The sequence below is a fragment of the Akebia trifoliata genome, chromosome 3, assembly GCF_017979445.1.
Source record: "Akebia trifoliata isolate Shusen 1 chromosome 3, ASM1797944v1, whole genome shotgun sequence".
NCBI classification, from domain to species: Eukaryota; Viridiplantae; Streptophyta; class Magnoliopsida; order Ranunculales; family Lardizabalaceae; genus Akebia; species Akebia trifoliata.
In genome coordinates, this window is record NC_141377.1 from 8,946,069 (window position 1) to 9,090,247 (window position 144,179).

The 144,179-nt window shown below is 33.6% G+C and overlaps 3 protein-coding genes, 1 long non-coding RNA gene and 1 pseudogene across 11 annotated transcripts; 2 read left to right on the top strand and 3 right to left on the bottom strand.

Moving 5' to 3' along the window:
- Nucleotides 1-26,962: 26,962 nt before the first annotated feature.
- LOC147405905 (NAD(P)-binding Rossmann-fold superfamily protein) lies at nt 26,963-39,127 on the bottom strand. Of its 2 annotated transcripts, XM_086433790.1 has the most exons (12): nt 38,765-39,127; nt 38,107-38,249; nt 36,387-36,440; nt 29,873-29,953; nt 29,732-29,777; nt 29,556-29,650; nt 29,437-29,469; nt 28,499-28,633; nt 28,002-28,095; nt 27,605-27,687; nt 27,451-27,508; nt 26,963-27,203 (listed from the first exon to the last, which is right to left on the bottom strand). In XM_086433790.1, the coding sequence occupies exons 1-11, from the start codon at nt 38,946-38,948 to the stop codon at nt 27,476-27,478; spliced, it is 981 nt and encodes a 326-aa protein (XP_086289916.1). In that variant the 5' UTR covers nt 38,949-39,127; the 3' UTR covers nt 26,963-27,203; nt 27,451-27,475. The 2 variants fall into 2 exon arrangements, with proteins under 2 accessions (XP_086289916.1, XP_086289915.1); XM_086433789.1 differs by having other exon boundaries at nt 26,963-27,508.
- Nucleotides 39,128-53,398: 14,271 nt separating this feature from the next.
- On the top strand, nt 53,399-57,252 carry LOC147405906 (PLASMODESMATA CALLOSE-BINDING PROTEIN 2-like). Its single transcript, XM_086433791.1, has 4 exons — nt 53,399-53,646; nt 54,114-54,353; nt 55,016-55,052; nt 56,808-57,252. Exons 1-4 carry the CDS (start codon nt 53,595-53,597, stop codon nt 57,052-57,054), a joined length of 576 nt encoding a protein of 191 aa, XP_086289917.1. The 5' UTR covers nt 53,399-53,594; the 3' UTR covers nt 57,055-57,252.
- Nucleotides 57,253-60,584: 3,332 nt separating this feature from the next.
- Nucleotides 60,585-67,956, bottom strand: LOC147405907 (uncharacterized). Of its 4 annotated transcripts, XR_015176139.1 has the most exons (7): nt 67,696-67,955; nt 66,003-66,212; nt 63,223-63,290; nt 61,861-61,952; nt 61,409-61,721; nt 60,840-61,088; nt 60,585-60,726 (listed from the first exon to the last, which is right to left on the bottom strand). It is a non-coding gene; the product is annotated as an uncharacterized LOC147405907 (long non-coding RNA). The 4 variants fall into 4 exon arrangements; XR_015176140.1 differs by lacking the exon at nt 60,585-60,726 and having other exon boundaries at nt 60,768-61,088; nt 61,409-61,619; nt 67,696-67,956; XR_015176138.1 differs by lacking the exon at nt 60,585-60,726 and having other exon boundaries at nt 60,768-61,088.
- Nucleotides 67,957-76,258: 8,302 nt separating this feature from the next.
- On the top strand, nt 76,259-105,538 carry CRLK2 (Protein kinase superfamily protein). Of its 3 annotated transcripts, none has more exons than XM_086433794.1 (8): nt 76,259-76,427; nt 81,037-81,477; nt 101,095-101,248; nt 102,793-102,919; nt 103,287-103,372; nt 103,476-103,547; nt 104,671-104,874; nt 104,952-105,538. In XM_086433794.1, the coding sequence occupies exons 2-8, from the start codon at nt 81,149-81,151 to the stop codon at nt 105,252-105,254; spliced, it is 1,275 nt and encodes a 424-aa protein (XP_086289920.1). In that variant the 5' UTR covers nt 76,259-76,427; nt 81,037-81,148; the 3' UTR covers nt 105,255-105,538. The 3 variants fall into 3 exon arrangements, with proteins under 3 accessions (XP_086289920.1, XP_086289921.1, XP_086289919.1); XM_086433795.1 differs by having other exon boundaries at nt 81,042-81,477; XM_086433793.1 differs by having other exon boundaries at nt 81,083-81,477.
- Nucleotides 105,539-109,230: 3,692 nt separating this feature from the next.
- LOC147405909 (phosphatidylinositol 4-kinase gamma 7 pseudogene) lies at nt 109,231-113,322 on the bottom strand (annotated as a pseudogene). The gene is made up of 2 exons (XR_015176141.1): nt 113,112-113,322; nt 109,231-111,589 (listed from the first exon to the last, which is right to left on the bottom strand). The product of XR_015176141.1 is annotated as a phosphatidylinositol 4-kinase gamma 7 pseudogene (transcript).
- Between the last annotated feature and the right edge of the window lie 30,857 nt (nt 113,323-144,179).

The following is a 144,179-nucleotide window of genomic DNA, read 5'->3' on the forward strand; positions in this document are numbered from 1 at the left end:
GTCATTATAGATAGCACACAATATTGCATCCCCCTTTCACCAATCTAATACATTATATGTACTCCCATCCTAAATTTCTATGGGATTAGAATCTCAATAATATTGTAATTTCGATATTGGAATATTTTGAAAATTAATTATAGGTGTGTTCGTTAATAATCTTTGAAAAGTAAGTTTAAAACCACTAGTTGGTGATGGCGGTGCTAAATTATTTATACTTAATTTGATTTCATAAAATCTATAAAGATTAAATAATTTTTTTAAATTTTAACTAATTATATTTCAACATCAATTTTAAGATTTAAACTCCAAATAATTTGTAAAACTTTATACTTTATACCTAAAATCCATAATTGAAGCAAATGCCAAATTTACAAGAATTGAACCCCCAATATTTATTAAAAATTTTCAATCATTTTAAATATATTTGGATTATGAGAATTAGGATTTAAAAGATCTTTAATTGAACCTACTTGTAAACAAAATTCGATGGATATAACATATTTTACTCTTGAAAAAGCAACGATTGTTCTAACAATCAATTGAAATAAATTACAAATATTTTATGCATTTTCCCAATCTTCGTCATTTATTTGTATTTTACTACATAATTCAAATAATAAAACATTAAATTGGATTTTTATTAGGAATTATTATTTTTTAACATAATATAGGTGGCATTCCACCTGTGTGGTACATCTAATGTTAATCTAGTAAGTTTTAATTGACTTAAAGTACAAAGTTCATTAAATATTTGTTGTTTAACATATGATAATCTAATAAGACTAATAACTTTCCTAATATTATCGATTATTTTACCTATATATGAAACATTGGATTGCATAATTAAATTTAAAATATGCGGGACACAACAAACATGAAATATATCTTTTAATATTTGTTCATTTAATAAATAATATTTAAGAAAATATACAACTACACCATCATTTTTTTTGCACTATCTAAAATAATTGTAAAATTTTAATTAGAAATTTCATAATATCTTATAATATTATTCTTAATTTCACCAATTACACCCACTATATTTTAAAGATAATAATGTCAAAGATATTTATTCATTTATGAATAATTAATTCATGATCAAGAAAATGTGCCATAACACATATATATAGTACATTTTGATCGGAATGGGCACATTTGAAAATACTTTTAATTTCTAATTTTTTTTATTTAAATATTTTCATTGCATCTCTTTTTAAAGTATTTCTAGAAATACCTCCATAATTTGAAAAATAAGTTTTTGAATATATTCTTTAAAATTCTCTTTTTCAACAATTAAAATGGTATTTTGCCTTGATAAATTTTTTTACTGTTTCAAATTGTGCTACATCTTCTTCCCTAACAATTTTTTTATTTCTGGCCTAATAAATATTTTTTATCATTTCGAATAATACCACATGCTTATTACCCGCACTTGATTGACTAAATAAATTTTGACTAAGATCAGGTTGATGCCTTTTTAAATATATTTTTCCAAAATATTTTTTCATTGAATTAGTTTCAGTCCCGGTACTTGAATAAACTAAAGATTTACGGCAATAATTACATTTAACTTTTTTCAAAATTAGATCCATTGGAATTTAAACTCCCTACTAACGTAAAATTGTTTTAAGCCATAGATCGTTGACTTTTTCTTTTTTGGAGGGTGGCTGGAAGATTCCGATTCATTACTAGCTTCCTCTCCAATATTTGCGAAGGAATCAATTTCATTTGTTCCAATTATCAATCTAGATTTTTAATATGAATTATCAAGATGAACGATTTGAATCATTAATCCCAATCATTTGAATCTCAATCTCGACAATTTGAATTTTAGTCGTGATAAACTGACGTTTTTTGTATGCTCCATGATGTGGCAGTGCATAGAATCATAGATCTTTTTCTTTGAGATACACAAGGAAAAAGATATATGATTGATTCTATACGCTATCACATTACAGAGTGTATAAAGAACATCCGGTTTTATTAATGGGTTAGGATTAGTGGACTCCTAAGAGTTACTCGTGAAAAAAACAAAACACATGATCCCAACCCTTTAAAAGCAAGATCCAGTGATTGAGATTTATGAGTATCTTCATAACATAAATCTTAAAAATACTTATCTCGAGGATAAATCTCAATCATTGAATTTTGCATGATTTATTTTTAGGAGTTAAGGGATCCTGACCCATTATTAATTTACCAGCCAAAAAACTTAGGTGAATTTAGAAACACGCTCTAATCAGTACAATTGGAGTCCAGCTTCATGTGACCCCTCGTAGTGTGTACCACTGTACAGCTAATTATGATGTTTTTATTAGATGTGACTGACTTATGATCCTATTGGGTCGAATGGATCAGATTGGATCCGATCCAATCCAATCAAACCCAATCCATGTTGTTTGAGTAAGAAGAACGCTCTATGGCCGTCAGATGTAATGCCTAGGGATTGAGGGGTGGATTAATAGTCGAGGTAAAAAAGAGAACATGTTAGTGACAAATCTCATGCTTTGCAAAACTTGGAATTACATGTGTGAGTATGGGGTTGATGGAAAAATGTTTGTCACTAGAATTAGAATCTTGTTGGAGTGACATTAAAATTGACATTGTTTCACATTGCTGACGTGGAATAGTGCATAGAATCATAAATACATCAGACTCGTATCTCGATGAAAAGTATTTATAATTCTTTGCACACATCCATGTTAGTAATGTGTGAAATAATGTTATTTTTATTGTCACTCCAGCATTCTCCTTAGAATTATGGGAAAATGAGCCATAGGTCTAATCTTTGAGAATTTATACTAAACAATCTCTTAATAAAAATATGGACCATTAAAAGCCAACTTTCCAAAACATAGGGATATCAAACCTGGAGGGCAGATGTGAGACAATTACTTATGTTTTGGCTTTGAATGATTTTTAGAAGTGTGATCCTGATTTTTTTATTAAGAAATATTTCAAAAGGTCCTTAAAAGTCTAATATTTTAAAAATAATATCTTAAATAAATCATATTTTCAATTAGGAGTCTGTGTGGTAAATGTTTTTAAAAATTAGTCTTGCACAATCATTTTCCCTACAATTATTGTTCCAAAAGAATGGAAGTATTGTCATGATGGAGTACAATAAGACACAAAGGACAAAAACCCAAACTACATAGATAAGAGAGTATATTTACATGATTCGACAATAAAGCCTAGATCCTTAGATGGACTTAAATTTTTTTACAACAAATACATAAAAGAAGCATTGACTTTGAAACCCAACTCTCACTTGTACATCCATTCTCTCTCATATAATTCACATCCTAAAAAAATATCCCACTCTAGAATCCTTTATGAACTTTCTCTATCTTATCGACTTTATTGATCTCGACAACTTGAATTTTGATTTAAGATTTAGATATTTCAAAAATCTTCAAATCTTAGATACGATATGAATTTCTTTCAAATAATTTCGAATTTTTTTTCTTAAAATTTGGATTTATTAAAAAATTTCACATGTATAATCAAAGTTCATATATCCACTACATCTCAACAAGTATTCTAACCACCATATATATATCACCACCCAATGTTGTAATATAGATAATAACTAGATATTATTTTATTACAATCATAGTATAACATAAACACAGTAATAAGTACAATCCAAAAGCGTAATATACATCAATTGCGCATATCCCACATCGATTACCAATTATCCACATCATAAACACTAACTCTCACTTTCTGAAAATATATATGTTAGAAGACATAACACACGTGGTGCTAATATATACAAGGAAATCCAAAATCATACAAAATAGTTCCACCTAAACTCTAATCTCAATTCACATATAACAAAAGTAGTGATCATCATCACGATCCTGTAATCCCTCTATATAATGTTTCTCATTAAGAATAAATATTTCAATAGTTAGGACATCTATAATGTTTTGTTGGTAGAGTAAATAACGAGAATTACTAAATAGTAAACTCGCATTTCAAATTAATAGTCCTAACATGAATGACTGAAACAAGTTAATCTATTATAAATAATGTAACTTCTTAAATAAATACACAAAATAAACAAAACTAAAAACATTCTAATTATTAATAAAATATCTCTCATCTCATAATAAAATAACATATACATAAATATATTATAAGTATATCAACCATGATAGTGTATTTGATAAGAATGACGAGGTTCATGACTGATACAAAAGTATCGATCTGTATATCGAAGAAATTTACAAACATCTCAAGTTGAGTTTATGTATTTTTTAACATGCTAATTATTAAAAGTGTCTTTTTTGAATTATTTCTTCATTTTTTTTTTTTTTGAGAAAATCTTCAATTAGGAGATAACATTTCTTCAAACCATCACGCATAAACTTGCAAAGCTCCTTAAATTCATTATCCATTGACTCAATTTCCATGTAAGAATTACCATTCTGATACTAATTTTTATGTGCCTACTTGATCAAATCGTTAAAAAAAAAGGAAAATATAGAAATTGATCTTGTTTGAAGGAGATCAAACCTCCTAAGCCACCAATTCGAAATGGTGAATCTCCAAATCCCAAAGGACTTTTAATAATATTCTCTGCATATTTTCATTAAGATTATAATGAACTTAAATACAAGAGAAAATAAAACTATCCATTTTTCCACTATTACACTAACTACTCTTAAAAAAAACACACCCTCCTTCATTAGCAGCTCCTCAATTTATAATTACAACCTCCAAAAGCTAGATGACTCTTGAAGACTTCTTTTACTGGACTCTAGACTATTCCAACAACCTCTTACGGAATAAACTTGTTCAAATAAAACAACTTCCTACTAACTTATTCAAATAAAATAGAACACTATTTTAGGACTTTAACAAAAGAAAAATAAAATAGGACTCTATCATTCCTCCCTCCTTGGACAAACCTGGTCTACAAAGTTGGTATTAGGAAACGTCTCTTCAATTAGAGAGTATCGTTCCCAAGTTGCATCAGCTTCAGTGGCTCTTTGTCATTGGATTAGTACTTCAACATCTGCAACATTTCCTCTCTTCACTAATCATCTTACCAAAATTACATTAGGGTAGAGATGTCACGATCCATCTTCAATGAATGGGACTGTTATTGTCCTTCCCATAGAAATTAATATTTTTATACTCTCCTTAGCTTGTAGGCAAGTAAAGAGATTGAACCCAAGATAAAATGGGGATGCTACCAAATTAGCAAAAATGAAGTTAATCTAAGTTACAAATTTAAAATCTATTTTTGTATTTTTGTGAAACAAAATGAAGAGTAAATGTTGTTGGAAGATAATGCAATAGAAATGAAATTTATACTAAAAAATAATATAATAAAGTCATTAGTGATTAAAGTAACCTAAAATTAACAAATAAAATTATATTTAAGTATATCCTTCTTTGTACTCAACCTCAAGGGTTTGGTGTGAGCTCCTTGGGTTGGAAGGTATGGCATGAAGCTTAAAATAATATTAGAGTTAGGATTCTTTTATTCACTAATATGTGAAGTCCCTACTATCAAATATCTAGATTAAATATGTTTTATCTTAATCTCGTCTAAGTGTAAAACATTTAAGTTAAGCATATAAGGTGTAGAGTTTCATCTAAAGCTTTGATCTATTGGAATTGGATAAAACCTTGAAGAGAACCTTAAAATCATATAGAACATAGAAGAATAAAGACATAAACACATAATTAAAAACTTGTTCCTAGGATTCCTCTACTCACTAATGGAGGGAGTTTAGCCTATGGTCATTTTAAGGATACAAGAAGAAGTATTGAAACAAACACTTGTATTCATATGGTAACCAATGTACACTATCTCCTTCTTGAGAAATTATAAAAAATTACTAAAATAAAACCTATCTAAAAAATAGAAAATTATAGAGAAAATGCCAAGGGCATTTGGGGAAAGAAGATAGAAGGAACGATGACCCAAAGACTTTTTCCTAATTGAAAAAATGATTTATTTAAAGATTTGAGGTGCTCTAGAAGGATCTAAAAATAACCGACATTACTCTTGCGTATAATCTCACGTGCGAAGCATTTTTAGGGCGTTCCATTCGAAAAAAAACTGTGCCACATTGGTCTGAAGACATCTTAATCTCCAATTTTGCATAGAAGTTTGATTGGTCTTCTAGATTGCAATGCTTTATTGATTGATTGATTTGGTGTTCATCTTAACAATTTGATCATGGACCTGTATAGTACACACACGTGATCAGTTTTTCAATAAATACATTTATTTTGTATAATTAAGCTTAATTCGCATGGTATAACATGATATGATAAATTGAGGCTTAACACACTTATTTACCTAATCTAATGAAATAAGGATAGAAATCGAGATAAATGCTTGGGAAAAGAGCAGATAAATCAGTGTTTTAAGACACTGATCACATCCCCAAACTTATTTTTTCTCTAGTCCCTTAGAAAATAATTTTACCATTTTTTGCAGGCATCTCGACTGCATTTAGCGAATGTAGGAAGCCCTTAAACCGTTATATTACCCCTAGTGGACGAGTTTGACTCATTAGGATTTTTAGAGAATATACCCACAAAATTCAAAATAACTTTAATAGTAATAATGGTCAAAATCAACACTTATATTTAAAAATACAAGTTCTTTTAAGATTTGTCAATCATTTGAAAGTAATACTTGGTATGGAGTTTTAATTCTTATTTTTTTATGACAAAACTTACACTTAAATTGACATTTAAGAGATAATGATTCTAACTTAAAAACTTTAGAGAATCAATTTCTTAGAGTGAAGTTCAACCTTTTAACTAATCCAAAATAATTAGATCATTAAGGTTTAATTATAAACTTAGCATCATGTCTGGGGTAGTGAGAAGTATGGATATTTACTTTAATACTTTTAAGGGACTTTATCTATGATATTCCAGCGTATTCAGGTTTTTTTACTTAATGACTTTCACTCTACTGAAATTTAAAATTTTTCTACTTTAATTCTTTTGAATCTTTATTTCTTTTTCTCTTAGAGGGATATTTTTCTTTTTTTTACTCTTTTCTTTTTTCTTGCTCTTTTTTACTCTTTTTTTCATTATTTTTCTAAGAAAGTAGGCAATCATTTTCAAGGTACTCAATCTAATTCAATGGTTGTTATTTAAGACATATTTAACCTAGTTATATCTTTCTTCTAATCAACCAACCAAATGAACAAGGAAGTCAAAGTTCATTAAATTTGATTTTTCCTTATACTCTAGATAGAAAAAAGGTAAAAAATTTACCCAATTTAACTTCGAATTTTGGTAACCTTATTAAAAGTAACTATGAACAAAAGGTAATTTTTTCTAATTTTTGCTTAAGAAAAACACGAATGAAAACTCCAGATCAAATCTTCCAACCAAAGACTAATTTAGTGTTTTTAACTAAGTGCTTAAAGATACAAGCTAAGATCTTAAACAAAATACAACAAAGTTGCCAAAATATTTTTCACATTTTTTCAAAATTTTTAAAATTTTGTGATTTTTGAATAGAAAATAAAAGAAAATAGGTGGAAATCCAACCCTACACCCCCAAACTTAAACATAATATTGTCTTCAATATTTTAGTATGCATATACAAACTGAAATTGACAAAAGGAAACAAAGTGAGTTGGATAGCACCTGAAATGATCCTACAATCTTGTGATATTAACACAATGTCCTCTGAAATGAGATAACATACCACTCACCATTGTCGCAGCGTCAATTGTATTTGATGTATTAATTGTGATCATATTGTATGATTCCAGAAGCAGCATAAACGATATTGTGATCATAGTCTAGGTAATTGGTTCCTAAGTTATGTTGGAAAAATACATACCAGTATTTTCAACCTATATTGTGTAAACTAGTACAAGACAAAATAACTACGAAAAAGAAAATGAATATTACAAAAAAAATTATTTTTGAAACAAAACGTGGATAGTACAACATTCAAATAAACACAAAACTACTTAACAATGTAAATTTTAATAAAAATCCTAATATAATACTAAAAATTCTTTATTAAACATCTAATGAAACGTCTAATCCCTATGAGTTATACCTCTAACAGTGTTTATCTCAAACTCTTACACCCTCTTGTATTGTTCAGTCATATCGAATCGTCGCTCCAATGCCTTCTACCATTTATACATCTCACCCATCCCCTTGAAAATTTTTGTAATACTTTTTGGCAGGGACGTGGTTTGACATCATCCAAGAAAGATGTGTCTTCAAAATCTAGGCTAGATGATCTACCTTCACTTGCTCCGACCTCATCAAACTCTTGTCCTAGGCGTTCATAACCATGAGGGCATTCATGCCTTTCAAAGTGCTCAGGTATCGATTGCCACAAATCCAGGGCTCATTCTGTGAAAAATAGTCCACCATTGAATTCTAAAAGTTGGGTCATCTCGCCTTGGGATACTAAAACTGCCATTGACACTCCCATATGCCTCTCAAGAATCTGACAGACTAATGTGAAAAAACTAATGAGCACTTTTGGGCTTGACATAGGCATCTATCAGAATTTCTAAGATGAGACGGGACACGTAAAAAGTAGGATCCCTAGATTGGATTGCGTGCATGATGTGTATGTGTTTTGCAAAGAGTAAAGTATTGTTCTACGTCATTAAGATGTTTGATGCCACCCATCACCAACAAAAATATTAATTAGCCTGAAAGTTATTTGATAGTAATCCTCTACTCCTCTTGCTAATGCGTTGTGAATTAAGACCCAATTGTGCGACAAAGAATTCGACTGAATGACGGGCCTAGCAAGTTCCACCCTTGACTTTTATAATTCCTAAGATTGTATTGATATCTTCAAGACCAATAGCAAACGTGATGCCACAGAACTCTATGGTAAGCGAAGGAGTGACGGGATTGCCTGAAATAATGGAAGCGTAAAATTCTCGCACTAATTCCTTGTAATAGACTTCAAAATTGGTATAGAGCAAATTGCTCTATCATTGTTTTGTGATGGTATCATGAAACCATGATCCATTGATGCTTTGAAAATAATAGCCGAAAAGTACACTCCTCAAAAATTGTTCATTTGGAAGAAGCCATGGGTACCATTACAATCAGTATGAGGCAACGATCAACTAATAAAAATCTGATGTTGATTGGTGATCAGAAGACTGCGATGCAGTAAATGTTGAATATGACGCAGTGAATTTGATAGAATTAACGACATAATGACTGCGAGTTGGTTGCAATTTGATGCTGACTACATTGATGACTTCTAATTTGTATAGAAACGACTAAGGAAGAAGAATTGAAAATTTTATTTTTTATGACTATGATTTTAGATGAATTTGGAAAGGAAAATGAAGAAGAAGAGTTAGAGATCATGACTTCTTATTTGGTTTAGGATTGATAGAAAATTACCAAATTACCCTTGAGACAAAAATAAAATCCTAAATTTCTAAGATAACAATCCTAAAATGAAAGAAACACTAATTAAGTAAATCCTAATTTACTAAAAATAAACCTAAAAATCAAAAGAAATACTATTTACCTAAGATTTTGGATGGGAAAGAAGCTATGAATATTACTTAACGTGATAAGGGATCAACTTATCACTTTTTAACACGTAGAGCTTGGGTGCATCGGGTATGCCGTCCCGATTCGTCGGCAACTATTTGAAGAGGGCTAGCAAGGGAAAAATCTATCGACAGGTAGACCATTTCTTTCTACTAAGTGTTGTGCAACCCTAAACATATGAGACCAACTATGATTTTTCTTTTAGAACCTACCACTTTGACTCCGAATCGATAACTATTCTTGATGAGGGAAATGGCCAAGTTCTATGCCTAACTGAAGTCTCATCCAAAAATTCTAAAACTACTAAAAACAAAAACAAAAAAATGAATTACTTCCCAAAAGCACTAAGTTTAATGTCTTTAGCTAGACAAAAACTCTATTAACCCTGATGAATCGATTCATCGAAGAGAAGAACTTTCTCTAGATGTACACATTCGAGATATGGTTTGAGACACTGGCTATTCACTTTGAAAGTGAATCCACTCTTAGGATTAAGGATTTCAATATCACAATGTTGGTAAACTATTTAGATAATAAAAGGGCCAGTCCAGTGAGATTTGAGTTTTCTTGAAAAAAGGTGGAATATGTTGTTGTACAACAAAACTTTTTAACTAGATTCAAAACTTCGTCAAAGAAATTACTTATAATGATAAAATTTTGTATGCTCTTTGTAGCATTTAACACAATCATAAGAGTCATTTATGATCCCTTCTAATTCATCAAGTTGTAATTTGTGATTTTCAATGGTTTTATCAAGATCAAAGTTGAGGCGCTTGATTACCCAATAAGCTTGATGCTCAAGTTCTACACGAAGATAATAGGTTTTGCCAAAAACTAATCGATAGGGAGATATGCCTATTGGTGTTTTGAAAGTAGTTCGGTAGGCTCATAGTAAGTCATTTAATCTCAAAGACAAATCTTTTCGTGAAGGATTGACTATATTTTTTCAAAATGATCTTAATTTCTTTATTAGAAATCTCCATCTGTTCACATATTTGTGGATGATAAGGTGTTGTAATTTTATGAGTTATGAGGTATTTTCTTATTAACGCTACAAAGATTTTATTGTAAAAATGAGTCACTATCACTTATGATAACTTGTGGAGTACCAAATCTTACTAAGATGGTCTTTTTGACAAAGTTGATCACCACCTTGTGATCGTTCATCTTACATGCTACAATTTGTACCCATTTTGATACATAATCAATGGTAACAAAGATATATGGGTAATCCTGGAAGATAGGAAAGGGTCATATGAAATCTATGCCCCAAACGTCAAAAATCTCGATAATCAGGATACGATTCTGAGGCATTTCATTTCTCTTGAAATTTTTTTCTAATTTTTGACATCAATTATAAGATTTGTTAAACTTGTAGGCATCTCGAAAAATGAAAGGCCAAAAGAAATCACATTGCAAGATTTTTGCAACGATTTTTTTACCATTGGAGTGCCCTTTGTAGGCATGATTATGAAAAAATTCTATGATATTAGCTTGCTCACAGGTTGAAATAAAACATCTAATGATCTGGTCAGGACAGTACTTGAATAAGTATGGTTCATCCTAGAAATACCACTTGATTTTCAAAAGAAAACGAAAATTTTCTTGCCTAATCATTAAGACTGACAATGGACTTGTAAATAGGTGGTTGACAATGTTAGTATACCATGAATTATTAGAATTAGAGATTTGCATAAGTTGCTCATCGAGAAAGGGTTCAGAAATGGATAAAGATTCCTCAGATGACTCAATAACAATCCTTGATAGGTGATCAGCTACTACATTCTTTATACCCTTTTTTGTCTTGGATCTCGAAATCAAACTCTTGTAAGAGTAGAATCTAACAAATTAACTTTGATTTAGCATCCTTCTTTTATAGAAAATACTTCAATGTCGTATGATCTGTGTAGACCACGACTATCAATCCTATTAGGTCAAGATGAAATTTATCAACGACATAGACCACTGCTAACAATTCATTCTCTATTGTAGAGTAATTCAATTGAGCATCACTAAGGATTTTATTGACGTACTAGATAATATGAGGATGTTTATCAATTTGTTGACCCAAGACAGCGCCTATCGTATAATCTAAAGCATTGTGCATAACATCAAATAAAATGTTCCAATTTTAAGGTTAAATGATGGGTGCCGAGGTTAACTTGAATTTAAACTTGTTGAATGCGGAAAGACATGACTTTGTGAAGTTGAAAGGAACATCCTTGCCTAAAAGTTCATATAAAGGCTTCGAAATTTTTCCAAAATTTTTAATGAATCTATACTAGAAATCTACATACCTAGGAATGACCTAATTTCTTTGACTATTCTAGAAGGTGGTAACTTCTCAATTAAACCTACCTTGACTTTATCTACTTTAATCCCTTTCGTAGAAACAATGTGCCTTTTCACAATTCTAGATGTTACCATAAAATGGTATTTTTTTCTAATTGAGTACTAGGTTGACTTCTTTACAACGCACGAAGACCAAAGTCAAGTGATGGAGACATTCCTCAAAATTTGATCCGAATACTAAAAAAGCATCTATGAATACTTCAAGATATCTTTCTATAATGTCTGAAAATATACTCATCATACACCGTTAGAAAGTAGCGGGTGTATTGCATAACTTAAAGGGCATGCGACATTACGTAAAAGTTTCGAAAAGACAAATAAAAGTTATTTTTCTTGATCGGTGGGAGTAATGTGTATTTGGTTGTACCTAGGGTAACCATCCAAGAAGCAATAGTATGAATGTTCTACTAGACGCTCTACCATTTGGTCAATGAAACATAGTAGAAAGTGATCTTTGGAATCATTAAGTTGAGTTTCCTATAATCGATACACATTCTCCATCCGATTTGGACTCGAGTGGGGATTAACTCTTTGTTTTGGTTTACTACCATAATGATACAAAATTTCTTAGTAACAACCTAAGGTGAGAGGAAATTATCACAGGTAAAGTTTGATTTTTTTTCAAGAAATGCATATCTCAAAGTCTCTAGAAGTATTTTGAGTTTTAATTTGGGAAGTTCGATTTGGGAAGGAACGAGAGTGGAAGTACGAACATGAAGACTTTCGTCTTTTGCGTGCCAACGCGTAAAGTCTAAGTAAGGAATATATTCAAGCAAAGCATTGACTTCACTCATGGACTCTTCTATGTCAAAATCTTAATCAAAATGAGCTAAATATTTTTCTAGGGGATCATAATATCCTAAATCTTAACATGTTCAATTGACTAGGGTATCTATCATGTTCATGTCCTTTACGTCATTATCTACATCAATTCCTTGAAAATTATGGAAGACGCTCAATTTGACTTTCATATCCCTGAATGTCAAAAACATAATCTCATTTTTACAACGAATGATTGTCAAAAATTATTAAAAATGGACGTTCTAAGATTATAGGAACATGACTATACAGATTGATATCTGATTCTATGTTTAAGACAACAAAGTCAACTGAAAAATAGAAATCTTTGACTTCATTATTACGTCCTCAACTACACCCTTGGGAACCTTAATAGACTTATCGACTAACTCAATGTGATATCGGTGGATTTCAAAAGCACCAAACCTAGTTATTTATAAATCGAGTAAGGTTCAGATTCGCCTTTAAGTCTAAGAGATATTTTTCAATCACTTGATCTCCAATGTGAATGAAAATTATCGGATATCCAGTATCTTTAAATTTTGATGTAATTATTTATTGGATGAGAAACAAAGCTTAGGCTACCATGGTGATTTCTTGAGGAGATTGTGTTTTCTTCTTAGTTGTGGTCAAATCCTTAAGACATTTTGCATAAGAAGATATTTGCTTATTGACATCTAAGAATGGAATATTGATGTGCACATTCTAGAAGATTTTGATGACATCCTCAAATTGCTTACTCTTCTTATTGTTTCTAAAATGATAGGAAAATGGAGCTTTAGAAATTGGTGGAGTGATGAAAAATTTCTTAAAATCTTTCTCGTTCTCTTTAAGTGATTTTACGATTTCTTTTACTTGAATTGTGTCCTTTTCTAGGACATCATCTTTCTCGTCAATAAGTTGGACCTTGTTGTCCACCTTATTTCCTGACCTTAAGGCGTGAATAACTTGGACGAATTCTTGTTGATCTCATGAATGGCTTCCTACCTCATATTAATTTTTTGGTATATTAGGAATCATAGGTTGAACTCTAAGGTTGATAAAAAATTTATTGGGTATTGTCCTTTCTCTTTCCCTCAAAGGAAAAGATCTAACTGACCCAACTGAACTTCCATCTTAGGTATGGACTGAGCAGTGACCTGATTAATCTGAGTTTGATTTTGATTGGTTTGCTGTTAAGTTTGGATGAGTTATTGTTGCTGCTTCATCAACTCTGCCTTCATCGATTCTAAAGATGATCGTTGTTGGTTAGGTGAATTGTAATTGGGCATGAAATATGAAATTATGGCTCTATATTCAATAAATTATCGAGATTGATATGGGAGTTATGGAATAGTATCTTAATTCATGGAAAGACCAACTTGTTTAAGATAACTTCTATTGTAACCTAGTGGACTACTAAATTGAATAGGTTTATTTTGTTTGTACAAAAAAATCAGATAGAACCTATTATTTGGATGATATGTTTGGCTATAAGAATTTTAAGTAGATTTCTTAAAAACACTATAATCATTAATAGCATTGGCATGATTGGCCTTAATATATGATAAGTTAGGACAACATTCAACTAAATGGTCGTTGCTGCCACATAAAGAAGTTTGCTTGATTGAAACTTGCAAAATTAAGCGAAAATCATAGTAAATAGTAGATGTTGAACTACTGAAAGTATTTAGTTTCTTTGTAAGATTGTGCATACCACTCACTAGATTGGACATAACATTTTTAAAATTAGGGTCTACCTTCATCTCGTACATTATTGGTTTGTTAACGGAATCTTCTCTATTAAACTCTTCGTAAGGAGTAGATGTTGAACTACTAAAAGTATTTAACTTCTTTGTAAGACTGTGCATACCACTCACTAGATTGGACATAACATTTTTGAAATCTGGGTCTACCTTAATCTCGTACATTTTTTGTTTGTTAACGGGATCTTCTCTATTAAACTCTTTGTTATTAATACTCCAATTTTGAGCACTCTTGGCTAGTTCAACTAGAAAATCTTACGCTTGGTTGGAAATTTGGTTCATGAATTGAATTTTATGTATAGACTTAATTAAAGTACGTTGATTTATTGTTAGTCCTCGATAGAAATATTGCACCAACTATGCTTTGTCAATGCCATGGTGTGGGCATTTGACTAACAAATCATTGAATCTTTCCCAAGTTTGGGAAAATTCTTCATCTGGATGCCCTCTAAAATTCTTAATTGCCTCTTTCATTCTCTCGATTTTGATTACGAGGTAAAATTTGGCCATGAATTTTTTGGATAAAACATCTTATGAATTTATAGAATTAGGAGCTAAGGAGATCAACCACGCAACTGCGTGATCCTCCAAGGATAATGAAAACAGCATGAGCTTAACACTCTCCTCATCTAAATTTTGATTTATAAAGGTTTGACGTATGATCAAGAATTGATTGAGATGGGTGTACGACTGTTCATGCTCTAAACCGTGAAACTTAAAGAGCATGTTTATGGTGACTGCCCTAATTTCAAATTAAGGTGCATTATTTAATGGTAATACAATGCACATAGGTGGGGTAATAGAAGTAGGAGAAAATAACTCATTAAGAGTTTACTCTTGACCACCCATAATGTTTAATGAGGGTATTTTACGAATTCTACTGATGGTACGCTCGATCTAAAGATCAAATGATTTTAATGTATTACTCCTAGATTGTCTACCAAGTATGCAATTCACAGAGTATTTCAAACAATCATGAAAAAAATTAGACCTAGATATGTGGCTTAAGTCTAGATAATTCCTAACTATTTAGAAATGTGCAACTAGTCTCCCAACTCGGTTCTATAAAATCAAATTCAGATCATTCGAATTTCTAGATCATAAGAGGAGCAAAATGCATAAGCAATAACACTCTTAAATCACCTTCATTTTTCAAATAGACTAAGTCTATTCCCTTAAAAGGGCAAGATCTTACTAGATGCCAAATATGATTAAAAAGCGCAATCGACACAATTTGAAGCGAATTTCTCCTAGGGGTGCACGTGGTTCAGATTTTGGCAAAATTGGAACCAAATCAAACATGATCGGTTCTACAAATTTGGAACCGAACCAATCCAATTATCCTATAGAACCGAACCAATCCAAACCAAATTTGGTTTAGATTGGTTCGGATCAATTCTCGGTTCTCATACTTTCAAAATAGAAAAACTAGTAAAATTTTTTTTTTTTTTTTAAATCCTTTAGATCAAATTATAAATAATGCATATTTTTAAAATGAAAATGATTTTATGACTAAATCTTGACTGAAATCAATATAAATTGAAAATTAGAGGAAACTCAATAAGACTAAAAAAATTTATAATTTTAAAATTGGTATTTTTAGATGGATTAGTGACGAAACTAATCCATAAATGATAGATTAACGAATCCAAGTCTAGCTTCGTCTAGTATATTTTATCTAACTAACACAACATAAAGGTTCTCGTAAAAAAATAAGGAATCAAACTCTTTGAAAAAAATTCTATAAATGGGTTGATCCATTTGAGAGTTGAGAGAGAGATTTGCGTACATTTTTTTTGAGTTTTTATTAGAAAAAAAAATAGAGGGGATGAAGTTGAAGACTTTGATGAGTTACCTCTTTGTAACATACTAACACAATTGAGAGAGAGAGAGAGAGAGAGATGGGCTACCTTTTCATTTTTTGACGACTTGGCGAGTGGCCAGGTGAGGGAGACGAATGACGGCTAGAGTTTCTTCAAACTTGAAGAAAAGAGAAATAGATAATAAAAGAAAGAAACTAAGAAAGGGTTTTATTTATATATGTATGTATTATAATAGATACTTCAGATTAATTCGGTTCTCGGATTGGTTCGATTTTATTATACCCTTAATCCGGGACCAAACCAAATCAATTGGTTTTTTTTATATACAATCCGCACTCGAACCAATCCAATCTAAAAGACTTCGGATTGGTTCAATTCTCGGATTTACCCAATCCAATGTGCACCCCTAATTTCTCCTATGGAGGTCATAGGCCCTATAGTCAAGTTTCATTGATTTTAATTAGTTTGATTGGGTGACTAGTGAGTTGATTATCCTAATTAGAGCAAAGAATTGGTAATAACCTCCAATCCTTATCTTATGGTGTCATCCTTAGAAGAGGGTTACTCTTTACTAAACTTAATTAACTAATCCAACTGTGTGTACAGTGGAAAATAACAAACAAAGACAATTACTAATCCACTAGCAGTGAGAGGCGTGAGTGTTTAGAATTTACTTCACGTGTTAGATGGGGTGAAGACATGTTGAATTGACTTAGGCCACCAACTCCAATTTTGGTGTGCGAACCTAAGGAACCACAACGGTATCATCCAACCGTCATCCTTTCATAGTCTATTACAATCCAAGCCTTCTTGGATAATTAATAAATTAATGCAACTTCTACAATGTTCCCAATACAAATGGATCTTAAACAAAAAAGAAACCTAACTAAAATATTTATAAAAAGAAAAACTCAGCAAGATGGAATGAATCTTGGATCTAATAGATTGAACTTGATATTTTTGTCCAACAATTCTCCAACTTACAGAAGAAACAGAGTGTTAAAAATTGAACAAAATAAAAAAGAAAAAACAAAATCTTAACCTACTACTACAATCCAAAAGCAAAAAATAAAAGTTGTGTTAAAATTTGAAGACTCAACTCTTTAGATTCAATGTGGCGTAGTGAATAGATTTATGTCTGAAACTTTCACACAGATCTTGGATTTTCTTACTAGTTGTAATGAACATGGATTTTTTTTTATTTTTTGAAAAAATTTTGGATTGACAAAAAATAGAAACAAAAGAAGAAGAAGAAAAAAAAAAACAACAACAAAAATTAACTTCAATCAACTTAAAATAACTACACCTGTCCCTGGCAGCGAAGCAAAAATTTTGATGGCATTATTGTCATCTCATTAGAAATTAATATTTATATTTTTCTTAGCTTGTTTGCAAGTGAGGGATCGAACCCAAAAGAAATGAGGGATGTTACAAAATTTAGCAATAAATGAAGTTAATCTAAGTAACAATTCAAACCTATTTTTGTATTTTTACGAAATAAAATAGAGAGTAAAATGTTGCTAAAAATTAAAATAAGAGAAAAGAAAATTATACTAAGTAAACAAAAAAGATGAAAACATTAATGATTAAAGTAACCTAGGATTGCACATAAAACTGTATTTGAATTTATCATTCTTTGCACTCAACCACAAGGGCTTAGTGTGAGTTCCCTGAGTTAATAGAATGGCATGAAACTTTTTGAGAAAACACTATAGTTAAGACTTCTTAACTTACTAATGTGTGAAGTCCTTACCACCAAATATCTAGTTTAAATATGTTCTATCTTGATCTTATCTAAGCATAAAACATTTAAGTTGAGCATAGAGGTGTAGATATTCAACTAAAACTTTAATGTATTAGAGTTGGATAAAACCTTGAAGTGAATCCTATAAACATTATAAAAAATGTGAAAGGATAAAGAAATAACACAGAATTAAAGCTTGCTCCTAGACTTCCTCTTCTCACTAATGGAGGGAATCTAGCCTATGGTTACAGCAAGGATACAGAAAAAAGTAAAAGAAACAACATTTGTATTCATGTTAACCAAGATACACTATCTCCTTGAGAAATTATAAAAGTTGCTAAAATAAAATCTAATTGCAAAATGAAAATTACAAAGAAAATATCAAGAGTATTGGGAGGGAGAAGAAGAGAATCAACAAAAGTCCAAAAAAAAAATTTTAATTGGAAAAATGATCTATTAATAAACTTGAGGTCTTCTCAAAGGATCCAAATATAGCTACCATCACTTTTGCGTGTAATCTCATATGATAAGCAAAATGGAGTATATATAGGGCAATCTAATTGAGGTGGACTACGCCACATTGAGGGTTGACTGCTGTGTAGTATTACTCTAGAGACTTCCAAATCTTAGTTTTTGATTGGTTATTTGATCTGACTTCCTGATTACAGTGTATTCTTACTTAAGCAATGTGGTATTCATTTGGATGAGTTGATCACTGACTTGTACAGTGAACACACCCGATCAGTTTTTCGATATTTACAATTATTTTGTACAATTAAACTTAATTAACATGGTATAACATGAAATGTGATAATTTGAGACTTAACATACTTATTTGTCTAATATAATTAAATAAGAAAGAAAATCAAGATAAATCCTTGAAAAAAGTACGGATAAATTAGTGTTTTAAGACACTGATCAGTACTAATCATACTCGATGATAGACAACTCCAAATAGAGTTGATATTACGTGACGAGAGAAAAGTATATGTTGGTTGGCTAGTTTCCAAAGCAGATGTTTATCAGTGGTGCTCAGGGGCAGACAACGCCAACTAATTAAAGCGTCGCATGACAAGAACTAAGTACATGTCAATTGGCCAATCTCCAAAGTAGTTTTTTTATCAATAGTGCTCAAGGAGGAGACAACGCCAACTGGCTAGAGGCGCTATGTGACGAGAGATTTGTTGAATAGTTTAGGCTCATGTTGTGGAGCATCAACAACAATTTAGGCATACACTTAAGAGCTTTGTTGCCAACAATTTAGGCTCGTATCGATGAGCATTGTCAAATAGTTTAAGCTTGTGTTGAATAACGCTACCAATAGTTTAGGTTTTATGTCAAAGAACATCATCAACAGTTTAGGCTCATGTCGAGGAGCGTCGCTAATAGTCTAAGCTCATGTCGAGGGGAATTGTCAAACAATTTAAACTCATATTGGGAAGCGTCACCAAATAGTTTAAGCACATATTGATGAGTGTCATCATCAATTTAGATTCATGACAAGGAGCATTGCAAATAATTTCAGCTCATATTGAGGAACGTCGACAGATAGTTTATGCTCATACCGAGGAGCGTCACTAACAATTTATGCTCATATCGAGGAGTGATGCAAACATTTTAGGCTTGTGTCAAGGAGCGTTGCCAATAGTTTAAACCCGTGTTGAGGAGCATCGCCAATAGTTTAGGCTCATGTTAAAAAGCATCACCAATAGTTTAGACTTGTGTCGAGAAGCGTTGTTGATTATTTTTCTATGATATCAAATTTGAAGAAGGATTTTTTTTGTGATAGGTAAACCTGGTATGGCTTTATAGACTACCTACGTACCTATCCAATATGGGGATCAAACCAAGATGTAGTTCAAAGTTTCTTTTTTGTTGTAGCTAAACATGTTATAACTTTTTAGGTTACCTACGTACCCAATGTGGGATCAAGCCATAGTATAGCTCGATGTTTTTTATTGTAGTTGAACCTAGTGTAATTTTACAGGCTATCTACATACCTAATGTGGGATCAAGCTAGAACGTAGTTCGATAAATATTTTTTTGGTTACTTTACATATAAAGATCAAGTTGGAGATATTCATCAAAGGCAACAATTGACGAGTCTTTCGTTGGCTGAAGTGCATCGTAAATGCTCAATCGTACTTATGCATCTTTTAAACGACATTTCCTTCTTTAGATTATTGTCCATATATGCTTAAAGTTGTGGAGTGGTTATTAGAAACACCACCATCATTTTCTTGCAATGCATCTATTTTGATTTCACTGCACACATTGGTGTAAACTAACATGGAACTTTCATTTTTCTTCTTCTTCTACCTAACTTTGGGTATAGTCTTCGTTCTATTAGAAGTTCGTCTTCAAGATAGCAAGGTTGAAAGATGACGATATTCTTTTCTTTGACATATAGTGATCATCCAAGCTTTATTTTCAAAGTGAACAGGCTATAGACATTGATGCGTAGACCATAACATCGTAAGTGTAGGCTACAACGTTGATGATCACGATCTTCCATTTGAAGAGTGTTGTTGTCGTAAAAGTAAAGGGGAAATAATTTGCCCCCAGTATAGATCGAAAATCTCCGACCTTAGAGGATTTCAATGGGAATTATTTTAATAATGGAAACGTTCATTTATGTTAAGGGAGTAGAGCCAATATTGCACACGAACTCGTCATAAGTGTTGGATATTTGAACTCGAATGTAATTGTCGTCATTTGTGTGGGCAACCAGATTATTTTTAGATTTGAGTTCAATTTTTCCTTGATACACCAAATCCATGATCTTTTCTTTTCGAGTGCAACACTTTTCAAATGGGTGACCGATCACTCGGTGGTAACGACAATACCTTAGGTGATCATCACATCCTATTTCTTTATGTCTATTAGAAGGAGGTAGCTCGATCAAATCTAACTTTAGCAAGTCGTTAAACATGTTAGGGATATCAAACTCATAGAAAGGGTATTCTTTTACCTCAAGATCTTTTAGTGTTAACAAAATTGTCCATATGTATTGAGATTTGTCAACTTTAGGCTTCCCACTTATTTTTGTTGACGTTTTTGTGGATAAGGTGAACATAACTTCTTCTTCTTGAGATGATGTTTCTTCTTTTAACTCAGATTTTTTAGGCATGTTTTATCTTAGATGCTCATGTGTAACAATATTTGACTCTATGTCATGGGTGGCTCGTGTAGCTAACTCCTCGAAGGTATGGGGTTTGATCGCTTTTAAGATGTACAGAAGTCCCCAATGTATCCCATGAATGCACATCTTGATGGTGAATGACTGAAAAAGATGATCCATACAATTAAAAGATAGATTTCTTCAATGCTTGATGTACTTAATCACTGGCTCATCCTTCATTTTTCTGATAGTGGTGAGTTTCACCATGCTTACCACCCTTCTAGTACTGTAGAAGCGGTCAAGAAACTTTCTTTCGAGTTGATCCCAATTGTTTATCGAGTTGGATTCTAAGTTGATGTATCAATCGAATGCATCATCATAAAGAGAACGAATGAACTATTTCACCATGAAGTTGCTATATGTTCCGACGTTGCTGTAGGTTTCACTAAAGTAGACAATGTACTACTTTGGATTTCCTTTTGCTTCAAACTGTTGAAATTTTGGAGGCTAATATCCTGTCGAAATACTCATTACTCAATGAGTTGAGTATAAGATTTAGAATAGCTCAACGAGGACTACGACATGTCCCCATATTGAGCACGAATGGTGTCAGTGATCATTGTTTGTAACTATTGGATGGAGAAAGAGAGGCGACAAATCCATGTAGAAAGTTTAGCATAAAATTTTGCGAGCCAGAGTGATCTCCTCGTTTTTTATCTTCACATGGAATCGTATACGCTTCAGGAGTAAAACTTGGTGGATGTGATGGTCTAGCTCTTGATGGTGTCCTTTTCCTCTATTGTCTTTGTTAACCTGTCAATGGTGTTCGCTCTAATGAATGTATGAGTCTGCGACGGGGAAGTGGTTGATAAAGATCTAGACGATCCCTTGCTTGACTTCGAATAGGATCCAAAATTCTATGAGTCGTCTTCTACAACATCTGCCCACAATATCTTTGTTGTGAGTGTCATTTTTGTGACACGCTTCTTGGAGTGACATTGGATAGGCTCAATTAGTTGGGAACCACCATTTTTCGTCATTATTCGTGTTACAAGATGATCACAATGATAACCTAAGTAGATTCAAGGTTGGAGGAAAGGATTTTTTTACCTTTCTCAATAGTAACAGATGCGATAACATTGGCACTATGAGATGACATTGATGTTTTTGTAGTTGACTAAAAGATGAGAGGCTGCGAGTGTCTTACCTGACATGCCAAAAAAATTTCGACAACATATTTGAAAAAAATCTACCTCGAGATTCATGAAATAAGATTGCTAATGATTTTATTGATTTGATAAAAAATGATAATACAAATCTTAATGTTTTTCCTCTAATTAATAGTCAAGTACAAAATAATGATGATATGTGTGTAGTTTTATTCTCTTTGGGATTCGCACTTGATTGGTTAAGAAGGTTGCTTTAACGATGAATTTGTTTATGCTTGATCTTCTGTAGAGGGTTTTATAAATTTTTCTTCTCTTCGAGCTTCGTGTGTGATCAATTGAGAAGGTTGTTTTGATAGTGGCTCTTTTTATGTTTGATCTTTTATAGAAAGGTTTATGTAGGTTTTCTTCTCTCCGAACTTTGTGCGTGATCAATTAAGAAAGATTTCTTGACTTCTGAAGAAGGGCTTTTGAGTTTAATCTTCTGTAGAGGTTTATATAAATTAACTTTTTTTCGGGCTTCATGCTTTATCGATTGAGAAGGTTTTCTTGACTTTTGAAAAAAAAAAACTTTTGAGCTTGATCTTCTCTTGAATCAGAATCCAAGTCTCTTTTGAAGAGTTTTTCTTCATCTTTGGAGGAAGGTTTGAGAGGTTCTATCTTTTGAAAGAAAGTGATCCAAACCCATTTCTAAATAAGGGAGGCTTTGGTATTTATAGACTTAACATAAATTTAGCTTTTCAATTATGTCCCAACTTAAAGAGTTTTGATTGGTTTGTTTAAAAGGCTAAACTCATCCAAATCCTATTTTAAGGATTCTATAGATTGTTAGTGGGCTCAAACTCATTTTTTTGACTATAGATCCCTTTAATGTAGATTACTTGAATTTTCTCTGGATCATGGGATTTATCTTCGAAAGTCCAAACCCAAGTTTTAGGATACCCATTTCTTGTCAATGGCTCAATTTGAACGTGGGGGCCTAGTTATAATTTTTAAGGACTTTCTTTTGATTTATAAAATTTGTAAGGACCTTCATAAAATTTTAATCCTTACAGATATGATCAACCAAGTCGGGTTGACTCAACTAATTGGTAAATTGGGTTCTACATTCTTCTGTCTCGATGATTATTATTATCCATTTGACTCCAAAGTCATTTGTTTGTTATATGACTCTCTTTGATTAAAACACATATCCAAATGTATGTCCTTTTTTTTTAATGTAAGATGCTCAAGAAAAATATTTTTTCACCTCTTGTCCTAAGTATTGTGGCACTACCCAGCCCACGTAATTTGAAATTTCCAAAGGGATGCAATGATTAAATAATTGTCTTTTGTTGAAAATATGAAAAGACACAATTTTCAAGATATCATTGCTTTTCAATCCACCGCCTATTCTACTTCGTTGCTCATGGTTCATTTGGTGTTAATTTCTCTTAATTTTTCCAGGTGCTCTTCCTTTGTCTCTTCTCCAGCAAATTTATTTTATGAAACATGAGGAGTTTAGACCATTGGAACATATGGACCTAGTTACCTAGAAGCGCCTAGATCTGCCAGAGCTGATCCACTTTAGGCTTTGGGAACCCTTAGTCGGGACTTAATAGATTCGCCACCTACTTCGAAGTTTAGGAATCAAAATTGACTCAAAAAGATAAAAGAAAAAAAAAAATCGAAGAGAACAAATTTGGGGTTTAAGTTACGGGATTAGAAAATGATGGGCACTAATGTCGCTTGACGAAAGTCGGTCTCTATTCTAATAAAAAAAACAATTACATTACAAAATCCTAAATCCTAAAAAGTTAGAAATGATACTTCTTTAAATGTGGCAGCTTGCTTATTGTGGCGTGGAGTTTCCTCGAAAATCTGTCGGTGAATGAACCTCTTACAATGTTCTTCAGTCGATGTCCGCTTCCAATCTACTTCTAAGCTTGATAAGGAGAATTTCTTTGTTTGATTTATAAGTATCATCTACGATTTGAAAGTCTACTCAAGTATTTCTTTTGGTTGAAAATCAAAGCTTATGGTATGGGTATCGACTTAGGGTTTAGATTTTAGGGTTTTGAAGATGTTTTAGGAGAGTTTTGATGGTTTTCTCTTAGGATTGTTCAAGTCATGCGAATTTGGGTGTGGGGTTGCTATTTATAAAGTTTTCTGATAAGTATTGGGTTTGGATTAAGTTAGTTTTATATTAGACATATCTCATTTCGTTTTAGATTATACTTATCTTTTTTTTTTTTTTTTTTCCGATTAGATTTTAGATTAATTCGTGTGAGAATAAAAATTAAGATTTTTTTTTAAATTCTTGAAACCCCCTGGAAGGTCTCTTAATTAAATCTTTGGTGGGACCCACTTAAGTAAATTGGACAACACATGGAATATGACTCATAAGTTTAATTAATTGTAATTATTGGTTTAAACATTTTAAATTGATTAGAATTAAGATTTCACTGAAAATTTATGAAAATTTTTAATTATTAGGTTAAAGCTTTGAAAGTTGGTCTCGGATTTTGAAATTGTTGGATTGTAACAGATTTTTTCCTTCGAGGGGCCATTTTCAACAAAATTTTGGATGTTTCAGAATTAACTCTTCATGAGAAAATGTTGGTTTATGTCATTCGTGATTTTTGGATTTGAAGTGGGTGAGGGGAGGGCATTACTAGGGAAATTTTGGTAATTTTGTGTTTCAGATAAAAAATTAGGAATCTTACATTCACTAAATATTTTTAATATTTTTTATAATTTAATAATTTAATTTTATAAATGTAAAGATTTATACAAAATTGTAATCTAATCAGTGCACGACGCAATATACAGTTTTCATGCTCGTTGTTCGTTGAGATTAACACCATCCCTATTCTTTTTAATTCTGGTCGAGGTCCACCTAACCCACTGATTACCATCCAAAAAGAAAAAGAAAAATAATAGTGATTTCAGAAGCTAAGTAGGCGTTTGGATAGGACTCCTTAGCTACTTCTGACTCTTGCGGGGAGTTAGAAGTCGTTTGGATGCGTTTGTATGAACTACTCCCTCGAAGAGTTACTCCACGCAAGAGTAAGAAATTACTCTTTATGAAGAAATCAAGAAAACCTATTTCTCAAAACTCTTCTTGCGGGGAGTCAAAATCTAACGGTTCGTTTTACCAAAATACCCCTAACTTTATTAATTTTCTATGAAAATATTTCTAATTCATTTGCCCTTAAATCAAACAAAAGAAACATTTATTAATATTAAATTATTTTTTTTTAATTTTGAGTATAATGGATTTAAACACATTATATTAATATTTAATATTTAAAATATTATATTATATTATATTAATATTTATTATATTATATTATATTAATATTTATAGTTAAACACATTATATTAATATTTAATATTTAAAATATTATATTATATTATATTAATATTTAAAATATTATATTATATTATATTAATATTTATTATATTATATTATATTAATATTTATAGTTAAAATGTCAAAAATAATATAGTTTGAAGGCATATTATGACACTAAAAGACAGTCTGTCAATTTTTTTTTTAAATTTTGAGTATAATGGATTTAAACACATTATATTAATATTTAAAATATTATATTATATTATAATAATATTTATTATATTATATTATATTAATATTTATAGTTAAAATGTAAAAAACAATATAGTTTGAAGGCATATTATGACACTAAAAGACAATCTGTCAATTTTTTTTTAAATATTATGTCATATTTTGTCAAAAACAGTCAGTCAAATTTTTTTTAAAATTTTAAGTATAATGGGTTTAAACATATTATATTAATATTTAATATTTAAAATATTATATTATATTATATTAATATTTATTATATTATATTATATTAATATTTATAGTTAAAATGTCAAAAACAGTATAGTTTGAAGGCATATTATGACACTAAAAGATAAAAAACAGTAACTGGTATAATATAAAGGTATTCTGGTCTTTTTTCTAGAAGTCATAAGAAGTCAGCATGGTTCCCAAACAGACTTCCAGCACAAAAGTACTTCTGCCAGTACTTGATAGAGTTGATTGCCAAATGCCATTTCTGCACAGAATTACTTTTCCAACTCCTCCATAGAGTACTTCAGTTTCTGTTCTTTGGAAGAGTAGTTCTGCTCCTGGTATCCAAACAGGCCCTAAATTTCTTGGATTAGAGGAATAGCTTATGAAATTGATTTTGAGTATGATAGTTTTGTTTCCGATTCTGGATTTAGATTATAATTTTTGGCTTTGAGATTCGAAATTGGAATTTTGAGGAAAAGAATACAAAATTGATTTTCAATATCTAAAATACTGAATTCTGAATCTAGAATTAAGCATCTCTTGTGTCCCCACTTATTTAAAATTTGTTATTTAATTTAATATATCCATATGCTTAAAAAAACCACTTTTAGAAATAAATACAATAAACGAATTTTGCCTAATTTTTATTTTAGCTTCTTTTCTGATTAATAGAAAAATGCCTTTATAATCTTAATCCAAACGTAAATTCAGATTTTAGAATCAGATTATAAACAAGTATTGGATTATTAAATCTAAATTCCAAGCGAAATATAAGAAGCTTTAAATCAACCATTCTGTCATGATTTATAGAATGGCTAATGAATTTAAACAATGAGACAAACCTGACTACAACTAATGCATGGACCACTTGAAGACATTTTATTAAGGAAAATGTTGAAGAAACATTGAAATTGACATCGTTTCAGACATTGCCGACATAGTTCGAGATACATGTGAGAAGCATCTATGGTTCTTCAGAAAGACTCTTATCATTAAAGCTGGCCGGCATGTCTAATACCCAACGATTGTATTGTATAGGAACAATGATCGACTTTAGCTCAATTAATTTGTAGGAAAACCAACCTTCTCTGATCCATTCAAGACTGCCAAACATACAAAAGAGGAATTGAGAGTTCCTCAGAACTTTATCAAGCATTGCCCTTTCCAAATTAATCAGAAAATGAAAATACGGGTGAACGTAAAACAACAGACCCTCATGTTCGGTTTCGATTAAAAACTTAAAATAACTTTCTAAAAAACTGACTCCCCCAATAATCTCTAACTTTATTTTAACCATATCTGGCTAACAGCCTGTCTAAAACTCATTCTACACCTATAGCTAGAACTTACATATATGGGTCGGGATCCTTGAGACCTACATCACCATCCCTCCATCAATGGTGAACACCTGCAAGATACCAATTAAAAAAAACCTTGAGATAAGCTCCTAAAAAGGTTAATTAGCATAATCAGACATGAAATGGCTTTAGCTTGCTATATATACCTGTCCAGTAATGTAACTGGCAGCAGGATTTAGGGCTAAAAATTCCACGAGTCCAGCAACTTCTTCTGGTTGGCCATACCTCCCTGGAACCACAGAAATGGAATTAGGTTCCGAAATTTACGTCTTCACATGTTAAACAAGGGTTTTTTTAGCATTTTTTACTTTAATTATCTCAACAACAAAAAAAGAGCAAGTATATGATAGTCAAGGTCTACCAACGAACCGAGTTGGATACATCCGTCTCAGGACAATCAGCAATAGTTTTTTAACATTAGATACATGCAACTTTGTAGGGTCCATGGAGGAAAATGGACCTTAAGCCCATTGTATGTAATAACAGTAGTTTGACACAATAGTTATTATTATTATTTGTGTTAATGTGGGTATCCGAACTTACCTAAGGGGATGGTTTCCAAAATTTTCTTCTCAATGTCTCCTGAAAGCTTGGCAGTCATATCAGATGCGATGAACCCTGGAGCAACGGCATTCACCTGTACAAGAAATGCCATAAATAAAATTGATTCCAATTGACCAGTCCTGCATCTTTGGACGAGTTAAATATGAGAGAAGTTATTGACACCACAAATTTTACTTATTACACTCCAATTTCTTAAATTATTTGTCACACCCCAGTTAAAGATTAAAACACACTATTCAAACATAACAAAGATTTGGCTCACGTTATCAACACTACAAAACATTATAACACTCATTCAAACAATTTCAGTAGTTGTTTACAATTAGGATTAGGCTCCTATAAAATCCTAAACCTAAAAATAGAAATCTAACAAAACAAAAGAGAGATACTATTGGCACCCCAACATCTCAACCATTCACTTATATTTTTTTTTATTTTAATTAATAGAACAAGATGCAATTATCCAGAATACTCACATTGATACTCCTGCTTGAATATTCCTTTGCAACACTCTTGGTAAAGCCAATGACCCCTGCTTTTGCAGCACTGTAATTGGCTTGTCCGACGTTGCCAACCAGACCAACAACAGATGCTATGTTGATTATTCGTCCCTGAATAATTAATATTCAAGCTTATTATAACTTGGGCAACAACAAAAAATTATGGAAATAAAAATTCCTTGTCAGTAGCTACCAACATCTGGAACATTTTTAAGTTCTCAAAAAACTAAAAAAGTAAACCCATTCTTATCCAACCCAATTACCATGCATGTTGCAAGTTCCTTGCTTTCTATTTTTTTGGTAGCGAAAATTCCATGGTTGGCAATATAAGCAATTCCCATTAAGTGTATCCGGATTTGTAGACATTTGGAACTAGGGTCAGATTTATCCGAAATCCGAATTTAGTAGGGTCCTTGGAGTAGATCCAAATAAAAAAATGGGTCAAATATGGTTTGATGTCCCATGATATAGATCAGATCTGGGTCGGATATGGATTCATCCATACATCCGCTAGATCCAAATTATATATTGCTTCGAAAATTATATTTTTAGGTTTTTCAAGATATCCTTTTCTACTACTTTAAGATGACATAAATTCTTAAGTAAAGTTATTACAATAGGTAAAATAGAATAGTATAGTAATTAACAAACAAGTATAGAAGAAAAAAAGTTGAACTATTTGGAATGATCCGACCCGATCCAACCTGAATCAAGCAACTTGGTTGGACGTATCTGGCTTAAGTGAAAATGAAAAGGATTTTGGATATGGTCTATCTAGTAGGATCCGAGTCGCTACAGATTCGGATTCATCCACCATAAACATAAATGAGATCATGATAACATTTTGCCACGTCATTAAAACCCCTTTTTATTGGTAGGAAAAAAACTTGATTTTATGAAATTCAGGCAAATACCTTTTTCTTCTTCATCATAATCTTGGCTGCTGCCTGCAAAGAGTAGGCAAACTCAGCTGAAAATCGAATCTCAGCACCTGTAAATAATCAAACCTACAAACCGTTGAAGATACACACACCTGTGTACATAGAAATACACCTGTAAGGTTCAAATCAATGACGTCCTGCCATTGAGATTTCTTCATTCTCATCAACAAACCATCTCGAGTGATTCCTGAAACCAAAGTGAAAAGTTGGAAAGAAAGTAGAACATATACATTAAATCAAGAAACTAAGAAAACGAACTCTCAATAACCTGCATTATTTATCAACACATCAACTGTTCCCCACGCATCAACTGCCTGTAAACATGACAATGCCATGACACTAGGGTTACAACTAGCAACAATAACAAATTCAAAACTGTCTAATCAGCTACAATTAAGTCCGTGCTCACGGTTTTAATCATTGATTCCACATCCTCTTCTTTAGAAACATCTCCCCCAAAAGTTAGAGCTTGACCACCACACGCTTCAATCTGCAAGAAAACAAAAAGTCAATGGTCATTATCTTGTGCATTGAACTTTGACCAAGTGACAAGTGGCTGTTTAAAGAACATTTTTTTTTTGATCGGTACTGTTTAAAGAACATGAGATGATAATATCAGATGAAGCAAGTATAGTTTCAGAAAAGTTAAAAGAAGATGGAATCAAGATGTTGGCGTAGTCACAACTCACAATTTGAAATTATTACTTAGTGAAAGGAAAATAATAAACTCAGAGAGGGATAGCTCAGAGCAGAATAACTAAGTTCAAGTTATTTTTCCTGCATTCTATGGTTAAGTTGATTAGGGAAGACCTTGTGTTCCCATGATCCCATCTGTAGCTTGCGAGACATGCCAAACTGTTGAAATAAGTTTAGATGTAGATGTCCTTTTTGGTCTTTTTACCTACTTAGATTATGTAAACACTTTAAAGCCTAATTAGGGCTAATTATTAATCTAATCTTTTCTCTCAACTTCTAACTTGGTATCAGAGCTCTACGATCTCTGTATCTCTGTCGAACCTCGTCTTCTTCCACTACGAACTAAATCGACTCATTCTCCTTAAAAGGAAAAACTCTACAGCACTTGTCTTCGACTCATATCACCCCTACGGGGGTTCTTTGTTGCTGCAAACCTCATGCGATAGGGAGTTAGAGCCTGCGATCACAGCAACGATGCTGTTTAGGGCCTGCGACACCTAAGGTGGCTGCATCTCAGTCGTGCGACACCCCTAGTGGCTATCCTGCAGTCGTACGATACCCTTGGTGACTGTAGTAAGGTCAAACGACACCATTAGTGGCTGTAGTGAGGTCGTGCGACACTCTTAGTGGCTGTAGTGAGGTCGTGCGACACTCTTGGTGGCTGTAGTGAGGTCGTGCGACACTCCTGGTGGCAGTCAAGACATCTACAATCACAGCAGGTGATTTGTTGACGTGTTTTTTAACACAGCAGGTGCTGTTCTGACCTGTGCGACACAGCAGGTGGCTGTGTTTTTAATTTTTTGATTCCGTAGTGGTTATATGAAGGTGCCGGCAGTTTATTTGAACACCTACAAAGTTTTTCGATCACATCAGGGTGTTGTTTGAGGCTGTTCTCCCACTCATCTTGCACATTAATTCCGTATATTTGCCGTAATGGTTACTTGGATCACCCACAACAGTGCTTAATCAGCTCTTACAACTCTTTTGATCGTGTATTGTCACCTCTAGGGTGCTGCGATCACTTTATCATAGGGAGGTGTGCCCTCATATTCTCGAACTCTCTTCAATCCAAAGTACTCGGATTATTTAATGGCGTCTGAGTCCTCCTCTTCCTCGATCACTGGTACTAATAATGGATCGAGTGGGTTTCCGTCTCATTCAACCGATTTTCCTGGCATTCAAATCACTACCGTGAAATTAGATGGTCCTAACTATCTTCTTTGGGCACGATCGGTTGAAATGTTCATTGGTGGAAAAGGGAAGATCGGTTACCTCACAGGGGCAGACAAACAACCTACACAGACCGACAGTTCTTACTCCCAGTGGTTTGCTAATGATTCTATGGTTCGTTCTTGGCTGGTTTCATCTATGCAACCACACATTGCAGCTGGTTTTATGTTCTCCTCGACAGCAAAACAAATATGGGATTCCGCAAAGAGTATTTACTCGCAACGACAAAACAATGTCCGCATTTTTAACTTAGAGCGTGAGATTTCTCGTCTCTCGCAAGGTGACTCTTCTGTTACTACCTATATATCACAACTACGTGCTCGGTGGGAAGAGTTGACATTTTATTCCTCGTACTACACTTGGAAGGACCCTCTTGATGAAACATTGTATGCGTCAATTCTGGACAAGAATCAGGTTTTTCAATTTCTAGCGGGTCTTCGGGATGAGTTTGAGTATGCCAGGGTTCATTTATTGGGTATGGATCCTTTTCCATCCCTCCAGACTGCGTATTCTTATGTCTTGGCTGATGAGAGTCGTCGTGCGGCCATCCTACCTCTTTCTTCAGGAGATCATTCCGCGATGCTTGCTCGCCTACCTTCTCCACAGCCCTCTAGTGGATCTCTACCTACTCGTCAGCGACATAAGTGTGATCATTGTGGAAAGTTGGGTCATGTGAAGGCTCGTTGTTATGCACTTCATGGTCGTCCTACTCAGAACCATCAACAGTTGCAACGATCTTCAGCTCATGTAGTCTCTCAGCAGACAACTGATTTAGCACATTCTTTAGCTCCTACTTCCTCAGTGGAGTCGATATCTCTATCCCAAGTCGAGCTTGACAAGTTCAGGAAATTCTTCAATCAGATGGAGACCTCATCTCAGCCGGTATCTACATTCGCTCATTCAGGTACCCTTGCATCTGCACACAGTGTTTCCACCATTTCTTCACCATGGATCATTGATTCTGGTGCCTCCGATAACATGACCGGTACGTCTTCGTTTTTTCAAACTTATAGTGTTTGTTCTGGTCATCGCAAGGTTCGCCTGGCCGATGGTTCTTTGTCTTCTATAGCTGGTCAAGGTCATTTTCCTGTTACATCCTCGTTATCCCTACATAACACACTTCATGTTCCTCAACTTACTACTAACCTTATATCTGTCAGTAGTCTTACTAAAAATTTGAACTGCAGTGTAACATTTTATCCCTCTCATTGTGTCTTTCAGGATCTGGGGTCGAAGAGGACGATTGGAACTGGACGTGAAGTGAATGGATTGTATCTCTTGGACGTACCCGGTTCACCTAGTACCCATTCTGTTTTTCAACTTAGTAGTAGTAGTCAGTCTAATAAGGCTCTTGTAATGCGGTGGCATTTACGCTTAGGCCATATTTCTTTTGGTTATTTGAAACACATGTTCCCTACTTTATTTACTAATAACAAGTTGCTTGATTTTTCTTGTGAAACTTGCCAATTAGCTAAACATGTGCGTTCGTCTTATCCTGTTAGTATGAATACTGCTGCACCTGCTTTATTTGACTTAATTCATTCAGATGTGTGGGGTCCTTCCCCAGTTGTATCCACCCTTGGTTTTCGATATTTTGTTTTATTTATCGATGACCATAGTCGTACTACTTGGGTTTATCTTATGAAACACAAGAGTGAAGTTTGTGTGATCTTCAAACAATTTCTTGCTATGGTCCAAACCCAGTTCGGTCGTACAGTCAAAACCTTCCGTTCTGATCATGGAACTGAGTACACCTATAGTGAGGTCTTAAAACTTTGTTTAGAGTCTGGCATTGAGCATCAAATGTCTAATGTTAAGACCCCTCAGCAGAATGGTCGTTCCGAACGAAAAAATCGTCATATTCTAGAATTAGCCCGTGCCATCTCTATTGGTATGAATGTGCCACAATCCTATTGGGCCGATGCCGTTCTTACTGCTGTATATCTTATTAATCGAACCCCCTCCAGGGCTCTTCAGTTTGCCACGCCTCTCTCTCAGCTTTGTCCAGATCGTCCCGTGTTTCCTCTGTCTCCGCGTGTGTTTGGGTGCGTCTGTTTTGTTCAAATTCTTGACCAAACACGTACTAAACTTGACCCTAAGGCTGTAAAGTGTATTTTTTTGGGTTATTCTTCTACCCAGAAAGGTTATCGTTATTACCATCCTCCTTCTCGACGGCGTTTCATTTCTCGGGATGTTTCATTTTTTGAGCATACCCCATACTACAATAGGTCCGTTGGTTTTCAATCTGAGTGGTTTCCCCTAAACTCTCCTGATGATCCCTTGCCTGTCCCCTTTCCTCTCCCTTTACCTGTTCCTCCCTCTTCAACCCCTGTCAGTTTGTCGTCTCCTCCCTTACAGGTGTACTCTCGACGTCCACGTGATACTACCATCACTCCTATGCCAGCTCAGCTCGCCTCCTTGCCTCCAGCTCCGCCTCCTTCTGTTCTCTGTGATGATCGTCCTATTGCCACTCGTAAGGGTAAACGTACTTGTACTTATCCTATTTCTAATTATGTTTCTGATTCTGCACTCTCATCCTCCTATCGGAGTTTTCTTGCTTCTGTTTCCGCTATTTCTATTCCTACTACTGTTGCAGATGCTATTATCCATCCTGAGTGGCGAGCAGCTATGATTGATGAGTTGACTGCTCTTGAAAAGACTCAGACTTGGGAAATTGTTCCTCTTCCACCTGGACGGAAAGCTGTGGGATGTCGCTGGGTTTTCACTCTTAAGCATAATCCGGATGGTTCTATTGCTCGTTATAAGGCCCGTCTGGTGGCCAAGGGTTATGCTCAGACTTATGGGATTGATTATCAGGAGACATTTGCTCCGGTTGCCAAGATGACCACCATTCGTGTTCTTCTTTCTATTGCCGCTATTCGAGGTTGGTCTCTCTATCAGTTAGATGTCAAGAATGCATTTCTAAATGGTGATCTCCAGGAAGAAGTGTATATGGTTCAACCTCCTGGGTTTCTTTCATCAGCTTCTCCTACCCATGTTTGTCGTCTTCGCCGCTCGCTTTATGGACTAAAGCAGTCCCCCCGCGCATGGTCTGAGCGCTTTACTACGGCTATGCATCAGTTTGGATTCCATCAGAGCTCTGCTGATCACACTCTGTTTCTGCGTCACTCCCAGGGTAAAACTGTTGCGCTGATTGTTTATGTAGATGATATTGTTCTTACTGGAGATGATGATGATGGCATTGCTGCGGTAAAAACTTACTTAGGCCGTCAATTTGAGATTAAGGACCTTGGCAATCTTCGCTATTTTCTGGGTATTGAGGTTGCGCGGTCCCGGTCTGGTATATTTATTTCTCAACGCAAGTATGTCTTGGATTTACTGCATGACTCTGGTCAGCTTGGTTCTCGACCTGCTGATACTCCTATTGAGCAGAATCATAGGTTGGCTGATTCTGAGGGGGAGTGTGTGTCGGATATTGGTCAGTATCAACGTCTTGTAGGAAAATTGATCTATTTGTCTATGACTCGTCCTGACATTGCCTATGCTGTTAGTGTTGTAAGTCAATTTATGCACTCGCCTCGAACATCTCATCTTACTGCCGTTTATCGTATTCTTAGATATCTTAAGGGATGTCCTGGTCGAGGTATTTTGTTTAGTAATCATGGTCATCTTCGTGTTGAAGCATGGACAGATGCAGATTATGCTGGTTCAGTGACTGATAGACGGTCCACTTCTGGGTATTGTACTAAAGTTGGTGGCAATTTGGTAACATGGCGCAGTAAGAAGCAGGATGTGGTTTCTCGGTCGAGTGCTGAGTCAGAATACAGAGCTATGGCACTTGGAGTGTGTGAGTTGATGTGGCTCAAGATCTTACTAGCTGACTTGTGTCTTCCTGTGCCAATCCCATTCTTATTATATTGCGATAATAAATCAGCTATTAACATAGCGGCAAATCCGGTTCAACATGACAGAACGAAGCATATCGAAGTTGATCGTCATTTCATTAGGGAAAAAATTGTTTCTGGACAGATTTGTACTCCTTTTGTTCCTACATCTCAACAACTTGCTGATGTTCTTACCAAAGGTGTTAGTAAAATCACCTTTGACGGCATCATGTCCAAGTTGGGCGTTATTGATATCCACGCACCAACTTGAGGGGGAGTGTTGAAATAAGTTTAGATGTAGATGTCCTTTTTGGTCTTTTTACCTACTTAGATTATGTAAACACTTTAAAGCCTAATTAGGGCTAATTATTAATCTAATCTTTTCTCTCAACTTCTAACTCAAACAATTACACAAACACGGTTGAATTAGACTTCCTTGCATGTGAAGAATTTTGTGCTTCCATTTTTGTAGTTCTTCCTTTGATAACATAGTGTAATATATTTTAAAGAAAAATAAAATAATCATCTTTTTTATGGGTTAAAAAAATAAAATATATTGTAACGATGGAGGGTCATTAGAATCGATTATGAAGCCACTTCAGATAGGGCTCAGATCTGAATCTGGGTTGGCATCAATACTATGCCCAGCTACCAAGTATCGATCAATTTTATAGGTGTAACAATGAATGCATACTTAGATAATTTAATTCCTTAATGTCTCCATTTGTTAGCTTAATTTAATAAAGTTCCATGGCTTATAAATGGAAAAGAACACTTGATGTTAGGCAACTCAACTACAAATAAGAGGATTACTGACCCGAGATGGAAGTTTTGAGTGCTATCTTCAAGAGTCATAAGTGCATCTTGTAACAGGTGTGAACATTAAGGCTGTGCTAAAGTTTTACAGGAAGAAAAATCATGAAACTTGCATGTTACATTGTATGTGGACAACTTGGCCGCAGGTGTTCATATGACTTCCATATGGCATAAAGAAGAATTCTTCACAGTTCAAAGTAACAATTCAAAAGAAATGTAACCATCTTATACAAACATTAGAATAAATAACCATCTTATACAAACAATTTCTATAAAGATACTTACCAGCAAACAAACAAACAATTTATATAAAGATCACAGAGGTGTAGGGATCACCTCTTTGGAGACTTCTTCAGCCTCCTTCGAGGACCTCGCATAATTCACAAGGACCTGACATAGAGCAAGAAAGTCCACAAACATCAGGGACAAGGTGCAGAGGGAACACACACACACACACAAAGAAACAAACTAACTAACTAAGTGCATTGAATATCAAATACTTTTAGGGAGTACAAAAAGAAAGCATGGAAAGCTTTAACCTATAGAAAAGGCATGGAAAGTTTTAGATAGGAAAAACATCCATATATAAGTTTGATGTTTAGAATATTTCAAGAATCAAGACTAAACATAAAAAGATTGTAATCAAATCCCCCCAAAGAAGACAAAAAAGGGTGGTTGGTTTCTTCAATGCTCGTTCACAAAAGAAATTTGGCAACATCCTAATCACAAGCAAAAATGTATTTCTCTCTATAATGCACATATGGCAGGGTCACCAACTAAAGGCTCCACATATACAATAATAACAACAAGACATTTACATAATCTATATTAGTTTAGTGTTTCTCATCCTTTACAAAATGAATAAGTTGGCTAGAAGACTTTTGAAAGAAGAGATTAAATAGTTTAGTTTGACAATGCTTCTACAGACTTAACTAAAAAATATCCGAAATTGTTTCAAAGCAGCTCCAACTTCATTGCTCCCAAAGAGATATTCACAATTCTCTAGATTTTCATGAATGGTAAAATAACACCTTTGGTATAATCTCAAAATTCATCAACCCTATTCCAGATTTATCAAGAAAAAAACAAATGTCACTGAAATGAGAGATTATATGATTTCAAAGGCTCAACCTTCCGAGCCAACTTTATACCATTCAAATATGAGTCTCCTAACCGACTACTAAAATCATTCACATCATCCTAGTCGTAGTAACAAAGTTCAGATTCAGTAATTATTTGGTGGGGTTTCAATTCAGTTAATTCAGAAAAGTTCGGGAAAATTCTGACTATAAAAATGACATTTTTCGTTTTCTTATCAAAATTCAAAACCAATCATCTTCAACCTACCTATAATAAACCCAATCTTGTTCTTGACATTTGAATGTTGAAGGGTAAAAATGTCACCATATTCAGCAATTAATCAATATATCACCAATTTAATCGGCTAGTCCCATATTCGGAAAATTATACAATTTTTTAAACAATTCAAGAATTTTGTGATTGATTCTAGTTAAAACTATCATGAAAATTTGATGGGGGTTCAATTGAGTTAATCAGATTAGTAATCATCAATGGAAATGGATCTGGAAACTGAAATGTCCTCAATGGTTTTGTTCGTTCAAAGCTTTGTCACTTACCCTTAAAGCACCAACCGATGCTTTTTGTCCAGCCCACACATCATCCCAAAGGCTAATAAAATTCCCTTTCCCCACCCTCCAACGCAAGCCTTCACGGAGAACAGGAATACCTTTTTGAATACATTTCCACTGGTAGGAATCACTGGATTTTGGCTTACAATCAAGTAATGACCCCTCTTTAAGATATTTGGCTTTGACCACCTTGACCCATATTTGCCAAATGTTACACCAAAACAATATAAAAAAAATTAAAAACTCGAGAATTTTGTGACCGATTCTAGTTAAAACCATCCTGATCATATAATTTCCTACCTGAATAGGACACTCTCACAAACAGATAATGATTCATAAATAAATAAATAAATTTCTATTCAATCTCCATTAAATGGGCACAAAAGAAGTACATTAAAGCCACAAACCTTACAACCAGCTTTTCCAAGGGCCAATGCAATTGCTTTACCAATACCTCTAGAAGCTCCAGTGACAATAACAACAGGAGACTCCACCTTATTAGCAGCTTCAACACTTGCTTCCTCAACTGCTGCAACCTGAGCTCTTATACCTGTACTCACCATTAATTAATGAGAGAATTACCAAAACGGCACAGTAAAATTGAAAATTTACCAAAATGGAACGCTATTCATTTTAGTTCCGAAAATGGTAAATTACCGTTTTAAAATTGAAACCCATTTCTTAAAAAACAAAAAGACCCAATTTTTCCAACACAAAAAGAGAAATCAAAACTTACCGAGCAGCATTACTAGAATTTTAACCAAAACACGAGAGTTTTACTATTTCCAGTACAAAAAAAGCGAGAAAAAAAAAAAAACAAACAAACCAAACAAAGTGACTTGGTGGGGTTCAAGAAGCTTTGAGTAAGATCGCAGCTATGAATTAGAGAAACAACATTTACAAACCCTAATTTCAAGGAAATTTGAGCGAAGATTAACGTATTTTATACCTCAGAAATTACGTGCAAAAGAAAGCGATAAACGTGAAGAGCACCACAAAAAGAACAGAAAAAAAAAAAAAAAAACGAGATCAATAAAATTATCGAATAAAACCAAATTGATTTACCAGACGAAGCGAAAGAACTCTTCGATCTATACTGCAAGCCAAGGCAAGGTCGAATCTTATCTCTGCCTGAAATCGGAGAGAATCTCCGGGACTGAGTGATATTCCGACCGAATGGAAGAGAGGATTTCGCCGGATTAATGGCAGAGTTGAAGGCAATTGTGGCGGATCCGGTTGAAGCAGCCATTAAAGCTCTGGAGAAATTTCGATAGAAAAGCTTTGAAGAAGAATTAATGAAGATCGCCAGCAAAAGAAACAGAAGAAATGGCCAGGTTTTAAAGGAGAAAAGAAATTGGTTTGGTTAGTGTCGATGAAACCTATGCTGTCGATGAAACCTATGCTCTCCCAACTTTTACGCTTCGATGAAACCCTGTGTGCTAAAACCTTAGGTGCTGCTGGGCACCCCCAACTTTTACTTATTACACCCTAATTTTTTAATTTTTAAATATTTAAAATTAAATTATTTTACCAAGACAGTAAATTTAATTTGTAAAATAAGTAGGATTTTTTTTTCTATTCTGTAAAATTAAGTAAAATTTAATTAGGGTGTAATAAGTAAAATCAAGTACTTTCTCCATTTTAATTTCGGTAAAAAGGTTATTTTTTCTAAAAAATTGGTTTTATTTTATAAAATGGTGAATTTTTTCTCCTCCTTAACGAAAATATTTTAATTTCAAAAATAATAAATTACTGATTTTGGAAATAAAATCAATAGCGTGTTGTTTTAGTAATTTTTCAATTTTCAATGGATGCTTTGATAAATCACCCTTAATAAATTACTAAGTTCTCCAATCTTTCTTGAAATTAATTGACAAAGAAAAACTAAAAACAAAAAAAAAAAACCAAAAAAAACTAAAAAAAAACAAAACAAAACAAAATAAAATTTGTACAAATATCCATAAAATCATCGAATAAAATCAAATTGATTTACCAAACGAAGCGAAAGAATTCTTCGATCTATACTGCAAGTCAAGGCAAAGTTGAATCTTATCTTTGCCTGAAATCAAGAGAATCTCCAGAATTAAATGATATTTCGACCAACTAGAAGAGAGGATTTCACTGGATTAATGGCAGAGTTGAAGGCGATTGTGGTGGATCCGGTTGAAGTAGCCATTAAAGCTCTGAAGAAATTTCGAAAGAAAAAATTTGAAGAAAATTTACCTCGAGATACAAAAGAAAAAGATTTACAGTTCTGCATATCTCAATGCAAATGATCTACAATTTTGTGATGGCGTAGAGGGGGCTTCTGTCAAGGAGGCATAAGAAAATCATTATTCATTATTTATCACACCCCAATTGAATGTTAAAGGGTGAATCTCCGTTTGGTGATATGAGGAAATTTTGAGGTCATTGTTAATTCCCAAAACATGCATTCGTCATTTTTATAACCTACAAACTCGTGAGTACATCATTTGTAATATCTTCGAATTTGTAGACATACCAGTGAATTCATTGATTATAAAAGTGACGAATTCACTTGAAATGCATATTTTAGGAATTAAAATGAATAATGTATTAAAATCGAAATTTAAACATAAATTGTGCACGTTTTGAGAAAAATCCTAATATTAAAATAGTCTTCAAATATGACAAAGGTTTGGATTATAATCTCAATTCTCAACATTATAAAATATACAAAATATTGTAACACTTGTTCAAACAATTGCAGTAGTTATTTACAATTATAATTAGACTCATATAAAATCCTAAACTCATAAGATAGACATCTAGCAGAAAAAGCTTTTATTGGCACCCCAACTTTTAGTTATTCTCAACCATTTGTTTATTTTTTATTTTATTTTTTTCGGGTGTAATAAGTAAAAGTTGGAGTGCTAATAGCAGCTCTCTCATATTTATGGGAATTTGTAGTATCCAGTAGGTTGGCCGCTTAACAAGCGTGGACTGATTATCTCAAAAAAAACTTGGAAGTAGGTGGGGATCTTCAAAAATTGAACTAACTCCTCTATATTATGACACGTGTCATCAATGATTGTAAATTGCGTATCACGGATGATGAGATGGACATAGTTTAGAAATACACATTTGATTTTGCAAATTGGGAAAATGTCAAATAGATTTAAAAGATTTTAGTTTAGAGATGTTGGATAATAAGATGCATAAAAGAAATGTTGTGACGGAAATATATATATAGGATATATGTACGGCTTCTATTAGCTCGTAAGATCTCATTGTAGGCTATGTTTCTCCAGTGCTCATTACTTATATAATTAGTATTTTTACTTATGTATATGGGAAAGGATCAACAGTCAAATTCTCAAACCAACATCCATACAACTTATCGTGATCGTTGGATCAGCATAGATCTAACGGCGTAGATTGAATTGAGAATTTAATAACCCACGTGTGATTTTTCTCACTTTAGTTGCATCTTCTCTATAATTCACTCATATATTATTGTGTAAACATTTTAAAATTTTCATAGATATTAATGAACATGGTTGTACGCATAACTTGTTTTCTGGGTCATTGACATGGCCTAGTATGAATAATTGTATTGTAAAATGGAGGTTGATGCCTCTATTTATACTCAATGAGGTTAACCATGAGGCATAGTGAAAAAAATCATTGTTTTCAATTTTGAAAAATCACGATTAATTTGCAACTTTCATTTGGTAATTTATCTGCTAAGTTTTGAAAAAATGTTTGTTTTTTATTTTGCTTCATTACGGTTTTAGTCTTAATCAAGCCAGCTGCCTACAATGTGACAACTAACAAATGATCTTTTGCATTCATCCAGTGTTAAAATGAAAAACTTTACTGCATTCATTTATCAAGTCAAACAGTCATGAAGTAGGTCACGGAAAGGAAGAGATATGTTCCATCATCACACTTTATATCCATTAGTTCTAAAATGAAGCTTTCGTACTGTAATCCATTTGATAATTAGTTATGTTCCATATGTTGCCGCCTTGTTGATGTTTTTGCTACTAGGCACCTTATCCATTTTATGTTATTCCCATAGGGTCGTTTTGAGATACTCTCATTGTCCAAGTCATTCATGCCCTCTGAGAATGGAGGGACAAGGAGCCGATCTGGTGGGATGAGTGTCTCTTTGGCAAGCCATGACGGTCGTATTGTAGGGGGAGGAGTTGCTAGTCTATTAATAGCTGCCAGTCCTGTGTAGGTAAAGATAATTTCCTGCAAACCTATGCTCTATAATCTTACATTCATATCGAATGTAACACTTTAGAAATAGTGGAGTTTCTAAAATGTTACGTGGCTAATCAATGGGGTGAGGGAGGTTTTGGTGCTGCCGATAATGAAGATAAGGATAAGGCCAAGGGCAAGAAGGGAAGTGGCAACGACAGGGGCAAGAAGATGGAAGGGATGAAAGCGACGGCCTTAGTAGGCTTAGACAAGACCAAGGCAGCAGCCATAATTGGAGCACAAAAGGTGAAGAGTGGGTCATCAATTGGCATCAAATGGATCAAGACCCAATACCAAAAAATAAGCTCTTCTAAGTGAATTAATCAATTTTCTTTTTTAATGAATGGAGGATTGGAATGTGCAATTGAATTGAAATTTGAAAGGAACAATTTACTTTCAACTTATATACCAAATTGAATGGAATCTTTGTGACGCCCCACCAAACGCTAACACAAAGTCTCATGTCAGATCTCAAAGCATTAGGTGGCGCTTTGAAATTTCAGCATGGTCTCTTCTGTTTATGTTAGCATTCTAAGGCGTTCAACCTGCACCTAATAGACGACATACATAATCTTGCATATATACATACAAAATATAATACTAGCGGAAGCCTATATACATCTAATAACGTACGAAAATCAGAGTGCAAGAGAAGAAGTTTATATACACGATTGTACAGAAATTCCTCATTTTAACAAAATTCCTAACGTTCAAAATCAAAATCTATATTACTACCTAGACAACCCGATGCCGCTAGGTATAGTCCAGTGCTTACCATGAAAATGACTCTGGTCGTCTATCTGACCCACCAGATGATCCTCACTCATGCTTTATACCTGTCTCGTCAAGCTCTGAATCTGAAACTAGAAAAATAAAGAAGGAAAAGGAGAGTAACAATGGTTACCCAATAGGGAAGCAAATATTTTTTGTTAATAACCTCTCCTAACATAAACAAATAAACATACTGAATCATTTTAAAATATGCAAAGTTTTACAGAAGAAACTACGATTAACTGGTAGATATAATCAGGGATGAGCAACTAAACATTTTAAAACTCACATTACATAAATCAACAATACTCACTATAGAATTTTCTTTTTATACAAATCTAATTGACAAAATTAAAATATTAAACATGTATTTCATTTTATATATCAAAATAAGGCAACACATACATAATACACAATGGTGGAGTAGTGGAATTAGAGAGTTGGGATTCACAACTAAATTGTTCATAGTCGGAACATGATGTTTCATAATAAAGTATTAGTTCTTGATTTTGTAACTGGTCAATGTTTATCACACTTGCAAGATCATTTATCTGGCTCAAGCTGGCCGTTTGTATACGACCACCTTTATATTACAAGTTCACTGGTAAAGATAGAGAGAAATAAACCTGGATTTCAATTGTGACTCCACTCTCATATGCGTCTCATACCACGTATGAGCTTAGTGATCCCTACTGTACATCTCAGGATAGTACACCACTCCGGATGATATAACGCAATATCCTTTCAGGTATTCACAGACTCTTTAACAGCTCACAAAATAGCTATATATATATATATATATATATATATATATTATTTTCATTTAAAAACAAAAGAGAAATTAATAATACAAGGTTGAGAACATAACTTGAAGCTTCTACGCCAACATAATTTAAATAAATATGCAACCAATCATTATCCATAGATATCCCTTCACTAACCTACATACAATATTACAATGTAAAATGCAGACATCTCCTATCGGGTGTGATTCATACATTTTATCGTTTCATCCCCTTTTATCTTTTTTTTTTAATCTATCAAATAAGATATTCACTTTCTGATATTCATCAACTCAATATGAGTTCATTGAATATTATATCATTTTTTCAACTATGAAATTCATTTTTTCAATAACATTGAAAAAATACAAAACTTAGATCAAAATGGGATCCGAAAGGTGCACAGGACCCAACTGACGGAAATAACCCGATGAAATATCCTATCCACGTATAATTTGTTATAAAATACAATTAAACATATCAAATATGCAAGTTCTGGCGTGAATGTGAAATAACCAATTGAATTTTATATTTTTGAAAATACATCACAAATTTTTAATAAAATCTTAAATGCAATTTTCACAATTTATGATTACTAATAGAAATTGAGAATTCCTTACAATCTCTGCACGAAAGAATTGAAGTGCATACGCAGAAGTCGAGGCGATTGACACGAAAATTGAGGTAGAACAAACTTCGAGACAGCTGATTTTCGAATCTAACCAAGTGATTTCGAAGATCTCGATGTCGTCGTCATTTCTCTCTTCTACGACGAAAGATGATTTGGCCTCGAAACAGATGAAATCTAGGGTTAAAGGTACGAAACTCCCGTATCACATATGATTGTTTTTTTATGATACGGGACGAAAAATACGAGAAAATGAAAGAAAATTGGGTGGATTTAGCTCCTTTTCAAAACCTAAATCAAAAGAAAATCTTTCAAAAGTAAGGAAACAATTACCATTCCAGATATAACAACTCCATAGCTAAAGGGGAAAAATAACTAGAAGCTTAAGGGAAAAGAAAAAAAAAAACAATGTTGAAAGATAAACCTAGAAACAGTGCAAAACCCTACCCATTAAAAAAATTCAAAACCCTAATTTGCAAAAATAAAATAAAAAAAGGAACCCTAAAATACAAACCCCACATCATAAAAACTATCAACACAGAAAAAAATCAGAGAAAAATATAAAGAAATCTATACCGATAAGAAAAGCCAAACAAGAGATTTCCCAAAAACCAAAGTAGTCTCGACCACTATAGCTTCCATCACAGAGAAATCATCCTCTCCATTGTACCCGACAGATAAGAACAACAAACTAAGAAAGAAATAAAAAAACAGGGCAAAAAACAGAGAGAAAAGACAATATAGAGAGAAGAGAGAAGAAAGAAGAAATGAGAGAAATCTGATATGCGTTTAGGGTTAGGGTTTGAGTTACAAAAGGCAAAATGAGGAGAAGCTGAAATATGATTTGTTCACCCAATCTGCGCCTGATCTGCGTCATCGTCAGTGAACGGAGAGTAAACGATGAAGATGGTTAGGGTTTGAGAAGAAGAAAGATGAGAGAAGAGAAGAGAGAGATCTGATATGAGTTTAGTGTTTGTTCGGGGAGGTATTTATAATTTTTAAAACTATTGAGTGAAATTATATACACATGAGTTATGAACATGTTAATTCGATCTGCGACGTTAGATCTATCATGATCCAACGATCACGATAAGTTGTACCGAATGTTTTGATTTCATACCCAAAAAACGAATATGGAAATGAGATTTTAAAGCATGCACATATGCAAGAAATCATGAGCTACAATCCAATGGGTTGAAATCTTCATAGAGCTGGATCAATGGACATTGGCAATATAGAAAACACTTTAATTTATTAAATGTGCCTGTCATGTAATAGATAAGAGGATTGTCGAAGACACTTTTCCACAAGACAACTAAGTCACTTGTGTACTAACAAGCATTCCCAGATTTTTTAAGAATTAGAAGGTCTAAGTTTTCTAGATTGTATGAATGGCTTGTAAAGGGTTGAAATCTACAACTAAGTCATTTCAGTCAAACTCTATATTCCATTTCAAAGCTGCTATACCTCTTTAAAATACAAGTTTATATAAGATATTAGATGGTCAAAAAAATTCAAGGAAATATGCCATAATATTGCAAGAAATTTTGATGGACAAATAAAAAATTATTGGGCATTTTTCCATGACACCATCACGAACCACAACATAATTCGACATACATACTTGGATCCAACTCTTCCTTATGGAATCCCATTGCCGGATCTTCCCGAAGATACTGGCGAGATGATGTGGGTGTGGCATAGAGGCAGGAAGGCATACAAGATCGCCTGTCCCTGCAAGCCATTAGTTCCGACTGTACACGGTCCCATCATACCAACTGGTTGGGGAGACGAGTTCGAGGACGAAGATCCTACGAGCGTTGTACGACAATTGGCTGCGAAGGCTAATTGTGCAGACGGATACGTCGCAGAACCATCGAGTAACGACGGTTGGAGTACTGTGAATCCCGACAAGAGACCAGTGGAGGTCTCCAGTGAGAAGCCTATCGCTAGGCCTATTGCAGGGAACAACTTCGTTGTTCCATCTATGCTCCACCAATGCTAATCAAGCAAAGGATCTCGCGCTTTTACTTCGTTCGAGTTGAGAGGGAGACAGAACCTGTATTCTCGTGCTTTGCATACCATAAGTTAGTCTCTGCCGGAAGTGCGACTCAATTCTATGTAGTTCATACAAATCTACCATTCCACCAGGATGGCTGGCTTATCAATCAAACACGAGATGGAGAAGTAGCTTTGTGAAAAGGCTGAGAGCTTTCAATAGCAAAATAATTATTTTAACATCTTCAAGAATTACTAAAAAATAATCATGAAGTACTAGCAGCTAAAGATCATCCTTACATTTAGTTTCCAAACAATGCAAAGACAAAACAATTCCTTATGTGCAATGTCTGAAACTAGAAAACTGAATATAATTTTTCAAAAATATAAATCATTAAAAAAAAAAAAAAACAAAGTTGGCTGCTTCAACTAGATCTGCCACAATCACCTTCAACTTTACCATTAATCTGGTGAAATCCTCTTTTCCAATCGATTAGAATATCACTTAGTTCCAGATATTCTTTTCGATTTCATGCAGAGATAAAATTTGACCTTACCTTGGCTTGTAATATGGATCGAAGAGTTCTTTCGCTTCGTTTGATAAATCAATTTGGTTTTATTCAATGATTTTATGTATCTCTGTACAAATATTTTTTTTAAGTTTTTCTTTGTCAAATCAAGAACGATTGCAGAACTTAGTAATTTATTAAGGGTGATTTACCAAAGCCTGCACTAAAAATGAACAAATTACCAAAACGACATGCTATTCATTTCGTATCCAAAATCAGTAATTTACCATTTTCAGAATTAAAATATTTTCGTTAAAGTGGAGAAAAAATCCACCATTTTATAAAATAGATTTTTTTTAAATAACTTTTTTATTGAAATTAAAATAGGGAAAGTACTTAATGTTTTACAGAATAGGGAAAGTATTTACCATTTTCGAAATTAAAATATTTTTGTTAAAGTGGAGAAAAAATTCACCATTTTATAAAATATATATTTTTTTAAAAAGAACTTTTTTACTGCAATTAAAATAGGGAAAGTACTTAATGTTTTACATAATAGGAAAAAAAACCCTATTTATTTCACAAATTAAATTTACCGTTTTGGTAAAATATTTTAATTTTAAATATGTAAGAAATTATGGTGTAATAAGTAAAAGTTGGGGTGCCAAGCAACTCTCAAGCTTTAACGCACAGGGGTAGTATCATAAATAAAATCCAAAGCCAGTCCTATATATTATTTGTTTATATGTAATGGGAGAGCTTAGGTTCCATCGACACTATCACTTCGTCTTCTGAGCTTCCAAAGTAATTAACACCTAACCAAACAAATTTTTTTTCTCCTTTAAAATCTAGTCATTTCTTCTATTACTTTTGCTAGCGATCTTCATTAATTATTCTTCAAAGCTTTTCTTTCAAAATTTATCCAGAGCTTTAATGGTTTCTTCAGCCGGATCCGCCACATACTCCTTCAACTCTGCCATTAATCCGATGAAATCCTCTCTTTTAGTCGATCGAAATATCACTCCATTCTGAAGATTCTCTTCATTTCAAGCAGAGATAAGATTCGACCTTGCCTTGGCTTGTATTATAGATCGAAGAGTTCTTTTGCTTTGTCTGGTAAATCAATTTGATTTTATTCGATGATTTTGTAGATCTTTGTACAATTTTTTTTTAGTTTTTATTTGTTAATTAATTTCATGAAAGATTGCAGAACTTAGTATGACTGCAAAAATGTTTATATTAAAACTTGTTCACATATCATTTTTGGTTGTTTATATAAGATAAACAAAAATAAAAAATAAAAACATTTAATCGTCAAATAGAACTCCTTTATAAATATTTTCGAAGAACTTTTCCGTAGCATTATATATTTCTTCGTATGTATACTCTTTACATAATGCTTATTTACCTTTATAAGGTCAAATAACTTGATCACTATATTTACATATGCTCATTTACCTTTATAAGGCCAAATAACTTGATCACTAGAAATTAATTTATGTGTAGTTAAGCAATTGTTACTTGTCAAGGTCAATTAACCAATTGACAAATTTCATTTGATTTTCTTAAATCTCTCAAATCTTTTTTCTTTTCTTCTTTAAATATCTTTCAGCAGAAGTTGTTTATACAGTACAAGTTCATCTCTCTCTTTTGACAAGAGTTGTTGAATTCTAGCTAGAAAAGATATGCAAAGGATAGGACACAACGACCTTACTTATCAGTTGAAGAATTTTATGTAAATCAATGGTCAAGTTAACTCAACCCTTTATTAGCATGGCTTACAATGATGGAGGATTGTGATCATTTAGATCTCTTTTGTGGAGAGGATCACATTGCTAATAATTTATTTAGCACTTCAATCATGAAATATATGTTAAATAAATTTTCATGAATAATGAACTGAAATGAAGAATTCATGAACAACAATTGGAAAAGTTTTTTTTTAAATGTTTATTTATTACAAACCAAAAGGTATGACCATAGTTTAAACGACTAAACATTTAAAAGTAGAAGGGGGCATTTTGGTCTTAGAAGTTTTATTCTCAACAAAGACCTACTTCACTAGAGCAAATTACTGAAATGAAGCACAAAAATTGAGAATTTCCCAAAAATGTGCACTATTAAAATTAATTCCAAACTTGGTAATTTAGCATTTTCGAAAATAAGTTCATTAAAACTATCATTGATAACAGGAGAAGGGGTCGATGCAACACCAAAGTTGTATTTAGAATCGGATCAGAGCAAATATTATCGAAGATACACCGATATCCGAAACCCATTTAGATCTCAAAAAGTATCTAAATTCAATATTCAAAATTTTTGAATAATATTCGATTGGGATCCAGATTTTGACTATCCACTGACAGTTCTAAATTCAAATGGTGAAAACTTAGTGACCAAAGTATGGAGCAGGTGTGGAAACAAGAACACGAAAGCGTCCAATTCAAAAATACCCTTAAGTCGGGAGTGTCTCCAAATTGTTTGTTTATATATTTTTTCTAATATTTCATTCCATTAGTATGATCAAGGGAATTGCCAAAAGAAGTCACTAGTACTACATCCCCCTCTAAAATTCATTAAAATAAACATAAAACTTTACTATTTCATTATATAAATTAAATTCATCAGAATAAAAATAAAATTTATTATTTTCATTAAATAAAAGTTTGTTATCCCCATTCAAAATGCATTGTTACAATTAAATAATCGTAAAATCATTATTTCCCTATCATCTCTTATTATACTTACAAAAAAATGTTTTGATTAGTGCCTCATCAACTTTTGATATGAGTATTAAAACAATATCCATCAATGGTTGAGAATCATTCAAGAGAAATTGTTAAATCTAAGTCTTACGTGTCATCATTTAAGTTGATGAAAAGACCTAATCAAATTAAAAGGCACAAAGTTGATCGAGAGATCCACTTGTAATGTAGGGCAAGAACTTACAAACATCATTATAGAAGGCATATCCAAATCGATAACTGTCAGTTGAAAGCACTATCTTTTGGTATAAATAGTTAGGAGTTTAGTAACAAATAATCTAGAAATCAGTTGCCGATTCCCCAATCACATTCAAAGCTAGAAATTGGTGGTGACGGTACATCAAGAATAGAACCAAGGAGAATCATGGTTTTAAAACTCAGTTTTGTGTCTCATTTCTCGTCTCTCGTCTCATCCATGCCAGATACTGAGTTGTTTTGGACGAGTTTTCCGATACATTTGTGATGTCTCGTCCAAAAATTTCAAAAATGAATGTGAGGTATTAAATCTCATTCTAAAAATTGACTTGTGCGTCCATCTCGTTCATGCCTGATATCAAGACGACTTGGATGAGTTTTGAAACCATGGGGAGAATAGACAAGACAGTAGTGACCCATGCACCGACACACTCCAAGTGGCATAATTTTGGACCACGAATCCATGAAAATTTAACCCATCCTTGTGTGGCCTTACTTGCTACATATCAGAATTGATTGAATTAACTATTTAAATATTTTTTTTCATTAGGAGCAATAACCATGGTAAAACAGGAAAAAATGGTTCTAACCATTGATGAGAAATCTAATGGCTTACAATCATCAATCAGGCCAATTTCTTGATGTGTAGGTCCCACAAAGGATGAGTAAAAGATAGTCCAGCTATGCACTAAGCATCTCCTTCTTTTATGTGGAGCTAGGTGGCTCATAATCTAATTGTTTGGAATTGTTATCATCTGGTCCATCCATATTTTTGCATAGGGATTCCATTTTCATTAATGGTGGAACCAAATTTGATGTGTGAATCAACATTGGAAATGTTCTCAGTTCTACTTTACCTGACGACATGGAGAGGGGCCTACTCCTATTTCTGGTCTTATACATGCTCTGCTACTATGCCTCGTAATGGTGGGAATGTTTCTCGTACCTCAACTACTTTGGTAAACTGTGGCCATTTGCAATGTATGGAAAGTCAAGCAAATGAATGAATGGTGTAGAATGAGTCAAGTATCACACAAACATCTACCATAAAAACTATGGGAAGCAATGGTATTTTAAAGAGTGCTGATAATTTGACTTAGGCACGTAACAACTCAATCGACTTATCTGACATGATAGGCTCGGATATTGTGGATGTGCTTTCTCGGGATACAAAATTATGAGTCTGTTAAAAAAGTGCAGTTTTGTATCCCAACAAAAGTATATCTATGGTTTACTAGCATGTCACGTCAGTTAAGTCGATTGAGTATGCCACGTGCTTAAATCAGATTGTCACGACTCTACTTTAAACTTTTCTTTCGTTGGTGCAAAAAGTTTGTTATCTTCCCCTTGAATATGTATTGTGGCACACCAACATTACCGGTAGATTTGTGGATGCAGTCCAAGTGATCGATTCTTAGCCATTAATTTGATTTTTTGTACTAAAATTTAATATTTATGAATCACTAATACAATCTTTTTTTTAAAAAGAATATTTATTTATTTATAGGTTCATGGGTTTTGCAATTGATGGTGTGAGTATCATGAGGTTATTGGGCCCATCGAGCATGCCACAAGTTTTTTTTTTTTTTTTTTTAATGTTAATAATGAAATTTTCAAAGGATATCTAATGATGTGTCCATCTGTGGGCTCATAGCATAATTCGTTTTTATGTGAGGAGTTAACATCAAACTTGTTTTTGGTGTGACTTGTGACCTCATCCATGATTTATGATATAATTTTTTATTATTATTTTTTCTCATAGAAAAATCAATTTGGGATTTAACAAAATTTAGGATCAACCAATCACAAAATTATCATCATCTTTAGACTTTTGTGTGATTCGTGAAATCTCGAATTGATTTTTCTGTGAACAAGAAATCTTTCTTCGAATACGACTCCATCCTTTTGGTCATCTCAAATCTTTTTTATTTTTTATTTTTTTTATGACAACTATCTCAAGTTTCATTAGAATTATTTTGATCATTTGAAAATTTAAGGGTATTTTGATCAATCAGAGGTGTTTGGGGTAGTAAGGGAAGGATTAATGTTGATCAAAGATTTCAACTTTCAAAAGCATAAAATTCAATCAAATAGTCATATTCAAAGCCAGAAATTTGTGGTGACGGCCAAGGTGAGAAGCCAATTTTGTGCTTTGTTTTTTTTTTCCAAAAACAGTAATGGCGACTAGACTAACAAGCACCACGTGGCATATTTTGGACCACCCTGATCCATGAATACATGGGCCCACAACATTTACATGGGGAGCACATTAATTGGCTGTGGGGGCATTTACCAATTGGTTGGTCCATTTTTAGATCCTTTGTATATTGGAGAAAGCTTTAGCTCTGTCGGCCAAATCTCTATTAACACCTTTCTTTGAGAAAATAAAATCTCACATTTTTTAAATAAATAAATAAATTGATAAAAAAAGTAAAATAAAATAAATTTATTTACTAGGTTTGATCTTTGTTCATGTGTTCGAAATTAGGTTGCCTCCTGATTTACTTCATTGCACATTGAGAAATTTTCATAAAAATGAGAATTGCAATCGTAGGAACTAGTCTTATCCCAAAGGTAGGATATAAGCCCATCATGATGGAAAGTGTTTGAATTAAAGGACTAAAAATATCACTCGTGGTTCTCTAATTTGTTCGTGTCTAGTTTTTTTTTTTTTTTGAATCTTCCTCGACACTCTCTTTCGCTTTGGCTCCCCCCTTTACTTTAAGTTGTAGTTTTCGGTATGTTCAAGTTTATAATTGGAATTTGAATAATGTTGAAGTGATCTCAAGATTGGACCTCACATCACACACCTTGACGTGAAAGTATATGAGAATCATAGATGCTTTTCAATGAGATACGAGTGAAAAATATCTATGGTTCTTATCCACTTTCACGTCAAGATGTGCGATACGAGGTACAATCTTGAGGTCACTCTAGTATGATTCTTGGATTATAACCCTTGAAAGATGCATAGGCATAACGATACGTTTTCTTTGCACATTGTACAATGGTGTCAAATTTCCTTGGCTCGTGATTCCGATGAAGTTAATAATTCAAGAGCAAAGATTTGCGACTGACCAGATTATAGGGTTCACATGAGTAATTAGACAAAGAGAGATTTACCTGACAAACCTAACTGTTGCATTTTAATTACAAAAACTCCCTTGGAGTTCTGATTACTTCAATTGAACCTTACTTGATAAAGTTTGTTACCCAACAAACCTTAGAGTCGGGATTCACATCATAAAATTCATAGGGTTGTAGTTAATTTGTTTCTTAACATACCTTGAAATGAATTCTAACATTATCAATTTGGGACATCAAAAATCACAATCTGATGACACAAGTTTATAAAAAGAAATATTCTAAGAACTTTGAAATTTTTTTATTTTTTAAAATATTAATTTTTATTATTGAATTTTAATTTTAAATTTGAGAATTCAATAACCATCTATCTTCAACAACTATTGATCAAACTCAAAGAAAAAAATTTGATAATCAATGTGGGCCCAATGACCGTTAGTAAGATTTGAAATCTTACCAAGTTAGTCATGATTCATAACGTAAGGTTTGTTGAAATAACAAATTAGTAATAAAATTGCGGCAGATAGGTCTGCCTAATAAATCTCTCTTAGAAAAATGCTTAAAATGCTTGAATTTTACATCATAGTGGTCCAAATAGTTTGCCACGTGGGGAGAAAATGGAGGTGTTAGAGTACGACTTTTACCCAACTTCGTAGAGTACTGGAACGCAAGTACTTGGAAATATTAGAAAGAAATAACCATACGGAACAGAAAACAAAAGAGCACTCAGAAACGGACAGCCACTACAACCCCTGCCCAGGAATAAGTTTACACCTTTTCATCACTCTCTACGTATTGTCGACAGCTCTCCATTCTAACCAACCTTTCTCTCTCTCTCAACAAACACCAATCTCTCACTCTTTTCTCACCTATAAACCTTTCCTTGAAAACCATTGATTTCTGCTCTTTTTTCTTGCCAATTGTGTTCTAATTATGGCTGTTTTAGTGCTTATAGTGCTTATCTTGGCCATGACTGTTCATTCAGGTAAGCTCTTTTATCCATGATTACCTGTTTTCTTTCTCCTCTGTCTTCAGTTTTCAAGGCCTTAAGCTTCAATTTTACAGGTTTTTAAACATGGGGGATTTCATTTTTTTTTTTTTTTCTCTGCTTAAAGTAAATTTTTTTTTTTTGGGATTTAAAGTTCTGTGGGTATTTTCCCTTTTCTTTCATTTTTCTTTATTTCCCCCTTTTTCAAATTTCAGCTCTTTAAAAACCTCCCTCCCCTTAATTTTTAATTTTTTTTTTTTCTCAAGCAGCAAAACTCATGCCTTCATTTATATTTGGTTTTCCATTTTTTTTTTCTTAATTTAAAATTTCTGTTTTGAGAGATGGGTTTCTCTCTCCCCTTAATTTTTAATATTTTTTAAAGCAGAAAAACTCATGCCTTTATTTATAAATTTTTTTTCCTTTTTTAAAAATTATTGATGGGATGATTTTTTTTTTTTTTGTAGATGCAACTTGGTGTATTTGCAGGAATGATTTAAGTGATTCAGTTCTTCAGAAGACCTTAGATTATGCTTGTGGAGCTGGAGCTGATTGCACACCTATCAATCAAAATGGGCCTTGTTATAACCCCAACACTGTGAAGGCCCATTGCAGTTATGCTGTCAACAGCTATTTTCAAAGAAAGGGCCAAGTTCAAGGGTCGTGTGTATTTTCTAACACTGCCACCGTTTCTCCAACTGACCCAAGTAAGCCCCAAATAAATACCTCACCAACCACACCTCCCTTTTATAATACTCTACTGAAAATATCCTAAATAAATAAATATAGCTGCTATTGGCACCCCAACTTTTACTTATTACACCCCAAATTAAAAATAAAGAAAATAAGTAAAAGTTGGGGTGCCGATAGATTCTTTCAATTTTTTATTTTTTTATTTTTGCTATTTTTTCTCTTTTTTGGGTTTAGGATTTTTATGAGCCTAATCATAAATGTGAGCAACTATTGCAATTGTTTGGGCGAGTGTTATAATGTTGAGTTTGTAATTTGAGCCAAACCTTTGTAATATTTGAATAGTGTGTTTTAATCTTAAGTCATGATGAATGCAGGCGGTAAATCATACGCGATCTGCATGCAGTTGACGTGGCAAGGGCACAGAACCATATATCTTCTTCTTTAAGATAAACAAGGAAAAGATCTGTGGTTCTGTGCTCTTGCCACATTAGCCTTGTACAGATCGCATATGATTTATCGTCTGCATTCATCATTATTCTTTTGGTGGTGGGATTGATCAATAATTTAAGAAATTGGGGTGCAATAAGTAAAAGTTGGGGTGCCAATAACAGCTGTCAAAGTAAATAAATAAAGTAATTAGATATCTGATTTTTTTTTTTCTTGGTGATTTTTACAGGTCCTGGTGGTTCTTGTGTCTATCCTTCAAGTCCCGGGTATGATAATTCTTTTCCATCCAACTTTCTTGAATTCTAAAGAAATCGATGATATGGTATTGGAGTGAGAATCTGGTCTAAAGCTGAGGCCTTCGCTTTTCTCTCTCTTTTTTATTCTTTTATTTATTTTTATTTTTTTGTGTGTGTAGGACTTTGTTGATGTCACTATAGGAATCTTTTTTTTTCCGAGACGTCCTATAGTGTGACCTGTACCTCATATATCACTTTCCGTGGAAGTGTGTAAGAATCATAAATGCTTTTTTCACTTTTATCTCCCTGAAAAGCATCTGTGGTTCCTATACACTTCCACGTCAAGAAAATAAAATATGAGGTACAATCTTCAGATCACTTTATTTTTATTTTTATTTTTTCAGTCATGTGGAGTAACATTGAAATTGACATGGTTCGAAACATTGGTGTGCACAGAACCATAGATGCTTCTCATTCGTATCTGGATGAAAAGCATCTATGGTTCTATAGACACATCCACATTAGCAATGTTTGAAGCGATGTCAATTTCAATGTTACTTCAACATTTTCCTTTTTTTTCACCCCCCTAGTACTCTTCTCCTTTTTCTTTAGATAACTTCTTCCTTTAATGAGAAAAAGGACATGATATTGCCAGGCACATATTTAATACTACCAATTCCAGGAATTCATTTCAGGGCATTTGCCCCTAGTAAAATTTCTGCATTTGTTTTGCCTGGCAAAGTAACTGTTTATTTTCTGTGAAAATCAATTTTCTGTGTCTATTTCCGCATTTTGTCAAGAAATTGATTTTCCTAGGAACCCAATTCATCATTTGGGGAGAAGATGGATATTCTTGTGGAATGAGAAACTTCGAGGTCGACTTTCTTACGTTAGCCTTCACCCATCTCTGGTTGGACTTATTTTTGTTTAGCAAACCAACAGACTTTTAATCGGAAGAGGTCCGTTTTGTTAGGATTCTTCATTATGATGAGTCTTTGAATAAGAACAATCTAATACCCCCATATTTTTATGCTATTTTTTTCCCCCTAATAATAATGTTATTGGTTGATGGTCTTCCTTACTCTTAGTAAATAAACACACATAAACAGTAAGGCACTTCTCTGTACTCAAGTTATTGTATCCAACATATCAGATATTGGATATGCTTTGATTCATTGACATCTTTATAGCAAATTAAATGAGGCTTTGATTTCATTATGTTTATATATTTATTTCTTTTTAACATTTGGGTACACTATAAGAGTGTTTAGGTACTTCATTTAAGAACAATGCTAGAGTGACCACACATGACACTAACACTGCATTCGACATTGAGTTGACGTCATGGTATGCATGGAATCATAGTGACAAAAATCTGTGATTTATTGAAAAAATCGCGATTCAATCATGAAGTTTTTGAAAAAAAAAATAACTTCAATTTTTCAAAAAATCACAAATTATTTATGTTTTTAACAATTTTGAAGTATTATTTTTTCATTTAATATAGAAAATACATATTTTTATATTTTTAATTTATCTGATGTTTTCCTGACATTACCGACCGAGTTTTTCTGTAGCTTTCTATTGCCAAATTATTCTCGAGCATGGAACCATAAATGCTCTTCACTCGTCTCTCGAGGAAAAGCATCTATGGTTTCCATGCACACCTCCACGTTAGCACAATGTTGAACGCAGTGTCGTAGGAAGTCATAAGCATTATTCTTCATTTAATTTAGTTCGCTCATCATTCATTTGTTTCTATGTACTCGTCGACTCTCTCTGCAGCTCTGGAGGAAGCAATGGAACCACCCCAAGTACATCACCACCTTCCGGCACAACACCACCCACAGGCTTTACTCCTACCACACCAACACCACCTGGATTTGGAGGAGGGTTTGGCTCTGGTTTAGCTCCTTCTCAAACTGGCTTCACCCCTAACTCCAATGGTGGTAGGCTTATCCTTCAAAAAACTCAAGTGTACTCTGTTCTTCTAATCCTTTGGTTTTCAGGCTTGATCTTCTTCTGTGTTTGAAGAAACAAAGAGAGAAAAGGTGGTAGTTGAGGGGGTTTGATTTGTGCATGAGATTTTGCCACCAGAAGCTGAGTAGATATAATTTTACAGCTGATGTGCAGGGAATCATCCATATACACATTACCAACTTTTTTTTTTTTTTGGTTATATATCTGGGTAAAGAGTAATTTTTTAATTTAATGGGACTTTGATATCTTAGCTATGCTTTCTAGTTTCTAGTGGATTAGTGTATTAGTGTTTATAATTATTTGAAGGGATGAGTCCTATTTTTTTTTTTTTTTTTTTTTTAATATTTTCTATCATTGTGTCTTATAGTGCATAAAACAGAGTGTTTTAGTAAATATCACATATCTTATTAGTATTTTGTAAATTGAATAAGGATTTTTATAAATATTAAAAAATTTAATGATATATTTATTACATTTAGTATATAAAAGGGTATTTTTGTAAGAACATTTACTACAACTAAAGGACCCAAATGCATCTTGGTTTTAATTTCAGTGTAACAACAGTTTTTAAACTAAAATATGGATCCTTGATTGGTTGTATGTGATTCAGCATTATTAATGTTGGTTGGTACTTCTAACATTGCCACGTGCCCTCATAAATTTGGTGGGCCATGATTTTGATCATCATGGGCATAAGCAAATGTACACGTGCCATGCTTCCACCATTTGATCAACCAAACCTATATACATCATCTCCTAGTTTGGTCTATTTATTAAGTGAATTGGTAGGTGGCATGTACATTTGTGTCAACGCACGTGTATTATAAAAATTAGGATTATGTGTGATTAAATTTTTTAAAAATTTTTGCAAAATTTTCAAATAGAGAAGATAAGCTAATCTTATACCATACTTTATCAGTTAATATATTATAAAAGTTTTTTTGTAATTTAAAACAGGAATGTGATGTTATGAGTTACGACTCCATTATCGCATCATATAATAAAAAAAGGATTGATTGGTTGCACATCACTTATCACCAATAATTTGGATCAAGACAAGTTTTCATTAAAGAAAGTCATTTTAACTCAATCAATAAATAGTGACGATTAAATAAAATCATTCTTTCATTTTAGAGATGAGATGATGTGTGAAAAGCTCCAATGGTCATAAATTCTTATTATGTTCATCTTTGTTATAAGATTGCAAGAGAAGAATGGGTCAAGAGTGCAACCCACATGACCTTATGGGTCAAACTGATGGATTCTAACAATCCATTATACGGATCTCGGCATTAAAATTTCATCCAAACAATAAATTAATAGACAAATTACACGAATTTAGAAATCACATACCTGATGCGATAATACAATATTCGATAATATATGATTTTGATATACGATGATTCTTCTTACTCCCTTACACAAACTGCAAAACAAAATAAAAGGAAAGGATTAGTTCTACCCTAAACATTGTAGTATGTCCAAAATTGATGGGAATTTGAAAAACACATTTTCTACACGTAGAAGTTAGAAAATAGGGCATTGCTTCCTTAATTAATTTTGATTAATGAAGATCATTACTGTAGGCATTAAAAATATAAAGAGACCTTGCAATTCTCTAAATTATTTAAAAGTCCCTAAAATCATATTTGGGCTTATACATTTAATTAAGGACTCATTAACTAGCTTTTTAAATATTGGGGTTTTGGATTTTTGTAGATAAAGCTCATGGTCCAAAATAAATCTAAGTGAACCACATATTAAGTATTAAGCCTTACACCCAAATAAATGAGTATGGCCCACTAACAGTCCTAGAATCTTAAAATAAGATTTGGACAAATTAACATTTAGACAAATCAATCAAAACTCTTTAAGTTGGGGCGTAATTGAAAAGTTAAATTCTCTTTAAGTCAATAAATACCAAAATTTTCTTCATTTAGAGAGGATCTTGATTATTTTATCTTAGAAGATAGAAGTTCCTTCTAAAGAAGAAGAAGTTTGTAAGTCCTCCTCAAGAGACAAAACAAACCTCTTCAAGAGACTTAGACTTCGATTAAAGAGAAGATTAAGCTTAAAACCCTTTTTCAGAAGTGAAGAAATCATTCTCATCAGATAAAATGCAAAGTCTGGAGAGAAAAAAATCTACAAAAACCTTTACAGAAACATCAAGCACAAACAAAACCACCGCCAAAATATTTTTTTTCATTTGATAAAGTGCTAAACCCGGAGAGAAAAAAACAACACACGTCATCTTTAATTTTTGTATTTGACTATTAATAAGAGGAAAGTGCTAAGATTTGTATCTCCATTTCATCAAAATCAATTATATCATTTGTGATCTTATCTCACGAATCTCGAGGTAGATTTGTGAAATTTGTTGTCGACAACTATAACGTAAAATGGAATAACTAGGATTGCTCTAGTTTTTTTTTTTTTTTTCTAAAATTCCATTGCACCGTTAATGTTTTGTATAATTAATGTATTAACCCCTTCATTTTTTAATAACCGATTGCATGTAAAGGCCATTAGGTAGGTTTTCTAAAAATTAATTTTGCTTTTAAAAATAAAAGTAGAAAATGCCCCAATAATCTCCCACTTGATCTATACATACAATCATAAATCTTGAAAAATGACACGAGAGTTAAAAATCTTTTGAAAATGAGTAACCATTCTTTTATTTTTAAAATCATTTAGGCGTATTGAGTTTCACTTAATTCCAAAAATGACACCAATAATGGATCATGAATGTTTTTGTGTTTCTATACATATTGATACTAAGAAAATTTCATAGTCTCAATATCAGTATCATTTCAAGACTTAAGAATTTTCCTTTATGTGATTTTATTGTGGAGTAACATTTACAAGGAAATGCACGCACCTCATATGATCAATTTGTGCATTCCCATGTCCATCTTGTCCATGCTTATTGTACCTCATCCTGATATATATATATATATATATATATATATGGGAAATGTTCAGCAACAAACATTTTGGCAAAACATTTTTCAAAATATGGGTTAGAGGTTTTGGAATGGGCTGATTTTTGGTGAGGATGATCTCTACGGTGAGAAGATCATCATCACCAAAAATCAGTCCATTCCAAAACTTCTAACCCATCAAAAATGGTTTACAAAAAATGGACGGTTCACGATTTTTCAACTCGTAAACATGGAGCTAGAAGTTTTGGAATGGGCTGATTTTTGGTGAGGATGATCTCCTCAAAACCTCTAACCCATGTTTTGAAAAATGTTTTGCCAAAATGTTTGTTGCTGAACGGGACCCTATATATATATATATATATATAACAACAAACTATCATGTGAAAAGCTATCACTCTCCTATCAGGACAAAGGTTTATTAATATGTTGTCCAGACACATCTATCCCAAGAATACCTCCTGATACTAAATCATTCATAGGCTAACTTTAACCTCATACTATATGCACGAAAATAGACATCTAACGAATTGCCATAAGATCACTGAAATACTTTTATTGCTTGCAAACAAGTACATGAGTAATTCAACACTTGTGCAACAAAAAAAACAAAAAAAAGATTTTAGACATCGGTTTTAACTAATGTCTAGACTATAGACAACGGTCTAAATCTGATGTTTATCCGGTCCGGTCAATGTCTAAGTTCTCAGGCTTTTATATATCATTTAACCGATGTCTAGAGTGCTAAGTTTTCTTAATATAAAATTTTCATGTGCACCTATCACCTGCATCCAAAATAGACCCCATTAAAGAATAAATTCCATAATGATATAACAATAGTTTTCATTAAAAGAATTATCTAAAAACTATATACAAAAGGAAAGAAAAAGAAAATTACACTAATTGTTTCTATGGGCACAAAGGAAACAGAAATTTGCACGCCAGTGAACATAAAGACTTCTCTCTTCACAGAAGTGATTGAACTTGCTTGCTGTCTGACTTTCCTATCTCGCATAGCTTTTTGCCGCTCTTCATAGAAATCAAAATCATCAAGGATTGACAAATCGATTTCAAAATTCTTGAAAATTTCCAACATCTTGCTCCAATTTCACTATGCATGAAATGTGAACATTTCTCTCATATGGTTCTACAAAACAAAAAAGGTTCCATTAAGCAGAGAATTACAAATCCTATCATGTTCACACAATATAGAAGAGAATAACACATCAATTCAGACAATTGTTAATGCTCCACAATGTTGATCTTAGAGAACTTAACTCCAATATAAAGATAAATATCAGAACCCATGTCATGAATCAATTTGGTATGAAACCCAGCTCATAATGAAGCCTATTATAACGAGAAAAGTTGACATGCAAGATACTCAAATCATAGTCATGAGCTTTAAATGTTTAATTGAACGAATTAAAAATAATAATAATAACATAGAGGGCAATGACATAATACCTCGAGCTATTATTGTTGAGTCCATGCCTATCAAAAAAAAAAAAAAACACACACACACACACACACAATTATCGCCGAGTCCATGTAGCCAAACTATAGTTGCTTAGTCTTAGCAAAAAAATAAAACAAACTGTAGTTGCTTGGTGCTTCCCTTTGGGTATAATCACATGGGTCTATCCAAACTCAAATGTTCGTCCAATGGTTCTACTACCTGAAATTTTGCATATGGTTCACGATGTAAAAAACCAAGAAAATAGACCAACACCATCTCCATTCACCTAATATCAATACCAATCTACGATACATACAAGACCTATATTGAGGAAAAGAAGACAAATCAAACAACTAACCAGAACCCACAAAGGGCTCCCATTACTAATAGTAATCTAGGCTTCTACACAAAATATAGATAAAGAGAACAATAAAAGAGAAAAATAACAATTGAAACTAACCAGAACCAACAGCAAGGCCACTGAAGCTCATCTCGACAGCCGGAAGAACCTCGTTAAAAAACTCAGTTATTACTAATAATTGAGAAGAGATCCTGCAATGGAGAAACATCCAAAATGAAAATCTTTATTAATACAATTTGGGGAGTGTTAGGGTTACAATTGGAATAAAACCCATGAATCTGCATCGGGTATTATTTGCTACACAAATTCTTCCTTACATGTTTAAAATATGATCTCCTGCCTCAAGAAGTTAATTCTCACTAAATCTTTTACAGAAGAATAAAGATTCACTAAATATTCCCGAATGAAGTCTGAAGTTTGGCAGCGAACTCCACACCAGTTGGCCCACCACCAACAACAACAAATGGAGATTCTTCCTTTCTAACATTACTCACTAAATATTTTACGATTAGTTAAATTTGTATGTTTAGTTAAAGCATTAGGTCATCATATTTTAAAACTAACATATTTTTCCGCCACCATTCAAATGCTTGTGGTTAATTTATTCAAAATAACAATAGTCTGCTGAGACCCTTGTAATAGTCTTTGAGTAAAAAAAAAGAAAGTCCTTTCTATTATTGGGTAGTAGGAAACAATACAAAAATGTGATATACCTTCAAGATTGCAAATTGGGTGTTAGTTAGGATAAACTGATCATGGATTGCATATGTTTCTAGCTTCTGATTACAACATAGGGGACAAGACATAGACTATATACATTTACGTAGTAAAGCATGAAATATACTAGAGCATTTGTCGAACAAAATTAGTCTTTCTATGATAATAGGTTCTGTCAAGTACTTTTGAGTTCTCTTAAAGTAACACTAATATTCTAATGAATACGTAAGTAAAGAAGAAAAATGAACATATCATCCTAAGTAGGTTAAGATGTCGTCAACGAATCTATAGGTCTTTTCATCCTTTTGTTTCTCTCACAGAGCTATTGGCATAGGCCGATCTATATATGCCATTGGTAGATAAAACAGAGATGCATTAATATTGGATTGTTACACGTGGATCATGCTTTTTCAGGAAATAGATCTTTGTTTATGTTCTGGTAGCCTTATCTTTGTTTATGCTCTTGGAATTCAATCTTTTTCCTAACATTTATGGTTGGCAGCATGTATCCCATTTTGTTTTTCAATTCTATTTGACTTTTGGTTTGTCTCTAAATCTCCATCTATTAAGACAAGCATGAAAAACAAACAAAGCTCCCAAATGAGAAGGAAACCAAACATTTGACTTAGCTTCTCTTTATATTTTACCACCTTTGAAGCTAAGAGTATAGATTCAAATTACAGTGAAAGAATTGATACTCAATCAGTATATAAGACATGCTACTACATCAAGAAGAGAACTTACAAGCTAACCAAGAACTTCCGTTTGGTAATTGGTGAAAGAGTTCCGAAAATCCATTTCATGTCAATCTCCTGCAAATGGGCATTCAAAAACTAAATGTATAACTACAAGATATACCCAACTTGAGACCCATAAAAGCAATATCAATCAAATGAGAATGCAAATAATATTGAAAGAGACCTAAATTTGAAAAAAAAAAAAAAAAAGAAGTTAATTTAAGAACTCCCACTAGGACCCATGACCATGAGGGAGTTGAACTACTTCAACTCCGAATCCTTGCTATATGTTGGCCTGGACATTTTAGAGTGCTATATTGCATATGCTTGGGTGTTTGATGTATGTGGGTAGGAGATTGGCCTGGGCTCTTTGGACTTCTCCATGCTAATATTTTATTTGTGGTAGGGTGCTGCCATTCATAATTTTTTACACATTGTTTTCGCTATGATTGGCTTGTTTGTGCGTAAATCTGGTAGATTTGTTGTTCGTATCACATGAGAAATTCACTTTTACGTTTTACATAACATATCCTTACGTTGATGTCATCCAGTTTCAGGATTATCATTTGATGAGAATGCAACTTATTAGTGATACCTCGAAAGAACTTGGTTTCAAGATCTCTCCTCAGCAAGAAAGGTTTCAAATTAGTTTTCGAGGCAGACAAATTTGTAGTGTCTAAGGGTGGGTCCTTTGTAGGAAAATGGTATTTGAATGAAAGGCTATTTAAGTTGAATGTAATCGTTGAGAATTTTAATAAAGCATCTTCATCTTATGCTTATATTGTTGATTCTTATGATGTTTGGCATGGTAGACTAGGTCACATTAGTAAATCTTCTTTAACCAAATGGTTGAACTTAAGTTTGATTTCTAAAACCTTTGAATTAAAAGACTAGAAATGTGAAATATGTGTAGAATCGAAATATGTCAAGAAAACTTCTAAAAAGTAGAAAGAATTTCACAGATCCTAGGTTTAATCCATAGCGTTCTAGGTGATTTAAAATGATTTGAAACTAGAGGAAACAAATAATATGTAACTTTTATCGATGATCTCTCTAGATTTTGCTCAATGTATATTTTAAAACACAAAGATGAGGCCTTAGAGAAAGTTATAATATTTAAACTTGAAGTAAAAAATCAATTAAATAAGAAAATAAAAATCTTAAGGTCAGATAGAGGTGGAGAATATGATTGTGGACCTTTTGAAAATTTTTGTCAAGATAATGGATTAATTCATCAAGTTACAACTCCTTATTCACCTCAATCTAATGGCATTGCAGAAAGGAAAAATAGCACCTTAAAAAACATGGTCAATACTCTTTTAATTAGTTCAAGGTTAGCCATGAGCATGTGGGGGCGAAGCACTGCTTTCGGCATACCATATTTTAAACAGAATTCCTTTTAAAAATTCAAATAAAACTCTTGGAGTTGTGAAAAAATAAAATTCCCTCTTTTAAGTATCTGAGAGTAGGGTTGCTTAGCTAAGGTATCCATCCTACCCCTAGAAGGACTAAACTAAGCCCTAAAACTGTAGACTGTGTTTTCATAGGCTATGTTCAAAATAATAGTTCTTACAGATTCTTAGTAATTAAGTTTGAAATTAATTTAATTGAGAAGAACAACATATTTGAGTCAGGAGATGCATAACTTTTTGAAAACATCTTTCCTTTAAAAAGATAATACTATAGGGTTTTAACTAAAGATGATAAATGTTCCTGTGACGAAGGTGCTCTCGAATTAATTGATTAGATTGCCTCTGATTAATTCGAATTAATTGATTCCTTATCCGGATTATAACAAATATTCTGACATACTTCTATAAAAAGAAAATATTAAGAGAAATGAAATCCCATAACAGAAAATATGAGAGATTAAAAATCTATTTTTAATAGGATTAATGATTTGAAAAACAATTGAAAATTATAGAGTGGTATCTGTCATGCCCCCACAGGTCACCACCATACACACACACGGTAAACCCATTGTGGCATTTCTTGTAGTTTAAAGGTCCACCTTTGTTGATAAGAGTTACATCCAGAGAAAGGGTGCATGGTTCACATTAAATCCATTGCCCAAAGTCAAAAACTAACTATTTTGTTCTGGATTTTAAAATAGAATTTATTCATAAAGCAACACAAGGACAATTTCCAAAACATAAAACAGTTTTTAGATGAATCTACAACACCCATTGGTGTATATATAACATAATTTGTGGAGAATTGCCTAAAAATAAAAGAAAGGTAGCTTTGAATAGGAGTTGTTTATCAACAAATTCATTGCTCACAATGATTTTATGCAGAGAAACAATAGAAAGGAGAAGCAATAGTTATAAGAATTAAAGATATACTGAAAAGCAGAGCACATTTGTTCATAAATACAAAATTTACATGATGTTCATGTAAAGCCTACAAACACACAAAGGTATTGAATATGAGATTGATATTTAGATTGCAAAGAGAAATTGGTTCATATAGATGGCAAAGGCCCATATATGGGGGAAAAGAAATGCATCACTTAAAAAGTAGTTTTATGTTATCTGAATCACAAAATTTTAGTTGTAATGCTAATTCAATTTTGCAATCAGTCACATAAGTATTATGATCAGTTAGTGTGAAGTTTCAAATAAGTTAAGTTAATATTATTACAAACACACCTACTTGGTTGCTAGCAGTTCTGTTTCATCATGGCAACAAACCTCATCTTCTTAATTCAATTACACCTAATTAATCTAATCCATCTAATTAAAATTCAAAGGAAAAATGTATTGCAAGAGTAAACAAGAAGCTTACCATGGAAGAGATGCTTAGTGAGGGTCACATCAGGCATGAACTCCGCAACAAATCACTCAGTGCCTTGGCAACAACACCCAACAAAATTTGCCAATGCTTTACTTGATGTTGCTCCGTTGGCGTAAATAGCTTAATGGTGGGCAGTTGGATCGTACTCATATCAGGAAGTACACCAAATTGGTGATTACATTGTTCACCCCCCTACTCTTCCTATAAACAATGAGAATAAGCATGGACTCAGCAATGAGTAAAGACAAAAGGTACGAAAACAACGAACAATCAATTAATACCAAAACAAAACATTTTAATAATGCAAATTAATTTTCTTAACTTCAATTGCGCTTTCACATGATCAGCTTAATATGCAACAAACAAACAAATTTAGTTTAGTTATAGTCGCAGCTACATGCCTCTCCACATATTGATTTAAAGATGAGCTAGACATTTTCTTGAGAAACTTACAACAAAGAATAGAAAGCAATTCACAACCTTTTTTGACATTGTTTTTATTTCAAAATTTCGCAAGTGGAATGGAAAGATATTATGATCAATGTTGCTATGTTAACGAATGTAGCTTATCCTTAAATCTACTGAAGCTCTACAATTTACTCTACTACTTAAATTGAAGGATAGAGGGCTTGAGAAAGTTGTTAAAATTTTACAACTACAACAATGGCGAATAACAATAATATGGTTATTGATCCTTGCTTGGATCTCAATGATATCCACACTAACAATCATTTTACAATGTTCTAAGTTTTCCTGAATTCTAGGACCTTTCATCTAATCCAGCTCCATAATTCATAGAATACACTAACATGTTTTCGATCATCATCCCTACTTCCACCAACAATCAATTCAGATGCATACACCAACGCATACACCTCTTAGCCTAACCGCTAAAAACCATTTTTTCTTTGTTCAACCTTCCAATCCAAAGAAGGAATTAGATATTCGAATTCGATGACTTTGAAAGAAAAAAATATCAAACCAATGACATTCAACTAGAGTATATTAGAAAATAAATACTAATCAAGAAGCAAATAGAAAGAAATTTTAAGGGATACCTCCTTGTAACATCAAGAAGGAGAGATAACTTTAAAACGATATCAACGCTTTAGTATTTCATCTTTTTGATAATTTGGGATATCAAAAAGACCTGGATAAGATGTAAATAGTAAATCAAGACAATCCAGTCTTAAAAATAAAAAATTTATCCACATAAAGGATACTGGAAATTATAGGGATGCATCTGAAGAATGTAGGACGATAGTGCACATGGAGAATTAGTTTGGGTCATTAGATTCAAAACACATGTTACCAATTCAGAAGTTGGTGTTTATTGTATACATGCCCCCATAGCCCCTTGATTCAGGTCATGAATCCTGGACTACATATCCTTCAGTTATTGTTGATGGACTCTTTAACAAATACTCCATTACACTACCAAAAGTATAAACCACTAAAAAATATTCCAAACATGTGTTCTTAAATCACAATTTTGGTGTAGTGAGATCTAACAATCACTCACAAGATTAAAAAGAAAACAAGGGAGAGAAACACTAAAATGGACTTAGAAATAGGAAGAAGAAGCCCTAATTAAGGAAGAAGCCTAAAAATCTTGAGAGATCGAGAAAACCTCTCAATATTGAAAAAATTAGATTGAATCGAGTTAAATAGATCAGAGAAGTACCAAACCAATCTCTACGTTTCAGAAAACCAAATCCAAGCTCTTTCGTTCCTTCTTGAGAGATTGAGAGATCGAGAAGACGAGAACAACACTCAATATTGGGAAAATCTAGACAGAGATGCGGTGGATTCAAAGATCGAGAAGAATACTCAATATCGTTGTGATGGTGAGATGGATTGAGAGATCGAGAGAGAGAGAAATGCGACGATCGTTCGATCGAGAGGAGGAGAGGGGAGGGGAGGGGAGAGTGACCTTAAAGATCTACTATTGGCACTCCAATTGTTTTTATTACACCCACAAAAGTAGACCGATGTCTCTATAGAGCTGTTATTAGCACCTCAACTTTTACTCATTGCACTCCAACTTTAGACATCGATTTTAAAATTAACCGATGTCCAAAGTCCCGCAAAGTTTTGTTTTTACACGAATGTAAATTTAAAATCAGGGGGAGATGTCTAATGTATTTTAAATTGTAGTGCAAAACAAGAAATAAGATAATGGGATAATACCTAGTTATGCTGCATAGTCCAAAGAGTCAATTACTCCCATGTGACTCATGTAGTCCTTAAGAACTTTAGGTGGAAGACAAATTGTGAAATGATCTATGATCATTAGGTTAATATCCACATGAGGGATCTCAATGATTCCCTCTCTAATCGTCTCACGCACAAACAACTACTAGATTTCAATGTGCTTGTTGTTCTTTGTCATCTGCTCATTCTCCACGAACTTTATCACAACCTCATTGTCATAGAAAATGACCAATGGTTTGTGGATATAATCTAAAATCTCCAGCTTCATAATGAATTTCCTCAACTACATCGCTTGTCGAGTCACTTTGTAACAATCGATGAACTCTATATGCATAGTAGAATTGGTCATGATTGATTGCTTAGAGCTCTCACAGCATCTAGCATAGTATGAGTCAAAATAGTCAATGACCTCAAGCTTACACGATCTTTTGTAGATTAGCATAAAGTTTTTTGTTTCTTTATTGCCTTCCAGTGAGTTGAACTGGAATTCCTCTAATATCTGTCAAGCATGCCAACTATATAATTGATGTCTAGCCGAATGCAAATCATTGTCTACATCAAACTTCTAAATGTAGAGATATACCCTTTTACATTTACTTGATTCTTTTCTATCTGATTCTTGGGACATTGGTCTTGAGAGAAAATATCCATTTTTACCGTAACGGCCTCACCAGGTGCACAGTTATGCATGTCGAACATTTTACGTACTTTCCCAATGTATGTCTTCTAAGACAATCCTAATAGACCAATTGAAGAATCCCGATGGATCTTATTCCAAGAACATACTTTACATTTTCCAGATCCTTCATGCAAAAGTTCTTTGACAGAATGCTTTGAGTCATAAGGTACATGGATTTCCTTACTTGCAAATAGGATATCGTCCACATAGAGGACAAATAATAACAAATCGACTCACACTCAACTTGAGATATATATAGACAAATAATAACAAATCGACTCACACTCAACTTGAGATATATATAGACAAATAATAACAAATCGACTCACACTCAACTTGAGATATATATATAAATATATATATATATATATATATATATATATATATATATATTTGTTCATGACATTCTCTTTAAAGTCATAATTCACCACAACTAGGTCAAACTTTAAGTACCACTATTTGGAAGCTTGCTTTAGTCCATATATCGACATCTTCAATCTGTAAACTTGATGATCTTTGCCTTAAATGGAAAATCCATCAGATTAAGCCATATATATCTCTTCCTTAAGATCTCTATTGAAAAATATCGTCTTTACATCCATTTGATGTGGTTTCAAGTCATAGTGTACTACAATGGTTACAATGACTCTCAAAGAGTCCTTAGAAAAAATTGGAGAGAAATTCTAAGAGAAATTTACTCCTGATTTTGTTTAAAACATTTAGCAACTAGCATTGCCTTAAACCTTTCGATTGTACCTTTTAAATCCTTCTTGATTTTGAAAGCACATTTACATTCTATTTTCTTGTGATTCTCAGGATATTAGTAAGTTCCTAGACTTTTTTTTTTTCTATAGATTAAAATTACTCTCCCATTGTTTCTAACCAAAATTGAAATCCATTGCTTTCCATAATCATTTTAAAGGACAAGAGATCATCAACATCAAGACCCTTCAAGTTATCCTTCTGCAAATATACCTCATAGTCTGGAGGTATAATTGATTTATGATCTCTGGTAGATCTTCTAAAAGGGATGGGCTCTGCCACTGAGGAAATTGGTGATTGAGGAACTGCATCTTGAGATATAATAATTTCATCTTCAACTCTAGGGATGACCATTGAAGGTCCTACAGGTTCTAGTAGAATTTTTGGAACTGTGAAGATCAGAACATTTTCTTTTTCTTCATAGACATTTTTTTTTTTTTTTTTGTGCTTTGATTTCCCCCAACTTGGCTATCCCATAAGAACTTGGCATGCTTGGTCTCAACTATCTCCCTTGGCCTGGACTGAAAATAGAAACTATAACCTTTGGATCTCTCGGAATATTCGATAAAAAAACATGAAGTGGTCCTAGGGTCGAGCTTCTTCAGATCTAGATTATATAACTTCGCCTCATCAGGGCAACCCCAAACATGGAGATGGCCAAGATTTGGCTTCTTGCTTGGCCATATCTTATATGGAGTATTAGGTGTAGTTTTATAGGAAACTTTGTTACTGCCATGCGAACCATCACGTCATCCTCAAAGGTGATGCCATGCTTGCAAAGACCAAGAACTAGCTTGGACATTCTCAGAAAGTGTTCTCTAACACTTGCATTTCCATCATATTTCAATGTCATCGGTTGGGCCAAATACCAATATTATAGTGACTCTTTATTTCCAATAAACTACTTCTTGATAAAAACAAAATAGGTGATCCTTAATTGTCTTTGTAACCTTTACTCTCCTCTGAGTAATTTATTGATGGATTTTCGAATGATCATCATGGCTATCCTATTGGCATTCTACTATCTAGCATGATATGCTCCTACATATTCCTTAGCATCTGGTGTAGGAATCTCATGTGAATCATCTAGGAGGACAAAGTCGTAGTCCATGCAACCCAGGATGATACCTAAATTCATTATTCATTGAGAGTAATTTGAGTCATTTGTTGTTTTATCTTTGAAAAATGACTTTGAAATAGTAATTCATTCATAACTACATTGATATGAAAAATATGTCTAACATCACAACCTTATCTTGAAAGGATTTTAAGATTTATATAATTCAAGTCGTGTCAAAGGTTAGGGTCAAGTTGATATGGATGTCTAACTATGTGCCAAACCTTGCCACACAAGAATGGACTAAAAGCACTTTCTAGTCACATCTTTGGGCAGAGACTTCGGCGTGACATCTATCCCCTAGAATCACATTGTTTACATGTGCATAAACCTAGTTATTGGTGTTTCAAGGTTGATCTAGACACTTTTACTACCTTTGGGAGAGAGGGTTATCATGATCTTCCTATTACATTTATAACTATTCTATTCACTCAACTTACACAAAATTGTCCTAAGTCACCTTTGGGCCAAAATAGTTGTTTAGTGTAAGCGATCTTAATGAAACTGAAAAGTCTCAATATACAAGAGAAACCACAACCTCTATAGGTCGATCACCTTTAGGCAGTGCACAATTCTACTTTAGTTATGTTTTCTTAAACGACCACTTTACTAGTCTTCCTTAAAAACCCCTATAGGAAATACCTAACACCCGATGAGGGTTGGACAAATATTTTTGTTCTTTATGTTAAATTTCCTATAATAAGTGTACACACATACATTTTATTTTATCATATAAGGTGATGTGCATTTATTTCAGTTGTTTAACTTTATTTAATCATTTATGGATGATAATGAATATCTGTGTACTCCTATGATTCATATCTTAAGAATGAATATTTGAATTTATAGTACACATATCAACCTAGATATGTGATATATGTTCCAACATAAATGTCTTTACGTTAAAGCATGTAAATTGTTATAAAACATAATTAAATGCGTAGATATCAAAATTCTCTTCGAATTGACTATTTACATGTCTTAATTAGATTAACAAATATTCCCAAAATCATCAAAATAGTGATTAAGGGCAAAATAGTTAGTTACATGTATGGATCAATGACTTTTGACTTAGTCAACGTCTTGGTAGATTTATTAAGTCACTTACAAAGGGCCTGTTCGTTTGGGCTTTTGGGAGTTGGCTTTTCCAACTTTTTGTTACTTTTTAGCTTAAAAAGTCAGATGAATGATGTTCGTTTAGACTTTTTTGACTCCCACAAATTTTAATTGAAGCCCAAAAATGGCTCTTTATTGAAGTCATCCCATGCCTGCTTCTTAATGTGGCTTTTGCACGAAACCAATTAACGTAAAGCGGTTCATGTAAAATTGCCTAAATGCCAAACCCCCTCACAAACATCTTTGATTGAGTTTCCATCCAAAACTTAACCAAGATCTAATTGTAATCTTGCATGTGGCAAATAAATCAAAATGATATTTGAAAACATATTGCATAATGATTTTGAACGCATGTTGCAACAAGCAAAATCCTAAAAATCTATTTTGAAAAAAATTGATTCTTCAATAAGTCTTTTAAACCAAATTGACCTTTCATATATAAAAAGTATTTAATAATAATTTATTTTCAACAGTTGAATAAATCTTCAAATAATTAAATTAAGTAAAAATCAATTAATGCTTTGAAGGATTCAAATGATCTAAACCAATTTTTTAAAATCAACAATAGATAGATTGTGGTCGGTCAGAACATAACATAGTCAATCCACAACAATTGGTTTGGCCCTACTTTGTTGAATAACCACAGCAAGTGGTTTAGTCAATAAGACATAAAAACAATTAACTTGGCTAAATAAATAGAGACAAAAGACAATAACTCAAAATGAGTCAATTCATTTGACCTTTGTCAACTAACAAAATCGGTCGAGTCAGCTCAACCCAATCAGGCCAAAATTGATCTGAGTGGCTTGGATTTTGGGTAGGATGTGGATTGGTTTACGAGTCGGTTCAGATTCAATGAGTTAAACCATTTAATGGTTGAACCAATGAGTTCAATTTAAAAACTTAGGTGGTGTTTGTTTCCGCTTCAAAACGCGGATTTCAGTGCGTTTGCGCTGAAAATCTGCGGTTAAGACGAAAATCACCGTTTGTTATAAAATTGCGTTACGAAATTGCGTTACAAATTTGCGTTTTTAAATTTATTACTCAAAAAGGAAATACATTTTAATGCTTGAAAATAAAAGTCATTAAATCATCATTTTAGTGGAACAAATTATTATTAAGTTGATACTTTACAAATAATATGTTATTTTTTAGAAGAAATTTTTTACCATAATGATTTTGAAATAATTTTTCTCATTCGATTATTGAGAACCGGAACCGAAATCGAAAAAAATCGGAACCGATAAAATATAAAGGTTATGGTTCCAAATATCATAGGAACCGAACCGGAACCGACCCATTGACACCCCTAAACAAGAGCTTCTCTAATGGAGACATCGTAAAAACCAAATTTTGGCCATGAAACTCAGTTGCAAACAATGGATATCGCACACCAGTTCGATGACAGAAAAGGGTCGATTGACAGATTTGGTCGAACTTTCAACAACAACAAAAAATAAAACGAAATTCATTCTAGATTTCAACAATCTTTAAATTTCGATTTGATTGAAGAATAATGCATTGAATTTCCCTCTGATCCCAATCGATGGATCCTATCAATCCATAATAGAGATCTAAGCATTAAAACTTCAATCAAACAATGAATTATATGAATGTACAAATCACATAACCTGATGCGATAACACAATATCCGATTTAAAAAAAATACTTCTATGTATTTCTTTGAGTACATAATAGGGTGGGTGTTGTGTTTGGTGTGCAACTAGTTGGTCCCTATACAATATTATGTACCTAATTGGAAAAATGTCATTCTAGCTCAACAACATGAGAACATATTCCAAAATCCCAAGAAGTGGGCATCATTTATGATTTTAGTTTATTTTTTATTCTAATTGTCGGAAAATTGATTTTACCAACCAAACCTAACATCGAGTTCTAGAATTGGACTATGGGAAAGGATTAGATTCTAGGATCCTAATCAAGCAACCATGATAGTTTGGATTTAACAATTAAACAATAATGGTCATATTGAGATGTATTGGAGAATTAGAATATGATACATTATAAATTAAAATTTTTAAATATTTTAGTTCTAGTAACTGGTCAAGGATTTACTACTCAACTTACAAAATATTAACTGCAAGTTTTACTACCAGACTAAGAAGCTTTGGACCTAGATCTAAAGATTTTAAAAAAATTAACTTTTTTTTAATGAAAAAAAATAGTTAAAGAAAAATAATATAGTATATAATAAAAAGAGTGTTGAGTATGAAATACGAATATTATATCCGGTATGACAGCGGATTCTTAGGTTGTAACTTTCGATTTCTCAAAGCAGAGAACCACATTAAAGGTCAAGATAGAAGTTGACAGGCCTTCGAACTACCTTTGGATATAGTATTTTGTATTTTTATTCGAAGAAAAAAAATTACAAATGTAATTTGAAATAAACATATATAGAAGAAAAAAAATCATTTTTTCTTTAACAAAAATGCTGAGGTGACTTGAAATAACATTCGAGGTTTAAGTGTTTTACACTCCAAGGCTCGATGGTTTTCTTAACACTCAATATCACATCAAATGTTATTTTGAGTCATTGTAGCAAGGCTCTTTCTTTAATATGAGAATAGATCTCTCTCAAATTATTCTGGAGACATTTGGAGTGTTGAATCTAAAAATTATAATTCTGAATTCTGATCCCCATTAACCAATATTCTTTATCAACCAAATCATTTAATGCCTTCCTAATCCTCCAACTCCATGATTATATATGTAACATCATGACAGTCAACATTTAATTGGCTAGTCTGGCAGGTCCCACCACCTGAACCTGCTAGGCCCACTAGTTTAAAGACCAATGGGTTTAAGCTCAAAGAAATTTTTGTCCCAGTCATATTTAAAGCTGTCAACGGGTGCTTATCGGTTCAGATACAACAATATTCAAATCCGAATATGAAATTTTTATCTGATATCCGAATTCAAATTCGACGGATGTTTTAAAACTTTATTCAAATTCGAATCCGATTATCCTATCGGATATCGGATAATATCTAATTAAAATTCGAATAATATGTATATTTAAAAAAAACATAATTTTTTCTTATCCAATTAATTTTTTATTATTTAAAAAGCCTATTATATATTATACTATATATATAATAAATAAATAAATAAATAAAATAACATATATTATATTATTTTGAATTGGATTCAAAATGTTAATATCCGAATCCGTATCTGATAAGGATTCGAATATATAAAACTATCCAAATTCAAATTCAAATCGGATTCAAATTTTCGACTATTCATTCGCACCCCTAGTCATACTCATTAAAGAAAGGTGACAGTAAAGCTGGGGAGGAAGAAGAAGTCAACCTCTCATGTGTTACAAACATGTAGTTTAGTACTTGGAGTCATTCAATGGGTCTAATCCAAATATTGATAAATCAGATGATTCCAATCGACCATTATCTTCATTAAAGACTTATCACAATTATTTGTGGTCGGTGAAACAAATTATTATCACTCTAATCAATTCTATCTAGAGTCGTAGATTTTATTAATTCAAGTGTCTTTACATATTCTCTGAATATTCAATCTAAGTCGTTTCTCATCTTCTTCTTGTCCCTTAGAATCCTTAAAGGACCTTTTCGTTCTCCTAGCCGTAAGTGAGAAATGCAATTACGTATTAAATTGAGTCTCGGTCGGTTCATCCGATTTAAGCTCTTTGAATGGAGTAAGACGTGACTTTGAATATAATCGATCGGAGAAACAAGATTCTTTTCCCCAATCCCAAACTTTTGCGATAAGACTTCAATGATGACGGTGATGTGGGCATGATGAGAAAAAGGTCAGCCTCCATTTTTTGATCAAATCAATCCTACATAATTTCTACAAATAAATGAGCCACGATGGGAAGCCCATTAGCCTTGAAAAAAGCCCAAGCCCAAGCCCATTCCCATTGACTTTAACCTTACAGATGATGATGTTGAGAGCTAAGGGAAGGAATGAAAAATCCAAAGAATCAACCAAAACAGGATAGTAAAAGTAGAGCACCTTTAACGTAAGCCGTGGGTGTGTTGGTTTACAAGCTACGCACCCCATTAATGTGAAACCTTCCTTATTATATAGCAAACTTCAATGTTAATCAATAACACCCATGTTATGTATTGGTCAATCCAAATATTGTCACGTGGCACTCTTATAAACAAAAATTCTTGATAGGTAATTCTAGCCTTTTATTATGATTGTTTTGGATTAATGGTTCTGAACCCCATGATTAGTAATTTCAAAATAGATGGATGTGATTCACTGTTGAAAAATTATATTTAGGCCCACATCCAAAAAGGGTAGACTTTTCTGGGCTGACCAATATGAATCAAGAGTTCCTGACAAACACCAAAATTTTCCCAACTCGGACGTCTTTCGTCTGTATTTTTCTGCAACTTTTTAAATCCACTAGACTTTGGAGTCCTCTCTCTCTCTTCAGCAACAAACCAAAACAAGAAATTAACAGAAAAACTAACGATCAAACGCCGATTTTCGCGTGTTTTTTTTGGTTTATAAGGTACGTTTCTTCATCAAGCTTAATGGGTTCATGTTGATTTGAGAAATTTTGGTCGATATTGTTTCATTTAATTTGTTTCTTGTTAATGGGTTTTGTACAAATTTCTTCTTTTTTTAAATGGTTTTGGCATCATGGGTCTTCTTATTTTGGTGTTTTAGGAGAACCCATTGATATTATTAGAAAATATGGTGATCAGTGTTGTCATCTATGGTAGTTCTGATTATAAATTGTGAGGTAAAATAGGAATTCTTTTGAAAATATAGTGATCAAGGTTATCATCTATGGTTGTTGTGATTCTAAATTTTAAATGAAGCAACTAGGGAATTCTGGTTTTAAGGGGTTACTGATGAGTTTTAGTGGATAAGAGAATAAAAAGAGATCAATATAAAAGATTAGTAAGAAACTAATTTCTTCCTGGTTTTAAGCCCTTAGGCGTCAATCATTTTTTGATGAGTCAGTGTTGATTTTAATGGGGTTCCCCTGGAATAAAAAATAATAATAAAAAAAAAATTATTGTGATTTTCCATCTCAATTGTCCCTGTTTTTTGGGAATTGAGGTAGCTGCATTTGGTTTTGTAGCGTTGGTGCGACATCAAGTGAGAGTAAGTACCCAAAAGGGCATGGACGATGTTGTGCACTATGAAGACCCCTTTCCTCTTATACCCTTTGTTGAAGATAAATGAAAGATATACTCGTCATAAAAATAAATCAAACAAAAGAATTAATTGAGAAAATAGAGGAGAAATACATTGTAAGATTCTTCCATTTATTCATAGGAGAAATATATCCATAGTTATATATATTTTTAGCTATTTTTGTAGAACATAATTTACCGTACATTTTCTTCATTCTACTTCATGCTTGTATGAGCTAACATTTTTTTAATAATTAAAATGCGTATCAAGGAAAAGTAAAGCATCTAATGAGGAACCTTGAGGTGGTAAAAGATTTATCTCATAGGCTAGCAAGAATTAAGGAGAGCTCCTACTCAGTCCCACCTAAAAACATGATCTTGGTTGGGAACCTTCCTTGGCCTTTTTGAGAGATCTTATGAAAGAATGTATGAACATAGAATGAGCCTAAAGGGTGCCATAGCCAAACTTTTCTCTAGTATTACTCTATGGTTACCCAAGTCCACAAGAAGCCTTGCTACATCCTTCATCTCCCAATCATTCAAGTTTCTTCTCAACCCACATGTCAAGATTTGTTACCCTTTCCTCACCCCAACAATCCATAACCAAGAATTCCTTAGGCATTGACAAAGTAAAGATAAATGGGCATATTTTCAAACATCTTTTTAGATTTTTTTTTTCTCTCCCCAACCTACCCTATCTGAATTACAGCTCTAAATTTGTCCACAACCTTGTGGATACCTTTCCATTTGCCTAAATCGTAGGAAGTAGGAGTGATGCTATCCCATTCACATATTTAGTTACCTAATTCTTCACTGTTCTTATTTCATATCATACTTTTTTTAGGAACTTCAATTTCACTCTGATGCAGAACGATGAGGGGAGATAAGAAAATGATGGGGTTTAGGGAATCTAGTTGGGGATTGGGTTAAGGATTTGGGTGATAATTGCAAAATGTTTCCAATTAAAACATTTCAAGGTTTAGGGTATTTGGGTATAGGGTAGATTTGAGATTGGGTTTACGATTTGGGTTAGGATAGGTAAACCCAAAAGTAAAATATATTTTTTTTCTTGTAATTATGACAATTTTAGTAGGATAGATGAAAAGGGTTAAAGAATGGTTAAAGGTTAAGAAAAATGATACAGGATTATGGATTAAAGTTTGTTGGTTTCAAGAATCAAGAAAGGGGTTTCAGGAATAAAGAATCAAGAAAAGGGTTTCAAGAATCAAGAATCAAGAAAGAGATTTCAAGAATCAATAAAGTAAAATAAAATCAAGAAAAAAAAAAAAACAAAAGAATAGAAAAGAAAAATAAAGATTAAAAAAAAAAAAGAGAAAGGGATAGCAAGATAGAACCTTGGAATCACACGAAGGGTTTCTTAAAATCACACCAAGAATGGTGGAGAACTCACTTTACTCCATTGAAGAAACTCATTCTTTATTCATCAAAATCTTCGTTATTCATTATTAAAAAAACCCTAATACAATTTATATAAAGAAAATAAATCAAGAATCCTAGTCAAACTAAAATATCAAATAAATAAACCTAATTTTCTTAACTTTTTTTCTCCTAATTTTCAAATCCTAATAAACTTAAATATAAGACAAATTAAAGTTACTAAATTGCCCCTAAATATTATACGAAGACCATGGGCCAATAAAATATCAAAATAAGCCTAAAAAATATGAAAATAAATCCTTAAAACATAAATTTAAATAAAAATTAAAATCTATGCTTTAAGATTTGATGTCCCCATCACACTCTTTCTTTAATAAGTTATTAATTCTTCACCAAATCTCCAAGGCCGTGTCTCTGTAGTGACTAAACGTTGACCTCCCTTCTTCTATTTACATCTAGAGTTTCATTCACGTGGTAATATTTGAATTCTTTTTCCTTATCTCTTCGTATAAAATCCTTGATCAACATTTACAGTTGGTTAGCTATATTCACAAGATAGTAAAGAGGGGAAAAAAAGTAGTTTGGGATATTTGAGATATAACTCCTCTTACCCTAATGCAAATCTTCTTTAAACCTACTAAGCAACAAGATCTCGTATAAACAAAGACATGTTAGAAGCCACCAAAGGAAGGCCCAAGTAATTGATAGTATTGGCCAAACTGACAACCCCAAATTAACCACATCATATATTCTCTTTATAATTTCTTTTGGTAACTATATCTACATGTTGGCCTATCAACTGTCACAAACATCACTACATCTATGACCTCGGGTAAATCTCCATGTCACATAGGTATTGTGGTCCAAAGTCAAGATGTTGTGTTCAATTTTTGGTATTAGGCCTTTTTCTTCGGGGAGTTTTCCCATTTTTCCCTCAAGGATGATTTATGACTCATTTTACTTTTCACAAATTCTTCAATTACTTATGCCCCCCTTTCTTTGGAATCATGTCCTACATGCAGATGATTTCGTATTAAATTGTATGTTTTTTACATTGTTTCCCAAATTCATTTCTCTGTCTGATGACTATGGTCTGAATTTATTGACAATACAAAACGATATGTAAGAAAAATATAAGAATTGGTTTATTTTTGTGTTTCTATTTTCATTAAACCTAATAAACAAAGAAAAGGGTTGGGATCAGTTGTTTAATGTTTTGTCCCCTATTGCATAACAAACTACACTTGGGTCTTCAATGTCCCGTTTGAATTTGGTTTAGCATGCGTTTTTGGAATTGGGTTTTAGGTTTTTTTCTTATAAATTGGGGCTGAGGGATGAGGGAAAAGCATCCCAATGCAATTGTAGAGTCCCCATAGATAAAATCGGGGTCCAAGCACTACAGGTAATTGGAGAGGTATCTCGGGTATCTCAACACAACCGTAGGAAATTGGAGAGGTTGTTCCGGCAATTGGTGATGTCTATAGGTAATTGGAAGATATCCAATTGGACAATTGAAATGTAACTGAGGTTAGGGATTTGGAAGGTGTTCCAAGGTCTAGGGAATTCTAGAAGGGTTCTAGGGATTCAATTAAGGGTTCAATTGGGGATTAGGAGTTGTGCATTGAATGAAAGGATTTTGCGGGTTGGGGAAATTGATCCTGCTTGCTCAATTTACATGTGGAAGTTCAATTTTTTGGGGGTTCATGGACGTAGACCTTAGTGGTGAACCACACTGTCTATTGTGTGGTTGGATTTTTACTCTATATTCCTTCTTTTTGCCGCTACCGTGCTTGTGGATTAGTAGTTGTATTCCTCTGTGTACACACTTTATTACATTGGTGACACACATGTAGGGGGTTAGGACCCACCATTCTATGGGTCCCACCAAGGATATGTACTATTTATAAAGCAATGCACTTGTATAATCACATGCATATATCGTTTTGACTTATTTTTCCCGCACATTCACTAGATTTTTCTCGATCTTGCTAAATAATGGAATGACGCTGATTGCTAAGGTCTGCTGATCCTGACGATATATATATATATATATATTTTTTTTTAAACTAGGAGTTCTCCTTGGTGGGATCATTAAAGATTTGTGGTGCCATGTGTCCTGATATTATGCTTATAGATTTTCGTTTCCTTTCTAAACTAGTCAAAACTCAATACTGTCCCTCTTACTTAATGCTGATGGCTAGACACAGTTGTTCTTTGCAATAATCGATGCCAAACCTTTTTACTAAATCTTTATTTCTATTGAGCGCAGTGGTCCTGTTAGATTCCTTTTTGTATCTCTTTCAGAAAAGTAGGGAGGTCAAGCTAGCCTTATCTTTAATTTCACACCTATCGAAGAAGTCTTACAAGATGTAGTCGTATTTTTACCATTGAAGAAGCTCCTTTGATGGCATTCTTCTCACTTTAAGTGTTTTTGTAATTATCGTTAGTTTTCACCTATTTGTAGTTAACTATTCTCATTTTCATAGTAAAAAATTATCAAAATCACAAACGTGCACGAGGATACATAACTTGTATGCTTCTTAATTTTAATTGTCACTACTCATCTTTTCTCTGTAGAGTAGATTCTGCAGTGTGCCTAATATCTATGTCCATACTCTGACAGTAAGCTTGAGGTTGTGTAAGCCTCGCACGATGCTCTCACCTTCTGATAATCAAAAGGGACCAAAAAATGGGACATCAAGCTAATTTGGTTATTATTGGTATCTCCGTTGGTGTGGCCATTGGCTTCTTCATAGCAGCTTGTGCATTTTTTGGTATAAGGTGGTATAGAAAGCGTTCTGATCTTCAAAGTGGAGGAAATGAGCGTACTGTAACATCTCTCCCTATACGTATGAATGGCATCAATACAAGCATTGATTCCAGTGCATCAATCTCGAATTCCATAGCTGTTCATGGCTTGCAGCAGAAGCCTGCGAAAACTTCTCCGCGATCTTGGTGGAACCACCACGATAATGATCTATTTGCATCAAAATCTGGCATTCCGAGATATTCATACAAGTATGTGGTTTGTTACAATTTGTGCAAGCTTAATTTTGCTTCTTGGTATTTCAAATTAAGTTAGATTTATGTGTATCTTTGTGTTCATTATGTTTCGTACATCTTATTTTGACATAGAAAGATCCTAGTATATTATGATGCATTGGTAATGATTTACCAAGTACACCTCTGAAATGAAAGTGTTCTTGAAGAACCTGAACACAAATACCACCAAACCATCCGCATCCATTTATTGTCATTCAGCCAATTATGATAATCTATTTTCATGTACTTTTAAGGTTAGCTTCCGGTTGGAGTGAGTTGATCACCTGCTTTTCCAATGTCTCTTTGCTTTGGAAGTGTGGAAGTTTGTGTTTTAGGTATTCAATATTTGCGGAGTGGTTTTTGAGGAAATATTGGATTTCTTCTCCAAGTGGTATCTTGGGGACTCAGTCCAAGAGGAAATTGTGTGGAGACTACTTTTTTTTCCCCATATGTTGGATCATATGGAAGGACAGAAGCTTATGCATTATCGACAACAAGTTGAAGACTTGGATTTATTTGTCTTTGAGATTTGCCTTATAGTTTTTTCCTTTTCTTTTGGTCATCAACTCTTTTTCAGTTCAAAGGCTTCTAGTGTGAGGATTTTGTATTTAAATGGCTGAAATTGTTGTTGGAAAATTTATGCTCCAGAATCTGAAAAAATAATTAGAAAGAACATCAAGATGGGTTGAACTAGAGGCATGTAATCGTTTTCTTTAAAATGTTATTTGCTCCCTACTCCAGAAGTAACTCAAGTTTGCATTAGGGTTCTAGGATACAACAAGTACAATCTCTTGATCACAATTCAACTTCTTGCAAAGATAGAAAATTTCCATAAATAACCCAATCTAATAGAACTAGAAAACTAAGGTAAGAAAGAGAGTGTAGAATTTTGTATGCTAGAGTTTTGTTTAGGTTGTGTATTTTGATTTGTGTCTGCAAATCCCATTTTATAGTTTAATCGTTCATACAGTCACCATGACTGTTTGCATCAACAGTCATGATCAGATGGTCTAGATCACTTTAGATCCAATCTAATAGTCAAATGGTGAGAATACAAACTCTTTTTGTCATTCTTGAGAGTTGCAACTGTTCATGATCCAACAATCAAACATTTTGAGCATTGTCAAATATGCTTGATCCTCGGTCGAATGGTGTTTACCAATAGTCATTCCTCTTTGATCAACAATCAACTCATGTGAATATGGTCAAACTAATTTGATTAACGGTCCAATAATCATTTTCTGGTCAAACTCCATTATCAACAAGCATAATGATGGTCAAGCCCATTTGAACCAATTATCATAGTCTCACATTTTGATCATCCAATGGATGAGATAAAAAAATCAATGGTGTACATCTGGCCGATAGAAAGTGGCTCCTTGCAATGATGTGTTTGTGCAAAGTGCACCTCAAAAAGTGCCCAAGCGTACTACGCACATGAATGTGCATATGCATATAAGGCAATGTGGCAGTGAGGGTGTCGTTTGGCAATGAAGTATAGCCTTTCTCACATAAGGACATAAATAACTGAAGAAGAAATATGATAGATCCTATATAACCTCTATGATACTCTTCTATTTTTTTTTTTTTTTTGTGTAGGACTATCTTTTAGGAGATAGTTTCTTAGCTTTAAGCAATCTCTTAGCGTACAAAATACAATAAAGTCCCTCAACTTACTAAAAAATCCAATTAATCCAAGATGCATAAAATAAAGAACATTTTAATTTCATTGAATCTAATGAAATATTTATATTATTTGTTTTTAAATTAAATATAAACTTTTAACAATGCCCTCTATATTCAAATAAAATAGAATTTTTGGAACCAGAAATATGTGCATACTATGAAGATAACTTATGTGGCTTTGAATCGTTACTTAGTGTATGTTTATCAAAGCCTTATCAAGGTGCATAAAGATTGTGATCTTAGACTGAGGATCCTATATGAAAAGACCAAATAAAGAATTCAAAAACGTATTCCTAAAAGATTGAGTTATCTTTAATGGAAACATTACTATGGCCTTGTGCTTATATTCTAGTTATTGTGAATGTTTTTAAGGGTAATCATAATCTCATATAAAGTTCTTCCAATTCACCATTAAGAAGGTTGTATTAACATCCATTTGGTAAATTTCCAAATTATATATAGAAGCAAAGGATATTAAGATACGAATAGTTGAAATTCTAGCTACAGGTGCATATGTATTGAAAAATCATTCCCTTCCCTTTGAAAAAATCCCTTGGCCACCAATCTTTCCTTGAACTTATCTATTGAAATATCCATAAAATCCATTGGTGTGTATATTGTGATTGGGCAATTTCGAGGCTCATTTTGCATTTTTTTTTTATAAGCACTCACTTTGCACTTTACAAGTACGTATCATTGTGATGAACTCTTTTCTATATATCAAATATATTGTTAATCTTCAATCTCATGTGCTAAATAATCGTAGTGGGTGTGGGAGTATGGTGATTGATTTGAATGAGCTTGACAAGCATTATGCTTGTTGAGAAAATGGGTTTAACCATGAAATGACCATTGGTCATTGGTCAAACTGGTTTAATCGTACTCAAACGAGTTAATTGATAGTGAAAGAGGTGTGGCTGTTGGTCAACCATGTTTGACTGCTCTTAATGTTTGATGATTGGTCAATGAAGGGTTGCAACACTCTAGAATGGCTAAAAGGGAGTATTGCCTACCCTTTGACCATTATTGAATCTGAAGTAATTCGAACCATTCAATTGTTCTTGCGGCAAACATTATGGTGCTTGTTTGAATAGTCATATTAATAGGGATTTGTAGGCATAGATTTATACATAACCTAAGCAATTCTCTAGCATACACAATTCTCTTTACCCTTCTTGCTATTTTTTATACTTAATTTTGATTAAGTTATCAAGTATAAAAAGTTATCTTTGATAATTTTGATAATTTTGATTAAGTTATCTTTTATTCCGAGTTTACGTTACTTTTCAAAAAAAAAAGTTATCTGGGTTAATTCTTCATCTTTGCAAAACTACAAGTTATGGTCATGAGATTGGGCTAGTTGTATCTTGGAAACGCATTGTTGTAAACGTTTTGCAAACTTTGAGTTCAGACTTTAGTACAAAGCAAATAATATTTTAAAGGTAATGATTCATGCTTCGAGTTCATCTTCTCTTGCTTCTTTTCATTTATATTTTCAGATTTTGGACTATTTTTTCCTACAAAGTCAGGGCTAACATCATCTGTGGGTTTTTCACAAATGAAGAGAATTGATTCATCTTGATCTTAGATAATGTTTGCTAAGTTGCAAAAGTCTGTGAGTGTTGATACTACAACCTTGGTTCAAAACCTGCCTTCATCGCTAATTGCTAACCACTATCTCACTTGCTTATAAAAAAAATCAGTAGTGAAAATTATCAAAAGAAAAAAGAAGAATACAACAAATATATCGAAACAAACTGAAGATTGGCCTTTATAAGTGTGAACATCCATGAAGAAAGCAGTTCCTTTAAATGAAGAAAGCAGAAACTGAGTGGTAGTAGATGGAATTTAACGTAGTTGCATATAAGTTGGGTACAATGAAGAGCCACCTCTCAAGTTTCCTCTCAGCATTTTTTGAACACTCCGAGAAACTGACGTAACGAAAGCATTTGAATCAATAGATTCGAAAGGAATTAAGAGATTGTGAAGCAGGACGATGAGGGAAGAATATAAAAATATGGGGGTTTAGGGAAATCTGGTTTGGGTGGTTTTGGAATTGGGTTAAGGATTTGGGCGACAATAGCAAAAAGTGTTTCTAAAATCCCAATTGGCTATTGAAATGCAAATGAAAAGTTTTTTAAATATGATATTTTCAATAGGGTAAAGGAAATGGTTAAGATTTGTAGGGTAAGAATTCAATTTTCAAGAATCAAAGTTCAAGAATTCAAGAACTAAAGATTTTTTGAAAAAATCAAGAAAACAAAGTTTATAGGTATGTTTCTTGAAAGGATTAAAGGGCTCTTAATGGACTCTTGATGGTTTCTTAATCTCTCACAAATAAACAAAAAAAAAATGTAAAAAACATAGATGGAAGAAGAGGATTAAAGAAAGGAAAAAAAATGATATTTACCTTAGAATCACCCCAATGATTTTCATTGCATCAACCACATTGAATGCACCAACATTCAAAACAAGAAAAAAATTCTGTTTTTTTATTCATTCATGACTCTCCGTCAATAAATCCTAATACAATCTATAAATAAAGAAAATCAACCAAGAGTCCTAATAAAACTAAAATACTAAATAAATAACTTAATTTTTGTAACTTTCTCTCTCCTAATTTTTTCACTCGTATAAACTTAAATAAAAGCTAAACTAAATTTACCAAACTACGCCTAAACATTATATTAAGACCATGGACCAATAAAACATGAAAGTAAGGCCCAAAAACATAAAACAAAAAACTAAATACAATAAAAATCTACTCTTCAAGCTTTGATATCCCCATCAATTCTCCTCAATTGGGAAGATTTTGCTTCTACCGAAATAAAATTGTAGTAATTCCCCAGCGTATGAAGTCTCTATAATCCATATGTAATCTAATCCTGACTTGCTTCTCAACCAGTGCATCCTGCCCTCTTCAATAGATATCATTAAATCAAATAGATAACTGTTGGACTCTTATTTTCTGGTAAGAACTAAAGCTAGTACTCTAAAATGCTCCATATATAACCCATTGATTTATCCCAAATATTATCTACCTTTTTCTTTTTCATGGGATAAAAGCTGTGTAAGAGGTAAAGGATGTAGCGACTCAACAATTTCCTTTTCCAGTTGTTCAAAATTTTCAGGTATAGATTCTTCTTCAAGATTCAATAATGATGCCTCATATTCGTCAATCTCACTTTCGCTAAAATCAAACTCATAGATTTCTTCCTCGATTTCTTTATTACTCGCTTTGAGTTTAGGGGCATGGACTTTGATCACATTTGTTTCATTCTCTCAATTCGAACACTCTGATTTATAATGTCCACGACAATTGCACTTGTTGCATAAGTTATGTTGCTTGAGCTCTTCATTCCATTGTTCACGTCGTTGTTTGTGCTCTTCACTTTCCTGTATAATACGGTTACAAACACAATGAAATATGCCCAGAAGTGGTGTGTATGACGTAAGTTTGACAACATAGTTGTTAGTTCATTTGAGAACATGCCTGTCAGGTCCATCTTCTCCCAACGTGATCTGCTAATTTTTGTTGTTGCCTGAACCTAGGCTTTGATATCAAATTTGATGTAGGACAATAAGGGAAAAAGATGAAAATAGGGGGGGTTAGGAAAATCTGAGTTTGGATGGTTTTGGAATTGGGTTAAGGATTTGGGCGACAATAGGAAAATGGTTTCCAAAATCCCAATTGGCTATTGAAATGTAAAATGCAAAGTTTTGTAAATTACGATATTTTCAAAATAGTAAAGGAAATGGTTAAGATTTGTAGGGTAAGAATTCAATATTCAAGAATCAAAGATTTCTTGTAAAAATCAAGAAAAAAAAGTTTATGGGTAGGTTTCTTGAAAGGATTAGAGGACTCTTAATGGATTATTGATGGTTTCTTGATCTTTCACAAATAAACAAAAAAATATGGATTGAAGAAGAAGATAGAGGATAAAAAGAAAATTAAAGAACAGAAAAAAATGATATTTACCTTGGAATCACCCCAATGATTTCCATGGCATTAACTACATTGAATGCATGAATATTCAAAACAAGAAAACAATTATGTTTTTTTTATTCATTCACGACTCTCCTTCAATAAATCCTAATTCAATATATATAAATAAAAAAAATCAACCAAAAGTCCTTATAAAACTAAGTGGGTGTTTGATAACACTTTTAAAAGCGCTTTTTTTAGCGTTTGAGTTGTGAATCCGCTTTTCCATGGATAATCACCGTTTGTTTAAAGAAATTGTGTTTTTAAACGTAAATATGAAAAGTTGTGTAGAGTCGCTTTTGCGGAAGAAGCAAACACTGACAAACGGTTGAAGTGAAATGATCGATATGCCCCCAATATAATTTTCTTCTTTTCTTCTCCTCTGTCGACAGAACCTCACACATCACGCCCTTTTTCTCGAAAAAACTTCGCACAACTCTCTCTCTTTCTTCTTCTTGACAACACGTAGTTGTTCTTGTCGATAGAACCTCACACAGCCCTCTAGATCTTCTTCTCGATAGAACCTCACACACCACAGCCCTCTAGATCTTTTTCTCGACAGATCCTCACAGAGTCCTAACCCTCAGCCATTTTTACTCTTTTGTTCTTGACAGAAGGTTACACAGCCCTAACCCTCAAACAAAGTGCTTGAACAGTAGTTGATCTCGACACCATCTTCTCTTGCAGCGATTGTTCAGGTATCCTCTCTTTCCTCAACCTTAGCCATAGAAACCTTCGATTTGTATGTAAAAAAGACTAGTTTTTTATCTTCAAAATCAAGGGTTTAGTTGAGGCTTTTATAAATTTCTTATACACCTTGAACATGTATCCGATAATCGAATGTTATCGGGTATTCGATAATCTAATTTATAATTTTATAATTTTTTTTTTATATAAATTGAATCGAATATTATTAGGTATTCAATAATCTAATCGAATACCTGATATTTTGACATAGTTTGTAACATCCGTTGGATTTCAAATTTGAATTGGAAAAAATAAAATCGAAATTCTAATGTAGCTCAAATTGAATCGAATATTATCGGGTATTCGATAATCTAATCGAATCCCGATATTTTGATGTAGTTTGTAACATCCGTTGGATTTCAAATTCGAATTGGAAAAAAATAAATCGAAATCCTAATGTAGCTTTGTTTATTATGGTTTATCTCTCATTAATTTTGATGTAGTTTGTAACATCTGTTGGATTTCAAATTCGAATTGGAAAAAAATAAATTGAAATCCTAATGTAGTTTTGTTTATTATGATTTAACTGTCATTAATTTTTATGTAGTTTGTAACATCTGTTGGATTTCAAATTTGAATTGGAAAAAAAATAAATTGAAATCCTAATGTAGCTTTGTTTAGTATGATTTATCTGTCATTAATTTTGATTTATTTTGTAACTTTTGTATGCTTTTGATTCTTTATTTGGTTTTGTCACCAACAAGAAAATGTGTAGAATCATTCATGTCTATGGCCTGCTGGCTGGCCTGTTAGATGGCCTGCCCAATGGCCTACCCAATGGCCTACCCAATGGCTTACCCAATGGCCTGTCGGATGGCCTAGTGCATATAATACTGGTTTCAAATTTATGTTTGTTCTTCACTATTAGGGTCATTTCATCACCCAAATCATGTTGAGTTGGTTTGGATGATGAAAAAAAATCTAAAATCTCATTATTTGAACTGGTTTTTCACGATTTGGGTGACTTGTAGTTGTTTCATCATTATCTCATTATTCGAACTGGTTCTTTATGATTTTCTTGTTTTTCATTAATCTTGGTTAAATTGATGAAAGAATATGCAATTTTCTTATCAATTTATTAAAAATCGAAATGAACAACCATATGTGGTGATTTATTTTAGTTTGATCAATGATAAAATCTAAAATTTGGTGGATTATTTCAGTTTAAAAACACAAATGTGGTTATTTATTTGGTTTGATCGATGAAAACATCTAAAATTTAGTGGTTGTTTATTTGGCTTGATCTATGAAAATATCTGAAATTTGATGGATTATTGAAGTTTAATTGATAAATTTGATGAAATTTGAAATGTAGTGTATTATTTGGTTTGATTGATGAAAATATATGATATTCGGTGATTAATTTCCTTAAATGTGATTGATTCTTAAATGTAATGCAGATGTTGGATTGTGTATTATGCAAATATTTTATTTATCAGGAAAATTTCATATGTCCATTTTTAAGAGGAGATGTTGTCGAAATTTCTATAGGATTATAAAATTTATAAATTTATTTAAATTAAAATAATTATTTTTATAATTTTTTAATATATATATATATATATATATATATATATAGGGAAATGTTCAGCACCAAACATTTTGGCAAAACATTTTTCAAAACATGGATTAAAAGTTTTGGATTGGGTTGATTTTTGGTGAGGATGATCTCTACGGTGAGGAGATCATCATCACCAAAAATCAGCCCATTCCAAAACTTCTAACCCCATCAAAAATGGTTTACAAAAAATGGACGGTCCACGATTTTTCAACTTGTAAACATGGGGCTAGAAGTTTTGGAATGGGCTGATTTTTGGTGAGGATGATCTCCTCACCGTAGAGATCATCCTCACCATAAATCATCCCATTCCAAAACTTCTAATCCATGTAGGACAAAAATGGTTGGCTAAAATGTAGGCCAAAATGTTTGGTGCTGAACGGGACCTATATATATATATATGTATATAGTATAATTATATATTTATAAGGGTATTCTGCTTATTTTTGGTGCATTCTGGGTACATTATCAACATTAAGGGTATTTTGGTTATTTTACCAGAATACAGCAGAATCCTGCAGCTGTATCAAACAATAATTACCAAATTCTGGTAAATAGTACAATACTTTTATAAGACCATCAAACAAGCTCTTCAGTGTTCCAGCTTTTTACAGTTGTTTCTTATAGCATAATCTGATTGCAAATTTTAGAAGCGTAATCAAAAGGGGTCTAAAATACCAAATAATTAACTTAAGTTTCATAACTTTCTCTCTCCTAATCTTTTTATTCTTATAAACTTAAATAAAAGTCAAATTAAGTTTATCAAACTACCCCTAAACATTATACTAAGACTATGGGCCAATAAAAAAAAAATCTACTCTTCAAGCTTTGATATCCCCATCATATTGTGTTCAATGGAACACCCAAAATCAATATGAATCAATATATTAAATTGATAAGTAAGAAATAGCTTGAAGAAGATAAAGCAAAGAACTAGAAAGTAACTAAGAGATAAAAGAGATTAGTATTGATATGTTTGAATTGATTGAATTTCATGTTTAGAGCTCCTTATATAGATAACTCCATCATAATAACTTAAAAACCTTCTAAAATACTAAAAAATAACTTTCTAATCTATATATAATATAATACCAACTTTCTAAGTTAATAATAACTCAATTTGGACACTTCTGAGCACTTCTAATAATAACCTAAATAATAAAAATGGAATTAGAAAAAAAAATAGAAACCTAAAAACAAATTAGAAACTTCCTAAGGTTGAAATAAAAATTAACTAAACAACTTATAATTTACTCAAAATTGAAATAGACTAAACACATAGGATTGAAATTAAAATTGGGTTGAGTATGGACCCAACTAGGTCAACCCGAATCAAGTTGGTCAAATCGAGTTGACTCATTCAAATTGAGTCAACTCTACCATATCTTGATAGGATGATTCGGCAATGAAGATTCTATTCTCAAGAGCAATTTGTCCTACATCAAACCCCCTATATTTGATTAAAAAATAAGTCGACCTCGAGTTCTAAAATGTTTTTTTTTGCTCGTTCTCCATTCATTTCTCGCTCTAATCCACTTCCAGTGATAACTGTTCTTCATACTCACTTTGTTGTGGTGGGTTTTCCGGTCTCGAAAGGGTGGAAAGTGAGTATGTGCATGAGTTGGGTTGAGGGGTGGGATGGGAATCAATTTCATCTAGAAAATATAATCTTGAATGTTGATTTTTGGAGGAGATTTGGTGTTGGAAAAAGTTCTGAAAGGGTGCAGTAGGATGGGGAAGGGTACGGGAGGGTTGAGCAAACGTGTAAGAGTGTTGTAGAGGTTGGGCCTTAAGGTGGAGGGTCTAGGGGGGTTGTGTGAGGGTTGCAACATAGTTGAATTGGTCCAATTGTGAGTTTGGCTAGGTGTTTTGGGGTTGGGAAATGAGATTATGTTGGAAACTATCGGGAGTAATTCGATGAAGGAAGAAAATAACTTCTAGGCTCGAATTTTATTCGATCTCTTTTAGACAAATATTCTCCCTTACTGGTTGAACCAAAGTACACAAGGGATTGATGAACAAATGCCTTCAGGATACAAAGAAGCCTTACACTCAATTTACTAAATCAGATTATGTACGATCCGATTTAGCCTAGAACACTCGGAAAAATAAGAAACTGATGATGCCTAGATTTTAAGCTTAGAGAGAGGAGAATACATAATTTTTCAGTAAAGAAATATGAATTCTAGTTGGCTTTTTATAGCCATTTTTGTGTCTGTTGACCAAGAGTTATGATTTAATGTCTCTTGGTCTAATAGTCGTTAGATTGTGTCTTATCTGAGATCTAACGATCCAGATTGCACCCTATCGAAGGTATGTGTCTCATGCCTTTTAACTAACACCTTTTAGTTGAATCTGTTTGATCTAGTGGCTCTGATCGCATCCGATCAGTTGCCATTTGATTTAACGGATCCGATCATTCCTGATCGGATACCAATCATGAACCAACACACCTGATCGTTTCTAATCGGGTACTACCTTGATCCAGCGCACCTGATCGTTTCTAATCAGGTACTGTACCGATCCATCACACCTGATCATTCTGATCAGGTACTACCTTGATTCAACGCATCAGATCGTTCTCGATCTGGTATTAATTCGATCCATCGTATCCGATCGGGAACGGATCGGATACTAACTTGATCATACAGTGCTAATCGCACCCGATCCATCATACGTGACGGATCGACTACAATCGTTGGATGGTTTCGTATCTCGAAAACTTTAAGGCTCCCCAGCTCCTCTCGACGATGCGTACGTGTTAAGTACAAAGTGCGCCTCAAAGCGCCCAATGCTTCCTAAATGCCCAATTGCCCTTTCGCACGTCGTACGTGCGCGTGCGCTGGTGGTGCTTCGCACCACCTCGAAGCACTAGATCAAAGCCTAAAGGTGTAACACAAATACAACTAACTATGTTGACTATTACTTATAAGGTACACCACTTTCTTACTTGTGAGCAATGTGAGACTAAATCTTATATACACAAAAAACCTCAAAATCTAAAGGAAAAACAAACCAATAAATCACAAAAGACTTATTTTATCTTGAAATATTCAACAAATCCCCCACTATTTCACAATATAAATAGTTAAAATTATATATATAATATTAAAACAGCTGCACCACTTAATTGGCTGCCTACGTACCCAAATAGGGCTCAAGCTTCCGTAGTTCTTACAACTAAAGAACGATTAAACGATTACATCAATTTACAAAAATTTTGGCATCGTCGTAGAGACTAGTACATAGATGAGAGGTATCTTTTGGATTTGAACCTTCACTTAGTGTAAATACTCAGAGCTTTGTCAAGGTGCTGTGGTGAACGTATCTTGAACCAAGGACCCTTAGAGGTGAGCCGGATTCTTCACACATACTTTTCTCCATGAGGTTGAGTGTTCTATTTGCTTTGCACATTAATGGCCATGCACTATGTCCTATTTTCATGAGTGTTTTTAGAAACGGTCTAGCTTTCATAGGAAACGGCCTGATTTCCTCACTCATATAGGTAAGTTCACTTGAAGTTATTCTGCGAGTCACTACTTAAAACTTTAGAATTTGTTAAGGATTTGCATCCATCCTTTATCTTGCAGAAACTAACACTAGATTTAGAAAATGGGGTAAATTAGTACTAGTGTCCTGCTAAACCACTTATTTGACTTGTTTGTACCCATTGAACCTTGTCTATCTATTTCAAGACAAAGGTTGCGTTCCCATCAAAAGTGATTGATTTATTTTATAGACCTTAGCCCCATTCCTTTAGAAGTTTTAGATATCATATCTCTTGGAAGTCCTTTAGTTAAAGGATCCGCTAAATTCCTATTGGATTCCACATAGTTGACTGTAATTACTCCACTTTTGAGTAATTGTCTCACAAAATTATGTCTAAGGCTTATGTGCCTTGATTTTCCATTGTACGCTTTACTTTTAACTTTGTACAATGTTGCCTGGCTATCACAGTTGATCATTATAGCTAGAGTGGGTTTCTTCCATAATGGTATATCCATTAATAGATTTCTAAGCCACTCTGCCTCTTTACATGAATCTGCCAATGCTATCATTTCTGATATTATAGTAGAGTCCGAAATACAAGTCTGCTTCTTAGATGCCCAAGAAATAGCAGCTCCACTTAACGTAAAGATCTAGGCAGTTGTAGACTTCGAATTTCACTCGACATTATTCCAATTTGCATCACTGTACCCTTCAAGTACATTTGGATATCCTTGATAATGTAGTCCATAGTCTAAAGTCCCTTTCAAGTACCTTAAACTCTAGATACAGCATTCCAATGCTCGGTACTTGGATTACTAGTAAAACGACATAAGACACCTACTACGTGTGCAATGTTAGGTCTTGTGCAATGCATAGCATACATAAGACTCCCAATAACACTGGCATATTCTAATTGAGTTTTAGCACGACCAGTGTTCTTGATTAATTTGATACTAGGATCCATAGGGGTAGGGGCTGGTTTATGATCAAAGTGACCATATTTCTTCAAAATTGTCTCAATATAATGAGATTGTGACAAAATCATTGCATTGTCTTTCCTTAGAATTTTAATTCCTACCATTACGTCAGCCTCCCCTAAATCTTTCATATCAAAATTAGTACATAGAAACCTTTTGGTTTCTTCTACACATTCAATGTTAGTTCCAAAGATTAACATGTCATCAACATAGAGACAGATAATGACGCCAATATTATTTTCAAATTTGCAGTAAATGCATTTGTCAGCATCCACTTTGAAACCATGAGATAAGACTATTTTATCAAATTTCTCATGCCATTGAAGAGGAACTTGCTTTAAACCATAAAGTGATTTAATTAGTTTGCAAACTTTCTTTTCTTTACCAGGTTTAACAAAACCTTCCGGTTGCTCCATATAAATTTCTTCTTCTAAATCACCATTTAGAAAAGCTGTTTTTACATCCATTTGATGGATAACCATTTTATGAATGGAAGTAAGAGAAATAAGTAGTCGAATAGATGATATCCGAGCTACTGGAGCATATGTATCAAAATAGTCTATCCCGTGTCTGTATTTAAAGTCCTTAGCAACAAATCTAGCTTTAAACTTATTTATTGATCCATCTGCGTTCAATTTCTTCTTAAAAATCCATTTACACCCTATCGTTTTCGCACCTGTGGGTAAATCTGAGAGAATCCATGTCCGATTAGAAATAATCGAATTCACTCATCATTAATGGCTTCTTTCCAAAATAATGAATCTCTAGAATTCATAGCCTCAGAAAATGTAGAGGGTTCATCTCTCTCTACATTTAATATGAACCTAGTAATATTCTTGACTTCATATTTATCTCCTTCGACAAGATAAACCAGAAAGTCAGGTCCAAATGTGCGTTCAACTCTAGCTCTCTTACTTCTCCTAGGTTCAGAATCTTGTTGATCAGAACCTTAGTCACCACTAGTGTTATCTTGAACAGGTTGATGAATCTGTTTAGGAATAGAATTTTCAGAAATTGGATCATGAGGATTTGACTTAGTCAAATTCTCAAAAAATTCTACATCTACAGATTCAATGATATCACTAGTTTCTAAATCTAAAAAACGATAAGTTAGGCTATTCTGAGAATAACCAATAAACACACACTTGTAGGTTCTAACTCCTAACTTTGGTCTCTTAGGGCTGGGTTTTCTTACATAGGCAGGTCACCCTCACACTTTGAGACGATTAAGATTAGGCTTCCTTTTGAACCAGAGTTCATAAGGGGTAACATTATTTTTCTTTGTTGGAACTCTATTCAAAATATAACAAGCAGAAATAATTGCTTCACCTACTAACGGGTAAGATAATCCTAAACTGATAATCATAGCATTTACCATTTCAATTAAGGTTCTATTCTTTCTTTCTGCAACTCCATTTTGTTGTGGCGTGTAAGGAGCTGTAACTTGATGGATAATGCCATGAGTTTCACAAAATTTAATGAACTCATTTGGATAGTATTCACCACCCCTATCAGAATGTAGAATCTTAATTTTATGATTAAGTTGATTTTCAATTTCTGCCTTAAAGATTCAAAATTTTTCAAAAACTTCATCTTTAGTTTTCATTAAATAAATATATGCGTACCTTGAGTGATCATCAATGAAGGTAACAAAATATCTATTGCCTCCACGTGTTTTACTATTAAGGTCGCATACATCACTATGAATAAGCTCTAAGATAGTAGAAGTTCTTTCAATAGATTTAAAGGATTTTTTCGTTATCTTAGATTGAACATAGGTTTGGCATTTAGAAATATTCTCTAAGTTACACTTAGGAATAAGTCTTAGATTAATCATATGTTTAATTAAACCATAATTAACGTGTCCTAATCTACCATGCCACAAACATAATGAATCAACAATATACAAAACAGAAGAAATTTCATTATCTAAATTTAGGTGTATCATGCCATTACAAGAATAATCATGTCCCACAAATTCATTGTTCTTGGACAAGGTAAGTCGATCCGATTCATACACAAGCTTGAAACCTGATTTATTAAGCAGGTCTCCTGACACGAGATTCTTAGAGAGTTCTGGAACATGGAAAACATTGAAAAGAAGTATAGGTTTTTCAGAAGTGAATCTAAGACCTATAGTCCCAACTCCGAGAATGTTGGAAAGAGAACTGTTTGCCATTTTCACTTTTGTACCTTCACCATAAGGTTCATATCTTGTGTAGAGAATTTTATCATTACAGAAGTGATTTGTTGCTCCAGTGTCAACCCACCAACCACTGTTGTTTGACACAACATTTGCAAGTGAACGAGTATGGGAAACTGTTGCAACCATTGGTTCCTCTATCACTACTGTATTTGCTTCTTTCTTGAATTCCTTCTTTCGATGTCGGCATTCTCGTGCATAATGACCAGGCTTATTACAATAAAAACACTTGATGTTTTTCTTCTTGTTTTTATCAGATTTTTTCTTGAAGGAGGAAGTTTTCTTAGGTTTTAACCTAAAATCAACTTTCTTGGGCTTATCACCCTCAATCAAGTTTACTTTGGTTTTCTCTATTTCTTCATCTTTATGTTCTCTATTACGAACATCTTCTTCTATACGAAGGTGACGTTGTAGAGATTCCAAAGTATACTTCTTCTCCTCATGCTTCATCTTCTTCTTGTAACTTTTCCAGGATTGAGGAAGCTTTGATATGATAACTCCCACTTGAAAATCTTCTAGAAGATCGATTCCGACAATCTTAAGGTCCCCAACGATTAATTGAAGTTCATATACTTGGGACAGAACCGGTTGGTCGTTGGACATCTTAAACTCAAAATAATTACTAATAAGAAATTTTTGATTACTTACCTCTTCTATTTTGTATTTTTTTTCCAAGGCTTTCCAGAAATCTTTGGCTGAGTTGACTGTACGGTAGATATCGTATATCGAATTGGAGAGAGCATTAAGAATGTAGTTTTTGCACAGAAAATCATTAGCCTTTTGTTTCTTACACCTTTCTTTCAATTCCGTATTGTCTTCTGGAGTAGCCTCAAGAATGAGTTCTAGATCATCATCTAGAATGTAGGCTATGTTCAATGTAGTGAGGAAGAACAACACTTTTTGTTGCCATATAGTAAAGTGTTGTCCATTGAAATGATCAAGACGTGACATATCTTGATTCATCATTTGGAGAGAATGAATAGTCGAAGCCTCCATCGAATAAAAGAGTATTTGTCTAAAACTGTAGGAAACTATCGGGAGTAATTCGATGAAGGAAGAAAATAACTTCCAGGCTCGAATTTTATTCGATCTCTTTTAGATAAATATTCTCCTCTACTGGTTGAACTAAAGTACATAAGGGATCGATGAACAAATGCCTTCAGGATACAAAGAAGCCTTACACTCAATTTACTAAATCAGATTATGTACGATCCGATTTAGCCTAGAACACTCGGAAAAATAAGAAACTGATGATGCCTAGATTTTAAGCTTAGAAAGAGGAGAAGATAGAATTTTTCAGTGAAGAAATCTGAATTCTGGTTGGCTTTGTATAGCCATTTTTGTGTCTGTTGACCAAGAATCATGATTTAATGTCTCTTGGTCTAATAGCCGCTAGATTGTGTCTTATCTGAGATCTAACGATCCAGATTGCACCCTATCGAAGGTATGTGTCTCATGACTTTTAAGTAACACCTTTTAGTTGAATCTGTTTGATCAAGTGGCTCTGTTCGCGTACGATCAGTTGCCATTTGATCTAACGGATCCAATCATTCCTGATCGGATACCAATCATGAACCAACACACCTGATCGTTTCTGATCGGGTACTACCTTGATCCAACGCACCTGATCGTTTCTGATTAGGTACTATATCGATCCATCGCACCTGATCGTTCTGATCAGGTACAACCTTGATCCAACGCATCGGATCGTTCTCGATCCGGTATTAATTCGATCCATCGTATCCAATCGGTTCCTGATCTTGATCATACGGTGCTGATCGCATCCGATCCATCATACGTGACGGATCGACCACAAGCGTTGGATGGTTTCATATCTTGAAAACTTTAAGGCTCCCCAGCTCCTCACAACGATGCGTACGTGCGAAGTGCGCCTCAAAACGCCTAATACGCCCTAAACGCCCAATCACCCTTTCGCACGTCGCACGTGCGCGGGTGGTGCTTCGCACCACCTCGAAACACTAGTCTAAAGGTGTGACACAAATACAATTAACTATATTGACTATTACTTATAAGGTATACCACTTTCTTACTTGTGAGCAATGTGGGACTAAATCTTATATACACAAAAAACCTCAAAATCTAACTTAAGGAAAAACAAACCAATAAATTACAAAATACTTATTTTATTTTGAAAATATTCAACAGATTATTGGAAGGGTTTCGATGTGATGGTGGTGGAGGATTGATTTGATGATTTAGGGGGACATGGGATGCAATTTGGGAAGGTATGATTTGAGTATGATTAAAATTTTGGGCAGGATTTTGAAAATTAGTAGGTTCGGTCTGACTAATTGGTATCCTAAGGTTGAGTTTTGAGGGGAATTGAGGGAGGGATGGTGAGAATCCTTAGAATCTTCGAGTTTGTTTTTTATAGAAGCCAGCTCCAGCTCTAAAAGCTGGTCTCTGGAAGAAGCATAAGCCCAGAACTTGAAAAGCCACATCCAACAGAAGTTTGTTCGTTACAGAAGCACATAAGCCAGAAATTGATGTTCGTTTGACAGTTTTTTATTGATGGATTCTAGTAAAATGATCAAAATACCCTTAATGTTGATAATGCACCTAGAATGCACAAAAAATGAGCAGAATACTTAATAAATATATAATTACACTAAATATATATATATATATATATATATATATATATATAATAAATTTATATTAAAAAATTATAAAAATAATTATTTTCAATTTAAATAAATTTATAAATTTTATAATTCTATCGAAATTTCGGCAGCATATCCTCTTAAAAATGAACTTATGATAAAGAAAATACATGCATAATACACAATCCAACATCCACATAAAGATGAAGGGTGTTTTGGTAATAAAGTAGTGATGATGAATTGCTTTTGGTCTTTGTAGTAAAGATGAAGGGTATTTTGGTAATTTCATTTTATTTTTAAGGTTAAGTTTGGTTGGAAATTTGATTAAAGATGATGGGTATTTTGGTAAAGATGAAGGATATTTTGGTAAAGATGAAGGGTATTTTAGTAATTCCCTTTTGTTTTTTAAGGTTAAGTTTGGTTGGAAATTTAATTAAAGATGAAGGGTATTTTGATAATTCCTTTTTTATTTTTTAAGGATAAGTTTGATTGAAAATATGATTAAAGATGAAGGGTATTTTGGTAAAAATGAAGGGTATTTTGGAAGATGAAGGGTATTTTAGTAATCTCATTTCATTTTTTAAGGTTAAGTTTGGTTGGAAATTTGATTAAAGATGAAGGGTATTTTGCTAACTACACTTGAGCCGTTTTACGTTTTTGGCTTCCCGCAAAAGCCATTTAAAGAAATCCTTCTTAAGCGACTTCTTTTAAGAGCTATTTTTAAGCTTCAAATGAAATTCGCGGGAACCAAAAAAGCCCAAACGAACATCATTTATTTAGTTTTTTTGGCTTAAAAGCAAAAAAAACTGGTTCCTGAAGCTCAAACGAACAGGGCCTTCATCTCCAAGGGTTCTCTTACCCTTTCTTCTCAAGGATGTTGAGAACCATGCCTTGAACACGAGATTCAATAGATTCGAAAGGTATTAAGAGAATGTGTTCAATGGAACACACAAAATCAATTTGTATCAATAGATAAAAAATTGATAAACAAGCAATAACTTGAAGAAGATAAAGTAGACAACTAGAAAGTAACTATAAATAATAACTAAGAGATAAAAGAGAATAGTTTTGATATATTTGAATTGATTGAATTTCGTTTTCGGAGCTCCTTGTATAGATAACTCCATCATAACAACTTAGAAACCTTTTAAAATACTAAAAAGTAACTTTCTAATCTATATATAATACCAACTTTCTAAATCTATTATAACTCAATTTGGACACTTCTAATAATAGCCTAAAGAATAAAAACGAAATTAGAAAAAAAAAAATGGAACCTAAAAACAAATTAGAAAGTTCCTAATGTTGAAATAGAAATTAACTAAACAACGTCTAAATTACTTATAATTGAAATAGATTGAACACATAGGACTGAAATCAAAATTGGGTTGAGTATGGACCCAACCAGGTCAACTTGAACCAGGCTGGTCAAACGAAGTTGACTCGTTCAAACTGAATCAACACGGCCAGATCTGGATAGGTTGATTTGACCATGAAATTCTATTCTCAGAGAAATTTTTCCTACATCAGAAACCATTCCTTTCTTTTCGGGAAGACTTTTCAAGATTGCAAAAAATAATAATAATAAGAAGTGGCCATTTTTGTTGGCTTTCCCATCAAAGAAATCTTCCCTTTCCTTGCATAATGCAAGTTCTTTTCTCCGAAAAAAGTGAGATTCCCAATCTTCAATCAATTATTTCTCCATTTTAAATCTCGTTTTGTGCTGCAAAGCTTTCACAATCATGCAACAATGCGTGCCAACTCTAACATGAAGATTGGACTATAACGGTATAACATACAAGTCCTGCACATCTTATGTGGCAACCATGAGCATTGGTTGTCTACAACAGAAATCTTAAATGTGCTAATGAAAACATCCATACATATATAGCTTGCCATGAAATTTATAACCCATGTGATAAAAGATATGAAGTGAGACAAACATGCTACTTTAAAATGTACAATACTAGTAAAAGCATGCTGAAAAGTTTAATGGTAGCCTTCCTAATCTGTGTGTCAAGTTATTTTTGACATACCAATGTTTTAGCAGAAATGTATTATCCTTGTTACATTGACCGAACGAATCAATTTTGAGTCAAGCTATATTTCAATTTTGTTGATTAATAATGAATATCTATCTTCAGCTTTATGTGCAACATCTTGGTATAGATTCCCTTTATAATAAAAAAAAACAAATCTTCTCTTCACAAGTACCATGTTCATGTAATCAGAAAACAAAACTACAATTTAATTGCGGATGATATGAACCTGCTTATTGCTTATATGCATGAGAAAGTACTGTCCTAATTCATTGTGTTTTATAGGGATATCCAAAAAGCCACACAGAATTTTACAACTCTTTTAGGTCAGGGATCTTTTGGTCCAGTATATAAAGCTACCATGGCTACAAGTGCAGTGGTAGCTGTGAAGGTGCTTGCTTCTAATTCAAAACAGGGGGAGAAAGAGTTCCAAACAGAGGTAAGTGTGATTTCTACAACATACTTGTCAAAAGATAAAAATAAAAAGGTACTTAGAGCCGTGGTATTGAATTTCTAGATACATTTAGGAAACATACTGGAATATTTCCAGTTCCATGGGAACCAAAAAGAAATATTATTAATAAATTTCCATTTACTTGATATGTATAGTTTGAATTTGGAATAAATATACTATATATAGAAAATAACAAAGTAGTAGTCAATAAGACATGTAATGGAGGACCTACTGCATGTAATTTTGAATCACTAATGTATATAAACTTTCATTGGTAATTACAAGCATGATCTAATTTCTATAATTAAGAACTATTTCTAGCTAACAGTAAGTCTTTAAATGATTACTAATTTTAGTTTATGAATTATAAGTATGCTTTTCCACTTGTTTTTTAATTTCCCAAACTTATAAATCATATTTTCTCTGTCTTTTTTGAATTCCATATTACTTTTATAATTAACAGTATTTCCACAACTAGAAATCTAGAAATATTTCCATTTCCAGGCTGATCTAAATTTTAACCTTTGTTTGGATCCCACTTTTATTTTCAAAAACTAAGCTTCATAATTTTTTTTTTTTTTTGGTAACCCAGGGAGTATCCCCACCTTTGGTGAGACTAATCTCCCTGGGGCCGCACACACCATCCCACCGTGTCACATGTTACAACATTTAAGTAGCCACATTTCTGTGGAGGGGCATATAAAGACTCAAAGTCACGACGTCAGGAACACACCCAGTCGCTTCTTACCATCTCAGCTAACCCTGGTGGGTATAAGCTTAGATTTTGATTACAGTGTTACCTATTTGTTTTGGGGATTTTAGTTTGAATCAGACAAAAAGAAAAGCTAAGGCTAAGTAAATTCAACTTTGACCGTCTTGGCCAAACCCAAATGGTTTAGAGTTCAAGTGCTTCACTATTTTCTTCTCATAACTCCAATTTATAAGCCAAATAAAAATAATTAGGACTAAATCTTCAATTGGTACTGTTTTATAATATTTTCAACTTTATAGAAAAATGTGTTCTATCGTGTGAAGAAAGTTCTAGCATCTAGAAACAGCTCAATGTAAAAATACAAGAAACAATAATGTGTTATCTCCTTCATCTGTTCAAGAAACAAATTTGCATACTTTCCATCTCTTGGAAAGATAGAATAGTGCAAATTTGATTGGGACTAACTGAATTGTTTAATTACCAGAGTTCAACTAGTATATGAAGTACATTATAATTAGATTCAAGAGAATACAAGATATGATTGAGAATGCACGCACACACACACACACACAAAGAAGAAAGAAATAAATAAAAGTGCTTTGAAGACCCTGTATTGCCCTAGTCTACCTATCGTGGTTCTGCTTCATTACAACTTCCAATGCTTTGTCATTATCGATCCAATTTTAAATGGTGTAGGCTAAGTTGTTCCCATTTTGAAACAAAATAAAGTGGTCTTTAAAATAGTAATGAGTTGTTAAAGTCTACTTTGTATTTTCATGGAAAGCCCATCTGTGAGCTTAATCTGGTATTTTTGTAGGTACTTTTGCTAGGTAGGCTCCATCACCGGAATCTTGTGAATTTGGTTGGATATTGTGTAGATAAAGGTCAGCACATGTTGATATATGAATATATGAGTAACGGGAGTTTGGCGAACCTTTTATATAGTAAGTTCATGTCACTTTTTTCTTTCATTCTCCTTGAAAGCTCATTCACTTACATAGAAATATGTTTCAGAGAACTATGTGCTGCAAATAAAAAAGAACCTTAGTTTAATTGGTAGGTATTGGTCGCATAATGCCTCTAAAGTGTGTATTGATTTTAGCTACCAAGCATTAATTCGAAGAGAAATATCCTTACCAATTTCTCCATCTTAGTAGATAATACATCCTAGATAGCAAAATGGGTTCTTTGGGCTCTTTGGGATAATTCTTGCCCACCACTCTTAACTACCCATTTTTCATTTTATTGAATCAATTAACGTGTGGTGGAGTCTCACTTTATTCGAATATTTGTTGGTGTAAATGCACTCAGATGGAGGCGAACAAGTTTTGAGCTGGGAAGAAAGGCTTCAAATCGCTCTCGATATTTCACATGGAATTGAATATCTTCATGAAGGGGTACGTTGGGTGATATAAATTATTGTTCAAAAAAAAAAAAAACATTGATTTAGTTTCAGGAAAAGCAAACCTGGAGAGTTAAAATAAGCAATTCTTTGACCAGGCTGTTCCGCCTGTCATACATCGGGATCTCAAGTCTGCTAATATACTGTTGGAAAAATCGATGAGGGCTAAGGTATGATGATTGCATTAGTCGAATTTTTTTATGAGAAAAAAAAAACTGATAAATGGCCATGTTTAAGTCTAGATGTTTAGTAAGATATCCCATATATATAGGACATTTAACTGCTAGTATTTGAAAAAAAGAATATCGTGAAATTCAGTTACATTTTTGAAGTGTTGCTTTATGAATATTTGGTGTACCCTTTACTGAACCTGGACCATAAATCTGTTTGATTGGTGATATCTAGCTGTTATGAGCACTTATATTCATCATTGGCTTGGTACCTTTAGTTCTGTATCCAAATGCTTGTATTTTAACTCTCCATTCTGCATTTCTCTTTTAATTCATCCTGTGTTAGTCATGTTTACTGCACATGTATTCCAATCCAAAAAATCCACTTGATTAAACCCACTTCAGATATCAAAATAACAAAAAATCGCAACAATTTGAAAATTGGGTCTTATTTTTTCTTGACAATCCAACAAGTCGGAAAAATAACACATTAATCCTATGGTTGGTCATCCAACAGCCATTATTTTTTAGAAATATTGACTCATTGTCATAGGTGAGACACCTGGTAGGTCCATATTTGCACTGGATATAAATAAGAGAGCAGCTATTGGCACCCCAACTTTTACTTGTTACACCACAATTTCTTAAATCATTTATCTCATCCCAATTAAAGATTAAAACACTCTTCAAACATTACAAAAAATTTACAACACATTAAAAAAAATTTCCGTACTTGTTTACAATTATGATCCGGTTCATATAAAATCCCAAAGCCAAAACATAGAAATCTAGAAAAAAAGAAAAGAAAAGAGAGAGATACTATTGGCAGCCTAACTTTTACTTATTCTCAACCATGTACTTATTTTCATTATTTTTAATTGGGGTGTAATAAGTAAAAGTTGGGATGCCAATAGAAGCTCTGATAAATAATTAGAAATATAAAGAGGAAAATCATCTCCGCTTGCATGCACATTCACATTCACATTCATGATGGCTACACCTATGAAAGTGGAAAAACTTGAAGCAACTAAAATGCTTGTTCACATTTATGATGATTCGCAACCATGCCTTTGTTTTCCTAATTCCTTTCATGTGTTTGATCTTCACATGGCCCTCAAATCAGGTTGCTGATTTTGGATTGTCCAAGGAAGAGGTCTTCGATGGGAGGAAGTCTGGCCTAAAGGGTACATATGGCTATATAGACCCAGATTACATGACTACGAACAAGTTCACAAAGAAGAGTGACATCTATAGTTTTGGGATTATCCTCTTCGAACTCATTACCGCCATCCACCCTCAACAAAACCTATTGGAGTTCGTCAATCTCGTAAGTCCAAAGAACCCATCCTAGTAGAAAAGCCTCTAGTGCAAAACTAACCGCAATACTTATATTTTATTTTCAAGGCCTCCATGAGTTCGGATGGAGTAGACGAAATACTTGACAAACAACTTGTTGGGAAGTGCAATCCCGAAGAGGTGAGGCTCCTCGCAAGAATTGCTCACAAGTGTTTGCACAAATCGCCAAGAAAGCGCCCTTCGATTGGAGATGTTTCACAGGCCATATCAAAGGTAACACATCGACGCCTTAATAAGGAAGATAGCATGTCTTTTATGGGAGGAGATGTTCCTGAGGTTATAAGACGGATAGAGCATCAACAAGTGGAGTTAAGCAACATGGCCAGCAAGAAAGAGAGAGTACACCAGTAATTCCAATTTGGCATTTTGCCTCGGAGAGCTTTGCTTTATCTGAGAAGATGGACCATAGTGTCTTTGACATAGATGGGTTATCAACTTGAATTTTGTATGGAATGGTTTTGTAATACTCTTTGTCTACATCCTTCACATGGGTAAAAGCCTTTTCATGATAAATAGTCATCATTGCTTCCATTGAGAATTGTTGGCTCTCAGTTCATGTGAGAGGGAAGCTTAAAAGCATGTACAGGTACACTTCTGAGTATTTCAGTTAATCGAAAAGTTATTTGCACGGTTAATGCTGCTCGTTATTTTATTTGTTTGTTAAGAGAAATCGAAAATAATTTGATTTGACATTCATTATGGATTAATGTAGTCCTGTGATGGCAACCTCTAATGGCCTTTGGGCTGTGGGTTACATGGTTTTCGAAGGTATCCATTGTGGGCTTTTGATTCTCTTATGGCTCCGAGGACCACCATAACTTATCATCACCAAGTCGTTGAAAACTATTAAAACAACTTTTGTGACCACAGGCCATTATTGCTCGGAAATAAGAAAGTTGTCTTGGTAGAGGAAGGTAAGAACCTACATCTCCCATATAAGAACAATGTTCTTTTACATGGAAAACGATACCATCAGCCCTAGTAAATTGGCATCCCAAGGTCTAGATTGTTGGATAATCCTCAAGTTGTGTGAACATTGAGTACAGTATAGCCAACTTCCATAGAAGAAGTAATCAGATGGACAAACTCTACATCAATGATACCTTAAGGGAAGGTGAAGAGGTAATTAGGGAAGGGGTGGTGAGCTTTTACAGAGATTTGTATAAGGAAAAGGAATCCTTAAGACCACAATTGGATAATCTAAACTTTAAATCTTTGAACCAGGAGGAGAGGGTGTGGTTGGAAAAACAAATAGGGGAGGAGGAGGTTAGATCAGTTCTTTTTCTCGATGAGTGGGGATAAGGCACCGGGGTTAGATGGTTTTAATATGGAAATTTTCAAACATTGTTGGGATATCGCCTAGAAAGATTTCATGGAGGTTATCAGGGAATTGCAAGATTTGAAGTGTCTGGATTATAGTCTTAATAGTACTTTTGTGACCTTGATCCCTAAGAAAGTTGAGGTGGATAAGTTAGGAGATTCCAGACCCATAGTTTGGTGAGCTCAGTGTACAAGATTATATCCAAAGTACTAGTTTCGCGGCTAAAAATAGTTCTCCCTAGTTTTATCGGTGATGAGCAATGGACTTTCATTAAGGGAAAACAAATTCTGGATGGAGTGTTAATGGTTAATGAGTGTCTCGATTCTATGATTAAGAACAAGAAAGAGGGGATGATAAGGAAAATTGACTTACAAAAGGTTTATGATCATATGAGTTGGGACTTCGTAGAGTATATGATGGGGAGGATGGGTTTTGGAAAGACGTGAATCAGTTGGATTATGAAATGTGTCACTACGGTATCTTACTCAATTCTCGTCAACGGGAGTCTGACTGGAATTTTTAAGGGTTCGATAGGGTTGAGGCAAGGGGATCCATTATCTCATTTTTTGTTTCTTATTATAGCCGAAGCCTTGGGTAGATTGTTTAATAGAGCAATCAATTTAGGTAAGCTTTAGGGGTTTAAGGTGAATGACGGACCATTGATCTCTCACCTTCAATTCGTGGATGATACACTAATTTTTTTGAAGCATTCGAGGGACCAGGTGAGGGTGCTTTGTGTGTTATTGTGCTGCTTCAAAGCTATGTCAGGATTACACATTAATTTGCAGAAGAGTAAGCTTTTCAGGGTAGGAGAGATGAAAAATATTCATTTGATGGCCACAATTTTGGGCTGTGGGTATGACACCCTACCCATGTCTTACTTGGGCTTACTGTTGGGAACACCCTACAATAGTATCAAAATTTAAGATGGCATGATTGAGAGATTAGAGAGAAGATTGAGCACGTGGAAGGCCAATTATCTATCGAAAGGAGGGAAAGTAACTTTGATCAAAAACACCTTAACAAGTATCCCGATTTACTTTCTATCGTTATTCATGCTTTCGAGGTTCGTCGAAATTATATTGGAAAGTCTCACGAGGAATTTTATGTGGAATGATAGGAATGGCACGAAGAAGTATCATTTGATTAAATGGAAAGTGATTTGCAGGCCCAAGAAAAACGGGGGGTTGGGCATTAGGGGGCTTAGACTAGCTAATAGAACACTTCTAGGAAAATGACTTTGGAGGTTCGACGAGAAAAGGGGCAGTTTATGGAGGAAAGTTATTATAACCAAGTACGGGGAGAGAAGATTAGGTTGGTATAGCGGCGAGTCTAAAGATTCGTATGGATGTAGCGTCTGAAAAGGGGTTCTTAAAATGATTCAGGATTTCGAGAGAGGGATTAAGTTCAAAGCGGGTTTGGGGAATTGAGTTAGATTCTGGGAAGACACCTAGTGCAGCACATCGCCTCTAGCAACTCAATTTTCGTTTTTGTACGCTTGTTTTCTTAGGAAGAATCGCTTAATCCAGCAGTGTTTGACTTACAACGAGTCTAGTCCTACTTGGGATTTAGGGTTCAGGAGAAACTTTAATGATTGGGAGCTAATTGAGGTGACATCTTTCCTTGATCTCCTACATATGTTTCACCTCAACGATTGCGAACAGGATAAGTGTGAATAGATAAGGGCTAGGGATTTGAAATTCTCTGTCAAGTCTTTCTATAAGTGGTTCACTCATTTTGCAGAGCGATCCCTATCGGGATCCATCATTTGGTCCAAGTCAGTTCCCTCTAAAGTCTCTTTTTTGGTTTGGTTGGCTTTCCTTGATGGGATTCTTACGTTGGATAATCTAATTGCTCAGGGTTGGATCACTCCCAATTGTTGCCCCTTTTGGTTGAGGGATGGAGAATTTGTTGATCATATTTTAATTCATTGTTCATTTTCTTACAATATTTGGTTAACTTTCCTTGGTCTGTTCCATATTAATTAAGTCTTATCCCGTAAGTTCTCCTTGTTGTTAGTAGAGTGGACCAGTAATGTTTTCCACACCAGAAAATAGTTCCTATGGGCTATGTTTCCCTTGACTATTGCATGGGAGGTTTGGAATAAAAGAAATAACAGGGTGTTCAACAGTAAGATTAATACCTTTCAAGCAAGTTTCTTATAAATTTTGGACTTTTTATACCTTTAGTCAAAACAGAACATAGAGTTCGCGGGATTAACTTTTGATGATTTTGTTTTGAGATGGAACTCTTTATGTAATCATTAATGCTATAGTCTTCATTTTCTTTGCTGCTATTTGTAAAGCTTTCTCAACCTCCTTGTAATTTATTTTCCTCTTTTCAATATATTATACTTTATTTTAAAAAAAGAAAAAAACCCATTTGTTTTCAAGATCAAATTGTTTCTAAAGCATCCTTTGAAAGTTAGTGTTAATCTATACCTCTAGTGTGATTGTGATCCATATGTGATAAAATTTGTATTTGTCTCGTAAAGTGGTGAGCTCTATATCATAAGCATTCAATGTCTGGCTGAATAGGGTCTTTAGATTCACCCAAATGTCCATGCGAGTTCTACGATTCTCAAGACGTTACAGCCCCTTCGGGACTCCATGTTCTACTCGGCTTTGATTCCAAAATTTCATTCAGACGTACTGGGAGTCTAGCTTGAACACAGAACACATGGTCAACGTCCAACATTTAGATTGCAAGATTCAAACCATGACCCAACATGATTCCACTCGAATAGAGAATTTAGGATTCAACTGTACACTAAAGAGGATATCAGATTCTACTTGACGAAATTCTACCTGAGACAATCCCCAATTTGTGCATGAAAATCTCATTTTCCATTAATGAGATCTCGCATTCTAAACAACACTAAAGCACAAGCATCTAATATCAAATAAATGAAAGTAGTGTTGTTCAATCAAAAAAGATTAGAGAACCAATTCAAAACATCAGCAACTCATGGACCATTACACATAAATGAACAGCAGAGAAAGAGAGAAAGAAAAGAAAGCAAACATTCTCATCCCCTTCAAATTGTTAGATGATTCATACTCTCTAGTCCTTCAAATTCTAAGAATATTTACAACACTTCCCTCCCAAACTAATTCAACTACAATACCTTCATCCAGGAGAAACAAAACCAAATCTTATTCATCTTGCTCTTTCTTCTCTTTTATTTATTTATTTTACATCCAACGACACAGATAACCGACTCAAAACTGGCATGAAGTTCCTAGCCTCTGTCTCTGTCTCTGCCCAACTCCCACAGACTTCCGGCTAGCAAATGCAGGATACAGCAACTCCTGAAACTTCTCGAGGAAAGGACCCCACTCCTCGTTCATGTCCGCCAGCTTCACAAAACACGTGCTCCCGGGTAAATGCTCATTCACGCTCCTTATATTGCCCGACGAAGTGCCTGCTAAATAATTTCCTCCTAGTTTTGAACCTATACTTGTGTTTTTCAGCGACGTGGAAAGCTTGGAAACAGTTGGGGCAGGAACCCGAACTGGTGGACACTTAAATTCATCCACCCTTACAGACTGTTCTTCGCCCTCACTTTGTTCTTCCTCCTCAATGCTCTCCACCAGTTTAGAGAGTGGGTTTCGGCCATTCCCACATCTGAAACTCGAATGAAATGGTTCTTTCATCATGAAACCGTCAGCTTCGACTTGCTCACAATCCATGTCAAACAAAAACTCCTCTTCATCACCCGCTTCGGCTTCAGGAAAGAATGATGAGTCCCTTTCCGCTATCAACCTTCTTGCTTCCATACAAATAATCTCAAGCTCGCTTGGCTGCTCTTCGGGGCTCCTAAACTCCCTACTCATCATCTCGCCAATCTCACCAAGACACAAACCAAAAGCTGCTGCCTCCTTTAGGAAAATCGTGCAGAGAACCAGCACACGGAGGCATGCCTCCCGAATCATGGGAAGCTCCATACGAAGCATATCTGAATCCTTTAATGGATCAAGCTTCATTATATACTCGAGCTCGTCCTCGGAAAATGGAATCGATGCTTGGGGCCAATGGATCCACTCAAAGTACGGGTCTTCCAAGCTCTCTGGCAAGCAAAGGCCATGATCGATTGGAATGAGCTCCACCTGACCAAGCCTCCCAACCCCATCAAGCTTCCTAACCAAAAGGTTTCCTGCGTGTCTGTCAGTGTTAAAGATCCTAATATCTAACATCCCTATCCTATGCACCGTGGCAACCGGGAAGCTCGAAGTCCCATAATCACTAGCATCAAAGTCGTGAGGAATGAACTGCTGGAAAGATGCAATCTTGCTAACTTGCTTCCTCTCATGAGACTTGTTTCCATTCACACCTTCGTTAACGTTAAAAACCGAGTGTGTGATCTTGACTAGTGCGGTAGAGGGCACACTTGCAAAGTGATCGTGGTCAAGAAGATAAGCCGCGACTTCTCTATAACCTGTCTCACCAACCCTAACCGACCGTTTAAGACCTGGCTGTCCAAGAGCTTTCCCAATGAAACCTTTCGGATTGTTTGGTGCAAAGGGTTCTTCATCCGTAGGCTTCACAATCGCAACACTCTCACCTTTACTGTTTCTAAAATAGTAAGCTCCTCCAAGCCCACTATGAACAGCTAACGGATCAACACCAATCTTAATCCCCTTAACAATGTCCTTCACTAATTGTTTTGTAATAGCAAAGCGATTTGACCGCCCTAACCCTAATATTTCAATTGGACCACTCTGATCCCTTTGTTGAAGATCCTTTGCTCTAGGGGAAAGACACGGAGTTGATGAGCTCCTGTGAAGTAAATTCCTAGTGAGGAGAAGAGGAGAATCATTTCGAACGGCACTAATATCGTTCTTCAACACGAGATCCCCAAATGTCAATGAGCTCTCCTCAGTTGGGAAATCGAGGGCCACTTGCAACTTTCTCTTCACCGTGTGGGCGTTGTCACTCCGATCTACCTCCAATCCCAAAACACAACCCGTGTCAGTTTGCACAAATATTCGCCTCCGCCCCACTGGTTTTCCCTCCATTTTCTTGTTACTGTGGTATTCGTTACTGATGGAGCCTTCGAGTGCAGAGACTGCCATCTGTGTCTGAACAGGGCTATTCGAGTTAGACGGCATGGAAAGATGAGAAAAACAGGTGGTTTTCGAGGCTGGCGGTGGCAGCAGCAGAGAGATCCTTCCTCTCTCAAGCGAACGCCAAACTCAAACACCGACACTGTGTGTAATAGAGAGACGTATGTTTCCCAAACCACCATTAATCAATGAGTCGAATTCCAATTGCCCATGTGATTCTCACATCAGAATGAATGACACAATGGCATGGAGTCAGAGAAAGAGATTGCTACATCGGGGCAATGCAGAAGGGCCAATATCTGCAAAAGATTTAATACGAGATAAGAGATTAACACAAATTCCCTAAGTTTCTCAATAAAGAATAATAATAAACAATTTCCTTTGCTCAAATAACAACTAAAAAAAGTATTATCAATTCTATTTCAACCAAAATATGGGGGAAATAATGGAGACATGATAGTTACAAATAGTATTATGATCCCAAAGAAATATGGACTTAACTTTTCGCACCATTAAGACCTAGGTATTTTTTGTGTATTGGTTGGATTAGTATCATCTGGTACAGAGCCAACACCACTTCTCCAGGAGTCCAACTTTGAAGCGGGCAGCCCGCATCAAAATTTCCGTAGAACCCTCTTGGCAGCATGACACGGGGATTTTTATATCTATTTCACACCCCTACTTTTTCATCAATATTTGGGATACCTCCTTGGAAATGCCACGTGTAATCCAAGGAAGAGGGTTGTACCAAAATTTTGAAGCAGGCTGCCGCCCACTTCAAAGTTATTTTCCCTTCTCAAGTTGAAACCTCAAGAGAAGCAATTTGGGGAAAGGGTTATATGGGATCCCAAAAAGAAGGGTACCAAAGTAAAAGCTGCTACAAAGTGGGCAGCGGGGGTATTAGTGGAAGGGGGCGACCTGGGGTGTAAAGAGAGGGTATTGGACTGAAAAGTGCTATAGAATGAGCCGCCATGGATATGATGTGGAATGTTCTGATCTCAGAGATATGGGTTTAACTTTCCACACAATTAAAACACCTCGATATTTTGTTGTATTGGTTGGGTTCGTATCAGATAGTTTCCCAATAGTGTTAGTGATCTTGTATTACATTAATCACAAAGTTAATATTTTGGGTAGATGATAGGTCTTCACATTAATCAACTTTTTCTAAACCTAGCAAAGATTAGAATCCTGCTGTAGTGACCTCAAGATTGTACCACATATCACATATCCTGACATGAAAGTGTGTCGGAACCATAGATGCTTTTTGACTTGTATCCCGATGATAAGCATCTATGTCAGGACGTGCGATATGAAGTACAATCTCAAGGTCACTTCAGCATTATTCCAAAGATTATCACGCATTTGGATCCTATGATCTACCTCTTCCATATATACAAAGGAGAAGAGGGTATAATCTCAATAAATAAATAAATATTTCCTGCAACTCCAACGGCTATTCTATGGAGAGCGAATAGAACTTAGAAAAATATAATAAAATTAGTTCAAAAACGACTAAATCTCTTCGTTCTTAACTTAGTCTAATACCATTTCAAATTGTAACCGTTAAAGAAATTGAAAGATCGAAGTGATTTCGACTCAAATCAAAGATAAATCTCTGCAAAAATGATCAAAAACCCAAATTAAATTCAGATTTGGGAAGAAACCCATAACATTTCAAGCAAATCTTCGAATACCCAAGGGTGTAATTGGACTGAGTTGATTAAATAAATCGATATTCCAGGAAAAGGGGGGAAAAACCCTAAAGTGAGAGAGATAACTCAATGAAAAACAAACGAAAATACAAGAAAAAAAGCTCACCAGAAAGCGAGATCTGGAAAGATGAAACGAAAGCTTGAAGGGGAAACACTACCAGCCGTCGATTTCCTCTCCATGATTTCGATGATCAGATCAACGGCGTGGATAAGAGTTACAGAACCTTCAACAATCTACTCTTCTGAGCCAAAAAGTAGAAAACTTCCCCTCCCAATCCCCTCCAAATCTTCTTCTTGACTCCTTCAACTCGTCTTAAGGTGAGAAGGGATATAAAGGGTAAATTTTTAAAGATAATTTAGATCTGCCCCCATCGGGTTTAAGTGAATTTTCAACATACCCTTCTATGTTTTTAAACCAATAACGTACCCTTATTCTAGTCTTCTCTTGGAGACCATTAGAAAATTACTTAAAAGGCACTCAGCTTCATCACGTTGACAACAATGATCCTCCCAAAAACCCATTATCTTCGATGGTAAAACTATACCTTGGTCTTGGCCAAGGATTTGGTGTTAATTTTAAAATATGGGGTATATAAAATATTTACTAAACTTTAGAGGTAAGTATCCAATAATTAATTGTTCCTTACTTTCATTTTCACCTTTGGGGAGAATCTAAGAACAAAAACAAAAGTGATTTAGACATCCCTTTCTTTGTTCTTTTGTTTTAAATACGATGATTCTCTTTTGACTTACATCTTCTTTTAAAGATTAATGTAAATAATATAAATGTTCTCATCTTTAAATTCTTACCTTTTTTTTTTTTTTTTTGCTAAAAATATTTTAAATTCTAGTTTGATTTATTTTTAACCTATTGAATATGATCCTCAATCCTTTGTTTTATTTGTTTTGTAGAAAATTCTTAATTTCTTTTACCAAAAAACCAATTTTTCTAATTCTAAAAAAATCATTTTTTTTTCTTTAAAGTTTTTAAGTTATTGATCTCAATGGAAATTTACTTTTGAAGTATTTAACCTCATCTTCAATGTATTGTAGAAACTCTTGATTTTTTTTTTTTTTTTTTGCATAAAAGTAAAATTTTCTAGTTCTCCAAAAATTCTATCTATTTTTTACGTATCATCTTGTTCTTGAGGTTTAAAAGTTAAATGAATGAGAATCTTAAGGTTGAAGATGAGGGTAAAAACTTTACCCAAAGGTTGAAGATGACTTAATTTTGGAAAAGAAAATCAAAGGTTTTTAATTATATCAAGATTGAATATAATGGCATTTAGGTAATTTATAGTTGTATCTCATAATTAATTGTTCCTTAATTTCACTTTCGCCTTTGAGAAGAATCTAGAACAAAAATAAAAGTTGATTTAGGGATCTCTCTCCTTGTTCTTGTCAATATTAGAGATACCCTCCTTGTTTTAAATAGGATGATTCTCTTTTGACCTACATCTTCTTTTAAAGATTAATATAAATAACATAAATGTTCTCATCTTCAAATTCTTACTAATTTATTTTTTAATATCTTCAGCTAAAAATATTTTAAATTCTAGTTTGATTTATTTTTTACCTATTGAATATTATCCTCAATCATTTGTTTTATTTGTTTTGTAGAAAACTCTTAATTTCTTTTACCCAAAAATCTATTTTTTTTAATTTCAAAAATCTCATTTTTTTTTTAAAGTTTTTAAGTTATTGATCTCAATGGAAATTTACTTTTCAAGTATTTAATCTCATCTTCAATGTATTGTAGAAATTCTTGATTTTTTTTTTATACATAAAAATACATTTTTCTATTTTTTCAAAAATTCTATCAGCTTTTTACGTATCATCTTATTCTTGAGGTTTAAAAAGTTAAAAGAATGAGAATCTTAAGATTGAAGACAAGGGCAAAAACTTTACCCAAAGGTCGAAAATAACTTAATTTTGGAAAAGAAAATCACGGGTTTTTATTTATATCGAGATTGAATGTAATGGCATTTAGGTAATTTACAGTTGTATCTCATAAAAGACTTAAATAAAAAGCATGTAATTAGTTGAAAACAGAGGGTGTATATTTAATATTAATTAAAAAAGGAGGGGGTATGTCTAAATCACCCAAGAATAAAAGTCCTCATGAAAAGCAGAGACTTGATTTGGACCGGACCTGATAATTTCGACTTTAGTTGGGTCATGGTGGATTTGACATAGTGATGTCACTGTCAAACAATTAACAATAGCAGACCGGCGGCTATACCGAATCACTCTTTATTTCTACTTATAATCCTACATTGGCTTCTCCAATGGAACCGGCAACTATTGGTAATGGAAACATATTTACTACTTTAACAGATTCCAAATTTAAAATTTTCAAAGATGCCTAATGTTCATCGATTTAAAAGTTCGATTTCACGTCTTGTCTCGTTCATGTCTGATATCGAGTCGTCTTGGATAAGTTTTTCGATATATTTCTCATTCAACAATGGAAAAAATGAATGTAAAATTTTAAATCTCATCTGATACATTGACTTGTCTGCCTGTCTTGTTCATATCTGATACCGAGATGACTCGAGCAAGTTTTGAAATCATACTGATATTATATTTACATATTTTTATTATCAAAATCATTTTATCAAAGTGAGATAATTACAAATTAGTGTATTTCATCAAAATCTTATTCGATTTGTTTTGTAACTTTGAGATTGAATATGTATCAACAATGAAAGAGGTAGAAAGGTAGGAATCAATAACTTTCAAAAGTCTTGTGACCTTAAGAGTATATTTCTTTTGTTAATCCATCAATCTTCAGATCTCAAGAAGTTGAATATGATGGATTGAAGTTGAGGTTTAATAGTAGTTAGGAATAAATTTTCTCAAAATAGTTGGGACATCTAGGAATATCTGGAAAGGCATTTCTTTTTTCATTTTTTTTATATTTCCATTTATTACCGACAATCCCTTCTTCTCCTAATTCTTTCCATTCTACTAATGAATAATCTGTAATAAGTCGCAAATCCGGATTTGGAGGAGAAGAATTATTATTATTGTTTGGTAAAGATAGAAGATGAGGGTGTTTAGGCTAATTTTTGTTAATTTTGCATGATACACGAAAATGAAAGAGGGCATGTCATCACCTTAATATTCACCACCACCTTAAAAGAAATTTCTCTTTAATATTTCAAACTATAAATTCTAATTAATTTCTCAAGGGATAATTGCAATTCAACTTTGATATTTTAATCCATGATACACCATTTATATTGATGTATCATTGAATGCTAGGAAGGGGCATGTGCAAGGGAGATGTTGTAAAGGTCAAAGTTCCTCAAATTGGTGGGTTCTTGTACAATTTATTTTTATAAAAAAATAACAATAATTAAAAGTAAAAATATTTTAGTCTTAGGTTGGATTAGGGTGGTCCTTGGAAAATGACTTATGATAAAGAAAAAAGATGATCCCCACGGTAAAAACATTAAATCCAATGATTGGTATTTATCCTTGAAACAAGTATCTCTGATATATGTATTATTGAGATGTGCATAAATCTTAACCGTTTAATCTCATTTTTACACAATGAGAATTATGTGGAGTAATTTTTCATTTGTCACCGAAATTTTATTTATCAATATAATATATTATTTCAAATAATGATACTTTTAAAATATAAAAAAATATTAATCAATGTGAATTCACATCAGTAATACTCTCTCTCTCTCTCTCTCTATATATATATATATATATGGGTCACGTTATTACAACCCCCTTTTGGACCCCCTTTGCGACACACCTTTTTGTCTTATATGGGCAAAAATGTTTGGAATGGGCTGATTTTTTGTGAGGATGATCTCTATGGTGAGGGGATCATCCTGGCAAAAAATCATCCCATTCCAAAACTTCTAACCCCATCAAAATTGATTTACAAAGATTGGACGGTCTATAATTTTTCAACAAAAATCGGACGGTCTAGAAGTTTTGGAATGGGATGATTTTTTGCCAGGATGATCCCCTCACCATAGAGATCATCCTCACAAAAAATCAGCCCATTCCAAACATTTTTGCCCATATAAGACAAAAAGGTGTGTCGCAAAGGGGGTCCAAAAGGGGGTCGTAATAACGTGACCCTATATATATATATATATATATGGGTCCCGTTCGGCACCCTAAGTTTTACCACACACTTTAACAAACGCGTTTTGTCTTACATGGGTTAGAAGTTTCGGAATGAGCTGATTTTTGGTGAGGATGATCTCTATGGTGAGGAGATCATCCTCACCAAAAATCAGTTCATTCCAAAACTTCTAACCCCATCAAAATTGATTTACAAAAAATGGACGGTCCACGATTTTTCAATGTGTAAACATGGGGCTAAACATTTCGGAATGGGCTGATTTTTGGGGAGGATGATCTTCTAATCATAGAGATCATCTTCACCAAAAATCAACTCATTCCAAAACTTCTAACCCATGTAGGACAAAAAACGTTTGTTAAAGTGTGTGGTAAAACTTAGGGTGCTGAACATTTCCATATATATATATATATATACCAACTTCGCTGAGTTGGCATCTTGGTATACACTTATCTAATTATGATAGTAAATTTTGTTATTTGTTTCGATGATTTTAATTATTATATATATAGAGGGTCAGGATACACATAAAACTACAATGTGTTTTGTCTTATATGAGTAAAAAGGTTCGGGATGAACTGATTTTTTGTGAGAATGATCTCTATGGTGAGGGGATCATCCTTACCAAAAATTAGCTCATTTCAAAACTTCTAACCTCATCAAAAGTGATTTTATAAAAATAAGACGGTCCACGATTTTTCAACTTGTAAAATTAGAGTTAGAAGTTTATATCAAGATGCCAACAAATCTATCTAATAATAAATTTAAAATTTAAAAATATTAATCAATATCAGTTCACATCAACAATATCCACTCTTCTCTCATTGTAATGTGAGGTCCACCACATACCGTTGTTTTGCACTCACTAAGAATTAGTCCTAAGGCACCACGATATTTTTTCGACATAGATTGATGAGACATGTCTATCGACCATTGTGTTGCAGTCACGCGTCCAAATTATTGCTCCTTATTTTTAGAAGAAGAAGTGTTGATTTATCTCATTTTAATTATATTTCAAGCCTTTGTAAAGTATTTAATTATGTTTTCTTGAAATAAATAAATATTTGCATGTCTATTTAATTGTATATGGAAAACAAGAGGAGGGGGTATGCTTATATATTTTTCTTGAAATTTAAATTATCACCCGAAGTGATAATTTTCCATTGTGGAAGGGAAAATATTTTCCCATCTCACCCTGTGGGGAAAATGATTTTTCCCCTAATAGTTTTATTCTCTCACAATTACTCCCATCTCCAAAATTAGAACTCATAGTTTTAAAACTCAACTTGACTTGATTTGGATGTCAAACTCCTTGAGCTGGGGTGGATTTACACAAAGAATTTTTAAAAATCACATGTACCTCTTAATACTTTTGAGTTTGCCCCCACCATCGCTTAATTTTTTCCGATTTATTATTATTTTACCACTTGTGTTTTCTAACCGATGACATAATCATTTTGACTTCGTTAGCCCTTTAATTTTTTTTATGAATATTTGAGACATCCCTTTGCTTTCAAATCGATGACATGGTCTCGTAAATCAAAGTATTTTTTATTTTAAGTTAAAGGCAAGGCTATTTAATTTATTTTTTATCATTCTAATAGAAAAGATAGGGGTCACAGAGTCATGCCCGTGTTTTGGTCAATATTTGAGACTCCTATATATGTTTTAAATGGATGACATTGTCCTCTTGACTTAGATCTTCTCCCACCCTTGAGTTTTCTCTGTAAAACCACTCATCTTTAAGCTCTTCAACTATATCGATCGATAAGTCAAATAATATATATATATATATATATATATATAGGGTCCCTATCCGTGGCCAACAGTTTGGCAAACATTTTGGCAAACACTTTTTCAAAACATGGGTTAGAGGTCTTGGAATGGGCTGATTTTTGGTGAGGATGATCTCTACGGTGAGGAGATCATCCTCACCAAAAATCAGCTCATTCCAAAACTTCTAGCCCCATTTTACAAGTTGAAAAATCGTGAACCGTCCATTTTTTGTAAACCATTTTTGATGAGGTTAGAAGTTTTGGAATGGGCTGATTTTTGGTGATGATGATCTCCTCACCATAGAGATCATCCTCACCAAAAATCAGCCCATTCCAAGACCTCTAACCCATGTTTTGAAAAATGTGTTTGCCAAAATGTTTGCCAAACTGTTGGCCATTGATCGCTACCCATATATATATATAATTTTAATATTTTTTAAAGTAAATAAAATTATATTCATTCGTACTCCACAAAAATATAATATGTAGCCAAATAACTTGGCCAGTTTGGACCTAATTTGATGCAATTTCAAGTTGACTCCAATGAGTTAGGTAAAATAAGCATAATTTTTAATATATTTTTTTAAATAAATAAAAAAATTTCTTCACAAAATATTATACACAGCTAAATAACTTAATCAAATTTCGAACCTGACTTGATTCATTTTGAGTTGACTCAATTTGTCAAGTTGATTCAATGATTTGGTGTAACCACAAAATTCAATCAAATTGAGTCAATTCAACTGAGTTTCTAGTTGGCTAAGTTTTGAGTCAACTCTCAACTTTAAAACTATATGCCAAAAACTAAATATCTTTTTCATATTTTCCAAAGAGCAACCAAACCTTAGGAATTTATTTTTTCTCAAAAATTTCAAATTGGACAGAAAATAAATTTCATGCAATCATACAGAATGAGAGTGGGTAAAGGATGATGTCAATTGCAGTCTGATTGTGACACGTGTTGGCTGACCTTTTGTCCTTTTCGTATCGGATAAGGCTTGCATTCTGGTGAGCCCATTGTTTTCATTCACTATTTCGATAAGAAAACATTGAATCTAGCGACGTGACAACATATTCTGGACAAAAAAAAAAAAACGGATATTTCAGTGGGCGATTTGAGCTTTAAAGCATCTAATTGGAACTATGTTTCAGTGGAACTGAGGTGCATAACAGGCTGTGTATCCGAAGGTTTTGGATCTTATAAAGAAATACCAAAGTAGATCTTTACATATCTATCCAAATTAAATTAAATTATATATTACTACACCAACTTTTACTTATAACACACCAATCCTTTTGAAATTAAAGCCGATACATGTAAATGTTTTTATATAGAATGGTGTGTTATAAGTAAAATTTTGTATGTTAATAAAAGAGAGCTACTATTTCCACACCAACTTTTACTAATGCCACACCAATTCCTTAAGTAATAAGAGATCAAGAGATTCATTAAGAAGAACCACATAGAAATTATGGGAATCATGGAAACCGGAGTTGGAGAAATAAACAAAGAAGACATAATTATAAAATGGTTGTGGCCTGATTGAAGGATGGAAAACAATTATTCCGATGTCTTGAAAGGCAGGATTTGGGTAGGGTGGAATAGTAGAAAAATTAACGTGTACTTTGTGTTTAAGTTTGACTAGATGGTGTGTATAGGCTGAATGTGAGGCAAGAAAGGAAAAAAAAAAATTGGAAGGAGATGAAATGTATTGCTGAGTTTGCTGACCTTCCTTGGCCCATCTCCTCGGTTGAAGAAAAAGTAGGAGGCAGAAGAGTCACCAATGTTGATGTAAAAGACTTCGTCAAAAACTTGCAGAAGACCAGTTTAATGTACCTAAAAGCCAAGGGATGCCACCTAACTTGGACCAACAAGCAAGTCAATAGAAGAATCCTTTCTAAACTCGATAAAGTTTTATCTAATATTAGCTGGTGTGTAGCTTTCAACTATTCTGAGGCTGAGTTCCACCTTCCTGGGATCTCAGATCACAATCCAATGTCCTTGACTCTATGAGAAGACAACATTACCAGGTTGAGACCATTTAGATTCTTCTACTTCTGGGTAGACACCAAGTACTTTCTAGACATGGTAAAGGCTAGTTGGGAGGAGCCTATGAAAGGAAATCCCATGTACAAGGTGGTCCTTAAGCTGAAGATGTTGAAACATATTCTAAAATCTTGGAGCACATGACTCTTTGAAGAGGACAAAAAGATTTCTGAACGCTTATTCAAGCCATTAAACTAGGGTCCAACAAGCCATTCAAGAGCAACCTTTGAACAAGGAGCTTGCAATTGAAGAGAAAAGAATTGCCAAGGTGTACTATGAAATAGCCAAGAGAGAAGAGGCAGTTATCAGACAATAGTCCAAAATCAACTACATAGAACTGGGGGACTCTAACACCCCATTCTTCCACAAGTCCTTGGTTGCTAAAAGGGCCAGAAATATGATCACATTTCTATAAGACATCAATGGAAATTGGCTCGAAAAAGAAATCTTCAAATTCTATAAGCAGTTATATGGTTCCAGATCGAATTCTGAGATAGGGAATTAGGAAGTGTAACTCAAAGCTTTTAACGCTCTTACTACCAACAAGCTTACCTTCCAAATAGAGGAAGAAGAAATCAAGGATATTTTATTCTCCATGGATGTTTCTAAGGCCCCAAGCTTAGATGGCTTCACAGTCACCTTCTTTCAGAAGACATAGAACATCATCAATAAGGATGTGGTGGTAGTTGTTCAGTGCTACTTCTAGAAAGGGAAACTTGTGAAAGAGATCAATGCCACAACCCTTACCCAAATAGACCAAGTTTTATAGAGGAGTTTAGACCCATTGCTTGTTGTAATGGCCTTTACATATGCATATCAAAGATTTTAGATAACAAGCTCAAAGATACATTGGATAAGTTGGTAAGTCCCTTCCAATCTACTTTCATCAAAAGAAGATTCATCAGAGATAACATAATACCATTGCGTCAAAAGAATAAAAATCCGACTTCACTGTAGCGCTAAATTCGATGGCCCTGACCAGTCAGTTATATTTTGTCGACCCAAAGCGCACATTTAGGCCCATAAAATAATTCAATAGGCTTAGACCATCGAATTTTTACCATCATTTTAACGGATTACCCACCGCAAGCTGCCTCAATATGACTCTATTTCTCTCTCTCATTTTGTATTTAATCTCTCGATCTCTTCTCTTTCTCCTTTCTCTGTATTGATCTCTCAATATCTACTTTCTCTATATTTGATCTCTCGATTTCTCCTCTCTTTCTCTCTCTCACCTATTCGATCGATTAATCAAATCTCTATTTTTCTTTTTCAACATAGAGTCATCCTCTCGATCTCGTCGTCATCTACGCCTTCCCAGAACTGAAGCTCAAATTAAAGAACTTAAACTCAAATCCTTGATATTCTCTTCTCACCCAACTATTTTCGAAGCTCAAATTGAGATAGTCATTTGATTGGTTCAGTTCCAGTACGTATTATTTCATATTTCTTATCTTTTTCCATTGTTTATCAATTTTTTCCTTATTTTTAGATTTTTTTTAATAGTCCAATTGAATTTGTTTAATTTTTCCTAACATGTATTGTAGAAATTGTTAAATTCTTTCTATTTTACATTATTAGTTTGTTGTCTAGCTTTTCTTGAAATTTGATTTTGATTTTTCTTACTTTTGATGTAATATGTTGTTTAAAATTTTGACTTTAATTGTGAGTTTGCATGCGTTCTTAGTTGAATCTAATTATTTAAAACCACAAAATCTCTAACTGATTTTCCAAATTTAGTCACTAATTATGGTTATATGTTTCTTTAATTGTGCATAAATTGTGGCAATTTTGGTTTGGGGTCGATAGATTGAGCAAAATGGCGAACTACAATTTCATATCAATTGAGTCTATAAAATTACTTTAATCTTCTTTGTAAATAAACGATCTGAATAAACATGATGAAAGTTAGTTTAGAATGAATGAGAATTAATCTCTTATAAAGAGTCTAATTGATCTTTTAGCTTTGATGCTAAGTACCCTTTACTCAATTAGTTTTGGTTGCTCTATTAAACTTAAAACTGCTCTAAGAAAATATTAGTGAAAGTCAGTTTAGAATGAATCTCTTGCTAAAGTTCTGATTGATCATTCGATTTTGATACTAGCTGCCCTTCACTCAATTAGTTTGAACTATCTGGTTCAATTAGAACTGGTCCAAGAAAACCTTGATATTGTTCATTGAGAATGTGTTCTATGGGTATCTCGTGTCCTTTATGCTTTAAGAAGACCCTCAAAGGTTTTATAAAGATGGCATATAGAAGAAATTACAATTATTTTTCTTATTAGATAAATGTTACAGAATCGTGGATAATAGTTTAACCTCAAATGGACGGAGATGCTTGATATAGATTCTAGTTTTCAATTTTTTTTATTCTTATTCTTGTGGCCACGATCAATGGTTTCTTAGATGAATAAGGTTCTATCCTAGATTTAAAGTCAAAACCATCTATCTAAACTTGAATAGAATTTGGTTCTCATCTTGTAGTAGTCATGACTTTAATTAATCTAATTTTTTTTCAAGTATTGAATTAATTTCAAGAAAATTTAGAATATATGGTTGACCATTCTAATTTTTTAAAGTTTTTAGCCAATCTTTCTAGGTTGGGGCTATGGCAAGGTAAACATGATTAGGGAAGGCAAAACTCAAATCTAGAGCATGGTTATTAATTGTTGTGATTGCAATGACTATCTAAATGAGAAATCTGGATTAATTTTACCTTGATATAATAAGAAAATGGAGCAAAGAAACTAATATTGCATTTAATCTAGGAGTGATAACTCATTTGTAGGACATATAAGTTTTTGACGACGATTTGTCAACTCATCTTGTTGGTAGACGATACCAAAATAGTCTCAGACGAGATTTAAACCATGGTTAGAAGTGTATATGATGGATGGAAGGTCTGGGTCCATTGGAATCTAAATCTTATTTTTTCTTATTTAAATAAAACTAAATAGAACACTTTATGTTCAATTATTTGCACTTTCGATTTTTTACCCAAAATTACTAATATATTGGTTTTTCCTTACTTATCAGTTGTATATTTGATGGAGAGACTTGAAGTTCAAAGTAAAGAGTGAATGTCAAAACCCAGATTATCAATGAAATACATTAATGGTAGAGTGTCATTTATTAAGTACTTGAAAATGAATAGACATAATTTTGATAATGATGATCATTATTTTTGTTATTGTGCCAAATGTCGTAATGCCTTATCAGGGAGGAAAAATATAGAAACAATCGCAGAACACTTAGTCTGTGATGGTATAGATACTTTTTACATGAGATGGACTTTTCATGAAGAACATTAAAAAGGCGAGGATCATGTAACAATCGGGGCTAGTATGTCTATTATTTAATGTGATGAAGATGTGGACCTAAAAATGACAAACATGTTGAATGATGGGCTTGTATGTTTTTCCAACGAAGAAGATGAAGTTACTTGCATGGATGAGTGTCTTGGTAGAAACGATGATCAGGTTCATGATGATTTAAGAGATGATACTCAATATTGCCAAATGATAGAATGAAGCGTGCAACCCTTATATCACTCATGTCGAAAAAAGATACAAAATTGTTAGTTATAATTGAGTTGTTGAGTATGAAAACTAGATATCAATGGTCTCAAAAGAGTTTTAATGAATTGTTGTAAATGATATTGCCATATGATAACTATTCTGCGAATAAAATGATCAAAATTTTATGGATGAAGCACGAGATTATTCATGCAAAATGTGGCAAGAGTATTCATTGGAGAGAGAATGAAAATAGAAACAGTTATCCAAAATGTGATGAGAGTAGATGGAAATCGATTAATGAAAATGAAGTCAAGGAAAAAACTTTTACCGATGAAAATATTGAGGTATTTTCCACTAACGCAAAGGTTAAAACGAATGTATAGTGTGCCATAGATTGCAAAAATACATAAAATGACATTCTAAAAGAGGTCAACAACGAAAAGAGTTTATGTACCATCCAGTGGATACATCCTGTTGGAAAGGAGTGGATGGTAAATGAGAAGATTTTGCTGTAAGGATCAAAGTTGGTATTCGAAAGTTTGGCACGTGATTTTAAAAGCTCTCACAGAGATTGAATAAAGATGTAGACGTTTATGAAGATCTTCTAGCATTAATGGCAAGTAACGTGGATACTTTATCATTTGCTTTTAAATAATATATCATTGAAAACGATAATGAAAACTAACTATATTGATATGTAATATATATATTTATGAAAAGTAGTGTGTTATAATAGTAATGATATACTTTTATTTCTTTCAAATATAAATTCATTGTTGATATTGTGTAATATTTTTAATTTGGTTACTATTTGACCCACTATTTGATTTATTGCTTTAATTTTTAATCTTATTGTTTTCAAATATTTATACTATTTTTTTTAATGTTATTCTATACAAGCATTATATCGTCGATAGAGGATTTTGATAACTCATCATTGGAGAATTCTGACAACTCGTTGATATCGGATTTTAATAATTCGATATCCTTAATTCCTATACGAAATAGTCATTAGAGCACGTCGACATCAGATCCACATTCATCATCTGATTCACGCCTCCATCTGAAATTCAATTTTATGGGACAATGAATCGGGGATAATTCGACAGATTTATCAACAAATATAAGTTGTTATGCGATGGCACATGTGCTACCTTTCTATTCTTCTTGGAGGAAGGTACCGGCAGAGTTGTTTGAACTTATTTGGCGTATTCTTCGGGTAATTTAAATATTCTATTGATTAGTTATAATAATGATGAATATTTTCATTATATTAGAATTGATTTATTTATTCATATTTTGACAGTCCCGTTATAACATTTCTTAGGATTATAAGAAGTTATGCCCACAGAAAGTCAACCATGCATGAAGAGATTGGAAATATTGATTGGGAAAAAAATATCACAGAGTTGGTAATATTGATGTAGATCGAAAATTGAATAAGCGTAAAAGTAGATGGATTAAGTAGGATGCTTGGGAGAAGTTTGTCAATTTAAAATTGACATCGATTGACCAAAAAAAGTGTGAGAAAATGAAAGAGTTTCATAAGAAAAATAAAACTCCACATACAACCGGTAGAAATGGTATAACAAAAAAAATAGAAAAAATGGTAAGCATTAATCAAATTATTAATTTATATACTATGTTTCAAATGTTCATTAATTTGTCTCAAAATATCAAATGCCCCTTATGATTCAAATTACAAAAATGCCACTAACTATTTGTATTGCTTTTATTGATATTCAGATTGTGATAAGTTACTTTTAATGACTGAACTGTTTCAACCACCATCAAAGTCATAAGCTAGTTGTTTTGTTTCTTTAGTGTTATTTAATTTATACACATCAATGTCATTTAATCAATTTCTTATAATGCATATATAGTAAATGGGCATGTTTTCTAAGATTTTTAACTATTTCTATGAATTTGAAAGAATTATGTGTTATAACTAAATACAATTGCAAACCACTTATTTGATAAATTGCTTACAAGAAATATGGTTTCTTAGAAAAAATAATAATTTAGTAGTCTTACTTACAATTCTCTTTCTGAACTCTCTAAACTCTATTTTCTTGCTTTGAACTTGAAGTGGTCGTCTGGTTTTGCTTAGCTTTTTGTTTGTTGGAGAACTTTTAGAAGCTTCTATGTTACACACTTGAGTGCTTTTTGGTGGGTTTTTGGTTCTTTTGCTTATATGCCTTAAAAGAAAAATATTGAGAACTTACTTAAGATATACTTGTTGCTCATTTTAAGGGTTTTCTTTTAATTCACTTCTAGAAGATCTGGTGTGGCTCATTTTTAGTCTAAACAAAAAATATAAGACGGGTAGTCGGCAACCCACAATAATAGAGGTCTTCATCGATAGTTGTACAATGAGTGATGGTAGTGCTCTTACTCCTGAGCTGGCCAAATCCCTCGAAAGTGATGTCATTTTTTTGGTCAAAATTTTTATTTTTGAAAAAATTACTTATTATCTTAATGTTTCATTATTTTGTAAGGTCAATTAAACAATCTTATTAAAGAAGATCTTAACTTTGCCCATTAAGATATCAACCATGATCATATTTCCATTGTATGTATAACTTATATTATTTAATTTTGATATTTTATTTACATATATTATATTAATTGTAGTTGTGCATAAATGTTTGGGAAAAATGAAAAAATACAGAGTAAGAAGTATGGGAGGTGGAGTTTCAAAGATTTCATTATATTATACAACTTGAAGTTGGAATTATACAGATAAGTTTGAAAGTGATATGGTTAACTTAACTCAATTAATTCATGCATTTATGAAAGATAAGAAGAAGAAAAAGAAAAAGAAGAATAAACACAAGAAGAAAAAATCATTTACATTTGAAGTTGGAGGTCCTTCTATTCAGGTAAAATGTAAAAATGCTTTAGCTTTGGAGATTCTTGATTTAATTTTTTTATTAATATTTAATTCATGTAAATAATATATTTCAACTTGCATATCTAATAATAAACAATTATTCTATTTTATAGGCGACATTAAATTTTATAGTTTGTAATAGGTGAAGAGGTAAAAAACCATTGCCATCATTAAATAATAGTAAGGTATGTTTATTGATGAACTTTAGAAGGAATGTGATCTACGCCCAAAAGAGCACTAGTAGATCCTAAGAAGCCAAATAAGGAGTATTATTCGATTTGTATCATGAGATTGTTGACTCTTCGATAGAACTAATGGATAGAGTTGAATCCTAGGGGACTTTATTTGATATTTTTTGTGGTGAGGTGATTAGATGGTTTACAAGCCACTGTTGTGTTTTTTAAGAGACTCATGTTTTGTTAACATTTCTATAATACATTTTCACATATAACTTTGACTTATATTATTTAGATAAGTAAAAAAAAAAGTGTAACATATTAAATCATTTTTTTAAAATCTTATTATTCTTTGATATTATTGATTGAATGCTAATTGGTGTGGATGAGGATGAGAGTGGATAGGATGGGATGATGATGTAAATGGACGGGATATGGACATGAATGTGCGATTTTTTTCGTAGGTATAGGTTGAAGAGAAAACATTCAGGCACATTGAGAAGTGTTCTAATTAGGCTTTAAACTAATTCGACGGCCTCGAGTCATAAAAAATATGGTAAAAAAATCCCAGATTCAACAGCTAACAAACATCGAATTTATGATATTCTATGGTTTTTAGCCGCCAAAGGTTTTTTCGACAAGGCTGAATTCGACGGTCAAGGCTGTTGAATGATTACACAATTCGTCTGTTTTGGGCCGTCAAATTTTGGGTATTTTCAAGTAGTGTACTATCCCATGAGTTGGTTTGGAATTTGAACAGAGACAAAGGCCCCCTAGATGTGTGGCTAAGGTGGACCTAAGGAATGCATATGATTCTGTGGCCTGGGGAGTAATTATCCAGTGCCTTGAGAATATGAAATTCCCTGAGACCTTCATAGCTTAGATTTGGGGAAACATTTTGTCTCCCATATTTTTTGTCTCCATCAATGGGAGCCTTAAAAGCTATTTCATTGGCATAAGAGGTATTAGGTAAGGAGACTCACTATATCCCTACCTATTTGTGCTTGTTATAGAGTTGATCTCCACAAACCCATAGAGCTTACTAGAAAAAGGCAAGTTGGAACTAATGAAAAAGTGTAAGGACCCTGAGATCAACCACCTTATCTTTGTTGATGACTTAATTATCTTCTTCAAAAGCACCCCTTCTTTAGTTGAGGTAGTTAATGAGGCTCTAACCTGGCTTGGCAAGGTCTTAGGCTTTGAGATGAATGTGAATAAAAGTAACATTTATTGCTTTGGGATTAGAGGCAATGATAAGAGGCTACTCTCAAACTATTGCAGATTATAAAAGAAGCCCTGCTTGTCAGATACCTTGGAGTCCCTCTCATATCAACAAAGCTCAAGTATGTAGATTGTCAACCTTTAATAACTAAACTAACCAACAAAATCAAGTCATGGAAGACAAGATTCATGTCTTTGGCAGGGTTATGGAGCTTATTAAATCAATGCTCTTGAGCATACAGGTCTACTAGACCAGTGTTTTGCTGCTTCCTAAGAAAGTGTTAAAGGGGATTGAGAGTCTTTGTGATAAATTCTTGTGGGCAGACTCAAACTTAACCAATGAAATGCACTCTATTAATTGGGAGAGAATAGCCAAAGAAAGAAGAGTAAGAGTTGGGATTCCATAACTTTGAGCTCCAAAACAAGGTTGGGATAGCAAAATAGATATGGGACATAGCCTAGCAAAGGTGCAACATATGGGTAACCTGGATCGAAAGGAACGAGATAAAAGAAGGCCGCTTTTGGACCATCCCAATCCCATCTGATGCGTTGTAGATGTGGAGGAAAGTCCTCCAAAGCATAAATATTATCCAAAGTTTGGTTACTCACATAATAGGGGATGGGAGGGCCACCCACATTTGGCATGATCCCAGGACACCCAAAGGAGTGCTAATGAACAACCTAAACTAAGAGGCATCATTTGAATCAAAGATACATAGCGAAGCAAAGTTAGTAGCCTGATATCTAGAGATTCATGGAACATGCCAATACACCTTGTTATTGGTCTAGGGAGCAAATGAGAGCATATTAGAACTTTGGAGGTTGATGAATCAGAAAAAAATAGAATCATCTGGACTACAAGCTCTAATGGATCATATACTCTAAGAACAACTTATAAAGTTTTACAATGACACAACCCTCATGTAAGAAGGAACACTCTCATCTGGTTTCCTAATAACATTAATCGCCACAGGGCGGCCACTTGGATAGGGTTGAGCAATGATCTCAAGATTCAAGACACATTGATGGCATGGGGCCTAATTCATGACTCTAGCTGTTGTTTTTGTACGAATTCATGAAGGTCACCTCTTCCTTGGCTGTGAATTCTCCAATGCCCTTTGATAGAGACTCCTTATAAGATGTAACATAAGGCATGTCAATAGAGATTGGAGCTCCAAAGTAGATTGGTTGTGCAACAACACTAAGGGGAAGTCTCTAAGCTTCATAGTTAAAAAAATTGATTTTCAATGCATTCATTCATCACGTATGGCTCAAAAGATGTAAGCACATTTTCAAGAACAATTACTTGCCCCCTAACCTCCTCGAATGCATCATTGTCTGAGATGTGTAACTTAGAATCCAAGGAATGGACCTAAGCACTGAGCATAATGCCTATAACAGAGCCTTCATGGCCTTATGGAGCTTGAACCCAAGGTTCGAGCTGAAAATGCATTTAAAATGCGATGGGACAAAACTTCATAGGGCTTCCATGTTTTGAATTCGGATGGCTCCTTTAGATGGGATGTTGGAGGAGAGGAAAACATCATTAGAGATTGCAACAGGAAAGCCATAAGAGGCTTCACTGAATGCATCCAGGGAAGTTCTATCTGAAAGCGTCTTTGATCTATGGGTTGTAGATCAGCTTTTTTGGGTTTGGGAGTCGCCACCTAGTTATTATGGTCTAGGAACTAAATATTAACTCTAAATAGATAAAAATATTAATCCACAAAAAGAATGATTCTGAGGATCAAGTTACGGGGTTGGAAGGTGTTAGGCACCAACCCTACCCGGCAAACGTCGGTCTCTACTTTTTTTCAAAAAAATTGCATTACTAAACAGACCTAAAAATAAATAAATTACTTAGTTGATGGCGATAACTGATTCCCTCAGAGTTGGCGGATAGCGTCCTTGTGTGCGTTTTCATATTTTTTATTCGTCACTGGATTCACTTCTGATCTTCAAGATGAGATATCTTCTTCCTAGATTTGAGTATTTTTTATTTTTTTGGATATTTTTTCTGGGTGTTTTTTGAGCAAAAACTAGGGTTTGGATGTTAGGTAGAGAGTTGAGACTTCGAACTTAGGGTTTTGGGAAGGCTGATGGCGTTTTTGACTTCTCTTTCTTAGGGTTTCTATTGACCTGAGAGATTGGGTTGTAGAAGCTCCTATTTATAGAATTTTTTGGGAGCTTTTTAGTTTGACTAGATTTCTTTTAGATAAGATTAATTAAGATTTTGAATTAGGATTTTCATTCTTACGTACAACAAAAGAATATTTTTTAGTTTTTTGGGAGAATCCTCTGATTATATTTTTAATTCTTTGGGATCTCAAATGGAGGGGCCTTCTAATAAATTTCAAGTGAATCCCATTTGTATAAGTGAGCCACCATTTAAAATTTGGCCCGTGGGCTTAATTAATTGATTTTATTTGTTTAAAATTTTAAATTTAATTTATTAAGGTTTCACTTTATGTTTATTAATATTTTAATTATTAATTTCAAAATTTTGAATTTTTAGGGTTGGAAAATTATTGTTTTGCCTTCAAAGAGAGTTTTTGCATTTCGAAGTCGTTTTTCAATGTTTTGGGATGTTTTGAAATTAGTTTTTTGTAAGAAATTCAATGGGAATATTGGTTTGTATCACTTATGGGTTTTTAATGTAAAATAGACATAGACCTACAAGGGGTATCTTCGTAATTTTATCAAATTTAGTGAAAATTGGTGAAACAGTTTATTTGGTTTTAATTTGTTGTTTTATGTATTCGAAAGGATTTTTTTAAGCGTAACATAGGCTCTAGGGATGTTTTGATGTTAGGGTTCTTTTGGTAATTTGATTATTTTTTAGTGATTTTTCTCGTAAAGTTTTTGTTTGTTTGAAAATGATGATTTCTATGTTTTTGGATCACATTTTCCTAGCGTAGCATAATTTTTAAAGTTTTGTTTGCTTGAGATATTTCATCTGAATTTTTGAAACATATATAACAACAAATAAAAAAATATTGGAATATTCATCCATTATTGGGAACCGTCACAATCGGGTTGACGAGTTGATTAATCAGGCGAGTGCGAAAATGGGGTGTCTACACTATCATAATACCATGAGCTCCAAGCTATGTTGGAAGGAATGTCTATGGCAACTAGCCTAAATATAAACTCGCTGAAAGTAAAAGCTGATTCCAAAGTCACAATTAAGTGCATTAACGAGAATATCAAAGTGCCTTAGTAAGAAGAAATGCTCATTAAAGCAATAAAAAAAAGGAGCAACCCACTTCCAAAGGATCGAATTTAACTTTTTGGTGGGGTTAAGAGTTAGCATTTAGTATAAGAAGGACAACCTCCACAAGATCTTACCACTTAGCTAAGTAGTCTTTCTTGCTTACCCCCCCCCCCCCAATATTCAAAATAAATAAATGATAAATAATAAATAACAAAATATCTTTATCTCTTAATCTTCTACTTCAATGATCATAGTGAGAAAAGAAGGGTTCAAAATTTTAAGAAAGAAAAACATGACCTATTGATAGAGCATCTGGAATCAATCCATCTTATTCCGATATGAAGACACTTAAATAGAGGCTGGAATGACTACTTTTTCTATATCTTATTATTATTATTATTATTATTATTATTAGCAGTAGTATTAGTAGAAGGTGGCATATGCAAATGCACATTTATCAAAAGGGTTTCTTTGTAATTTAAAATATTGATTGAAGGGTTTTTGAAAATTTCATTGTAAAAAGAGGATATTTTTGTAAGTTTGAAAACTAAACAATGTGATATTAGAAGGTCAAGGGTTGCAATTTTCCCGATTTCAACTGAAATGACCTTGATTATATTAAATTTAAATGTAAAGGTGAGGGCATTTATGTTGGTGAGGGCATTTATGTTGTCTCAAATTTTGGTGTGTTGAAAAATGTCTAGTCCACCTTCTCTCATTATAATAGTAAATATGTTTTGATTGATAAGTTTTTTCTTAATGACATCAATAACTCATAAATGGTGGAAATTGAATTTAGATTTATACTACATCAACCATAGACTTTGTCAACTAAGCTACCATGCATCTTCAATTTCTTCTTAAAATCAATCCCCCCCCCCCCCTTTGGATTTCCTTCTTAAAAACAAAAAAACAAAAATCTCTTTACCATTCCCATTTATCCTTAGAATTCATTTTGTTTTCTACTAATATTATTTTCTTTTTCTTCAAAGAAAATCCTTATTATATGTATTGTCTCTTCTCCCTCTTTCTCCTTCTGAAAGTTTATCATTTATGCATCAAGAAAAACCCTAATATGACTATTATTAAGAGTCGATCAATTTGTATCCACCATCTATGCTTAGTGCACCCACTTACCTACATACATGCCTCTCCAAAATGTGTTTTAAGTCAGTGCAGTGAGCACAAATGAGTGGGTTCAAATTATCGGATTCTAGTCTACCATGCCTAACCGCGAAGCAAATCAATTTTTGATTTGTTTCATGGAAGCAAGAACCCGATGTACTTCTATGTTACTTGTACCCGATTTTTAGGGGTGCAACTTGGTTCGGTTTGGAGCCAAATTGGAACCCAACTGACATAGATTGGTTCCACTAAATTAGAACCAAACCGAAATGCCAATAAAACCAAACCAAACAGAGTTGGTTGGTTCTATGGGTTTCCAATACCCAACAAATCTGCTTAGATGTAACATATTTTTGATAAGAAAAAAAAACAAATATATGATAAACATAAAATTCATATGATAAATTATTAATCTATTTATAGAAAAGTCATTAATTTATCCATAAAAAATTTATTATTCTATATCCTAACTTTAAAATAATTAATAATAATTAATTAATATATTTATTTATTACATAACGGTTTGGTTCAGTTCTATACAAGCCTTGAATCAGGAACCGAACGTAATTGATCAGTTCTTCATTTTCGTAATCCAACACTGAATCGAAATTCGTTCCAAACTGAACCAAACCAGTCCAAAGCTATCAGTTTGGTTCGGTTCTTGGTTTTAATTGGACCAAGTTGCACCCCTACCAAATCCCGAGGGGTTAACTCAATGGCAATTTTGAACCACTAAGTGGTTAATACCTGTAGGTCATGAGTTCGATACCTAGAATGAATATTAATTCCTTAGGGGCCACCTGCTAGGGTGCACTCTCACTTACCTGGTGCGTGCAATGTGCTGGCATTACACATGCCCTGAGACTAGTCCTTGGACAAGACCATGGTCTATGAACTAGGCAAAACCCAAATACGGGCTCGATCCCTTATCTACAGGGTACCCGGTTATAGAAAAAAAGAAGTTGAACCCCTACCTATTTTGATCATATTAGATGTCCCACATGTTTTTGTCAACATTTGAGATACCCCACATTTTGGTCAATACTAGAGATATCCCCTATTTTTGGTTTTGATTAATACAAAAGATACCGGTCTTTTCAAGATGAGATGCCCCCTTGACCTAGGTCTTCTTCGATGAGATTAATAACATAAATGACCTAAATGCCTTCTACGAGACTACCTCCACAACTAGGGTTCGTTAATTTGTTCTAGAGTGGTGAACATCAAACCACAAACCCGGATTTGAAACATGCAAACAGAGGAACTAGGTAATATTGGGTGTGATAATAGAAATTATTATTTAATTTATGTCATTGGCTTGGGATCATCAATATCGGAGTCAAATTTAAAATCGATACATAACGATTTGAGCATTTTATCTAGAAGATGTCTTGGCTTTTTTATGTCAACCACTATATAACATTTTTAGCATTTTATTGTTGGTAAAAACCATTAGCTCTCAAGCCCATGATAAAAATAGTCAAATTAATCCCTGGCCAAACATTCACATTCACAGATCAATTTGTTTCAAAAGCTGCTAAGTGGTCTATTGGATAAATGAGAATTCAGTGAACTTGGGGGGTCATGATAGCATTCGCTTTCTTAGTAAAATTGGAAATTATTTAATTTGCTTCCTTCAAATTTCAGCAAGAAACATTTTCTGCCTAATCCATCATGTAATTATGGGTTCAGGTCAGGTGTGGTGGGCCTCGTGTTGGCTCAATATGATCACACATCAGGCTTTAGTGTTGCAAATTTGGAGACATTTATTTATACTATTATGTAAAAATAATCAATAGAAGAATACCAAGATTTATGTGATTCGACAACGATGTCTATATCCATGGGTTGATTCAATCTTCTTTACTAAAAATTCAAAGAAGAGCAATACACGAAAACTCAAGGTCTTAATCTCAAACTCAATCCTTGAAACCTTTGAAACACAGGCATCTGACCCACACCATCCGTCCAAACTCTCGATTACTACCTAAACCCACCTGAACAGAAAAACGTGGATATGAATAAAAGTGTTGATAATCTGATTTAGGCACGTGGCAGCTCAATCGACTTACCTGATGTGACAGGCTCAAAAGTTGTGGATGTGATTTCCTTGGGATACAAAACTATGATTCCTCGTAAAAAGATCATGAGGAAAACAGATCTACGGTATCCGAATCTGTCACGTCAGGGCCTAAATCAAGAGTACCACGACTCTATGGATAAAAGTCAAAGGTTGAATCTGTTGCTGTTTTGGATAAAGATCTTATCATCAAGATTTTCTCAAATCTTTAGCTCTATCTTTTTGTATTATAAATATAAAAATTATATATCTAACTCAAAGAGGAGTTGAGTTAGAGTTTACATAAACATTGTTTTTTTATTTTTTATAATAAGATATCCCTGCAGACAGTGGACCAGGCTGGTATCTAGGCTTTTCTCAGTCCATAGACCATGGTCTTGACCAAGGATTAGTCCCGGGGCATGTGCAATGTCCACACATTGCACCAGGTTAGTGAGGGTGCACTCTCGTGGGTGACCTACAGTTATCGAACTCATGATCTATGGGCATTAACTGCTTATCGGTCCAAATATCCTCTTTAAAACCCTTGCACACTCCTCTCCCTATCTATCTAAAGACCTTAAAGAAAAAAAATCCCAATAATATTATTTGTAAGGTTATAAAAGAGAAACTTATCCTAACAGTTAGATTAAAGCCCATCTAACAGGTGGGATAAAAGCCACAAATAAATAACATTTATACCATTCAGTCCAAATTGGTCTTGGGCCTAGGTGCTCAGTTGGAGTCCTCCACAAGTTGCACATAATCACTTGAAAGCTACACATTAATAACATTTTAGACTACTCAACCAAAGCCCAGCCCAAACTGATCTTGGGCCTAGGTTCTCACTTAGAGCCAGCTCAAATTCCCCCTACCACTATTAAATTGTGCCTTTATTTCAATTATCATGACACCCTTTCTAACCAGCACAATATTCTTTCACTGTATCAAACTTGAATTTATTAAAAATAAATAAAATTATGAATATGTAATTAATACAATAAAAGAATCTAGATGTTAATGGTGTGAAAAGTTAAATCAATCTCCCTTTGTGGCCGTCTTCATTGTGGTATCCTTTTTTATTAGGATGCCCTAGGTAGGACTTATGGGCAGTCTCGACCGCAAAATGTCGGGGGTTGGGACTTCACATATACCTCCAACATGTTGGCCTGGACTTAGTTCCAAGTCCTACAGATAAATGTGGTGCTTGGGCTTTAACTTTTAACCAAAAAAAAATGCTCAAGTTGGGAACAAAAACTAATCCCCCCTTGGCCAGCTCTGTCTGCCCAAGTTCACCTTTCCTCCTTATATGGGACATTTCAGCATTCCAACCTCTCTTTTTGTGTTTGTGTGTGTGTGTGTGTGTGGGGGGGGGGGGGGGGGGGGGGGGGTTAGGATATATTTTTTTCCCTTCTCTTTTTTATATATATGAGAGAGGATCATGATTGGAATGGTTAGGCCAAATTTTAACGTGAATGGAATTGGCCATCTTGATCCAAGTTCATATACATTTGTATTTTCGAGTAGGGTTTCTTTATGTTTTTATTATTCTATGAGGTTCCTTGCGATTGTGAACAGAGAGTCTGTAATCTTTATCGTTGATAGTTGATTTCTCTCTCTCTTTTGTGGACATAGGCAATTTGTGTAACCACATAAATCTTGTGTATTTGTTTTGCTTTTTTATCTTTGTTTTTGTTAGGCTCCCACACAACATAATAAATAATTGTAAAATTAGTCCAATGGTTTTATCTCAAATCTGATGTGAGATGACTCATCTGAGATAACTCGGTCTTGTCCATAAAGACGTCAAACTCAAATTTGAAACCATGTTTGAATATCAATTGGAAAGTAAAGTATGATCTGGGCTCACATATAATTCAACTCAATCGCTATTTCAATTGAAGTTTTCATGTCGACTTCTTGGCTACCACGCAGGCTCTTTTAAGTGCTCCCTGAAATGGGTTAACTCTCAGTTTCCATCTATAAAGAGCTAAAGGGGTATCCAGGCCATGGTTTTTACACTCGTCCGAGACCGAGACGTATCGCCCGAGTTAACTCGGTATCAGAGCTGAACGAGACCAACTCACAAAGTCATTTTTTGACCGAGATTTACGAGTCACAGTTCAATTTATTGATTTGTCTCACGAGACGTCTCAAACATATCGGAAAACTCGTCCGAGACGACTTGGTATCGGAGCTGAACAAGACAAGACAAAATACCGAGTTTAAAAACCATGATCCAGGCACACTAACTTGTATTTTGTGTGCGCCACAAGACCTCGTCTTTTACCACCCTAATGTGTATTAAGGGGTCAAAGTGTGTGTGTGAGAGAGAAAGAGCAAACTTATTTGGATTTTTGATGTGAGGCCAGCAACATTAATGGAGTTCCTGTTTTTGCAATTTTGAGATCAATGGATATTAGAGAAGGCGTCTAGGGATTCATTTAGGTGCTTTAGGATTTTTAATACTAATTTAGATGTTTTAATTAAAAGAGGGTATTTTATAAACAAAAGTTACCTAATGGGGCATATTTCAACATTTCTAAAATTGGGCCTTAAATGGTGCATATTTCAACACAAGAGACCTATTGGTCCGTGTTTGCCGAAATTTGGTTTTCATAATCATTTTCCCATAAAATTACCTAATAATAAGTATAAAAGTAGCTTATTAATTCTTATTTATTTTCAAACAAAATAAGCAAACTAAATCCACCCAAATTTCCATTAATTCAAAATTTGACTTTGAATTACCTCAAATTAATCATGATAATGCTAATGGACTCCAATCTTTGACTTTCTTCTAGGGCTTCTATACGAACCCTTCATATGTGATTCATAGGCGGGTGGGCTTAACATGGCTAGAAAATATTAGGACTTGTTCCACAAAATGATGAAAACGTTTTCGTCAATCATTAAATGCATTTAGTTCTAACCCAACTTAACATAGTGTTGTTGGCCAAAACACATTGCATCAATTCACTTCTAATTCTATCATCCTTACCATAGGGAAGGGATAAGTATTATGCCTGTATGGTAAGGGCGAGCACGTGAAGTGTGGGTTAAGCGCACGTCACGGGTTCGATTCCCCTCTAGGGTTGTTGTGGTAGTCCTCCCCGAGATTAGTCGTGGTGCGCGCAAGCTGGCCCGGACACTCGATTAGCAAAAAAAAAAAAAAAATCATGGGCTCTTGTCGTTGCATTTTTCCTTTTTATCATGACAATTTTAAAAGGTAAAATAATATTTTATATTATTATATATAGATTTTCAAATGCACATATATCAAAAGAGCTTATTTGTAATTTAAAATATTAATTAAAAGATGGTTTGAGGATTACATGGTAAAAATGATATTTTTATAGTTTTGAAAACTAATCAATGTGATTTTAAGGACTTACTTTTTTTATCGAAATAATCCTAACTAAATTTAAGTTTAAATATAAAATTAAGGGTATTTATGACCAGCCAAATTTTGATGTTGAAACACTTCTACTCCGCCATTTCTCATTATAGAAATAAAAGATAAATATTAAATCGATATATTTTTAAGTAAGAACAACAATACATCACCCATGGCGCTTAAGTGCATTCAGATGGCATTTCTCTTGAATGCCAAACAACGGTGATATTAGTATTCTAATTAGGGCTGTCAATGGGTAGGTTCGGGCCAGGCTTGGCTGAACCCTAACATGTATCTCAAGAGATGGGCTCTACCTTTGATCAGCCTATATGCCTATCAGGACTAAGTGGACTAAGACCTAATCCGGTCCTAACGGGCTTGAGCTAAATAAAATGATTAGAATTCAATAATTTTGATGAAGAATTGAAATTTTCAACCAAAAAAATTGTGGTATTTGTGAAGATTACCCAACAAAATTTGAAGTTGATATATTATTTAATCAATAATGATTGTAGATGTGAGTTAAATTGTATTTATATAATACATTTTACTTTTGTGAAATCCATTCCTGTTTTATTTTTATTTTTTTATGGTAAGCTGGACCTGAACCCACGACCTGAAGGTTGCTTTGCAAGGTGTCAAAGCGACCGAGCTATGGGTCTAAGCCCGTGAAACCCATTCCTTACTAACATAGTAAGATTTTGAGTCTTATTAAGGATAGTTTTGCTCAAATGGATTACCACATCAGAAATCCAAGACCACAGCCCTCTAAGTTTCATCGGGAAAAAATAAAAATCTTTGGAACTACATCCAAGGTTTTGAAAATGGACGGCTAACAAACTTCCACATAACTCTCAAACTTAAAGGTGAAATTCAATGATGAAAAATATTTTTTTGAATTTTTTTCTTTCAAAATTCATAGAATTTCGTCCTCTACAACCTTGAAGCATCGGATCATGCTTTTTTTATGGTGAGCCCAAGGACCCTTGGTAAGGGTGAAATCCTTATAAATTATATTAGATGTAATTAGATATATTCTGAATGTATCTATAAATTATAATAGAAGGCCAGGCCAGATCGGACAATACAGATTTGAAGGGCCTAAATTTATTGAATACGGTCCTACCTTTGTGGGCTCAATATGACGGCCCTGGCCCTTGTTATTTTGGGTATGGGCCGTGCTAGCAGTCCTATGTGCTCAATTGAAACCCATAATGACTTGAAAAAAGATACTCGAAATTCACTCAAACTATGTGGCATGTGCACGGATCCATAGATTTTGTTCCTCGAGATACATGAGGAAAATATATATGGTTTTGTGCAGCTGAGTGAATTTCAAGTGATCTTTTTTGAATCAGTTTATCATGATTCTTTTAAAAGTCGTGCTGGAGTGAACTCAAGATTGGAGCTCATATTGCACATCTTGACGTGAAGGTGGATAGGAGCCATAGATGCTTTCTCACTCGTATCTCAAGGAAATCATTTATGGTTTCCATACACTTTCGCGTCGAGGTTTTGTGATGTGAGGTCCAATCTTGAGGTCACTTCAACATTATTCTTCTTTTAATAAAGATTTGCATTATCAAAGTAAAGGTTAATAAAAGTTAAAAATCGATACGTTGAATCGAAAGGTGTTGAGTCAACACAACAATTTACTTTTAGATAATTGTGAGTTTCTTTTCTAGGTTTTGTTGAGAATTAGAGATGTCCCTTAGTTTTAAATCTTTCGGGAGATACTAAAAACAAAAATTACCATATTGCCTTGATCTTCCTCAAAATTATTCAACTTCAACTTTGAGTTTTGATGACTTTATTTTGATTAATTACTTGTTTTTCTCTACTATTTCTTATAAATCACCAAATAAATCAAGGATTTTGTGGGAAATCAATAGTTTCCAAATAAATAGAAGTGTTGTTTACCCGTTATCATTGAAGATGAGAGTTTTCGATAGTTTTCTAGTAGTCTTTCATGGGAGACAACGGTCATTGGAGCTACGTCATCGTTTTGAAAACTCACGAAATCCACCAATTCATATAAAATATGTATCCTAAGGATATGCCACCTAATCCACAATAGGCTAAAAGTAGCAATAAAGGTTTGTTTTTCACGTTCAAAACTGTATGGCCTCTTGACTTATCTTATTGCATGTTAAGAAACTTCTTTGAAGTCAAAGTGTACGATTGTAGTTAGGGACTAATCACATCCAAAAGGGTGTGAGGGGAAACCCTACGATATTAAAATAATAATAATAATAATAATAGAAAAAATGATATGCCACGTATCCCTAAGATAAATCCCAACTGTTGGATTTCACATTTTAAATATCGATCTTATGTTTGTTGGACCTTTTTCATGAATCTACACAACTCAACTCATATAATAATTAATAATAATAATAATAATAAATGATTAAAATGCAAAATTCAATAGTCATGAGCAAAGATTAAATAATAATAATAATAATATTTCTAGAAAAAATCCCATTAAACTTCCCTTATCATTTAGTTGACTCAATACTAAAACAAGTTTGAAGTTTGAACCAACTCATTGAGTTCACTTGGAAACTCAAGATGAGTCAAATTACATAGAGATCCATCCAACTCGGGCGTAGTTTCTGAGTAATAAAACATAAGATTTGAACTTGAAACAGTTTCACTTACTTTGATGTGCTTTTTAATTGATTGAAACATTGAAAAGTGAACTCTCATACCTTTTTGAAAAGTATTATGTGATGCTAAAGCTATGGGTTGAAGTGTTGAAAAATGTAGTAATTAATGGTTTCCATCGTTTTGATGATGGGAGGGGTGTCTTCTTGGATCACTAACAAAACTTTCTTGGATCACTCATTAGCTCTACTACCAAAATTCACTCTCTCTCAAACCTCCCAATTTTTTCAACTCACTTGTTTGGCATCTTAAATAGGGCCATTCATGGATTGGGTTAGGGTTTGGGTTTGGTTTGAATAAGCGTAGAGATCCAGACATCCAATACCAAGCTTACTATAGTATTTTAGGCATGATCCACATCTCATAAGGTTTAAAACATTATCTCAAAACTCTCCAAATTTTTTTTTTTAAATGTTAAACACTATGTGAAAACTAGAAAATTAGACAGAAAAAATTGACAGGTTAAGACCCATGAATTTTAGAAACTGAATTTTGATGGTTTAGTACCGTTGAAATTCTTGATGTTCCCAAATTTGATGGCTTGGAAATATCGAATTTCTCCCATCCTTCATTAATTTGATAGTTTCGAACCCGTCGAAAAAAAAAAATTTTGACAATGAAAAATTCGACACCAATTCGACCTCTTGATCTGTCAAATTTGGGTTTTTTTCACATTGTGAAATTTCTTCAAATAAGGGATTAGTCTACTAGATGGGTGAATCATGCAATTATCGATACATGTATATGATGACATTTTTAGCCTTCACCCTCAAAATGTCATTTTCTTTAACATTCAAATTTCAAGGATAATTTGATTTTGACAAGAAACTTAGAAACCTTATTTGTATATTTCCCCAAATTTTCTCTCTAATTTTACTCGGATTTATCGAATTGAATTCCCACCAAATAAATACTAAATCCAAACTTGATAACTATGGTTTCAAAATGGGTTTGTTCGGTGCATCCAGTGGAAATGTCATCGTTTGGTGAGATTGTTTATTAAGATATGTATTTTATGAAAGTTACTTTAGAGTTTAGATATGTTGATAACTACATCAAAAGTTTGGGTTATTTTGATTATTGATTTTTATCTTAGAAGTATTATGTAAGGTATTTTAATCAATAATTTTTTTTTTTTAAAAGTATAATTGTTCGAAAAATTCATAATTTTAAGTTCTGTCAATTTCCCGCAAATGTTAAAAGCGAGAAGATAGTTTGGACAACTTACTGCTTCCACCCATTTTTAGCTTCTACTTTTGATGAAAATCAATGTAGGCCTCTAATTGACCATAACTTCAAACCCTAAGGCACTTCAAGGGACCAAAAGTATGGAAGCGCCCCTCAACAGCATTTCGAAATGCTACCTAACCTTAATAATATTTTTGTAAGAAAGAGACAGATATCTATAATTTTCTCATATTAATTAGTAAACTACACTTTCACTCAAGGAACTAAAAGTTCATTTCAGCCCTCATTGACATTTGATTATGAATTGGTCATGTGTAGTTTTCATGTTTCAAACAAGTTTAATGGTCAATCATTTTTTTTAATACATTTCTTAATTTCTTTAATCAAATAAGTATTTCTTTAACTAAAGGAATAAAGAATGGACTAATGCTGAGGACGACGTCTTCCTTAGCTCCACACAGTTGGATTTACAAGATCATTTCAACCAATAATCCATCATTGTCCATCAATCAAGATGCTCCTCTCTTTTCATTCTTTGAATTTCGATTTCGTTAATAATAATAAATTAAAAAAAATCAAAAGTAGTTGACACCCAATTGTTGTGTTTCTTTTGAAAAATGTCAAATTTATTCAACATTGGAACATAACTATAGTTAAATTTTATGCATTTGAGATGCCCATGCCTAATGCAAGCACGCAAAATGTTAGGGTCTGTTCGGATTGACTTCTCCAAGTACTTCTGACTCTGGCGGGGAGTCATAAGCACTTACTCCATCGGTTGGACATTTAGTGCTTTGAAATAACAACTTTTTAAAAGAGTCATAATAGTATTTTTATGAGAAATATCGAAATTGGTGCTTTTCAATTTCGTTTTTGCGGAGAATAATTTTTTCTGTTGAAAATTTTGGTGCTATTCCAATATTACCTTCAAGAATAAACATCATTATCGTTTTTTTTTTTACCCTAACTACAAAACAGAAAATGGAGAGAGAGGAGTCTTTCGTTCGGAACTCTCAACAAACCTCGAGAAGGAGAAAGAGAGAGTCGTCTCTCGTTACTCTCTCATTTGGAACTCTTGACAAACCTCGACAGAGAGAGAGAGAGTCGTTTCTCGTTTGAGCCCTCGATAGGACCTCGACAGAAAGAGAGAGGAATCTCTTGACAGATCCCTCGAGAGCAGATCTTTCTCTTAGTTTTCTAGTCTCAATTTCAATTTCGAACAACACGAGATCCACTATGATAAATATAGATAGAGAGTGTGAGAGAAATTATACCTGGTTTGTGGTCGTTCTTCCTCTCAATCGACGAGAGAGAAGGAGAAATGCTTCGCTTCTCTGTTAGGACTTAGGACTCCATTTTACCTAAATTCGTTTTCGATTTTTGTGCTTTTATTGTTCCAACAAACCCTTTTTTAGGAAAAGTTGGGAGGCTTAATTGTTCCACCAATATCTCAATGGTTCCTTTTGAGGGATTCACCACTTAACACAAAGACAAGATAGCTTTATTTGATGTTTTGAGCATCTCATGTTGAAGTTGCCTCTTTTGTTCATAAATACTAGTTGTAGCTGTGGACATGGGATTTTCAATATTTTTAAAACATCCCTCCACTTTGGGTGTTTTGGAGTCGCCACCATTCAAATTTGTAAAAGGGTGTGAATGGTCACCCGATGTCACATTTTCCGAAAAATCATACATTTTGTATGTTTGATGACTCTCGTTGGATAATGCACGTGGCCCAACCTTTGATTCAAGGTAAGGGGGTCCATTTATGAAGTAGGGAAG

What these genes read in the sequence shown, in the direction of transcription:
- LOC147405906 (XM_086433791.1), top strand. Translation starts at nt 53,595, where the DNA reads ATGGCTGTTTTAGTGCTTATAGTGCTTATCTTGGCCATGACTGTTCAT. An exon ending in GGCCATGACTGTTCATTCAG is followed by an intron (nt 53,647 to 54,113) that starts GTAAGCTCTTTT and finishes TTTTTTTTGTAG; the next exon opens with ATGCAACTTGGTGTATTTGC. An exon ending in GTCTATCCTTCAAGTCCCGG is followed by an intron (nt 55,053 to 56,807) that starts GTATGATAATTC and finishes CTCTCTCTGCAG; the next exon opens with CTCTGGAGGAAGCAATGGAA.
- LOC147405905 (XM_086433790.1), bottom strand. Translation starts at nt 38,948, where the DNA reads ATGGCTGCTTCAACCGGATCCGCCACAATTGCCTTCAACTCTGCCATT. An exon ending in TGTGTTGATAAATAATGCAG is followed by an intron (nt 29,651 to 29,731) that starts GTTATTGAGAGT and finishes CTTTGGTTTCAG; the next exon opens with GAATCACTCGAGATGGTTTG. An exon ending in TTATGATGAAGAAGAAAAAG is followed by an intron (nt 28,634 to 29,436) that starts GTATTTGCCTGA and finishes TTAATTATTCAG; the next exon opens with GGACGAATAATCAACATAGC.
- CRLK2 (XM_086433794.1), top strand. Translation starts at nt 81,149, where the DNA reads ATGGGACATCAAGCTAATTTGGTTATTATTGGTATCTCCGTTGGTGTG. An exon ending in ATTCCGAGATATTCATACAA is followed by an intron (nt 81,478 to 101,094) that starts GTATGTGGTTTG and finishes TGTGTTTTATAG; the next exon opens with GGATATCCAAAAAGCCACAC. An exon ending in AGAAAGAGTTCCAAACAGAG is followed by an intron (nt 101,249 to 102,792) that starts GTAAGTGTGATT and finishes GTATTTTTGTAG; the next exon opens with GTACTTTTGCTAGGTAGGCT.